Genomic DNA, 111859 nt, shown 5'->3' on the forward strand with positions numbered 1-111859 from the left:
ACATTGTGTTGGCCAAGTTTTGAGCATTTATTTAATTGATACTTGAGTAATACTGTTGACTGTACTGTGTAACAGTTTGTATACACTCTGACACTGAAAGTAAAAGGGCATAATTGGTTTGGCAGTCAACAATTTTTTTGAAGACTTTGATATTTTTCTTATCTGCGTTAGATAAACTGACAAATCCAGCAATTCTCAGATTAGAGTCGGCATATTTAAGAGGTCATCTTCTGGTTGTCTCCTTCAAGGGTCGAGTCAGGCTCACAACCAGTAAAACCCTCGTTGCCACCTGACATTCTCTGTTATTAAACTGATTTTAGAGTATCACGCAGTCGGTTACGTTCTATGTGTATTTTTTTTTCGCTTCTTGCTACGCTTTGTTAGCAATTTATTAATGATTTTTTTTATAAACTATTATATTCAACTTTTTGGTTTTTTGCCCTTTTTGTGTGTGAGTGAAGACCTTTAAAGCAGTTTGTTGTTGGTGTTTTTGGGTTTTTTTCTTTCGATTTTGCTTTATGTTGCCCTGAGAAAATTGCTGATTAATAATTTTTATGTCATTTTGGCTTGGCGTATAAGTCGCTACTCAAATATTTAATAAATATTATTAAATGTTTTTGCATTAGCTAATGCATATTTATTGAAACCAAATTTGAAACTTTTATTTCCTTATAATTATGTAGAAGGAAAAAGGTTTCTCTTTGCATTTTAATTAAATTTTGTTAAATTTCCAAGAATTGGTGAAAATAAATGTTTTATACAAAAGTTTTCAATCCATTTCCGATTTCATATATACGCATATGTTTAAAAAAAAAATTGTACTATATAAATGTTTTCCCACTTGTAGACTAGATTTATTACTTAACACATTTTTAAACGGACCTTAAGGCTAACAAGTTAATAATCGAAAATATTTTTTAATTCTTAATTAACATCTAACTGAAAATAAAAATATGTGTTTTCGAGTTCAAAGCGTTATTAACAACTATAATAAATAGGTAATTAGAAATATGTTAGCAAGGAAGGACTGACGTATTTATTTGGAACTCTTTTTCGTTTTGCCTTGCCCGATTCGCCTTTCACCAAAATAATATGGGCTGGTTCAATTTTTCTGCATTTTCGTTCAGCTCTCGATTACGTCATAAAATATAATTAGTATATATAAAAAGAATTTGTGTAGATGTGTAGACATATATACACATGCACACATTAATATATACTTATGTACATAAATCTGTATACATTTAATACAGATTATATTCATTTACTTATTGGGTTCCACTTTGCAAAATCTGTATTTTCTGTTGCATACACTTAGCCGTTTCTGGCGGGTAAATGGCTAACAGCTTGCAATTCAAATTTATTCACGGGGTGTTTACACGCTACAAATGCCTACAACTCTATGATTATTTAATACAAATAAAATATAGATTTTATTTATGTTATTATTACAGTTATGTGAATGAATTTTATTAAACTTCTTCCACTTTCTTTTACTAATTATTCCTTGCATAAACCGTTTCGAGTACTTTGCAAAGATCTCAACGGGCTCAATCACGTAATTAATTCAGAGTCCTCCGTTTCTATAATTAAGAACTCCATTTTAAACGTCCTATTTCGTGAATAACTTTTTCGCATGCACTTAACTAATTCATACTAATTATTTTTTTGGACTGATTGGTTTTAATTTCTCTGAGTTTTTTCCCAATTCATGCAACAAATCTTGTACCATTTTGCATTTAAATACACCCAGAAATCTTATAAATATTTCGTTTTTTTTTTTTAAATTTATATATATAATTTTAAATTTGATTTTAAACTTTAGTTGACATTAAATAAATAAATCAATAACCAACTCCGTTTCCACAATATCGATAAGAATCAATCGCAGTTAGCAATAAAAAACATAATTTTAAATTGATATCTTGTGAATATAAATGTTCTCACATGATATTTATCATGTTGAAAAGTTCCATCATTGAGAAACTTGAGAGAAAAAAGCTTATTAGCATCTAAGTCGAACGACTGATTTGATATAGCTAAATACCTGCTCCAGGGAATCCCCTAGTCGAGCTCAGTCTTGAGTAGAGCATTCTTACTTGTTGCTGTTCGCTGTGTTTGCCGCAAAGCTGGTCTGTGATTGCGGAAGTTGCCTTCTCGGCCAGTCAAATTCTACAGCTGTCTGGTCTGCCTACCAGCCAATTAGACACCAAGTGATGGAGGTTTCGTTGTGGTCTTGTTGCTGAGCAGCGTCGACTCGTCGAGTTGCCGAGCGGCCAGTGCCAAAAAGTGGCAACAAGCAACACACGAGTAGCGACACGTGCTTACAGCGACACTCGACCAGGCTGCAGGGGAGGGGGTGGGTGTGGGGTGGTTGTGGGGCAGGTGTCAATGTTGTAAGCCGGTGTGAAAATAGAAAATGCTGGCAGATATATGCATGCACAGGCAGAGTCTGTTGGTGCCAGTTGCTGTTTGTTGACTGTTGTTGTTTGTCTGCGCTTATGGAATTGTTTATAAATGATGCAGCAGCGGCAGCAGCAGCAACGGCAGCAGCAACGGCAGCAGCAACAACAATAACAACAACTGCAAACTGTGCCGATTTTGGTGTTGATGAAGTGCTGAAGTGCAAAGGCAATTGTTATACACTGTGAACCTATTAAAAATGGGTACAAAAGTATGTAAATGCAACAGGCAGAAGTATGTAGTCGATGAGTAGTTGATGAGCAACCGACAATAAGAGCTAAAGATCTGGAATATAAGTTCTTGTATTGATCAATTGATCGATGACTATACTCGCTGGTTACAGGGTATATCAGAGTCGAGCTGCAGCATTCATATTTGTTGTTGCCCAACGCTGCATTTGTTTGTGAATTAATAAAATTTTAATTATGTTGCAACAAATAATTGTGCACTTGTGCAGAATAACGTGGCAGTCAAAAGCAAACAAGCTGCTGCTGCTGCTGCAGATACCTGCAACAGCAACAATGACTAACAATAAAAAACAATTTGAATAATTGATCGCGTGAGCATTTTTTATGCATTCTAAATTAAATTGGTTGCCTAGTCAAAGAGTAAAAAACAAGAAACGCTGCACATCGAATCAAATAGAATACATTTGCCAAATGGCACATTGACATTGACTAATTCATATTCATATTTAAACATTTTATTTTATTCGTTTTTAGCCAATTTGCAAACATAATAATTACATAAACATAGAAAGTGATCATGAGCATCTCACACAAATTAAAATTATAAAATTGGAATCGAAATCGGAACCGCATTTTTATTGATTAAAATTCAGAAACAGAAAAATTGGCAAAAATTCGGGAATCAAAAATTTATAATACTTTAAGTATCAAAATTGGAATACTTCGGTTTGACACCCTCGATTTAAATATCTGCCAAGAATAGACAGATTCATTTTTACAGTAATATCAGGTATATAATAATGTATATAATAAAGCACAAAAATAACAAATTATACAACGAAAAAGCTGCAAACGATTTTCTTAATTCTCAAGAGCAAAAAAAGTGGGTTGCTATGGTTGCAAACAAAATTGACACTGTAACTCATTGCATTGAATAATGTTTGAATACTTCTCCAGCAATATGTTTGAATAATTGAGAGTAAATATTGAGTTGCTTAAGCTGTTTTTGCCATAACAGCGGCACATTGTTTCGGCATTAATTGACTACTGTTCGTGGTCAACCAGCTCCTTGGCTCGTCCCCATCTGGCTACTGGTGACCATGACATCAGCTGAGTTGTCTCCAGGCCACTTCAGAGTTTTTTTTTCTTGTGCTGGGGTCGTTGTTCTGTTAGAATTTCCACCGAAACGGTATTTCATGTTGCATAAGGCAATATCACATTTTCCAAAGTTGTTTTTTAAGCCACTTCACAATAAGAAAATCAACGATTTAACATTGAACCTAAGCGAATTATTCTCTGCATTTGGCGTTCAACTTGCATCAGCAAGAAAGCATTTTTCATCGCACAGAATATTTAAAGAAAGCTGAGATTGCTGTGACGGAAGCATTTTTCAGTTCTGACTTGATAACGGCGCTGTTTTTGTTTCCGGTTTTATATGTGGATATCTTTATTATTATTATTATTTATTTGTTGTATTCATTTTATACATATTTATATCTTTTTCTCTCTTTGTAACTATCTCAGTATATCTTGAAAGTTTTTATTTAAAGTAAGAACGATTGCTTTTAAATATTGAAATCATTCATTTAACAGTATAAGAAATAAAAATATTTATTTATTATTTGCAATTTAAATTTGAATTTATTATTAAAGTTTTTATTTAAAGTAATGTGGAAGTATTACTTTTAAATATTGAAATCTTTAAATTCAGAGTATAAGAAATAAAAAGATTTATTTATTATTTCCATTTATATTTAAATTTATTTTTTATTTTATTATTTTTTTCTTTATAATTAAAATAGTCATGTTTAAAAATACTCAGAGTATTTAAATTTATTGCATCTATTTCTATAGTCTTTCATACTACGTATACAGACATTATGTTATATGAACTTCTGATCTTATTTGTGCAAACAAAAAGAGTTCACATTTGAAGAATTCAATGAACCTTACTTAACTTGCTGGTGAAGTCGCCCCACAGCACAGAATTCCGCGTATTGCTGGCATCAAGTGACTTTTTGCTATATAACAAAAGTATATAATTTTTTTCTTTAATAACTTCTAAGCGTTCGTTCACACACAAAACATCAGATTATGTACAGTGTCTTCAAATTACACGGCTTATCATTTAATAAAATTCGGGGAATTCATTAAAAAACGAACAACAAAGAAAACCAAAAGAAATATAAGAAAAAAGAAAAAAACTAACTAACTACATATTTAAATATATCGAATTTCCGCAAGTAAATAAGCGAAAGCAAAGCCAAATTTAGAGAGCCAAAGAGCAAACTATTTGTTGTACCTAATGCGTAGGCTAAGGGCATGCCTTAATAATAACAACAACTACAACAACAACAAGAAAAAACCGCAAAACTCAAGAACCAAATTCCTGGTAAAGCTCAAATCCTGTTTATTTCCTTTAAGCTACCTAAGCAACCAGAAGGCGCAGCCACTAAATCTTCTATAGGTAGTTTTCAGATGCTTTTGTATCTGCAGGTGTGTGCGTGTGTGTGTGTGTGTGTGCGTGTGTGTGTGTGTGCCTGCTTATGTGCTTCGGTTTTCATATATCGTCTCGTCGCTGATTTATTATTTACTTTATAAAAAATGCCTCGGCCTCAGCTTTGGTTTTAGCTTCAGCGAATCTTTTTCTCATCGTTTGTTTGTTTTGATTTTTTTTTAGGCGACTTTTGCTTAATTTGTGTCTTGGAGGGGAAAAAATTCTATTCATTAGAAAGAGTGTGTGTGCGAAAGAGACACAGAGCGGGAGAGAAAGAGACAGAGAGAGAGATAGAGAGAGAGAGAGAGATAGAGAAGAGCTGCACATCTCCCTGGCGGACGCTTCACGGAAATCTTGTTAAATTTCGCTTGATTGAATTTGCCTGCATTTGGCGGTGTTTTATTTTTTTATTATTTCTTTTTTATTCTGTTATTTGTTGTTGCTCTTTTCTGTTTTTTTTTTTTTATTTTTTATTTGTATTTGTCAAGCGCCTCAAATTGACCACACGCACAGCATCGCAGCGCAGAATGACTGGCGAAGCCATAGCCGAGAGCTGCTGAAATACTTCTTATGTAACTCATAAATTGCCATACAAACTCATATATCAGCATTTTAGAAACACACACACACACACACGCTCACACAAACTCAGCTCTCAAACCGCACAATTTACGGCAAGGAAATGAAACATAAACAACTTTGAGCTGAATTTGATAGTTGCAACTCGAAATTTAGACACTCTTACGGAAGAATTGAAGAACTAATCTGAATTTTAATAATTTTAATAATCAGGGTTTTCAATTTCTGTTTTTTACAAATTTTTCCTATAATTAAGAAATATAACAAAATAACCTTTTTAATTTATAACATTTTTTTTGTATCTTTAAAAACTAATCTTAAAACTAAAACACTTTTCTAGTTTTTAGGGCAATTTTCTAGATTTTATGTTAATTTTTTCTGAGTACTTGCGAAGACAGCTCCAATTTGGGAGACATTTGCATGGTTTTATACCCTTCCAAAGAGTACTATGATTTTATTACGAGTGTGTAACGCATTGAACCATTAAACCAAATAATGTCAAAGATAAAGTCAAAAAACCATGGAATTATTATGTTTAGTTTAATTGAAGATAATATAAACATTTAAAAAAATATGACAAATTAAAACAAAAAATGAAAATTTTGAATCTGTTTGAGAATGCAGCTATTTGAATAATATAAGAAAGATAGTAGCAGGGAATGGATTGAGTATATTTGTTCATGATCCGCATCAATAGCCGAGTCGATATAGACATGTTCGTCAATCTGTCTGGGAACTTTCTTTTTTGTGTTTTGTTTTTTTTTTCTCTGAATTTCCAACAGTTAATTTCCGATTCCGGTTAGAGTTTGATTGGCTGCCTTAAATGCTATCAGTTACATATATCTACACGGATGTGTAATCTTCAGATAGCTGTTGTTTTAATTGAGTTGACCAAATGGTTGAGCAAGTCTGTGAGATCTACGCAGAGGGCATTTGGAAGCAATCAGCTGGCTAGAAGCAAAAGCGTGTTGGCAGCACTGAGGAAGCTGGAGGATTGCAATAAAGTCACAGCATGGCAGCTACCTGGGTGGAGTCCATAGATGCCGCTACACGCAACGCTGCTCCCTCAAAACTCGCTGCCGTCGCCAGTTCCCCTTAACCTGCCTCTTAGCTGGTAATAGCCAAGAAAACCGCAGAAAATGCTATACAGCTAAACAGGCAGAGAGAGAGAGAAGGGGCAGAGAACGGATAAAGCTGGCCAAGATGAACTTCGCTGCACAATGAGATTTATTTATCGTGATTGTGCGCTTAATTGAAAATTGTTTGAAAGGCCGCACATGACGCGGCTACTTGAGAAGCGCAACAGGAATCGCCAGCTCGCCAGTTGGCCAGTTGGCCAGTTGCAAGTAAGTTCCCAGATCGCAGTTCCCAGTAGAGTCTTGGAAAACTGATTCTCATATATCAACGTGACCCATCTCACTGAACTGAGTGCTCTATGGCTCTGGACTGTCATGCTTAACGGTATTTTTAGCACACACACACTAACACACACACACAAATGTATCTATTGACATACATTTTGTTTTTGCGTATTTTTTGTTGGCTCCTGCGAGCGACTTTACGGACAATTTGTCAACGACATGGACAAAGATAGCAGCAGAAATTGTTGCCAGTTGTAAAATTAAAATGTCAAAGCCGACAACAACAAGGATCTGAAATAAAGAACATTTGTGCACACAGTCAGAGAGAGAGAGAGAGAGAGGGGGCAGTCGCCCACCCAAGGAATGCGTAGCCACCATGAATGGAATCCATCAACCGCCCATGGAGCAAAGGCCTCCAGCTGGCAGTTGTCAAGCAACGCAGCTACGCTGCGCTACTCCGTATTCAATCAGTTTTCAAATGCGTCGCATATTTCTGAACACAATATAGTGGATACCTTGGGCAGGGATTGTGTGGGGTGGCAGTGGTATCCACTTAGCCTCGGGTTGTTTCACATGGTTGCCATTTGCCATAATATGATAATTTCTTAAACAAACTGACATCTTGGCTAGTAACAAACAACTGATATTTTAACTAAAATCGGCCTAAAATGCAAATCATCCTGAAAATTAGATTTTCGGAAATTTAAATTGATTTTTTTCAGAGTTACTCTCTGAAGGATTGTTAAGTTAAAACGAATAACTGTGATAAGTTGTGAACTATAAAAATATATATGTCTAGTTTATTGTTTGGTGACATTTTTATGTGTTATTTAAATAAGATAATATTAAATGTAAAAAATATTGAAATATATGCCATAAATAAATAAATTTTAAATACATCTTTAAGCTTTGCTATAAAATGAATGGATGAGTTAGAACTTAATACAATAAGTATCACATCACATCATATTGGTGAAAAATATTAATAATTATTAATTAAATTTAATTATGATGTGAAAAAATAATATATATCTTTATATATGTCCATTTAATTAAAAGGACTTGAGACACTCTCAGATAGATAATAATTCCTGTTGTCTAACTTATTTTAGAAGAGGCTTGAGAAAAAGCCATAAAGCTATAAATATGGCTTATATTAGAGCAAAACATTTCGAAGATACCCAAATAGATCCTCAAGCCATGAAAAACCTGCTGGCAATACATTTATTAGATAATAAAAAAGTTAAGTGTAGCAAATTAATTAAGTAAGATATAAAATTGTTTTACGAGCACCATCTTGTTATGACGAGTATATTTCTTAAATTCGCTCTCTGATAGATTGCAAATACAAACAAAGCAGCAAAATAATATAAATAAAATAATGTTTACAATAGACGAACTAGTTAAAATTGCTCACAGAGCTCTTTCATCTAATTATCAGCAATTTCTCAATTCGTTGCCAAGCTACTCAGTTCTTAACTAGCCAACCTGCTGGCCCAACAAGCGGCATATGCTTTCAGCCATCAGGCCCGAACACAAAGAGCAACCCTAATGACACAGCGCCCCTCATTCGCCCTTCAGCTCGGCGGGGGTGCCGCTCAATTCCATCACTGGCAAAAACACAAAATACTTTACAGAATAAGCGCTCGAGGACATCCTTGACAAGTCGCCTACACCACCCGTTGCTCCATGGATTCGCCGCCCTAATGTGATGTGTGCCTCCTCCACACCCACACCCTCCCCACCTCCACGCCCACTTCCCCTTTGTGTTTTATTTTAAATTGTTTTTACTTTGATGTGTGTACTTCTGTTTTGGACTTGTTGCGTTTGCAACTGATTGTTGGAATTGGGATTTTGAAGCCGCACTTGATAAATATATATAAATAATAAAATCAATTCATATGTCAGGATTTTGCCGGGATCATAATATTTCACGTGGAAAACAAATACATATAAGTAGGTAATAAAATGATGCGATTGTCGAGTTGAGTTGTAAAACAATTCAATAATCATTCAGATGAAAAGGAAAACGAATTGTTATTGATTCATGATTGGTAAGCAAAATATCTTATCCAAAGTTTCAAAACAATTCTTGCCTTTCTTAAGAATCGTTTTCAATGGAAAATAAATATATATTTTCAGTGATTGAAAATGCTATGCTCCTTTGTAGTTTTGCTATTGCTACCAACTTTCAAAGAGCAATAGCAGAAAACTGAAACGAATGCTCTTTCGCTCTGCTCTGCAAGAGTAATAACAGTAATAACAGTAATAGCAGTAGCAAGAGCAAAAAAAAAAAATGCTCTCTGTAGTTTTAGCAATAGCTGAAAGAACAAGAGCAAGAGCGAGAGCATAGCAACTAAATTGTACAGCTTCTGCTACTGCTACTGCTACACTGCAATACTAATTGCGTATTTGTATTGCAATTCAGGCACTGAAATATATTCAGTGTTCAATTTTTTCAATGAGCACCCATTTGAAATTTGTAGAAAAACACGCGCTGCCATTTAGTTTGATTATCACAAATCACAAACAAAATCAGCAATCATCGAATTCATATTATATTATTTTTAGTTCTAGCAAGAGAATCTTTGCCACTGGATCGATTTCTGGTTTGGCTTTTACAACCTATCAAATATGTTTCGGGGCTATAAGAACTGAAGACAGAGACACAGACAATGCAAAGATACTTCCAACATTTTTAGTACAAAAATCAGGTTAATATCTCGTCAGGTTAATATCTCGTCAGGCAGTTAAAGTCAAAGCCATTGCGAATAAACGTGTGAATTTTATGTGTTGGCTGAAATTTTAAGAGGCTTTCAATTTAATGGGGCATTGCGATTCGCTAAGAACACCACACCAGGTAAAATAAATTGCAGTTTCAGAAATGCATGGAAAAAAAAGAAGAAAAAAATCAAAACAAACAAAACAGAACAGGAACAAGAACGAATGAACAAATTGTACATATCACCATAGAGAGATGGAAGACTCTTGCTTTATTTATTGTGCGATGCCTTACGACAATGTCCTTTGTGCGGCATTTTCCGGTTTTGCCTACAGTCACAGTGCACAGGTGTCGACGACTGTGTGTCAATTACTTAATTTTAATGGCTTTTATTATGCACTCGCACACACGGTAAAGTGTAAAATACACACACACACACACACACACAACACTTGCCCGCGAAGAATGCGCACCGTGTGGGCCATTAGCAAAATACAAGTCAATGAAGTCAAGTTGGGAAAAGTTGATCGCGTGAGTTGCGGCGATTTTAAGAGTGGACTTTGTTCAGATCACAGAACAAGCTAAAGACAGATTACTTTAGAAGCGGGCAATTGCATATGAGGGTGGAGTTTGAAAGAGAGAGTGAGTCAGAGAGAGAGTGAGAGACAGAGACTGAGATTGAGGGACAGAGAGATCTCGTCTAGCAGAGCCTGAAACTAGCTATTAAATGGATTAGAAATCTGAATGAGCGAATGGATCTCAGAGACTATAATCTTCAAATTAAGAAGATAAGTTCTCGTATAACAGTTTGAGCACAGACACATCCCTAATAAACCTAAGTCTGTAATAATGTTCAGCTATTTTTTTGTTCTGATACAATCTTTTCGGGTTAAATAATATCAGTTGCGATAAATGTTGGTTTATTCCGATTATGAATTTCAATTGGCAAAAATGGTTTCGGTTATTTTTAATATAGAAAAACATTTTATTATTAGGAAAACAATCTTCGCTAGATAATTCCATCTTAGGGACTCATTTTTAGAACCCGAACGCCAACATTAATTATTTAATAGCGCTCGAATAACTAAAATTGTTCTTTTATTGACTGATTAAACTTTTATTGACTGATTAAAAATACTATTTTAAAACAATTGGATTTTTTACTCTTTGTTTTATTATATGTATCAGTTAAAATAATATTTAAAATGTTGCATATAATTAATTTTTTTAAAGAGAAAACAGTTAAACAACAATATTTTTTATATATTTCAATATTGGTTTTCATTTATTTGTGTAAATAAATTGAAAGAGAAAATACAAAGCTACTCGAATATTGTTAAAGAAAAAATATTATTATATTAAAATGTAACTTATCAAACTAAAAATTAAAACTAGTATTTAAAGTATTTATTTGAAATGCTATTTAAATTAGATTGGCTTATAGTATATAATAAGGAAAAAATAGAATAACAGATCGTATTTAAGTATGTACATTTATATTTGCATGTGCACTTAAACATTCATAAAAATAAATAAGGTTGACTATTTGGTTACTTGGATGGTATTTGGTGCGAATCCGAATCTGAATCCGATTCCGATTCTGAGTCAAAGTCGCGAGTTTGAGTGAATATTATATCTATCCACTTGTTGCTAACTGCTGACTGGCTGACTGCCAGCTGCTCGTGGCCTGTTGCTGTTGTTGTTGTTGTATAGATTTTGTTTATGACGCCCCAACAACAAATGTACAAAACACAGGTGTCGTGTCGTTGGTTTATTATTTCAGCGCGACGAAGAAACAGAATTAAAACAACAAAATATCACACACACTCACTCGCCCATAATCATACAAATGAATAAATATGTAGACAAAACTACAGGCTAAGGCACACATTTTGAATAACGCACTAACCGTAACAAATGTGTAAGCTTTATGTAAATCTTGAGTTTCGATTGCACTTCGAATTTGTTTATTAAATTCAGTTGTTATTGTTGTTGTTTTGACAGACAGCAGCAACAAAAACAAACATCTGCAAACTGCTTTCTGTTTGGCGGTATGGTGAGTATGCGCATTCGAAATACGTTTCTCACAACTCATTTGTTACGCACTAAAGCGCTGCTATTTCGTACCTCAAGCGTTTAATATGCAATTAAAACATTGTTTAATCATATTTCAAGCGCAATCAGTAGCCCCTAAAAGTAAATAAAAATACAAAGATTTCAGTGCTTTGTAACACTTAACTAAAACTTGACAGCACTGAAAGCGTTCACAACTGTTGCGCACAGCTGAGTGACGTGAGCAGTTGCTTGCATGGCCAGTTATCGATATAACACAAATATCAAACTCACGATAAAGCTGAGGGCAACTATTAATTAATAATATTCTATTAAACTCTGTATATTTTCTTAATATTAATGATATTTGTAATTAAATACATATTTTCTTACAGTTTTTTTAAGAATATATTTTAAGTTCCTAAGCATGCCACTGTGCATAGTTCGGCCAGCTGTTTTTTGAAGTTTTGCAGCACTGCTTCGCATGCCTTGCGGAGTATAGGTTGGCTTTTGCGGCTTTTGTTTGCCAGTTACTGCCAATTGCATTTAGAATGGGCGATTTTCAAACATGGCTCAACGACCAACTCCGCCAGCTCAATACAGATGAAAGTGTATTTGGCGCGTACATAATTGGCATACTCGAGGGAGAGGAAGAAACGCAAGATGAAAAGATTGAGGCACTCGAGGGCATACTCAGCGGAACGGGCGTAAGTCATCCGAAGCGTGGCCATTCTGTCAATGTGAAAAATACACATTTTGCAGGCTGTTAACACGGAAGAGCTGGTGGCCAGCATACTGCAAAAGTGGTTGCAGAGCCATCCCAGTGCAGATGAGCCGCCCAAAAAGGGTCTGGACATCGATGTGAATGCCCAGCTTGCCAAGTTGCTGGAACAAAAGCTGCAACCCGTCGCCAAGGAGCGTGCATATACCGAGGAAGAACTGCGAATTAAACAACAAATACTGGCTCAATACTCCCAGGTTTGACCATTAGAGTTCTTTGAGCAGAGTGAAATTAAATTTCAAATATAATTAAATTTGATACTCGTATTCTTCTGCTTGGTCACAATGGTCAATTACAAATGCTAAAGAGCCCTTTCAAATTAGTCTATCAAATGTACTTAATTTAAAATCTAGAACAATTTAGTTCTAATTTTTTGCATAGAATAGTAAATCTTAAATTGAGAAACGAAGCTAAAGTTAACAGTCAGTAAAACTAGCATCAATGCCTCAATTTTCTTATTTGCCTTGCGAAAGATGTATTTCTTGATTTATTACATTTAATCTTCAATCCTTTTCCCAACCGATTAAATAATGAAATAATGTGGTATATTACCGTACATATTTTCTTCTAAACCATAATAATAATAATGTAGGCTGATCTAGACAAGCGAAATTATTATCATAAGCAATTTATGTTTACACTGTAAATGACCGCTTAATAACAAAAGATATATCGTTCCAAACAACAAACAAAAATTATTATGTATTCGATGAAATGACAATTAACGTTTATGTCTTTTACAACCACAGAGCGCCGTCAGCGAGGAGGAAAACGATGATTCGGATAGCGAAATCGCTGAGCCAAGCGGCTCAAGCATCATGGCACCCAATACCAACAAGTCGGATGTGGCGAACTTGGCCAAGGAGAAGCGCGAGCAGGCACGGCAGGACAGTGCGGCCAAGAAGCAAAAAGACAAGGATGATCGTGAGAAGCAGAAGCAGCTGCGCGAGGAGAAAAAAGAGAAACGCAAAACCGTTAAAGGCGAGCGTCGTCGGTAGCCAGCAAGATTAGAAAAAAACCGTCCGCAACTTCCATGAATTCAGTCACAATATGTAGAATATATACTATATAAAAAATTGTATTGCAATCAAATTACCAAAGTATCAAATTGTAATTAACATCAATGTATTTTAGTTGCGAATTGATTTGATATTTGAAATTGTTTTCACTATATTAAATATAAAATCGTTTTCACAATGCAGCAATTTTAATTCGAACTCTAATACTAACTTGTTTCTAATTTACTTCTAGGAATTATGTTTAAAACTTTAGTTTTCACATTTGCATCCAATTAGTGATTTATAGTGTCGCAATTTATGTAGTAATTGGCTCCTCAACATCCTTATTTTCCTCCGCACAAGCTGCCGGCTCCTGATCCGCTGTTTCGTCGTTATTATCATTCTCGTCGTTTATCTCTGAGCTTCGATTAGCCGCTTGCAGCTCTATTGATTGTTTTTTGATAGCCCCAATATCATCTAATTGGATGCGTCTATTGTTTCGATCCAAGCACTTCACCTTGACATCAATGAAATCGCTAATGTGCTCCTCATCCCAACTCGAATACTGCAAAGGATGCCACAGTTAAATTAAAAAACCATTTCAGGAAAATAGCAGTAGGAAAGGTTTCAAACTACACAGCTAATTGAAAATTAAAAAAAAAAAATATGGAAAGGAAAGCGATTTGCATGAAATAAAAATAACATATTCCTGAGGATCATTGATTATTAATAACTATTACATTATTATTATTATTAATTTTAAGTATGCAATATTATATGTTTACTGGCTGATATAGCCTTCGACAACATCCATGTTTATTCATGCCTTTTATATTTAAATAAATATTGGATTTTGGTAAACAAGTTTCATTAATGAAGAGTCTCAGAATGGCTTTTATTTAAATACCAGAAAAAATTAAAAAGTTAGTTTAATTTGCTATACGATTTTATTACAAAATAAAATGAATGCTTAAAATTTATTTAAAACAAAATATATAAATAACTTAACCGATACGGTTACTAGATAGATTATATATTAGATCTTATGTAAATAAATACAAAATAATAAAATCAAATTTAATTGCAATATCTTCAAATTTTCAAAACTTTTAAATAAATACTTAAATTCATGACTTTACCACTGAGGTGGATGTGAAGATCAACTGCTGTTCATGTGGCCTGTCCGCATCCTGTGACGTTTTCACACGCAGATATTTCTGCAAGAGATTCGTTTGCTCATCCTTGCGCCAGATACAAAGGCGACTGTTGTGCAGCCAATTCTTGTCCAATATATCCCGCTTCTTCAGCAGCAGATCCAGTTCGGCGAGCTGGACAAACTGCTTTTTGGGCGGTAAACTGTGCGATCTCTTCGACGTGGAAGGGTTATCGAAATCATCGTCGCTTGGCTCCGTTTCCAGCTCATCGTCATCATCGTCGTCGGACTCGAAGTCCTCGTCGCTTACCTTTGTCGGAATAGTGCGTTTCTTGTTTTTGGCTGCAGTCATTGGGGCGGCTCCTTTGCGCTTGCGTCCGCTTCCGCCAGCGTCGCCGCTGACGGTGCTATTGGTGCCAGTGGGACGTGGCTGCTTCTGCTGGGGCTTTTTGTTCGGACGCCAGTCCTCCTCGGAGTCGTCGTCGTCGGGGCTGTAATCCTCCTCGTCGGAGTCCAAATCAAATGTGGTGGTCACCAGTTCGGTGCGACTACGCATTTTCCACCTCAAGCTGCCAGGAAATTCTCTATCCGTGATTTTCTCTGACTGAAAAAAATGTCGTGTTTGTTGTTGTTGATTTCACGGAAATTGCACGGGGAAATTGCAATACAGCCTCTCAACTGCGTCCCGAATGGGGGTTGTTTTTTTGTGGCTGACCTCGAAACTCGCTCAGCTTCTTTCAGGAGCTTTTCTCTGCCTGAAAGCTTGCGACAGTGTTGCATTCGCCAGGGGCAAGCATCGAGAGCTGTTGCATGTTTATATCTGCATATATATATTTTTTATTTTTAGCTGAATTTGGCGACGATTGGTTTGTTCTTCAAAAAGGACACTAGCCAACTGAAAATTTGAGCGGAATTTTTGCGCTTCAAAAGAGTAAAATCGTTAAATCTGTTTGTATTTGATTTGCTTTGTGCCTCACAACCATTGTTCTCAATTGAGAGCTTTAAGCTCCACTTAAACATGCCACATGAATTGGAAATTGGAAACTTATTCGTAAGGCAATTCCCCAAAAATTAATTAAACCCTTTTAGCTTTCTGCGTCTGTTTCATGATTTTATTAAACTATTAACTTATACATTATACTGGTATTATTATTTATTACAATTTACTTTGAAGTTCTATAAACTCGAATACGAATATTAAATAATAAGTTTCATATCTTGAATGTATTTCGAACGTGAACAAAACTTTGGCCACAGAATAATCATTTATGTGTCTTTTAAATTTTGTCGTAGACTTCTCATTTCTCCGAGGGAAAACCCCAACAGATTTATCCGAAAGGCAATTACAATATCCCATTTGTTCAAACAAATTCAATTCTCAAAATAAATAGTCCAACTCCTAAAAATAAGACACATTATTATAAAAATACATCCCAAATCACAGTACAATTTTGATAATAATAGATTATAGACAGCTATTTTGACTAGACTAAGAACGCTGATCAAGAATATATATTATGGGATGCAACACGTTTTACACTTTATTTGACTTATTATAGTTATTTCTAATAATTCTAATTTATTAATTATGCATAATAATTTAAAATATAAATATTCCGAGCGCAACTGATAAATTTCCATCAGCTTTTCACATGATTTGGTAGGAGTCCCTTTCTTTGTTTGTGTATTTGGCTCTGTGCGTCCTGGTGAGATTTGTCCAGTTGCAGAAGACGCTGTCGGAAATCACGCATACGTCTAGCACTTAGTTCTGGTGGCGTTGGAGGACGCGACTTGTTGCTCTGGTTATTGTCTGCAAGTCCATTAGAATTGTTGAGATCGCAACGACGTTGTCGCATCTCCCGCATGCGCTGTGCACTTGACTTGGGTGAAGTCCTGCGAAGCAAGAAATCATCTTGAGTGTTTTTAGTAGTTTTACAAGTTGTGTTTCCATTGTTCAATCGCAGCAGACGGCGCTGGAACTCAGGCTTCACTTGACTGTCTCTTGATTTGGCTGTGTCCGGAGGATTGAGTTGATTGTCTAGATTCATGAGTCGCTGGCGAAGATCACGCATGTGCTGAGCACTCGAGATGGGTTGAAATGCACTCTTGTGATCCTTGCAGCGCTGTCGCAGCTGAGTTAATTTATTACTGGGATTTATTGCCTTATCCAGATTCAGTAGGCGTTGATGGATATCTCGAACTATTTCACGACGATTATTTGATTTCTTTACTGGCAGCAATCGATGTAACGGCTTCAATCGAAGAAACGTACAATTTCCATCTGAAATTAATATGTCATTTATGTTAAACATATTTCGGTTTAAGTAACAATATTTACCTTCAGTTGCTGAATGTTCGTTCAGATTTAATCCTTCGTCCTCCGGCTTTATCTCTATCTTTACAAGCGGCTCTATTTTGACTGGGCCCAGGTCGATTTCATTTACATCTAGCTGATTATCTGTTTCACATTTAATTTTGGTGTTGTTCCCCTGATCCGGTATAATATATTCATCTTCATTGTTTTCCACCTCGTACTCCTTCTTAACACTTATAAGTATAGCTTGTTCCATTTTATAACCTCAGTCATTTGGATCAGTCATTTATAAATAAACCAAAGAGTATCTTATGAATGTGGTTAAAGTTGTTTATAGAAATCAGCTGTAGCTAGGGATGACAATCATCTAGTCTTATTGATTGTTATTCCCATAAAAGTCACTGCTTTTACAAGAGTATCTTTCATAATCCGGGATGGTTACATTTTATAATTACTAGATGTGTTTAACAATATATGCCTCACAATAATATTAACCTATGTTTTTTAGTTTTTAGTTTTTTATTGATAGTTATCGGAATATCTGAAACAATATATTAATCGGAATTGAGTATTGAGCTCACAATCACAGAATATCGCTAGTATCGATATTCTAACGATAAGCTGTGTTTACAACGATAAAATACTTGTTAATTAAATTGGCTTTTACCATCCCTAATGCCGATTGTTTCATACCAAATATATAAGAGAATAGTTTGCTTACATTTAATAAATCTCCCGGTGAATCGGGTAAAATGCAAGTTCTTAATGAAATAAATGTTAAAGAAGAGCTTGTGAACGGATATTGTGCATTCATTGTACCAAATCATTCTGAGCATACCGGAATAGAAGACATTGAACAGGAGAATATTATGAATGTGGAGGAAACAGAACAATTTACAGAATATTTGATTGATATTGGACCCACAAAAATAGAAGTTTCTGAGCAATTATACGATTTGAATAGCAGAATGCAAAACACAGCAACCACAAAACAGGTGAGCAATGCCATTCGTACTTAAAATTTGAACAAACTTATAACTTCATTTTATTCCTAACAGAATGCTAGAGGTATGACGCTTTAAATCGATGTAATCTATATCTCCCACAAATTTTGAGCTAAAGCTAACAAATTCTTTAAAGCTAACAATATTTGTAGCACCCATCATCAAAAATCTAATTAATGCATACCGTTTGAGGATTAAGTTTGATTAGGAACACCGGCAACATCAGCAACCGTTCCATTTTATTTAGTGTTCTGAATGCTGACTTTATTTAATCCAGCAATTCATAACATTTTAATGTATACAATATTTAGAAAGTGTATCGCTTTAGACGTGCCTCGATCATTATCTGTTTAGTGATAATGCTTATCGCACCTTTCAAATTTGGTGACTGTTGTTCTAAAACTGAGGGAGATATAGATTTTCGCGATTCCAAGCCCTAAGTCTCTAGCTTATATATCTTAAGAATGCGACATGCATCCAGAAGAACAGGCAGACCGGCATACAGATATGTGGATTAATCAGCTTTTGATGCCGATTTAAGAATATATTGTCGGAGATGCCTCCTTCTGCCTATTGCATGCTTTTGTACATCTTCATTATAAATTATTAATATGTACAATTATCTTTCGAGTTCAAACTACGCGGAGCAAAAGAGCAAAACAAAAATTTATGAAATGCTCTCCCTCTGCTTTTGTTCTTTCTGGTATTTCTAAAACTGAGAGCACAATCTAAATTTTGTTGCTATTACCTTGCAAATTTGTCAAATGTTACACTCTGATGCAAAACTAACAAATATAAAAAAAGTATATGTTATACAAAATAGACTGCCTTACCACTAATTTAACACAATTAACATACGCGAAGAAAAAGAGCATAACAAATACCTGTAGCAAAAATTATATTTCGTTTGCTATGCTATCGCCGTGCTCTCATTTTTTTTTTTTTTTGCTATTACAACTGCAAATAGCACATTGCTCATTTTTTGCTGTAATTATTTCTTTTTGCTGTCACGAATCAGAGCAGAGCGAGAGAGCATTTATGTGCTCTTGCTCTCTTGAAATTCTAAATACCCAGCGGGAATTGCACGCGCATTCAGTTCCATAATCGATTAAATATAAAATATATTTTAATTAAATGTCATTTTTACCAAAGCTTAGTCGTAGTTATTCAAAAGAAGGACGACTTGTGCGCTTACTTTTTTGTTTTAATTAGTTTTCGGTTACATTTATTAAAAAGTAAGTCCTTACATTTTGGTAGCGTGTGTGGACTTATTTACTTCTAAACGCAAACTGTACGTATGCGGAAAATTTCCACTGGGTGCGAGAGCAGAGCAATTTTTGCTCAGCTCTTGTTGCTACGAAGTAGTAAGTTGAAAAATTTGCTACAGACGCTTTGCCAGCGCACTTTTTAGCAGTTCAACTTGGTGATTTATTGCGTTAATATGGCTCCGCGAGTGCACAAATTAGATATTTATAAATATTTTCGCTACCATGATGTTAATTATGTACAATGCAAAGAATGCTGTCAATTATTGAAAAAAGATCGCACATTTAACTTAAAAAAGCATTTAATGCATCTGCACAAAATACATTTATACAGCCAAGTAAGCAAACAGCTACAAGAAGCAAAAAAAATATATGCAATATGCTGTAGCAATGGCAAAATCAGTACATTTCTCTGGTCTCATTGTTTTGACTATTGCTACATTTGTAAATTTTTTGCTGTTGCTTTTTATTTGTGCTGACAAGAATCACAAAATGAAATAGCGTTTATTTCAGTTTTGTGTTGTTGGCTCTGCTCTTGCTTTCTGCAAGTCAATACTACCATCAGCAAGAGCAAAAAAATATTGAAATCGTTGCAGTGGAAAAACTATTATTAAAATATATTTTGAATTTCACGAAAAAACATGTTAGTTGGCTTGTGTATTCGGCGAAATATTTGACATTCCCTTGACTGCGAAAATCATTCACACTTGAACGTAAAATAATGCGTTTTTGGTATTTTCTAGGACGTTTTTATGTAAACAATGAAATATGCCGCAAAAACACTAGTTATGTTTTTATTCTCATTTTTTTTAGACGATTATATGGAGGCCAAAAGGCATGAGAGCGTTAATTAACTATTATGAAGAACATGACAATATGTATAACCCACAGCATGTGCAGTACAACAACAAACAGATTCAAGCAGACTCACTTCGGCAGCTACAATTGAAAATGCGGAGCTTTCACGAAGGGATTACTGAAATGGAAGTAAAAACAAAAATAGCTGCTCTTCGCAGCCAATATATTGCCAATTTACAAAAAGAGGCAGAATATCGTAAAAATGGTGGCACGGGTACATGTGAGAAAATGCCGCCTTATTTGAAACATCTAAAGTTTTTAAACCCATTTTTGAAAATTAACGTAGAGAGTAGCTCAACTTTAGCTGTTGTGAGTATTTCTGCATTTTTGGTGTGGATATTATGCTAATTTATGTGTATGTTTTGATATTTTCATTCCACAGAAATTACCTGAGCCAATTGTTTATGAAAGCGACAATTCTAAACACCACGAATCCGATTCAGAAGTAGTTTCCAACGCAACTCTTTCAAATTTGAGCACAAACGTGCCTGAAGCATCCCCAACGGACAATGTTTTTGTGACCGGCAGAGAAGATTTGGCCAGCGTTTCAAACAAACGGCGGTCTTTTAAAGCGGATGTGGAAACATTCGGCGAATATATCAAGGTCGAAATGGACCAAATTGAGGATCCGAAAAAGCGCCGGGCCATGCGATATAAAATTATGAAAGTCTTCATGGGCGAAATTTAAATTATACACATAATTCTTTTTAAAAAAAACAAACAAACCTGCTTACATTTAAGAACATAATTATAATTTCTTATTTTTATATATTAATTATATTTCGAGAGAGCGAAGACACCATAACAGCCGTTGTTCCAATTAAAAGCTGGAATCTCATTCGACATTTTTTTGCCATTGACTAAATTTGAATTCAGTAGAGGTGAGTTTAAGTCAACGGCTGTTTCAGAGAGATGGTATGTATTGTACCTAAGGACTTATGACGAGTTTTTTTTTTAAGTGGCAGCACAGCTTATAGATCAAAAGAAGTCTCCAAATATTTCGAGGCAGAATTTTGATGGTTTAGAGACCACAAAACTAAAATCCACAATGTTAACTCACTGTTGACCTGTGTGGATTCTATGAACAGCTGTTCGACAACATAATGGACTTTGATATATTTTTACGGCAGTTATCGGCAAACCACCATAGAAGCGGCAGCTGCATAGAATTGGAAATAGCAAATTATGATTGAAAAATGATTTTAGGCTGCAAGAAAAAAGTGTACTCGTAAAGGCGAACAAATTAATTGATTACATTTTTGCTTCTCAGCAAACTTTTTTGGTTTTAAGTTTCACAAACGAAATAAGTTTCGTCGACCTGTAAGTGGGATTATAAGTATAATAAGTATATTATTTACATTTATTTTCGTACAACCACTCAGTATTTCTTTGTCGACTATATTCACTAAGATTTAGACATTTCTGCGAAATGCAAGCAAATCTGCAAGAAGCCAAATTCAAAATAGAGAATTACATAGAATTCAGAATAGAAAAGTATCCAGAACAAGATGCATACAAATTAAAACACATAGAAATTGACATTTATTTGATCCCCATTCTGAATTTCGATACAAATTGCAAATTGGTTTGCAATCGAAACTCAGAACGGAGTCGTTTTATTTTTGATTTTAACGTTTTACATAAAGCTGGACAATGTAGCACACTAAAACTACTTGAGAATTGTATTTATTTATTAAGCTACATATTTAATCTATACATATGTGTATGTATTTAATATTTTCATTCGCTGGCACGTGTTAACCGAGCTCAAATAAGTCGCTAAATTACAGGACTACAAATTACATATATTATATATATAGTGTCTTATACATAATTTCTGTATTATTCCTTTATGCAAGCATTATCCGATGACTAAGTTATTGATTTCACTTAAACATTAGGCTACTTAAGGTTTAATGGTAATGCATATTTAAGTGTTCTATGATCGCACATATCATTCATTGCTTATACTTTTAACGGCTATACGCGCGTGGGCGTTCCAAAAATGGGGACATTGTTGCGCCGCTGGGCCAGGGGGGAGGCGGGCGTTGGCGTGGGTCCATTGTTGTTGTTGTTCAGTCGACGTTGCTGGCTATCCGAATGGGCACGTTCTATAAGAGGGGATCATATCGTGTCAGATATGTGTCTATATGTATCATTGGTACTACTGATTGGCCATGCTTATTCGATTTTATGTTTTTGGGGGATGCTGCATGCAAGTATTTGTTTGTTTGTTTTCTTTTTACGTTTATTTACCAAATATTTTCCGTTTCTTCTGCAAATTGTTCACATGCAATTGAAATAAAAATAATAATAATGTAAAGTTATGTATTTACAATTAAATACAATATGGAGTATAGTTAACGAGCTGCCTTTCTTTTAACTTAGAACATTTATAAAATTAGAATAATTTCTTTATTTAGGGAAATATTCTAAATACAGAAATTAATGTTTTCCAATCAGCTTTGGATTAATTTTTAAAGACATTCATTTTGTAAGTGTTTTAAATATATATTTATATGGAATTTATAGTTAACGATCTGCTTTATACATTTTCTGCCTTTTTTAATTCAAAAAAATCTTCTCATTTTGTTTAAGCCTTAATCGAAGTCGAAGGAATTAATGTTTTACAATCGTCTTCCTATTAATTTTGATAGATTTTTAGATAGATAAAATTGGCTGTCTCCATCATATAAAACACATAACCAAAAAAATAGTTTAAGCTAGTTTTTAGTTGTAGTAGTTTTTAGATAAAAAACATTATCTACATCAAACAAGATAATTCTAAATTTATTAAATCTGTTAGTCAAAATAAAAAAAGAGCACTTAAATTGAAAATATTTCTATATATCATGCTGCTTAGTTTTATGCGGAAAAATGTTCAAGATACATGTTTTTAAGGAATATATTGCATATATTTGAACTAATCTTAAATCATATATATATTTTTTAGTGAAGCTTTACACCAATTTTGAAATGTTAAAAGTGCATTTATGAAAAATGGAACTTACCTCGAAACTTTAAGCCCTGTGCCTCGTTGATGATGGCCGCCAGCGCTGGGTGCTGATAGCGCTCCCGGAATATGGCCGATCCGTTCATGGCGGAGCCACCATTACCGTTAAGTGTGCCATTGCCGTTGCCATTGCCATTGGCTTGCTGCAACATTTTGTGCTGTGGTGTGTGCTGGGGCGTTAGTGAAATAGGGGGCGTGGCATTGCCATTCTTGTAGTACCGATTCTGATTGGGATCATAGGCAGTGGTATTCTGATCGTGATTGTGATTAAGGCGATTGGCCAGCTTGATGGAGGTGCAGCGCTCCTCCTCATTGTTGCGCATCTTCAGTATGCGCTGATCCTGCACAGAGTACCGTGAGCCGTTCAAGGCATTCAGCTGATTCAGATTGGTCACCTGGGGACTCAGCTTCTTGCCACGAAAGCTGCCGCCCGGCGAGTTGTTCAGCAACGTGCCACGCGACGAGCTGCCGTTCGTTTCGGTGCTATCCCGGCTGGCTGCCTCCCGATAACTGGATGGCCGGTGTGTCGATGGTGGCGTATCCAGTCCGCTGTCATGTGCCGAGCAGTCCAGCTCCTGTTTGTTAGCCAGGCCAACGTTGCTGCCGCCATTGCTGTTGTGTGTGGGCAGCATAGGTTGCACTAAGGAGAAAGAGTTGAAGAGGTTCAATAAGTATACAGGTATAGCACAGGATTAATCGGAGACTCGACAGACATAACTTTACAACAACAACAATAGAGTTCGATTAATAGCTTAATTTTTTACTATATGGGCTTTATAATTAATATGGTAAGCGAGAACAAATTAATTTTTAATGATCTGATACCAACTAATTCAACTGTTTCAATAACTCTCGATGGAATCCTTACTGCATTTAATAAAATTAAGAAAAAGAAAATGTTTGTTGAATATTCTAATTTTTAATTCTAATTAAATGTATGTTGTAATTTTATTTAAAGTACTTCACATCTTTCAATTAAATAATCCGATTTATAAGCATAATAATATTTAAGAAGGCTTTCAATTATAAATATTGTTTGGACAAGCCCTGGCAATAACCTTAGATTTAATTAATATATTTTTAAAAACTATTTTTCAATGCCTTTTAATATAATATTTGTATTAAATGCTGAGTACTTTTAATAGCTTTTTTATATCAATATCAAATATATCTCTAAAAAGTATTAATCGTGCTCAATTTGTACAGGTCTATGAGAGGTCTATGAGAGAGTTTTGGGGACTCACCTGAGTGGCGCATATCGGTGGGCGCACGCGGTTTGCGATAGAGCCAATCCCTGTCCAGCTCGTTGCCATTGTCCGGCTGGGCGCTGATGCCGCGGAAGAGCCGCGGACGACGCAGCTGCACTTCGGACTCCTCGGCCGTCTCCTCGTCGACGACCGCATTGGAGCCGAAGCTGCTGTTGATGAAGATGCGTCGTGGTGATCCGTACAAGGCACCGCCAGCCTGCGTGAAACTATTCTGCGCCGAGGCATAACCATTCGAGTAGCGACTGAGATTTGCATTGCTGTGGTGCGGAATCTTCTGCGGCGTGGAGTGATTCGTTGAGATGCCGCTCATATGATGATTGTGATTCTCATTGTTTAACGCACTCAGATCCGGCACCGAGTCGCTAAATAAAAATGGATTGGCGCCAGCATAGCCATTCAAGCTGCCGGCGCCAATTTTATGGCGCGCCAGTCCGCCGCCACAGCCGGAACCATTCGTCATCAGCCAATCATCCAGTGCACTGGAGTAGGTGCTGCCCAGTCCAAAATGCTGGAACTGCAGTGAGGCATGCGACACAGGCGCGGCCAGCGAGGCACGCGATCTCGGCCCCTGAGCGATCTTCAAGGCGCGACGACGCTCCTTCGAGGTCAGCGTGCATTCCTGCTCAAAGTATAATAAAAATTAAACATTAGAAATGGGCCAAGAATGTGAATGATTACGTGCTTACCTCGAGCAGCTCGAACCAATCCTCGAGGCCATCGTCACAGCGCAGGAGAACGCGACCCTCCCGTCCCAGCAGCAGCCCAATGGCGCTATACGAGCGCCGATTGAGCCATTCTACCTTCTCCACGTCCACCAGCTTGACCTGAAATCAAATGCAACAGAAACAATGAGTCAGTCGTTGCTCCACACAATACGAGTCAAAGGTTAGGCAATGATGGTTCGACTCTCTGGCTCACTCTGCGGGTGTCTGGGAATTGGATCGCATTCGATCCAAAGACGCTCACGTTTCCAAGAGCCGAGCCAAGATAATTACAATTGATGTGCTGGCTTTGCTGCGTGAGAGCAAGTCTAACTCAACGTTGCTTTAGTTTTGATTTAGATATTTGGTAAGCGCATTAAAATAACACTTAAAGATATACATCATAAATACCATTAACCTTAATTTTTTCCATTCTTTCAAAACAATCAAATTTTTATTGGCTATTTTAAGTGATTTTACCTTTGATTAAAGTTAGCAAGCCACATTATTGTTGTATTAAATTATTATTATATTTTACGGATATCTCACATTTGTGTGGATTATTAATAAAAATAAATACATTATCAATAAAAAATATTTCTGAGAATTTATTATAAATGTTGATGGAAATCTCTAAAAATGTATTCCAAACAATATTAAATATTTGATATTTGCCTTCTTGGAAAATTTATTGAAGAAGAGTTGAGTAATACTAAAAATAAGTCTATAATAATTTATCAAATTTTTAATATTTTAAGTCACTCGTGTATAAGAGGCGTAAACATTTCATATCAATAAATTTATAGACTCTTTTCTTTATGCACTGTTTATTTTAGTAAATGCTTACCAAATATTTATTATATTATTTCGTGCTAAATCGGATTTCCACATTTCTTTCTACACTTTTTGCTTACATAATATTCTCTCTCTTTTTCTGATTCTTACTCATTATAGAACAGGCGCAGAATTCCACGGATTATGTCATCAGCTGCCGGTTAGCAGTAAGTTGTTCCATTAAGACTACATCGCACTTGCAATAGGAAACTAATGCACTTAAATTTAATGGCAAACGCCATAAAATAGAATGCTACTCGGTTATTTTGAGCACGTCTTTATGCAAAACTTGAAGTCGCCAACAATACAACAATTAAGAAACGCCTTCTACTCGCATGTCCACCTTTCTCTAACTATTTCTTTTGCTTTTACTGGGTTCTCTCTGAGTTCTTCTTGGTGCATTTTGCAAGTCGGTTAAATGTCATTAGGGCAGGCCGACAGTTTCGCCCTGGCCAAATGCAAAACTTTTTACCATGTAGAACTTTTATTGAACTAATTTTTCTTATTGTTGTAGTTTCTTCCCGGCAAGTTTATGGCTTTTATTTGCTTGTAGATGGCGCTGCTTTATGGCCTGAACTTAAAGTTGTTACAGAGACTGCGCTCCAGCTAAAAACTGTGCGAGGCCATTAGGCAAATATGTCAGCAGCGTGTGGCAATTAGCCAAGTTATGCGATATCAAACGTTGGCCAAGATTTTTCTTACCTCTTGGCTGACTGCTTCTATTTTTATGGCCAGACATAATTAAGTTGTTTTAAACGCTTGAGAGGTGGCGGACACTTGAATCGCTTTAATGATAATTTGCGATATGCGATATGTGCTCACAAAAAGAAAAAACGCAATAGAATGGATCGCTCATCATGGAGCATGTCAACACCAAAGGCCTTGTCGCAGATCTATTAAAATGCCGGCTCATAAAATAATCTCGAGCAATGTAAATGTGTCTTGTGTGGGCGTAAACAAGCTAAATATTATAGGTATATGGTGATCTACATATATATATTTTTTTGAGTTGTAAAACCTTGTCTTAATTGTTGATATATGATGATCTTTCACATTTCAAAATCTTATAAATAGAAGAGATAAACTGGATCATAGAGAATCATAGCAAAGACTAAATAAAAGGTTTCAATACAAATGCTGTTGAAATATCAGTCGTCTAATCTTTTCTCCTATATATATATGATTTTCTTTTCAAAGTAATTCTAATTGATATCCTGAATAACATTCAAAGTAAGGCTGAATAGGCTAGTAGTACTTAATGTCAAACTCATAAGGAAGTTTCCTAATTTCTGATTACAATAAGTTAATGCATTATTTCTTTCTAGCATTTCCCATAAAATTGAATTTCATAGTTTCCAGTGATATCTAAATATTGCAAATTGTTTTCAAATTACATAGAATTAAAATTAAAATTAAAAAATATCATTTAAATAATTCCTAAGTCTACTGATTTATAATGACTAATGACTTATAATTAAATAATAATATTTTTAATAGGTCCTGTTAATGACTTATAATTATTTGCACTTCAAGTGCTTTCCCTCACAATCCCTTACCATATTTAAACTATTACTTTAGTTCGACTGACCTTACTAGACCCCACTCAAAGCATTTTCAAATTTCCGCCTCCAAATTTTGAAACTTTAGAGCAGCCGCAAAACTTTCAAAAACAAAACAAAACAGAAAAAAAATTATGATTTTCAAGGCTATTGTCGATTAGCAGTTTTTGTTATTGTTATCTTTTGTTGTTTCATATTTTGTCATATTAAATAGCATTTGTCTGTCAAAACGTAACAAAACTCGATGGTAAATCACTCACAACAAATTGGGTATGTAGGTTTTACACACGACAAGTACTAGACTCTATATGGTGTATATATATGCAAGTAAGCCGAAAGCAAGTCATAAAAAGCCATTGATTTTTGACACGTTTGATTGATTTGTAAGGCTGTGCTCCAGTGATTCATTATCATAATATTTGGTGTACTTGGCGAGCATTTTGTCATCTCTTAATTATGCAAATGCGTTTTTAAAACGATTACAGTATGCCGTGGGGCATGCAGCTCAATTAATATTCACTCATTATACGAGTATCGAATCCGCCATCAAACCTTTCGGCGAATGTTGCTCATAAAAATCAATATTGATTTCATTCACTGTCAAAGTGCAAAAACTGCAACTTTGGGGTACATTTCTCGCTCTCGATTGCGCCTCTGCCCCCATATCATCTCATTAAAGACCCCTCTCCCCCCCTCATCAGTTGCTGTCACGTCACCTGTAATTATTAAGCATCGGTAAGTTTCACGCGCGATTGATTTCCCCCTGGAAATGGGCTGCAGAAAATGTTTCATCTACCTGAACATTGACAGGAGTCGAATCATCAATTTGAGCTAGGTAGACGTAACAGTCTCGTCTCAATCACTTTGAAATTTATGCAAAAATCAAATTAAATAATTAGACTGTAAATGAGGCTAGCGGTGGAGAGCGCACACCTAATTGATTAAGTTGATTACATTGACAAAGTGATTTTAATTCCAGTTTTTGACTGACAAATTGACTAAAAACAACAGCAAAATCGATGTAGATGTACAATTTGAGAATAAATATATAAGTCTAATGTGTATAAGAATATAATAATAACGACATGTTTAAATATACACATATGTACGAATAATCAAAAAATTAAATACTTTAAAGTGAATTTCAAAAATAACATTTTTATTTTCCTTAATTTTATTTGTTTTAAATTTGACTTTTATGTAAATTCCTTTAAAAACACAATTTACTATAAATAATTTTGTTTCGGCTCCAAGGCACAGCGAATATATATTCTCAGATATAGTATAGAAAATTGTGTAAAAATCAGTCGTTTCCAATGAGCCAAATTGCTCAATGACTCGTTTAGCTGGTTGTTGTCTCCACTAACACGAGTGGGTGTCTAAGCTGATGATGAGCATTTTTATTCAGGTTTTTGATTTTTTAACAAATGAAGGTCTGTGAGATTTGAATGTTGGTTTTTATAACGATACGTGGAATATTTAAATATTTAATAAGCAACTTAAATATATTGTTCTCAAAATGGCGCGATTTTAAGTTGAGCTTACACTTGTTAGACATTAAAATAATATTGTACCGGGAAATATTTATTGATAGATTCAAATGGTAAAATGAATATTGAAAAAAATGCATGTCATTTGCTTAATATAAATTTAGCTATTTGTTATGCTTTGATCAATTTTATTTGTTTGAGATAACAAAAGATCATTAAAACTCTATTTGGGATATAAGTCATAAAATGTTTTTAAAACAGTAGAGTATTTTTATCAGGAAGTTTATACAAACCAACCCACTATTATTTGGTAAATTTACCATTTTTGTGAAGCTTTTATTGATGTCCACCTACAAGCTAATACTTTTTGGAAATGTAATTTAATTACCTTTAATATAAAATAAAATAAGCACTGGTTTTATACAGTGAATAGAACGGTCGATTGACTAGTTATTAGTGATGTGGTTTGTCCAATTTCATTCGACAATTGAAGATGTTATTTTGCTAAATATTAAATATTTTCAACTTAAGTTGCTTCTAAGCTAAATCCACTTAGGAAGCCCATGACAGCAGGTACACAAAAATCACGCAATATTCATTTATAGAACTAAAAGCATGTATAAATTATATACATACATTATTATTTCACTACAGCTTGTCGCTTTAAGCATTTCCCAACGTGTTTTTTTTGGCTTTAAGTTCCATTTATCTTGATTATCTACTGGTCGCTGAATTGTTTATCTTGGAAAATTGCCCACAATAAACAAAATGCTTGCTGCTGTTGCTTTTAAATGTATTTTAATTTTAAATTAAACTGTTAACAACAACAACGACTGCCAGCAAAAAATATTTATTGACGCTGCTCTTAGTGAGACTTTTAGCAGAAAACTGCAAAGTTGGAATAAAAAAACGATAGAAAACATTTTGAAAATTAAACGAAAATAAAAGCAATTTCCCATGATCTCTTTAAACATGCTCTTGTTGTTAAGTGCATATAAAGTGGCATTTGCGAAGCTGTTGTTGTTGTTGCAGTTGTTGTTACACTTTTCTGTGCATTTTCCTTATTTGTTGAAACAACAACAGCAACAACAACGAACAATTTCAAAGCAATCGTGTGTTTTAACTGTTGTTGCTTTCCTGTTGTCTATGTGCTTGATTTTTATACCCTGAACCCATTAAAAATGGATAAAAGGAGTATACTGGTTTTGTGCCAAAGTATGTAACAGACAGAAGGAGGCAGCAAATATACTCTAACGCTGATCTCAGAGACTATGGCTGAGTTCTCGTTTACCACGGGCCGATTAAGTTTATTTCTTTTTATCGATAACTGTTCCCTTTCCGATAAATAGCGCAAATCGTAGTAGAGCACTCTCTCGTACAGCATTCTTACTTGTTTGAGCTTCCCTTTAGTCTCATATTTGCTTTGCTTTACTTGTAAACTGGTGCGGCATAAGGATGAAGTAGGGAATAGTGGGTCAAATTAACATGCAGTAGCTGCAAGCTTTAGCCAATTAGATTAGTTTCGCCCAAAAGTGGACAGCGTGATAATAAAGTTGTTGTTTTTTTTTTCCACAGTCGCGAAATCCCGGGGGATATGTTGGAAATAGCTTTTAGTTTAACGAGAAACAGCGCAAGTTGACAATATTTCTGTTAACCACTTAACTAATGCATGCATTTCTCACATATATTACGCATTTGGCTAACAAATGAGTAAGTTATATCTCTTTTTTTTCCAGCACCTTTAATAAAAGATCTCTATCAGGAGACCTCAAGCTCAACCAACTGTCGAACGTGACGCAATGTTTCAAAGCCAGACTGGGACTCAATTCATAAGCATTTTAATGTTCTGCCCAGCACTTTTAAGGTGTGTCCTGCTTGGTCTGATATGGCACATAAAGCGCACAGTTAATGCCCCAAAGAGACCCCTGCACCTCGGCGAGACACAATGTGCACGAGTATGACAAAGTTGTCATAATGCCGGGCATAAATCTAATTGTGGCAATAAAATTCTACAATGCGTAGTAAATAAATGTGAGGTGTGTGTTGGGAGTTAACCTGGTTAAGTGAGATAACTCTGCATCCAGATTTACAGGGCTATGTACAGTTATAAGGTTATTGAACTTCAATAGGGAATATGACTAGAATGAAAGAGTTAATCCACTGACATCTATAGTTTTGTTCGGAGTTCGAATTAGTTGAATTTGAATTACAAAAAATGTTTGCTTAAAACAAATTAAAACGATTAACTGTGTGGATTGATAACAGTTTTGCAGATAGCCCCGTCGAGTCGCAACCTTTGATATAAAACTTAATATTCCACATACCTTAAATATAAACTGTCCCATATCCGAAGCACGTTCGTTGGCCGAGCCTGAGGCACGTTTAAAGCAATGCAAATAGTCGCGGGTGAGCACAAAGTATCTGCAAAGAAAGAAAAAATGAAAGAAATACATGAAATCATGGTCTATGTGTAAAGGCCATTGTGCTGATCTCGTCTTAAAGGTCAATTGCTTAAAGAGCCACTCAATAATGATTATTAAATAATTATCATCTAAGCATATTCAACAATTGGCAACAGCTTGCCAATTGCCACTGCAACAATACATCCTCTGCTTCTCACTGGATCACCCACAGCGCTCAAAATTATTATTAATAAATAATAAATCATGCGGCAAAATAACAAACAAAAAAAAAACCCAGAAGTCAAAGCAATAAAACACTTGAGCAACTCAAGCACAAAAGCTACTTTACATTTTATGGGTTTCATAAGCCGATGATAATAATATTTTATCGTCACGATAACAGCAACGAAAAATATTTTATTTATATGCCAAATACGCATTTGATATTATCTCTTTTATTTTTTATTTATTATTTGTATTTTTTTCTTCACTTTTAACAAACACATAAACTTTGTTTGGGCAATAATGCATGGCCAGAAATACGCGTGTCTGAGTGAGTTGAAGCCTTATCCATTGATTTATTTATGCCCAAAAGTTTCTATGAAATTAGTTTTCTCGTTTTCAAAAAGGTGGTTTCAAAGTATTTGCAAATCGGTTGAACGACCAAGTTTCGCTTAAATAACGAGAAGTGGCAAATTGCTCACTTCCCAGTCGGCAGTTGGCTGAGCTCTGAGTTCTCAGCAGCTGCTTATTAACGTGGCCAAGTAAATTGTGCTAAGGCGAGACGATAAATGTTTTGTAAGCTCTTCGAGCCAATTCACAAAACCCAAAGATGCTTTCGAGCTGACTTCGGTTAATTGCCTAGCCATGTGGGCTTCTGAATAACGAGCTGCAGTGATTAGCCAAATGCTCCAAGCATGAAGCAAGCCCATAGTCGCAATGCTGCTGCAAATATGCTGATCGAGAGAACTTAATGACTGGAAACTTTCAGGTGAGCCAATGTGAAAAAACACGTTAAAATTGAACATGAACAACAAACAGTATGAATAATGCAGAATACTAACGAACGAATCGGAAATTCAATTGAAATGAAAGTACCAGCAAAATCAAACATTCGTTTGTATTTAAGCGATTATATAACAATTGTGCATTTTCAGTACGTAATCAAAACTAAATAAGCCAGAGGGTTTTAAATACAAAAGTCATTGGAGCGATTGTTAAAACCTGTTCATTAAAAGCAGCTTTAAATTGAAATCATTAAGCCATTGATTAATTGACAATATTCTCATCAAATTTCCAACACATAAACTAAAATAAATTATTTAGCCAATATTCGATCTTTGATGCGCAATCAAAAGTTGCATCAAAAACATCAGTGGAAGTGGACACTTCATGCTCAATTGGAAAGATCAAATATGCACAATTGATATCTGCGCTTAGTGACCATTAACTGCCAATTAAAAATATGCCGATAAGCATAATTACCAGCTGAGTGCTGTGCAGAGCAACGTAATTAAATTTCAATTAAGTATATGGCAAAAATAAACAAAAAGCACACACCTGGATGGCCTGTGGAGGACGCCAAACCTACCCAGAAACCCACTCAACAAAACACCAAATGCAATCAGTCAGTTGGTGAACCGATTCGAATTTTGCATTTTCTGCATTTCAATCTCATTTTCTGCAGTTCCAATGTGAAATGAAATTATGCACTTTGTGCAATTAACAACCCCCCGAGATAAATCAATTTGCATAGTTTTGCCTGGCCAACGCCGGGTTGAGGGTTGTGTCATTTTGGACTATTGAAAAAAGCCAAATGATTTCACATTTCTCTACTCAAATGTCTTCAAATATTGCTGATTATACCTATGATTGTTATGTTATATTTTCTGGTTTCTCCTTGCCACTTTTTTAATTAAATACTAATTATTCTTTCTATAAGCCTTTCCAGCACTTTGTCATGTATCTTAACCAATGCTGGTCTGATACGATTTCTTCTGGGTTTTCCTTAGTAAATGTTGCAAGAGTTTATTAGTTATATTAGTTATAAAATATATATAAAATAAATATTTAATAAATTTATGTATACGAGTATTAAATTAATAAATCAATATAAAAAGTAATAATTCGACAACATTTTTTGAATAGTTTGTGCTACGTTTTCGAACTTTGAAGTCAACAACGACATATTTTAGCTAAATAAATAAACCAACCACATCCTATTTTGAATATAATTTAGATATAACATTAATTTCTTATCTAGCTAAGTTAGCTAAGCTAGTTGAGTTCCCTGGTTAAGTTTCTAAGACTCGCTTACCTCTCCTTCCAGCGCGAAAAGAGCCGATCTCGTTGCTGCCAGAGCAATCCGCGCTTAATGGGTCCCGTCATGGAGGCCACAGGAATGCGACCCGCCAGCAGCGATTGCTGTGAATGATAGAGAAAAGAATGAAATAGAACTGATTAAAATACGCATACGCATAATAATTTGTCTGGGGCGTACATAGGTGAGGTAGTTCGTGTCTGCTGATTTTGCAAATTTGCCTTATTTATGATCAACATTTGCTGAGCGTATCAGCTGTTTTCGCTATCTGTCGCAGTGGTTGTCATAATTCTTTAGCCCCTGCACTTTATGGTATTTTAAATAATGTAAGCAACAACCAGCAAGTCGAAAACCTCTCTGGCTGGCTGCCTCCCATAGCAATGATTAATGTTGCTTTAAAAAGCCGCCACTTGCGCCGCTTTTCCAACCCCCTCATCCCCCTCATCCTTCTCATCCACCACCCCCAATTCACCCACATGCCGCACAGTTAGCTTCCCCCATTTAAGACACGTCTGCTGCACCATAAATTCCATTTGGGTGTGTTTGGTGTTTTATATTTTCTTGCTGGTTTTGTTGCGTGGTTTGCTATTGTTGGTTGGCTCATAAAGCCAATTTATTATCAAGCTGGTAGTGTTATAATATTTCATATTAACAAATGTTAGCTGATGAACATACATGAAGTTGTGTTGTGCTTAATATAACTGGCTAACTGGCCCGCAATGTGGCAATTATAATGAGTTAATCTGTGCGGCTTAAGCTTAAATTAACAATTAAATTTAGCGGCTTTCACTCAGTGATGAACTCGTTGCAAATATTTCAATTTAACTTTTGGATGTTGTGTAACATTTGAAAGTGAAACTATCTAATATGAGCACATGCATCTAAATATATATTGTTATATCTAACATATATATATATATATTATTATATTATACAAGTAGAATGAATAGAAAAATTATATGTAAATCTAGCTCCATAGTAAATAATTAAATGTGAATTATTTATATTTCTTGTTTAACTAACTTAAATGTAATATTTTTTATTTAAATGATTAATATTATTAGTTAACAGGCTTGTCATTTTGTATTTAAACTTAATTTCTGCTAAATGACATTGAATTTGGCGGTGTCAAATTGCTTTCAAGTCTTTAAAGTGTAATTATTAAAAATACTTCTAAATATATATTTTAAAAATATATGTATTGATTTTAAAAATTTTATATTGATTTTAATATAAGCTACATTTGAAAAATAAAATTAATAATTATATTTTTGAGAGTCTTCTGATATTATAATAAGGAAAGAAAAAAAACGAAAAATATTCAAATCAGTGTTTCCTTTGTCAACTATTTAATTTATTGCATTTTTATTACTTAACATACAATTTAATTAATTCGAAAGTTTCTACAAATATCTGTCAGCTTGCAACTTAATATGCCGCCCACCAAATGGCCCCAATTCCATGAATAGAGTCCAAACTCATTTACTCATTTACTCATTAAATCCAATAGCTGCTGCACGTTTCTCCCAGAAGCAGAAGAACAAAAAACAAAAAAACTCAGTCCACAAAGTCGTAGTGAATTGAACAATAGTTTTTAATGTGCTAAATTAAGTTTCGACTGCCTCTTATATAGATCCCCTTTACTTCCCTCCTCACAGCGAATAATCCGCACAATTTCCTAAGGTTTTTTTTTCTTTCGGTTTTTCCCTTTTGTTGCTATATTGAATTTGAAGTTAGCCAAGGCATGTTTGTTGTTCTTGGTCTTCTGCTAGATTTTGTTGCCGATGTTGTTGTTTGTGTCTGGGCGCTTAAACGTGACTACCGTTAATTTGGCCAGAACCTTATTAAACGCTCTGGCAACAGAAAGAACCGGCAAGAACTTCGCCATATTATACTTAGATTGTGCCGCCGTGATAAACGGAAGACGAAGCACCACAAAAAAAGTATCTTCATTTTCGGTTTGAGCAAGAAACCCAAAATAATACAGCGCACCAGAGATTTATCGGCTTGAAAAAGTATTTCGAATTAAGCAAGAGCTTTGCTGATTTTGCTGCTGATGATATCATTTCCCAGATTCCAAATTCACATACTTTTGACTTTAGTGTGTCCACAAGACACTTAAATAAAAATGCGATTGATGCGACAGAATCAAGCCGGCGTAGCTTTCAGAACCCATTGACCACCATCAAACGATAATTCATTTTTGGTATTCCGATTCCTACCTTTTTTTTCAAATTGAAAGCCCGTTAGCGCCCCGCATGGCCCCATTGATTGATTTTTCGTTTCGTTAGTTATCTCTGGCTTTGGCCATAAGCATATCATTAAGCCGTACGCTTCGGGCCAAATGGTGCCATCGAGGTAGCCACAACGAATCGTCGTATAGCTATTTTTATGGCTTTATAATGAACACCCTAATGTTTGACATTTGTTGGCCGTCAGTCAGTTGATACATAGCTGTTGATTTGTTTGCTGATCTTTGGAAAGAAGCTGTTGATATTTAGCTATAAATTTTGCTAAATGTTTTTTGGGGCCATTTGTAGTGGAATTGACATATTTTAAAGCTGGTTTCTGAGCTTTGTTATAAGAATTTAAGTATGAATAGCTAAAAATTAATATGGGCACATTTTATTATATAAACAAAAAGCATTTTGTTCAAACAACAAATATTTGAACAGCAGATGAAATTTCTAGCAAAAAATTTGCCAGAATTTTTTATTAAGTGTATCCAGGAAAAAAATATATTTAATATTTTTTTTGTACAATCAGTTGTATAAATAAAATTAAATAACAAAATTAAATAAATAGAATTTGGAATGAATGGATTTCAATGGACTTAATCTATTTTTTTAAGTATGCATATTGATATAGAGTTAATAAATATATATTTTTTTTTTATAGATAATTGGCTCCATTTCACTGAAAATTGTCAATCACTGAAAATATACACCTTAAGCATATATTGGGATTATTGTTGATTTTAATGCAATTAAGTTTGCAAAATTGAAATTATAATTTAAAAAATATTCTGACTGTTTTATTTATGTAGCAACAAATTTGAAATTTACTTGACCTCTTTCCATCATTACTCAAAGCTGTAATAAAAATGAATGCCAACAGAATAAAAACTTAGTCAGCATTTACTAATAAAGCCAAACAAACAAAATAATTTTAAAGAAAAAATTTGAAAAGTATAAACACACAACAACAAAATTAAATTAAATTTTCGTCACGTTCTGTTCATGTAAATTATGGTTGAGTATATCAAAGGTTGTTGTTGTTGTTGTTTTCTAATTTTGTGCCCCATGTGGCGACACTGAAAACGGAAATACAACCCATAATTGTTCCACACACGCATCTGTGGAGCTGTAAAGCTTTCGTAGAACTTTGTTTTTATGACTTAATGTGAGTTACTTTTATGGCCAAAAGTGTGGCAAAAGACGACTGTGCTTGCAACTGCAACACTTGACATGGCTGAGGGCTAAATGTGATGCAAAAATTGTCATAAATCAATCGAGTATCCGAATGGCGTAAAATAAATTGAAAATATGAGATGAACGCGGCTGTGGATAAACATCGATGATGACACAATTACTCAATGATACGACTATATATAAAATCGGTGCCTTCACAAACCACAACCAAAACCAAAAGCAAAAAACCAACATATAACAAATCATGGTTTATGGCAGATCCAAGAAAAAGAGGAGCGTCAGCATCTGGCTGAGGTTGGTTCTGTGTTGGCGTCTCATTGAAGTGGGTTGGTGTGCGTGTGCGTGTGCGTGTGTGTGTTGAAAGTGACTGGAGGTGCAATGCGAGGGTCGATTATTGAATTAGCAACCTTGGCAGGCTGAAAACTAATTTATCAAAATTAGATTACGTTTTTCATAATCTTTTTTTTTTTTTTGGTCAATTAATAAATGTAATTTATTATTTTCCAGTTTTCATGAAGAGACGAATAAGTAGTGCTGGCAATGAAGATGCAATTAATTTTGCATTAGTGGCTTAACACCACAACTGATACTTAATGTTAATATATTTTAAAGAGGTGCACACTTTGATTAATGAGCATTTTATTTACAGAAATGACATAACTTAAAACGTTGCTTACTCTTGCGAATGCTAATAGAATATAAATGACATAGTAAAATGATTCTGCGAAGACTTAATGAGAAAGGCAATAAAAACGTCATATTACTGAATATATTGGTTTATTTAGTATTTAATATTTATATATCCGAATTCGTGCTCCCAAAAACTAGGTAGAATTTTTTCCTGTATCAAATCTTAAAATATATATTCACTCAAATCAAAATAAGACAAGGTAAAGGTTAAAGTCATTGCCTTAGAGTCAGTGGCTTAATTTTCTACCCTTGCCTGTGCTGGAATATAAACAAACAACCCTCTAAGATATTGAGTTGGCTTGTGGGCAGTCTAGAATAAGATGCTACATTTCGGAATCACGATTCTTGTCAAGAGTTTTGCCTCTTTTACTACCTCAATGCCAGCACCAATTTCGAATCAAACTGGGCCATTCAGCATGCCTTTTGTTTTTTGTTTTTTGTATGCCAATCCAATTAAAAACCACTAAAAATACGCCATAAAAGGCTGGGGACCAGCTCGGCTCGGTCAGACCAGACCCGGTAATTATGTAAGCGGCACAGACTGACTGCAATAAAAAAATATACAAAAAATACCACAAGAAAATTGCAGACATATTTACGTGCCAATTTGGGCAGTGTCTTGAATACATCATTAAGTAAAAAGCACGCCGGCAACATAAGTAATAAAACTTCAACTTTTCCGCTGACAAAAGTGCGTCAGCTTCCTGCACTCGTTGGGTTTTCACACAACAAACAAACACAAAAAAAAAAAAAAACGAATACAAACTCATTTAAAATGCAGTGGAAATGGGGGCATTAGGCTGTTTGAGTTATATAATCTTTTATTTTATTATTATTTTATTTGGCGCGGGAAAATGTAAATAGTCATGTTCACAGATGTAACGAAAGTGACAGAAAAACGGGAAAAACTGGAAGAGCTCTTCATCAGAGCCTTCGCCTTCATAAGGAATCTGTCATAAAAAACAATTTGAGACATTTGCTTATCTGACTATCATTGCGCATTATTTACTTTGTTTACTTATCAAAGCTAACGAATATACTCGACAATGTTTCTTCAAGTTGGCTTATGGCCATGTCGCACCGCGTCTGAGTTGGTTATTTAAAAATAAACTCTTTTAAATGCTGTTTGCACTCTGATAACAAATATCTTTAAATAGCAGACAAATAGTAGCTGTGAGGCAAAGCGAAAAAAATATTAATTTATCTATTTACATAGTGAGTTTAAGTTCTTTTTTTTCTGAATGTAGATAAGAAATTGTTAAATGCCAGAAATAAGAAGACCGATTTTATACAGTTGAACAGATGATATAGCAAAATTAAATATTATTCCATATGTAATTTGTACGCAAAGATCTCTCACTTTTCTTGACTGGTTGTAGTTCTTTTTTGATTTTCTGATTTCTGATTTCTATTTAAAATATTTTATATAAAATTGAAACCTCTAAAAGTTAATACAGATTAGCAACAAAAGCATTATTTGAAATAACAACATTAAAGACCTCAAAGTCATTGACTTTTGTATAAAAATAAATGATTAAAACACATTTTTCATAATTTAATTAGTCATACATTTTAACACACACAGTTACTTGACTAAAGCGTTAAAAATCAGTGAAAAGAACGCGGGAAAACTTAACTCAGCGGAGTGAAAATTGTGCGAGAGTAGCTGAGTGTTGTAGTTGTGGAAATGGCAAACTCAAAGGTAGCGTAGGAGTCGCATTTTATAATTTTTATTACATTTTTCTTTAGTTTTTTTTTTTTTATTGTTGCCACTTGAAAGCACATCAAGTATTTATGACTGCCTGGTTGGCTGGGTTGGCTTGGATGGATGGATGGATAGCTGGCTGGCTGGCTGGATAGGTGGATAAATTGCAGAGTTACCGACATCAAAAGGCAAACAACATGATTATAAATACAACAACCACAAAACAAAAAATCATTTTATGATTGCTATGAAAAGTCAAGTCAAAGGAAAATCTGTGTAAAAACCAGCACCAAATGCAGCAAATGAAATTCAATTTCCAAACAAGCCATGTTGAAACAATGTGTGAAGTTGGTAAATCGTTCAATATTTGCTCAGCAGTAATTGAAAATCAACTTTGGCACATAACGCGACACGACTATCTGTATCTGGGCATCGGTTATATGCAAACTCACCCAGTAAAAGTCGGTTGATAAAATCATGACACGCACACGTCTATAAGAGATGTATGTTTACAATGCTATAAATACAAATTTATGGGCGCTGCATAAAATCGCTTTTGTCTACCACGACGACAATCTGTCGCCTATATTTTATATATATATATATATATATATATATATAAATATATATAGGTAGATTCTTTTTTTCACACACACACACACACACACAACACTAATGATTCTTATGTGCTGCTAAGCAAATGTTTAGCTATCGGAAAACAAATAAAATTGTTGCATTTTATGTATGATGACGGCGCTGCGAGAAAACTCTACCGCCACGAACGAACTTCCATTAACGACTATTCAAAAATTCTGAGCGAAAAATAAATATATATTTTTCATGCCACAGCCGCCCAAACATTTTACACATATGGCAAAAACAAGCCCAGTCCATTGTGCTGCTGCCATTCTACACACGAGCACGCAAAGTATCTGCGCGCCACAAACAAAAAAAAAAAAAAAAAATGTATCTGTATCTGTGTGGCTGTAGCTGTTGCCATTGCCGTTGTCGTCTGCCGTGACGTGACACACATGTGGGCAATTCTATGCAGCCAATGCTAGTTGCTGTTCGTCTTAGTGTTGTTTTGCCAAACATGTGCTTACGGTTTTTTTTTAGTCTCTCGTTTTCTTGACTGGCTTTTATGGTTTATGTGTTAATAAGACGACCTTCAGACCGCTCTGAGATATTTCTTCGCTTTTTTTTTTTTTTTTTTGCCATATTCTACAACCGAAAAATAACATACTTAAAATGCTAATAAACTTCACTTGCCTCACAGAACGTTGACCAAAACTACGTTTTTTGGAGTTACGCAGTTGAGATTCTTTTAAGTTGCACGCAGTACTCTTTTACTGTTATTTAAATTACTTTTTATTATCACTTAAAATCTGTGTGGATCGAAGCCGTTTAAGACTGGTTCTGCTTAAGTTACTGAGGTATTTGAAGCCACTCAAGTAAACAATGTTGGTAATTTATGGACATATTTTATAGTTGTTGATTTTTGTGACATTTCATATTAAACTCTATAAATAAAACTTTATATAACCTACACAAATATTTTTAGTGCTTTCAGCTAGCTGCATATTTGGCACTTGAAATAAAGTATTTTCAATTAAACAAGCTAATGAATAATATATATCATTTACTTTTTTATATAATATATATTTGAATCATAATAGATAATGGCATTTACTTGATGTGGGAATTATTAAAGAAAGTATGCAAACAAACATTCCCAAAATTCTAAGCAGCATGAGATACATTTCTAAGCTCGCTAATCTATCCATTCACCATCTCAGCAACTGAGTTGCATAAGCACTTCTGATATTTCACGCTGTGCTACATTGCTCAACGGCTTATAACAAAGCACACCCATTGACCTTCACGGAGCACTCGAGAAGCACTCGCCATGCATCAAACCACTCAACCCGCTCAGAAACCGTTATCAAGCCCACATATTTGGGCATGTCAGCCAGAGTGCAAAAACGTTCAAATTCTGCCACATGCAGCTCACTCACTCACACACACACACACACACAGATTTGAGCATTCAAAAGTCATTTAAAATGCAATAGAATACGCGTCTGCCACTCGCACAATTTCATTCTCGCAATGGGGAGGCACAGTCCGAGCCATCCAAGAACAGATGCCTCGGCGGAACCAAAGATCCTGCCGCGCTCAAAGAGGCAAAAATACCAACAAAAAAAAGGCATGCGAAATAAATGAAAAGAGGTACAAGAATTTCTGATGTTCTCGTGGTTTCTCAGAAATGAACAGCAAACTAAAATGGAAAAAGAAGGAAAAGCAACAAAAATACATCATATTTGGTGTCGTCTATGGACCGGTCCGAGGCGTCTCGAGGTCTGCCGAAAAATTGCTAACAAGTTATGCATGATGAAGGGGAGGACCAAGAGCCAAGGGAGAGGAATAGCCCTTGAACTTGGGCCAGGAAGTGTCGGTCGATTGGCAGTGCCAAAAACCGTTTGTCGGCTTGTCTTATGTGCTAGATAAGTGTGTAGGTATTGGGAATACCCTTTAAAGGCAAGTGATTTATGTGCCCAATGATATCATTTCCTCGGACATACGTTTTCTAATGAAATTGAGTTGTTGTGAATTATGACTTGATTATATTTTATGGTGCAAATATTTCAAATGAATTTTCCAATGTTCACTAAGAATTGACTATGACTAAAATTTAAATACTTATAAAGATCCCCTTATTGAATTTGAAATTGTAATTAACTCGTTTGTTTCGTACATATGCATTTCCACAACTTTTTATTAGCCACTTGCATTGAATACTCTTTAAACTGCTTTGGAAATACTCATTTTTCCTATACAAGACTCGGTTTTGTTTTTTCACATTTTTATACAAGGTCATATTGCGATGGCGTCATAGTGGTTTGATAAAAAGCAAGTAAGAACGCCGTAGTCGAGCGCGTTCGACAACGATATACCCTGCACCCAGTTGTTAAATATATTCTACTTTTATTGAAGTATAAAAGAAAAAGTCTTTGCTATCTGAAATTGATATATATTGATAATCGCAAAGCTCAGATTAAATAGCCATTTTGTCATCTTATGTATACTTCTTTATATCATCTTCCTGTAACATACGTTTGCACAAAACCATTATACCCTCTTTACCCATTCTTAATGGCTTCAGGGTATTTTGAAGCGATTGTCGCTGCCTGCCTCTTTTTGGCGTGTTGTGCGAACCACTGCATAAATATGCACAAATTATGACTACATTTCATCCATACATTTCTTCAATAGTTTTACGAGCTGCATTTGATGGGAGCCCAACTGATTCGCATAAGCAACAAAGCTTGAAGTATATCCGAGTATCTGTGTGGCGTCTCAGTATCTATTAGCTGCAACTAAGTAAGCAAGCCGAGCTGAGGTTACGCCTCCTCCCTCTGCTGGGGCGAAGGCAAAGCCATTTCGCATGCTGCTAACATTTATGCAACATGTCGAGAGCAGCAACTTTGTATCGAAATACTTTTAGTTGGTGTGTGCGACTGCGTCTGATTATGACATTTAACATGAACACGTAGCGAACGCAGCACATGTGAACGATAGCATATATATATACATCTATATAATTTTTTGTTCTCTTTGCCATTTTTACTAGACACGAACGCACAGCATGGCAGCTGAGGAAATAGCAAACGGCGAATGGGGCAAGAACTGCAGGCCAATTCTCTTTTTCAGCTTCATTCATTAATTTCGTGGTGCTGCCTGTCATATTTTGCTCTCTTATCGCGGTCCCAAAACGAAATTGGCAAACATTTTGAAGCGGCAAATAAAAAAAAAAACTTTATTGCAGCACACACAAAATGTTACCACAGCTTAAGCATTGGGCACCAAATTGGTGTTTGTCCATGGCTAAATTGGCTTGTTCCAGTGTATCTTGATAAACACTGACGGCCTAATGGCAGCAGAGTCAGCGTATTGTAATGGAAAATGTTTTTAGATTTTCCTACCACTTTTTTGTTGCTTGTCTGTTGAAGTTTTCTGTAGAAATTTCTGCTGTTGAAACTCACCTGCAAAGAGAAAGAGCGAAAGAGTTGTGAATTAATTAAAATGTATAAATCCATATATTAATTATAATCCTTGTACACTTATCTTCAATCTAATATCTCAAAGGGAAGGAGAATGGGTGAAGAAGTAAATAAAAAAAAGTACACAAATAAAGTATGCAACTCTTGTTCAGTTTTTTCAGTTTTTTAGGTATGCCGGATGCACAAAAGCCAATTAATTGAAACTTATGTATTGAATAAATTGAAAACTTGTATTACGTTGCCCAAAGTATATTTGTATTTCAAATTCATTTCCGCCTTAATCAAAGATAACATTATTTTGATGTTCAAGTGAAATAAGTAAACAAAAAAATAAACCGAAAGAATTTAGTGTTAATCAAAGCTAACATTATTTTTGGATACACATGAAATGTAAATTTAAAAAATAAATAACAACAATTGAATAAGATTATATTTATTTTAAACTACATTATGAATGAATCTTTAATGATTTTAAATTATTTCGAATATTATTATATAAATGCGAACCATTTTTTTTTTTCTTATTTTATATACAAATTGAAAACATTATTAATATTAATAACTTGATTAGTTTTAAATTGAAATGGAAACATAAGCTTCTTATCAGCTAACTGGATAATGTGATGAGCTTTAACATTCATACAGTATAAATAAAGTTTTACTTTCAGCAACAATCGAAACAGGAATCAATAAATATGCAAAATAGCCATAAAAATGTTTTGCTTTTTAGTGGCCAGCTTGAGAGTGAAAATCAACCATAACAAAAGACATAGAATAGCTAAACTGTAAATATTCAAGAGGGTCTTATTCATCACTCAGTTATGCTATAAGCATTTAAAAATTTGCAATTCGAAAATGACTTTTAAAAAAATGGGAATTTATCACCTCTCAAAACGAGTTCTTCAACGAAATCAAGTGGAACGAGAACAGCTTGCATTAATAATAGCAACAAGTCAAGTGCCAGTGACGACTTATTTGTCACTAGAGCCGCTTGTTATTGTTGTTGTTGTCGCTGTTGTTGTAGTTTGTGTTGCTTTTATGGTCAGCGAGCGGCGTGTGGGCGTCAATTTAAGCGACAGGCTGCGGCATGAGGCATGAGCCAGCTGTGTAAGGTCAGGCGTTCACCAGTGCGTATGAGCAATATTTTTTTAATTGTCGCATTAAACAGTTAACGGGCGTCGCGATTGCCAGCCCCCTCCCATCCAATCCCCACTCCCCCACCTGTTTTTCCCTTGTGTTTAATTATTTTTGTTTTGTTTTATTTTTGCCTGCATTTAATTGTTTATGTAAATTAGACTTAACTTTATGATGAGCAATTTAAATACACATTCAGCGCTTTTTTTTTCCGCATTTGAGGAAGTGAACGCAGCTCGAAAGTATCTGCAACTCTCAGCTACTTTTAGCTGTACAAATAAAGGTGTGAACACATTTTGCGAGTAAATGTTAACAGGGCGGCTTGTCTTATTAGAGACTGAGGCGTAACTTCGTGTCAACTACGCCACAAATGTTGCCGCCACAACATTTCAATTGCGTATCTTTGAGTATGTGTCTCTGCAGCTGGTTGACACTCTCAGACATAATTGGGAGGAGTTGTCATGTGCTCGTCGAATATGGATTCAGAAGCTACGTCAACATCAGCTTAGCACACACAATTTGCGGTCAAAGTTCGTGTCATTCATCTCGATAGCTGCCCGGACCGGAGTCCTCTCTCCCCCTTTTTTCAAATTAGCCCAGCTGACAGGTGGTGTAAACGTCAGTTGACCAGCTCTTTTGTCATCATAACTCTATCCGTCTAGACTGTGGACCGTAGATCCACCGTACAAGCGTACAGCAAATTTTAGTTGATTGAACGCTGCGTTGACAAAAGAGGTAAAGGTCTGTGAAGTCCGCAGATAAAACCCGCTCGTGCCATGCATTTCTTTCCTATTTCCCCTTTACCCCCCCTTAGCAGTCAGCAGTTGGCTGCATTTGGCCAGGTTCAATGCTTCAATTAAATTCGCTGTCAATCATTTTTTGTTTGTTGCTTTTTCTGCTTTCAACTCGTTTTATTTAAAAAACCAAGTTGAGCATTTTGAAAATTCCATAGTTGTGTTCGATTAGCCAACGTTGCTGTTGCCGCTTGTGCATTGGCCAGCCAATGAGGTTTTTGACTTTGACATTGACTTTGACTGATTTGCATTGAAGTTCATAGACACGGCTGTCAACCAGGTGTAAGTGCCTTCTCTGCTGAGGTAATGTCTGTGGGATGTTTCATCTCATCTATCAGTTATAATAGAAATATTTCTACAACTGTTCATTTTGTGTTTTTTTTTATACAATTTTCTTTTCTTTCTTCTTTAATTTAAATGCTTCCAAAATTATATACCTTGCTTTTTTTTTATTCTAAGGGTAAATTATCTTTTACTTTTTTTAGAGAGTATATTTTAAAAATGTTGTCTTTATAAAAATCAAGGTTTTTTTCCTATTTATTTATTTATTTAAAGCCTACGCAGTTTTTTATACGTGTACACTGAATTTCTATATTTGCTTTTTGGTTAGTAATATTTTTACTAAATATTAGCTTAAGATTAGATTCCAGATTTTTCCTTTCCAACTATTCTTTCAAAACCAGTTATCTACTCGCAAGTAGACAAACATTTAGCTCCGTCAATAGGTTTTACAATATATTCATTAACATTTACACCTCGGTCTATTCGTTTTATCGCTCTTTCATCTCTCTCTCTCCCTCTCTCTCTCTCTCTCTGTCTCTTTCGCTCACTCCCTTGTCTATCTCTGCATTTGCCGCCCTCTCACCGACTTTCCATCTCTGGTTTTTGCCTACCCACAGCGTTGCTGCCTGCCGTGAGAACTGTGCCAGGTGAATGGCTCTCCATTGTTCTTGGCCTGTTGTTCGGCGACATTGTACAGGGAACGTTACGCTCTTCTGTTTATTTTCTTGTGTAATTATTTATAATAGCGCCTGGTTTCTGCTTTAATGCCATGGCGAACTCTCGCATCCTTACATCGAGGAATTATGCAGGTAGCTTGGCGCACTTTGTCGGACCTCAGCACATTTCATTAAGGATAATGCATGCCAAAAGATTGAAAGTAATACAAATTGTCTGGAAAAAAACCCGTACACACCCACACACACACACACACACACACACACACACACACACACACACACACACACACACACACACACACACACACACAGCGCATACACATCAATATAGACAGGAAGGCAGCACCTTAATGACGAACCACTTCTCGTCTGTCCTCGAGCACCTGCAGCAGTTCCTTAGAAAATTGCACCTTCATTTGCAGGAACTTCTTCCTCGACTACAACTACTGCAACAAAAGCAAAGCAGTGTCCTGCTTTCTGGCGTATTAAGAAATGTTAATAAATAATTAAGTTGCTGGACTCGTCTTGGCGTAGTTTATTGATTTTGATACCCTTTGCCCATTAAATCGGCAGGGAACAATTAAATTGATAAACATCGACTTGAAATTTATGAGCTAAATACTCAAATTATTGTACTATAAAGCTATATTCAATTAACAGATTTTTATGTTAATTTCTGTTTCTTTGCTATTCAATGTTTAAGCCCTGCGAAGAAGACAGTTAATACAATAAATTTATATTTTGTATTGTTGATTATCATACAAAAATTACTTTATTCAGTTTGACGTAAAAGAAACCGCAAACCTTTTTGTGTTTCAGATTAAGCACATTATTTCAATATTTTAATTATATTTTATATAAGATTAATGGTAAATTGAAATTTATATTTCTATGCGGTTTATATTTTAATTATATTTTATATAAGATTAATGGTATATTAAAATATATATTTTTATATGGTATTCAGCTTATCCGCTTACCCTCAAATATCTAGGATTCCTTACAACTATAAACTTTAAATGTTCAACTATTATATTAAAGTCAGAAACACCCATTTTTAAATGTATTCATCTGTGACAATATTTAAATATATTTTGTATTTCTTATTACATTTTTTTTATTTTATTGATTGAATCACGTAAATCACATTGAATATAAAATGATATTGCTTTTATTAATATAATTTAGCAAAATAGAATTTAGTGTGTAGGCGAATGCATGTCAATTAATATTCACATCTCTCAGATCAGTTTTAAACCAATGCGAGGCACTTCGTAGGGTGTCTGCTAGTCGAGCACTGTCAAGATATCTAACCTGTTTGTCTTGGACTCCCCCGAGCTTTCGAACTTTAACTAACGAGTGTGGGATCTGCATAGTTTGTCTTAGCGCGCTACTCGCACAGTTCGTTGCACTGACCCACTCACGTTGATGGGGCGTTTCTCACTCTTCTTCTTCTTGTTCTTACAAGCCATATAACTAGCCGCAAGTATATTCAAAAATGACTCTGTAGCACCTACAATAAGTAGCATGCCCCCTGCCTACTTCATGCCACACCGAAGTCATACATGTGTACATTTATTTCTAGGGACTGTCAGAAACATGCACACAAACATATGTCATACAGCATATCATATTTCCGCAGCCGATTAGCATGTGTACTTGAAGGACTCGTTTTTATAGATTAGTGTGTGTGTGTTGAGGGAAGGTTGAGGTGCCCGTGAGAAAAGTGCATGCCGCTGTCTTCTGTTCATGTTCTCTCTCTTATGATGTGCTAATGGGCGGTAAACATTTCGTAAGCTTCATTGATTTTTATGCATTGTTTATGGGGGGCATGGCTCATCTCAAGTGGGTCACTCGAGATTGATAAATATGCTTTGGCTTTGTTGTTAGTTGTGCAATAAAACACATGTTGTACAACCATATTTTAGTACTTATGTCATGAACTTATTTGCATTTCAGTATGATTAATGTCTTTTGTATATTTCAGTTAATTCGATTCGTTTTCTCTCAAAGACCAATTTTCATTTCTATAGAAAAATCTTTTGAGTATTTCTCCGAATAATATGCATAAACATAAAGTCATATATATTTGCTTTGTTGTGCAAATATATATAGAAATTATATCATGTGTTGTAGACGATTTTAACAATCTCATAAAATGTATTTCCTTCACTTCCTGCTGTTTTTTGTGTTTTTTTTTTTTTTAAGGCCAACAAATTAGCAATTAAAAATGTTAAATTAATCTTTATTGCTAGTCGTTGCGCTTTTCCGCAAATGAAAATGAAAAACTGGTCAAGTTTCGGTCGTTAAAAAAATGTCATTTGCGATGTGGCGAAAACAAGTTTAGTTTGGCCACTTAGCTGGATATCGCCTCGAGAGTGAAATCTTGAGCAGGAAAAGTGCTAGAAACATGTGCTGCAACTTGTGTCCAAGAAATTTATCAGCCATCATCTAACTGTGGTGACAACGTCATCATTGCCACCATCATCATCATCATCATCATCATCAGCCGCATGATCATTAGCAAAGGCTGCACCAGTCTTTTGTCATCTCAAGCGGGCTTGATGATAAATGAAATTTGTGCACTAAACGTTGCTTTTACTTAAGACCAAAAACTTTTGTTGTCCGCTCTGTGTGTGTGGATTATTTGGGGCGGCGTTCATCATTATTGTAATTTCTGGCCATAGGCATTTGGCCAAAACACGCACGTCTCTGTCCCGCTCGGGGACATTTGGCACACAGCCAAAATGCTTGGCCAAAATGGAAAAAGCAACAACAATAGCAACACCATAATACAACATATGTGATTGATTGTAATTGAGGTTGGTAAAAGTTGTTGTGTCAATGTCAAAGTCGGGGAGCAAAACAAAAAAGAATCTGAGCAAAAAATTGGTTTACGCATTTGGTGCTGTCACTTGTGAAAAACCAAAGAAGCGGCAAATTTTCTTCAATTTTCACGCAAGCTTTGAGTGACACAGCAAATTGTCAAATGGCTTAGATGAGCATTACATGTTGGCCTTTTGTCAATTGTTAAAAGTTTGTAAATGAATAATTGATAGGGCATAAGAAACAGACATGTTTTATGGGCATGTTTGAAGTTGGATTAAATAAAGTCGATTAATCATTTGAAATAATATCATTTTGTCATCATCAGAAGCAGATTTCGCTGGCTTTGGCCATGTTTTCTGAATTCTATTTGAAACTTTCGCCGTGGCTATTAAATATTTTATATGCCCTTAGTTCTTGCACAATTGCTAACCCAGATCCAAATGAAGCTCTGCGTCTAATTAACATAGAAACCTACCCAAAGTGACCCGCATGGCCACCAACATGAAGTTTGTACAACTTTGAGCTAAAGTTGTTAAAGAGAGAAACAACCTTTGCCAGAAATTTCACTTGCGAAAGTTGTGCGCCACAATTAATGTGGCAATGTGGCAATGTGGCAATAAGAGCACAGCTGACCAGGTTTTGTTTTAGATTTCGATATTGTTGTAATTCTTTTTTTTTTTAGGCTGAATATGAAAAGCGTTAAAGCTGGAAAAGCACATAAACACGTTTCAAATGGCTTAAATATGTTGCCAAATTATGGCGGGAAATGTAAAACACAACTTGGGAAAGTTGGCTATCTGGAAATATGTCAGAGTGTCAACAGCACAAATAATGAACAAAATAATCGCAATCAACATCAGCATAAACATAATCATAATGATAATAAAGAAGAAAAAGCAGCAACAGCTGCCAAAATGAGTGCTACAATTGCTGGCATTGTTGTTGTTGTTGTTATTGTTGTTGTTATTATTGTTGTAATATTATCTTACTTTGTATCTGCCACTGCCACTCGCTATGATTTCCCAAGCAAGCGAAAAGGGGTGAAGCCCCTAAACACCCCTCCCTCCTCCTCTTAACTCCTAACTCTGTCTGTGAGTTTTGGCCTTATGCAATTGTCATTATTGTCTGCTGCTGCTGCTGTTGGTATTGTTGTTATTGTTGTTATTGTGGTTGCTTTGGCCTTATGAACATTCAGCTTATTATATATAAAAATATGTACAAGTGTATATATATATATATATATGTATGTATTTTGTTATTGTCGCCCCGCTGAATACGCAAGCAGCGCGTATCTTGAAGATGTTTTTTCAAGTGCTGTGTTTTGTTTGCAGTTGTTGAAAATTTCACTGCTTCTCATTAAGTGAAGTTGTGTCTGTCTGTATTTTTTTCTCTCTTTTTTGGTTACTTTATTTTGCAATTAAATGTGCCAAAAGCGTAAATTTAATTAATTTAATTGTTGTACTAAAAGAAATGTTGTAGAAATATCTGAACTTGGCCACAACTGCAGCTTGTGTGTGAGTTTTTTTTTTTTTTAACATTTCGACATTGTGATGCATTTTTCGGCCTCGAAGATGTTCATTTGGTTAAAGTTAATGATGATTTTTTCTCGATCTGCATCTGCATTTTTTACATTTTTTTTTAATTTTTATACAACCAAAACAGACGTAGAAAAAATGAATACAAAATTATAAATAATTATTTATTGTATATTAATATATTTAAAATCGTAAACGCTGTGAATCCCGACGGGACTCAAAATATATTTGAATATGTATAAAAATAGCCAACAGAAACAAATTTAAATTATAAAAAGAGGTCACATAACAATGGACAGTAATTTTATTTATATTTATTTCATTACAAGCAACTTTATTACACTTTAGGGCATAAAAAAGTCATCGGCTTAAAATATTGAAATCTTTGGCAAAAGCTAAGCTGAGTCGCTTTATTATATGATTGTTGCAATATGATCTATGATGACAATTAGCAGGCATTCCAAGCCAACGCCTACGGCAAACTGTGACTAATTGATGTGATGCTCAGCTGTGCAAACAGTTAGAGACACACAACCAGAAAGAATCCCTCACTTAAGCGAAAGCATTTTATATTCCATAAATTTCCATAAGGCGTTCAGCTTTAACGGGTTTGATTACTCATACTGGAGAGACAACAAGTGAATCATCTATGATATAAAAACCGAATGAGATGTGTACTTTGATGACAACCCAACGAACCCAAGCGTCAAATGACGCAAATTCATTCAGCAACATTTTTTGTGATTAAAAAAAATAAAAGAAACACTCAAATTTATACAAGTATGAATAAATATTTTTTTTTACATTTTGGACAAGTGATTGCATTTATAAATACGGCACGCGGTCAGAATGTGTACGTGGTTTGTATGCAAATTTGCTTTAGCGCTAAAAATGTATCTGTATCTGTATCTGCGCGAAGAGTGTATCTGGTATCTGTTGGATGCTAACTGTGCTATCATGGCATTGGAAGCATGTTGGCCAGAGTGTTATTCGTGTTTAAGCATAAAAATTAAAATGCCTGCGGTTTTGTATTTATGGTATTTTCATTTTTATTTATTTACTTATTTTTTATATTTTTTATTTTTATTTTTATTTTTATTTTTGTTGCGGTCTCGCTTGGCAGACGAGTGTATGAATTGTCTGTTAATATGGCCAATCGTAAAGTAGACAACTAGTCAGACAGCAGAGAAAAGCGTGTGTTAAAACATTATTATTTATGAATCATTTGGCATTGTTAGAGCATACTTAACCAGTCGTCTGCCATTACATTATGCAACATTTACAATTACTGAAATCATTTTTGATTACTGCGCCGAGCATAAGATGGGAAGTTTGCTTAAATTATGTCTACAAATTTACGCACGTAATTTCTTAATGATGAATTTATTTCATTTTTGTGATTGTTTTTTACACTCTGATACTCAAAGTTTGCCAATATCTATGACAGATAAATCAATCAAATTGAATATCTCCCACAATTTTTAGTTTAGAGTCATCAAACTTTCTTACATAATTTAAGAGTTAAAGTTATCAATTGAAGGCAGATTACTATAAATAAATTTCTTGGTTAATGCTGCTTATCAGCTGATTTTATTTGATTGGCAGAAGAGTATTTCTGCAGTTTCTGACGACTGCAACGTTCTCAGTTGTTTTGTTAGATGCTTCATGAAAATTAGTCAGTTAGTCAAAAGTGTTTTTTCTTTTTTGAAAACGGTCAAATGTTAATTTGCCAGTTTTTGTGTTACACTTTTCAAGATGGTTTTCTAAAATTAGTTCCACAATATGAGCAAAAAAGTGCCTTGTCAAGAGCCACAATTTGATGTGATGCTTTACTTCCAAAGTCCGAGTTCTCTGTGTGTAACCAATTAGCTGCTTTCACATTTCAACAGCTTTCTGCCAACTGTCAACACTTCTGCTGCGGCACATTTGCCCCACTCAATTCTCATTTCAATGGGCCACTAAAAATGTCATTCTTCATTTAAGTGAGCGATAATTTGTATGCTTGCTCAGCACTTGCGAAATCATTCACATTTTTTGGGAACAGATCCCAAATGTTTGAAACGAAACTAAAAAGTGACATTTGACATTTTTTTCAGTTGAGTGCTTGCTGCAATCGCTCAAAGCCGAAACCCATTTAAAAGTTTTGTCATTCGCATTGAAGTGATAATTTGATAAAATTATGAAAGTGAAGACTCTCAGATTTTCCAGCTAATTTGCCAGTTGTGCGTAGCCATAGAAAGTTACAAAGAAAAAAAAAAAGAGAAGAAGAATTCTTGGCATTGGTTGAGCAGTGAACAAATGCGCCCCATAGCAATTGAAGTCCATTGTTCTTTTTGGCCCATTAAAAGCAGCCCCAGCTCCCAGCCACAGTTGTCCCTGGCGAACAAGCCACACTAATGAGCGTCATGGCATGCATAATGCATGGAACAGGCAGGCAGGCAGTCAGGCAGGCAGGCAGTGAGCTTGCCACAACCCCTGCCACTGCCACCCACTCGAGAGTAACATAATAGTGGCTGTCAAGTGCAGTGCATGTGTAAAAGATACAAAGCTACTAAGATACTTCCTTGTCCGAGAGCTCTTTGGGCCACAGTCGAGTGCGCATACGAAACTTAATGACAATATCAAATTACACACAGACAGACAGACAGACAGACAAACAGACAGACGGACAGACAGTCAGTCAAGTCGACACAACAATTTGCATGACACACTTAGCTAGGCCAGCTGGCAGCTTGTGGGTGTGGCAGTGGCAGTGGCAGTCTTCGTCACAAACTACGCAAATCCTCGCCTGTCCACAAGTTGGACTTACGATTTAAGACCCAAACACGATTGTCAGGTTGGCCAGTTGTCAGTTGGCAGTTTGTCAATGGCTTGTTAGCCATGCAAGGCACCATTCACAGTTTAATGCAATTTTCACTGTCAATTTCGAAAATAAAATAAAATAAAATAAAACAAAATAAACTAAAACCACAACGCAACTTCAGCGTGTCCACAGAAAATGAAAGTAATTTGCAAAAGCCACGCAGCGTCTTATTCTCTTTTAATTTACCCTCTTCTGGCTCAAACACACACAGATCGTGAGGCCGTAAACCAAACTCAGAGTGAAACATGTGAAAGTCGATGATCGCTCGACCCGCTGCTGATGCTTTGGCATTTGCCATCAATGAAAGTGGCCAACGGTCTAATGAAGTTTTTTTCTTCTTTTTTTTCTTTTGGTTTGCTACAATTAAAGATTTGTTTTGTGGCAATATCTAATAATAGCTTTAGCATTGCTTGCAAAACTATCTTCTATTTTAGTTTAGCTCTTAGAATTTGTCAGCAAATCTGCAACGATCTCTGTCTGTCTGTGGGTACTTAAAGTGATTAACAATCTTATTATTATTAAATCATTTCATTCTTTTCCTATCTTTACTTTCCTTCGCTTTGTCTTGTTCTAATTGAAGCAATCATCTTGATCTTTATTCGATTATTAAGAATAATAATCTAGTAATTTTCAATCAATAATTATTCGATTCGATTCCATGAATAAATTTGTTTTTTAGTGATATTCATATGTATATTTCTTGGAATAAAAGTTCTTACCTCGAGCATATCAAGTTTATTTACTTATCGATTACTTTGCTCGATTATCGATATAAATCGAAAATGCAAAACTTTTCAATGAAACTTTGTGTATAAATCTAGAATAATATATTTAGCAGCTGGGTTCAGGGTATTTCATTGTTGAGCTCTCTCGACCATAGCATTATTTCTTCTTTATTTTATATTTTGTTCTTTTATAATTAAATCAGTTTAGCCTGAATTTCGATCTTTATTATCTGTGCATATTCTTTTTTAATTTCATTCTTCAATTGCAAATTTTTAAAGTTTTGACCTGTGCTAGACAAATCAATTGTCTGTATATCATTCGAAAACCTTCGTTCGCTTTTGATGCCTTTGATCTACGTCTTTTAGTTTTTTTCCTCATCATCGTTGCTCCCATTTCTTTGTCCACAACAATGCTTACCTTTCCCTTTTACGCCATGCTGCTTAATTGATTATCTCCCACACGATACTTAAGCCTCACACCCATTGTGCATTTTCCGTTTTGTCTTCCTCATTCTGGTAATACTGAGTCTTTCATGGGGTCTTTCATGGGGCCTTTGCATGATTCGTTAAATAACTTCCTGCTTGCTTAGCTGAGTCCACCCAATTAATCAAGAAATCAAAACGGTAAAACGTATTCAAGCGATACGTTTTCCCAAAAGACCATTTCATGTTAACCCATTGATAGCAGCCCAAGTGCTTCCTCAAAGCATTGCTCATTGCGATTGATCGATTCGAAGACGGAACCACAAAAATTTGTCAGCATTACTTACTGGGCAATCAAAACAACTTGTTTATATATAGCGTATATATTACAGGAAATTCAGAGGCATCATTTCTAGATATGCGCACTTACCTGGAAAGAGAGAAAATAAGAAATGATTAATTAGTCTGCCGATGAGTCAAGTATCACTTTTAAGTATTATTGAGTGTTGCTTAAGTGTATTTGTGGAGTGCTTTATGAGCACTATAAATAGAGAAAAGGCCATGTGCACATTCTATTGTGATACGCATATAAAATTAATAAATTGCCAGAGCCAACACCAAGCGCATCCCACGTCATAAAGAGATATAGATACTTTTGCATATATATACAGATATATATAGTGTAGATGCAGCCACAGTTGGACATTTAATTAAGTGTGATGAAAATTGCAATATATAAAACGCTTATGGATCGTATATATATATGTGTATTTTAAATACAAGCCGACGAACTCTGAAGGTTTTAATTGGTCTCCGCATTTCCGTTATGCGGGAGAGCGGCGTTGCCAGATCAGCGCACTGTCGCCTGGGTTCATTTGAAGCTGGCAGCGATATGCAAGCTGTTATTATCAACATTATCAACAAATTATTTGTTGATTATATGGGAGAAGAAGGCAGACAGCTGCTGGGACTTTCAGTTGCCAGTTGCAAGTTGGATTTTCGTGTGATCTTTTCTGCCCATAGCCATCAGGCCTATGATTGCTGCTGCATGCAACACATTGACCCTGAATGAGTGACGGTTCGAAGCTGTAGGATGGATGTGCACAAAGTGTGGCATTGTCTTGGCTGCTGGCCTCTGTAATTTGTTGTGGGAATTATTGATGTCTGCGCCGTCGAAAGTCGGAAGTCGGTTTGGTTACCCAATCTTTTGCTCTAATATTCTTTGCCTTCACAGCCCACGTCTTGATGAAGACTCGCTTCATAAAATACCCAAGTAATTCCTATTGACAGCTCAGCATGTGAGTTGTCACCTCCAAAAGCCCACAGTAAAGCAACGCGAAACACAAAGCTTGAATACTTTTCCAATTTATTTCGTGTGTCTATCCAAATTTGGCATCTAGTTCTATATAAGGCTAAATATTTTTAGTGGCGTTGCGCGTGGCTAATGTTTTTCGATCAGCACACAATTTGCTTAAAGTTTTGGTATTGTGCGAGTTGTCGTCACTTGTTGACTTTGAAATTCAATTTACAGACTACGCAACCTGCGCCCCACATCTTATCAGCAGCCGCCGCCTTATCTAATCTGTGGCCAGTCGCTACTCGCTGCTACAGCACAATTTGGAGTTACACAAATGTGTGTTAATTACGTCACTAAACACAGTATTTTTCATTAGGCGTCTCATAGCGCCGCACAATTAAATGTGTTTTGTTGCATGGGGCTGGTCAACCGGCAAACAATTAATGCGCCCTGCATGTGGGTAGGGGGCGTAACGGGGTTATGTAAACTCTTAAGTGATTAAGGTCAGGCCGCTAATTAGAAGACCAATAAATGAAAGTGGGTGAGCTTCGGGAATAGGTCTGAGGTAACACCTCTTATAAATACTTACATATGTACAATACATGTACATATTTATATTTATATTTATATGCGAGCGGTCACTTTGAAGTGCAGTTGCAGTTGCCATAGTTTTCAAAGGGCAGCATCTCAAGAGAAGCCCCAAAGACAAAGAAATAGAGAGAGAGTGCGGGAGAGAGAGATCTACAATCGTGTTTTAAAGAAGTTTGTAATATGAAAACGATTGGAATGAAATCAGAATGAATATACAAAATAAATTAAGATTAAAGAAATAAAGTTAAAGAATATAGAGAAAAATTACATAGATTAGATAACCATTAAGGTAGTCTCTAACAGACAGAAGAAAGCATATCACTCCCTATATGGAATATATATTTGTTTTTCTTGCACAGCATCAAAAGCGGAGGCGATTTAGCTAACATCGTCTGTCTGTCTGCCTGTTCGTCTTTTTGTATGAACCCGACGATATTAGAGACAATAGCCATATATGAAATATCAGCTCTTGTACATCCTACGTACATCAAGATTAATCGATTAATATCGATTTTAAATACCTCTTTATATACACATGTATTGAAAGCTATAAAAGCTACTACGACTAATACTAGTATCAAGTCTACTTTCAAGTCTGCTTTGGGTATTTCTGTATTTTGCAATATAATTGAAACTGCGCTATTTCTGGGAATATATATTTAATAGTTTTGTAATATTTAAAATTGAATCGATCCATATCTATATGTAACTGTATCTGTCAATTTTTCATTGAGCAAATGACAGTTGCAAAAATGTTGCATATGCTATGAGTTACAGCCATGGAGCTGTTTGAGCTCCATATTTCCACATAAAAGTGCACAAAATGTGTATTTTTAGTTCTTGCAGTTTGAATTGAGTACTGGCAACAACATGTGGCTGCCCACATTTCAGTTCGAATTTACCTAACGTGTATTGGCAGGTTTCAAAATAAACAAGGCAAAAGATACATAACTAATAAAAGGCCTGCAATCCGACTTCGTGTCATTGCTTTTGGGTCTGGCAACGGTTCAATGTTGACTGAAAAAGCAGAAAATGTCAAACAGTTGGGCACAGAGACCTGGCAGCCACTAACGAACCGTGGCAAAAACTCAAAAACTCAAAAACTGATGCCGAACTGATATTTGCCAAAGGGACAATGCCAATGCGAAATGGGGAAAAACAAGTGGAAATTCCCGGACCGATTGTATCGCCTAGAGAAACAGCTGCCAGAACTTTATTGAATCCCTGGGCTGCCTTTGTTTCCATCAACATTTTGTGCTCTTTAAAGTTAACTTCCGCTTCTGCAGCATTTTCATTTTTATACGTATATACCCATTAAAGTGTGTCAAAAGGATGTTATGAATAAGCAGAAGAAGTATTTCCTGCCTCATAAAATATATATTCATTTTTTCTTTCATTTCTTTCTGTTCGTTTGCCCATCTTTCTATAAGAGCTGGACTCTTCAAATTTGGAATAACGATAATTTAGTCTATCGATTACCAATAACAATTTTAATAATTTGGTAAGAATATATATATCTGGTTTGATTTTATTTGAATATCTAATGATAGGGCATCTACTAGTCGAGCTCCCGCTACTACAAATTTGTTACTTATTCTTTTTACTTGGCTTGATTTTAGTGATGATTTATATTGTATAGCTCGGCACGGCCTCCGGCCATATATTGAATATCAAATATGATTTCAAGACGCTGCTGGCAAAAAGTAAAAAAAAAGATTGCCTCGAATTGAATTTTATGTCGCATCAGCTTAGGCTCTGTCTCTGATTCAGTTTCCGACTCTTGGAGTGAGCCTGTTCACATTTTTTACTGCACTTTGCTGGGCGCAATAATAAATTGCCTTTTTATATATACATAGATTCCACGGCTGCATTATGTATGACTACTATGAGTTGAATGCGTACATATATATATAATATATATATATATATATATAGTCTCTTTGTGGCTTTGCCATTTATGTTATTAATGCGGCGCATGCCTTGCGGCTGCCTTTGTCTGATCCAGGAACCTGTTTGCCCAGGAGGCTTTGCTGGATATTTTTTTATGCCCTACCGCAGGGTATTATAATTTAGTGCATAGATTTGAAACGCATTAAAGGAAATTTTTAGTATTTTAGTCTTCTTTTATGTGTATATATAACTACTATTATTTTTATTCGCTCACTTCTGTTAAATTTGAAGACTATCATTTTTTTCTTGATTATTTTCCCATCTTTCAATGTTTGCTTATTTTCAGTATTGATTGCTTGTGTTAAAAAACAATTATTATTTTGACTGCAGCTGTATGCATATGTCGAAACATCGAAATATATACAACGAGAGCCATTAATAATTTCAAAACTTTCAGCATTTTTCTGATACTTTTCATTTCCGTTTATGTATAAAACCTGTGCACATCTATACGATAAAATAGGTCATTAATTACCTTTCTAAATAGTATAAACTTGCATGTTTAGTCATCGCCTAGACATAAATAAAAGTCTCTGTTAAATTGTGTTGGTTTCTATATACAAATATCGGTCAAATCAATTTACTTTATTCAAATATTTAATTAGACCAAAAATTACTTGTAAAATATTTTTGAAATATTTAATATCAACTGCTTTTTTCCTTATAGTATGAGAAACTGGCAACTTTAAGTATATAAGTGACTTTTCTTTGCTTTTAAAATTCTATCTGCAGTGCCTAAATATTAATATATGATTTTCTTAACAACTCTGTTCGTTTGTAATTGTTCAATGCCAAGTTGTATTCCTACCAAATTAGAAAGCAATATATTTAATGATTTCATCGATATTGATGTACGCGTGGTATAGGAGAACTATTAAGTGGCAAACTCTTCTAGTCTCTGAGATCCGCGTGTTCATAGACACGGACAGGCAGATAGATAGACAGACGAACAGATAGACAAATAAGCAGTCGGACAGGCAGACAGACAAGCATGTCTAGATAGTCTCCTCGATTGATGGATTTTATCGAACTTTCCTCTATGCCCAATTATTTAATCCCACAGATATTCTAAATTAAATTGAACAAAACATCTGCCAGAGTATTAGATCTTCGCTAATCTGAGCATTGTTTCTGTTCTCGGTTCTTTTATTCGCATGAAAATCGAAATTTATAGCTGAGCATATAAAAATTTCATTGATTGATATCTGTAAAGCATTTGTTGTAAGTGAAATTTCATTAAATTTTTAGCAGCTGCCCGCATAATTTACAGCGCCAATAAAAAATAGCCATGTGGAGCTTTTGATACATGGCAGAGAACTTGCCCCTTGGTGGTATAATTACAAGCGAGTGTTGCAACACATGTGGCGACCGATCAGCATTTTAATACGCCTTGTCTACGGCTTGAAAACGGCTAGGGACAAGCGGCTTTTGACTTTTAATTATATTCTCTTTGATGTGTCTTCTTTAAACTTCTTCTTGGCGGCAGTTAACCAAAGAACAGGACTGAGGAGAGTTGACTATTAAATTAATTTAATTTCAGAAAATTAAATTTACCTTTTGATAAGCTGAGTATTAATAATTAAAAAATAAATTATATTGCTTTATATTTGAATGCGTGAATAAATTATTTGGGAAGCGAGTATCTAAGTATATATTTATGCAGGAAAAACTCAGTTGGCATTATCTCTGCAACTGTGACAAAAAGTAGCATATTTTTGATATACAATCAAATTATGTTTAGCGGGATAGTTAGCCTCAAATTTGGGTCATAACTAATGCAAGCTATTAACTCAAAAAAACAGTAGCTAATCGCAAAAATAATAAAAACAACTCTCTAACCACCTGACAACTTGAACAGTTTTATTTCCAATTTCGCATTACCATGGTCGTATTGGCTCCGTTTCTGGCTTGTCCAATAAGATGGAAAGTCTGTCATCATCATCATCATCATGAACATGTTCTAGCTCACATTTGGTCGCACTCGTTGCATTCGTCTCAGACAAACCGGCAGCAAGTCAAAATGAAAAATTGAAAATTACAGTGAGCTGGTATTTCAGTAGTAGGGCAGAACCGAGAGCCGAATCACGGCGTGTACAAAACGAATCTGACGAACTGGTGAACAGACACCGCTCATTATCTGTGCAGAGACTGGCTCCCAGTTAGCCGACAACCGTAAACCGGTTCAACGGAGCTGAGTATACGCCGGAAAACCTGTCCAGCGATTCGACTGCCGCCCCAAGCCAACATACTGTGGAAGAGCTCGGCAAACAACAGCCTCAATGGCGCATCAATTATGTTAATGAAGTTTTTAATGTGGCTTCGCAGTGTAAAGCTTGTACAAGTTTTTCACAAAACAGAAATATGACTGCCAACAGCCAACAGCCAACTGCCAACTGCCAACTGCCAACAGCCAACTGCCATGCGCAGCTAAGCCGGTTTTTCCTCAGCTGATAATGGACAAAATGTCAGTTCAAAATAAAAGAATAAACACAAAAGACATGTAAAAGACCTATTTGCATATGGTGACCTTTGGTGCACACTAAACACCTCGAACTGTGCCCACTCCCTCGTTCTGGGTCATTTTCACAGCCATTACATACTCTGTTATTCTCGACTAACGACTTCATTTCACGCTTCACTCTGTGACCGTGAGCTGATTTATCTATAGTTTATGGCCGACGAGAAACTGACTTGCATATAATATATATATATACTTGCAATTTTATGCAATGACATTTTAAGTTTTGTCCCTAATCAGTCTGCACTTGTTCAGCAGTCTCGTTTGAAATGTCATCTGTACATTTATTGAGTAAAATAGATTTGTTAACACTTTTTTAAAGAACTGTCCTTTATCTCCTGTTATCACCTGCTAACAGTGTAACAGTGTATTTAGTAGTCGTCTAGTTTTTTTTATTATTTTTAAATACACATATTGCAATATTTTTCCTGTATTATTGCTTACCATTCAAATATTGATCGAAATGATTCATAAATAATTTAAATAAATTATTTGAATTTTCTTAAAGCTGATTTCTGCTTTTGAACAGAAGTATATATATATATATATATGTATATATAGCTAAAAACATAAAGTTCAACTAAGCATGCTCAGAAGCGTTACGCGAAATGGCTTTTGTGGTGCACTTTTAACCGCTGGGTTGCCTTGGTAAAGTCAACAACTGGCATTTTGTTGCATTGAGGTTTATGATTATGATTATGATTGTTATTACCATTTTTATGCATTGCATTTAATGCAACGTTAAACTTTGAGCAGCTTATGCAGAAGCTGCCTTGCAAATATTCGTATTATTAAAAAAGTTGGGAAATATTTATGGAGGGTGACTTAAAGTGTTTTTCTAGTCAGACAAGGACAAGTCTCTCAAAATGCATTGTTTAATGAGACCAGGCAAAGAACCAAATACCAGAAATATTTAAAGCTATGAAAGCAAGTTTCTCAATGTGCACTATTTAAAAAGATCAGGCAAAAACTGTGCACCATTAGAAAGATTTAAGACTATAAAAACAAAATCCAAGCCAAGAACCATAAACCAAAAATCAAAATAAATTCAAATTAAACTTAAAATTCATCAGAAATTTTGATTTTTTTTTTTGTACAATCAAAGTGAAAATTCATGGAAAATATTTTTCAGTGTCGTAAAATAGTTTGGTGCAACTACAAACTAAAAACAAACTACAAAAATATAAACAAATTTTTGTGGTATTTTTTTTTTTTTTTTTTTGAGAGAGAATTAATTCATAAATGTAGCTTACTCTTATGGAAGTTACTACAATAAGAGCAGCAAGTGTCGTGGAGTGTATGATATAACCAAAACCAAGTTGTATCATTAAATTTGTGTGTCGCCACAACCATGCGAAAGAAAACTATGCAACTATTATGGATCTTTTCGCCTACCATATCGGGCCTGAAGTACACCTGTTGCGTATACATGGAACTTTTGAGTGAGGACGTCTTATCCGGAAACAAAATGCATTTGCCTGGCATTGTTGCTCTGCCAGTGCCACCATTAATTGTTGTCGTTGTTGCTTTTGTTGCCGTCGTTGTGTTTGCTGTCAGTTGGTGATGGCCAACGCCCACGTCTGTCTTCTGGGCCGTCAGACTGTTCGTCGAGTTGACTTTTGAGGCGTGCGAGAGGCGTTTCATATGCGTCCACATCTGATGCCAGGGCGCCACGTCTTTCTATATGGTTTTTGTTTTTTTTTGTTTTTTTTTTTTTGTATTTTTCAAACCATTTTGTTTTTGGGGTTGGTTGTGGTGTTGGGGCGGAGACGCAGGACAGAGGATATTTGTTTTTTATGCAAGAGAGTGTAATGGGGTTTTGGAAAGAATAGAAATAAATATAGTTTTTATTTTAATTGAATGCAGCCAATTTTTCAGTTTATCAAAACAAAAATTTGCAATTATGTTAAATTTCATTTAATAACAAAATAAATACTTAAGTAAATTTCTAATTAGATTTTTGTCATATTTATTAATGTATTACAAATGTAATTGTATTGCTTGGCCGAAGCTCGCAACTTCATTTTACATAAATATGTATTCCATATCTAGTCTGAATACATGTCCCAAACAACATAGGGCGGCACACACTTTGCACTTGGCACGCACTTAACACCCCCAACACATACACGCAAATGACTACACACCCTCCCTTCATCCCTCCCTCCTCCCCCTGGATAGTTAGCTGCTATGATGTCATCCACTTGGGCTTTAACAACTCCCACAATCCAGCCGACAAACGCGAGCGCAATTACAATTTAAATTTCATTCGCGTTCGTCGCCATGTTTATTTTTTAGCCAGTTCATGTTTGGTATAATTGCATGATGTCAGCCCTACAGACTGGAACGGTGCTTTCTTTTAACTGTGTTTTTTAGTTTTAGTTTTTTTTTTTTTCTTTTTTTTTGATAACGGCAAAGGAACACTGATAAGGCGCTATTATTTTCATAATTGGTTAGCAACTTTTTGCTTGATTGGGTTGACTAATCTAATTAAGTAGAATTTTTATGACAATTTTGTTGAGGTAGTCAATCTATTTTTGAATTGACCGAAGTGAATCATTTGTGGTCTGCTTTGCAAGAAGAACACAAGCAGAAGAACAATTATGGAAGTGGTATTTGATATATGTGACATTTTTAATATTTGATGTTGAAATATGGTTGAATATGGTTGAATATCAGAGCAACGATTAATACTTATGTATCGCTTTATATCGATTAATATCGAAGCAGTGTTTCTCTTTTTGCATCTAAGTTAAGTTGCTCTCGCGCATAATAAAGATAGGCTTTGATTTAAAACTGCGTTCGACTCTTCCTTTTTTTCTTGTTATTTAAAACATTTTCCTTTGCTTTCAGTGCTGTTCGTCTTTTTATCGAATGCAACGTTTTCCCTCGCAAATTATCGCTTATTAAATCTAATACTCAATTCGCTTGCTCGCTTGCCATCAACTCAGTCAGCACCCTATTATGAAATATGCATATTTTTTCGACATATGTGTGTCTGTGCAGGGCATTCAATCCATAGCAACTGGAGCCAAGGCTAAGCCCACAACACACATGCCACACACAAATACCCCAATCATAACAATCATTGCTCATATTCACAAACCCCAAAACACCCAAACCTGGTGCGGTCAGCAATGCATTTAAAAGCCATGCCCTTGTCGCTAAATAAGTCTATAGTTTGAAGGGGTCTCTAACCGCGAGAGAGAGTGAGGCAGCGAGAGAGAGAGAGTGTGAGAGAGAGAGGGGAGTAGGTGTACCTCTTTATGCACCTAGGTATAATGCCAAGCGCTAAACAAATGAAAACGATTTCCGTTAGTCATGCAAACAGTTGCGCACCCGAAAACAAGAAAAAAGCACTCATATTCGTAACGACGAATATTGAATACCCTAACAAGAACTGATCTTATGCATGATGTATATATTCTTATTTTATTTTGTATTATTGAACTGAGGCAAGATAAGCCTTGACGAACAAGTAATAAGGAGGCCAACGTTGTTGCTTATCAAGAATATTTATAAATATGTTGGGCTTAGATTTATATTTTCCATTTGAAAAAAAAAAAGTTTGATCAATTTCTCTCGAATGCAGATGAAGATTAAGGCGAAAAAAATGGAACGGTAAACAAAACTAAAATACCCCGGGTAGGGTATACAAAATGCAGCACGCTGCCATTTGGCAAGTGCAGTGAACGGAAGCAATGAAAATGGGTACAGCAATTGCCCGGCTTCTGTGTGTGTTGTTGTTCTTGTTGTTGTTTTTCTTGTTGCTTTTTGCCATGACCCACGCCCCCCCCCCCCTCCCTCTCCTTCTGCTGCTTTGACTGCATTTAAATGCATGCATATAGCGAGTATTTTTTTCTTTAATCATAAACAATTCATTAAAACGGGAAATGGCAATTAAAGCATGCAGGAACACATACATATGTATGTATAAATATACATATCATAAATCTATATACGAATGCACATATGTATTTGATAAAAGGGCACATGGGAAGGAAGCAAGTTTGCCATGCGATGCGATGCGATGCGGTGCACAGCTGAAGGAGGTCGTTCTTTCATCAGCGTTCCCAGAGCTCATATTAAAGACTCCAAATATTTATTAAACTTGGGCCCCCCCACAAAGATGATGGCAAGCCGCTGTTTAGCAGCAGCAGCAAATGCGAATGTGAATCAAATGCTAACCGAGTTACTCGTTACTCGTTACTCACGCACTCACTGCGAACACTCACACAATAGCCGCTGATCACTCTGCGTCTGCATCATTCCAAGGCTTGGCTTCGGTTTTCGTCTTGATTTGTGCTTCTTCTTCTGCTGCATCTTCTTGTGGCATGGCTCGTTTAGCGCGAAGCCTGCATGCGCAAGTGCAGGGCGCTTAACTCAATTACACACACACGCATACGCATACGCATATATGCAGCAATTCGTTGCAACAACAAACTAGAAACAAAACAACAACAACAACAACAACAACTGCAGTTGGCATGCAACATGTTGATGTAATATGCAAATTTGATGCTGTGTGCCATTGTTTCGAGTTTTTCCATAGAAATTTGCTAATGTGGAATGTGTAGATGCAGAATGGGGAAGTTGCACCCAGGCAGAGCAACAGTTTGACAGAGAGAGAGGGAGAGAGGTAACTAGATAGAGAGATTATATATTAGCAGACTGCCGCTTAAGTTAAAGAGTTAAATTCAAAGTGATTTTTGTTTGGACAACGAGTTGATTGTGCTCAGTTCGTTGTTGTTAAGAATGGCTAAACAGGGAAGAGGGCAGCATGAAGTATATAAAAGGCAGAAAAAGTCATATCGGATCCTAGATATACAGGTAACCCCCGTTAGAGTTGGGTTCCTGGCGAATACCGTGTAAACTAAATTCATGTTAAACGGGAATTTAAGCGGATTCCTAAAAAAACTAACAAATATATTTTTATTTATTATTTATTTATTTGTTTTTATTTATTTAATGTGGTCTAAAAAATTACGAATCCAAATTACATATAATTAAATTTATATAAAATAAAATTATATAAAAAATTAAATCAATAAAAATTTAAAATCGAAGAATAAATTAATTAAATATATTATTAGTTTATATCTCGTCATCACTGCTTTCAATTATTTTAATTTTGTATATTTTTATTTGAAGTTGATAACTGTTTCTTAATGAATCGTTATAAACAATTTTGAACTTAAGACGTCTTTCCTTGACTTAGGAATAACGATTCTAAATTGTACACATCAGTTTATTTAAGTTTTTTTTAGCAGCGTCATTATCTATACAACATTCTCTTTATGATCAGTTAGCTTGTATTGAAAAATATGCCTAATGTTCTCTTTGAATTCTCATTCTACTTTCAAGTATTTCCTAAATGACAGGCACATATAGATATATACATAACACTCTTCTTTTAAGCCCCCTCGGAATATGTGCCCCGCTCTATCTCTTCAGATCTCTTCTCTTCTTTTTTTTATTTTGAGGTCAGCCCTTTCACACTTGCTTGCCACTTGGCGGCACTTGGCTGCCCACACTTTATCAATTTCCCCCAATTTACATGTGGCCATATACAAATTAACACACTGCTCCACTAAACCGCTGCCTGCTGCCTGCCTGCCAAATGCAATCTATCAAAGTGCATTAAAAATAAAAATATAAGAATTGACCCCCTTCCGCAGCTGGATGCATTTGGTTTCGGTTGTGTTTTGTGGGTCAAAATGGCCAGACTGCTTAATTGTGATATATCACTCTACTCCCAGAGCGAACAGCATTAAGATATTAAAATTTAAATGCGAATACAACTTCAAAAGCTGCGCTGGCGTTCGTGTAGAGAGTATAGTTGATATATATACAAAGTTAAATGAAAATTCAAGAAAAAAGATGTCATTATAATTATAGTGTTTATATTAATAAGAGGATGATTTGGTGGTCATTTTGTAATCTTTTAATACATGTTGCTGAGAACAAAAGTAAACAATTACAAAAAAATATATTCAATGTAGAAATGAATTTAGTTTAGTTGATTATATTGTACAAAATATTGCAATTTGAGTAAATATTGAATAAATAACACTATTTGTATTCGAAATTTAATCTTTCTTAAATTTGTATATTTTATTTATATTTTTCTTCTTTGTATTTTAGATTAAGTCTTAAAGTTCTTACTAGTCAAGAAGATTACAAATCGACTACTTTCAAGGTGTTTCTATTAAAACAATTAAGATAATCGAATATAATATTTGGCATTAGTCTCCAAGAGTGGATACAAAATAAGACATTAACAGTACGATCAATAGGTTTATGGTTTAAAGTGGACCAATATAGAAGGGATCCCACAACTATCCTTTCATTTTCAGTATCCTTTCATTATTCACTTCACTATTTCAGCTTTAAAGCAAGTGGCACATTTGTGCTTGAACTTATTTTTTGAGGCAGCACTCAACCTACATTTTCAGCGCATTTTTGCTTTGCAGTTGATTTGCTTTTGCCCAGCCTGCCCACTACTCATTCCCCACTTTGCCCTCCTCATTCTCGCCTGCCCCCTGCCACCAAAGATTGCCAAAAATTGCACTACTGAGTACCATTCTGGAGCTGGGACCGGAAATTCCCCCGCGTTACTGCCTGGACTTGGTCTTGGTTTCGGTTTCGGTTTCGGCTCTAGAATTGGAACTGTGCTCCAATGAGCCTATTTGTAGCTCTGTGCGTTTACAACCCTGTTGCCCCCTCCAAACCCATCCAACACCCCAACCATTTTTTTGCATTAAGCCCAGCCATTTATTTGTATATTTTATTGTGGCGCATATTTTCCGCTAAAGTTTTTCTGTTCGCTTTATGAATGAAAACATTTTCGTTTGTGGGGTTCGTTTGGGTTGCGCTGCAAAAGGGGATTGTATGATTTCCTAGGTATATATGTATATATATATATATATATATATATTCACTGTGTGTCTTAGATATTTGTGTGTGTTTGTTTTTGTGTTATTTTCTTTTTGTTGGCTCATTTTTATTTTTACGCATTTCTTGCGTGTCGCTGTCTTTGTCTGCCATTTGTCTATTGCCCCGCAGTATAGTTAACTATAGGCAGGAGGGGGGCTAATGGGTCGAGCGGGGCAAATAGAGGCTCTACGTTGCGTCGCTCTATTTTTTGACTTTGCAGATAATAAGCGACTCTGAGTGTGTGTGTGTGTGTGTGTGTGCACCCACTTGCTACTTGTGCCCCCGTGTTTATTCAGCGATTTTCGATGCGTGCCGCACAGCAGTTCCAACTCAACTCAAATTTCTTGACTACAGTTTTGCCTTAACCCTTAAAATTTATTTGATTTTCCATTTATTTACCTAGCCTAGTATTTTTTCTTCCATGCGTTGAGCTTTGTGTTACAGCTATTTTTGGTGTTGCTATTTATGGGCTAATTTATGGGCTCATAATTGCCCCTTATGGGCAAAACAAGTTATTACACGATTCGTCATGGCTTTCACATAAACCGAATTTTTCAATATAGTATGTAAGTAATTTATTACGAAACTGTGTATATTTTGTATTAAGGTTGAAGTGTTAACTGCTGCAGAAAACATTACTTTTGGAATAAGATTTAAGAAATTGACAACTATTTATATTCTTCTTTAAGTTTTTAGTAATTAAACATTTAAATCTAAAGTTAAAAATTAAATTATATAAAGTTTAAGGGATTGTTCTCACTTTTAATTTAAGCTAAAGGCCCTCGAGATATTTTATTTTATTTTATTTATTTTAAAAGTGTGACAATTGAGAGTAAAATAAAACAATTTAATGATTTCATTTGAATTATATTTAGTTATTTATTTATCTTATGATTTACTTATGTATTTTGTACAAATTCAACTTTCATTTTTCTAAATTCAATATTTATTTTCAATTGCTGATTTTATTGTAATTTTATTTATTTTATTGTCTGTTGTTCCAAATTCTTCTTTCTCGGTATTTTGCTCCCCCATTTCCAGTCGAGCAGCTTTTCGCTCTCTTTTAAACTTTTTTGGCCATTATCTGTACATTATTTATGATCATCTACTGCACCTCTCACCCAACTCTTTCACGCCTGAAGTAATCGTCGCCCAGTGCTCCTCCTCCCTCCATCCATAGAGGCCTCTCTGCGCATTGAACCGTGTTGAAAAACATTTTTCATTACTTTTAATTTGTTGCAAAAACATTGAAAATGTTACATGCGAATATGAATTTTGTTGTGTGTTCTAGTTGATGTTGTGCTTTGTTATTATTGTTGTTGTTGTTGTTCTTGTTGTTGTTGTTGTTGGCTCTCTGCCGTCAAATTGAAACGCGCACACAAAATAAATTGACATTGAACGTTAAATTTATTGAAATTGTTTACGTGGGGGCTGCAATTGTTTTGTTGTTTCTCTCTTTTTTTTCCTCTTTTTTTTTTGCCGAGGCTCGTTTGAACATATTTTACAAGCATTGGCATAGATTGCATTTCATTTCATTTCATTTCAGATACATTTCACCCAACACACATAGCGCTGCATGCTTTCTGCTCCAGATACGCGACTTGAGCCCTTTGGCAACTGGCAACTGGCAACGGGCAACTGGCAACTGGCAACTGCAGTGGAGTGCACCGAGGCTTGGCCATAGTTATAGCCAAAGACGAGACTGGCCAAAAGACCATGCAGACCATGCAGTCCATGCTGTGCTGCCCGTTTGTTTGGCCGCTTTTGGGCCGTCCGTTTGGGTCGAGTACGAGTACCGCTATAACTATCAGGCAAAGTCCAGCCATATGGCTGTCGAGCACGTACCAAGTTTTTCTTTTCTTTTCTATTTTCCTTTTTTGTTATACCCTGTTCGCAGTCAGTAGCGGATAAATGGGGTATACTGAAGAAGCAGAACAAAAATGATGTATATATTCATCAAAACAAATAATATATTATTCAGAGTGAACATCAGCTGCAAAGAATCTATATCATTTGGATTCTCTTTAGCTCTACGAGCAGAGTCGAACTAATCAAGTTGGACTATTAACATTTATTGATAAATATCTTCTTTCTTTTTAATACTAATATAAAGATCAACGCGATTTATCAGTGTTTTTTATTCTGAAATAATAATACAACAATATACTTAAAAGTTAGTTTAGTTAGTTTACTAGCTAAAAAGGCCTTCGAATTATTTCTAGATTTAATTTGCAATCTTATGTCACATTAAACTATTTTGCAACTGTTGTCATCTTTTGAATGAATAAATTTTATATATAATAAAGTTGACAAAAAAGTCTATTCAATTTTAAATGTAAATGGAAATATTATCTTTCAATAAAGTAATAAATATAAGTTGATTCCAAAAAAACAAAAAGTCTTAACTCGCTTTTGAGCATAGACTAACGAATCAAATATTTGTTTTTCATAGGCAAAATATTTATTTAACAGGGTGTATCCCAGTCGATAATTCCCCACTGGAGCAGTCTAACGTTTTTTGTTGTTTTTGCTGAGATTTCAGCTGTTTGCTTTCCATTTGTGAGCTGTGAGCTGTGAGCTGTGAGTTGTGAGTTGTGAGCTGCTCGAGTGCGTTGCTGTCCCCCATCTGGAATTGCCGTGGCGCTTCCTACTCATAACTCTGGTGCCGTCTTTTGTCTCTGGGCAACGTTTCTGGTTACCACCTTTTTGGTTTTTGCTTTTTCTGGTTTTTTTGTAGTACTTTTGCTTTGGCTTTGCTCATATTTCGCGTGGCCAATAACGGGGCACAAACTTTGAGGGCCAATGGCTTTTTAAGTGTGACTAATTATGAACTCGTCGTAATATCTTGAGCTCTTGAAACGTTAGACTGAGTTGGGTTCAATGCACCAAGCGAACTCCAAGTCGCTCCCTCATCCACCCGCTCCCTTCACAGCAAAATGACCTCAAAAACTGCAACATTGATTTTGTGTCTCCTGCCAAAGTTACGGTCGTTGCCGAAAAACTTGGCTTAAAGCAACGCTAGAAAAAGCGAAAAAGAAAAAATCCAGTTGGCAAAAGTCAACATAAAATACACATGCATCGACCTTCGAAGCTTTTGCAGCTTCCAGTTGCAAGACCCCCAACTCAATCTATTGACAGCAGCCCCAACCAACTGCGTAACATCTGCGCAAATGTTTGGCAACATTCTGTTGCAAGAGTGAGGAAGCTGCGCAAATTATGCAGGCAACCTGCTTCTACACAATATTTCAACATACAATTTGTTACGAGTCAACGGAGCGGACAGAGCGGAGTCTGCGGCAAGATGCTCAAGAATATGTAACCAAAGTAGTTCTAAACACTTTTCAGGTAATCAGTCAATTTTGGCTGTGGGCCAAATGGAATTGAAAGCCCAAAATGTATGTCTATTGCATGTGTGTACAAATGGAGGTAGAAACTTATCCAGCTACAAAGAAGTACATTAGTCAACATCAGAATTATATAATCACCAACTGGGGCACGCTTGCTGTCATAAGTATCTTTTTGTTTAGTCAGACAAACTGCTTACGTAAAAGATTTTTCTTAAGAGAATTGTGATTTTCTTGGCATTTGTTCTGAAAGACTTTTTTAAGTCCTCAAATTAGCCAAGTCAAACTTACTAGATTGCTTCTATCTTATTAGTTGCCTCCATGTTTACTAATTTATGGAAATGGAATCGGCTGTAAAGCATACAATAAATTATTCATTGAAAAATCTTGAAAATTTGATAAGCGTGGGATTATTGTCAATTAGCCCTTATGCGATCTATAAAGACTGAAAATGAGTTTTAAAATCATGAAATTAACAGGCAGAATTATCTAAGCTAAAATACATTTAAATCTGCTTAAAGATCTTTGATAAGCTACTCAATTAATTCTATTTATTAAATAACAATATGTTTTCCACTCTTGCTTTACTTTGCAATTAGTTTAACGAACTCTTTTTTAATTTATAATATATAAAACTTAATAACTAATGGCTTATTTAACAAAGATCAAACTAAAATTATCTTTCAAACTGATAAATTTAAAACCAAAAATTGCTCGATATCTAAAAACTATTTTCTCACGCCATTTAAAAGTTGTTGGCTTGTTTGCCATTTATAGTTTTAGTGTGTCGATATCTAATGTGCCACAAGTTGCACTACTTACATTTCATAATGGTCATCGATCATGTAACATTACACACACAATACAAAATACTTGTGGCGGTGTTTGCCCCGTAAATGTTTGTGGCTATCCATCTTAGGGCCAACTCAGCTCAGTAGTATCTCTGTTGTTGGCTATCTTTTGCAATTCATTATCTGTGTTTGTTGTTGTTGTGCCGTAAAATTGTGACTGGCCAAGTTTGTGAGCTACCTGGCTGGGCCAAGTTGAAATGGAAGCTGGGCATATGCAAAAGTACACAGTAAAATGAACACAAAATTGAGTCCACAACACAACACTGTTGGGCGAGAAGGATTTAAAAACACGAGCGATGCCTAAAGAGCTTATGCTCGGCAGATGATGATGCCAACAACTCAGATAAAACCCCACAGATAAGAGTGTTAACAAAATAATAACAAAATAAAAGCCATTTACATGCTCACACACACACAGACACACACACACACAGACACAAAGAGCAAGTAGGCCAAGTACATGCTACAAATGGCTTGGGGAGAAGCCATTAGTGAAATGCTGTCAAGAGCTAACCAGGAGCTGACCAGGCCAAGAACAGGGCCAGAAACAACAACAAATGTGCAAATGGCTTATTTGCTTTAGCTCAAAAAACAATAGACCTTAATACTCACTCACATTTTGTGGCGACTCTGCCCACGAATAATGTGGCACATCCAAAACTGATATTAAAGTTTTTCGAATATTTTCTTGGTTATACGCTGAGCCGAGGGAACATTTTATCATATTTCCAAACTCTACTTGAAATAATGGATGTCCGAATGATAATATATTGCATAATTTTGGAACATTGCTGGATTGTTTAGTAAACTAATTTCTTATTCTGCTCTTTTCACTTCACTCTTGAATCAAATGCGAAAGATTTCTTTGCAATCTTAGGTTGAGATTTTGAGACAGTTTTGATTTTGATTATACAAAAATATGCATATTACGAGACTGAAAGTTCAGTCATTGATCAGTCAAAGTGAATTAAGTAGATTGATTTCTGTATATATTTAAGTTGTGATTTTGAGAAAGATTTCATTTTGTATCACACAAAAATTTGCATAAATTGAGATCGAAAGTTGATTCATTGACGAGTCAAAGAGAATTAAATAATATCATCTATTTAAGAGAATTAAATAATATCATCTATTTAATTCTCTTTGTAGATCAGTGTAGCAAAAAGAGACAATATTATTTTTATTATTTTATAATTTTTTGTTTCGAAAGAATCTTTATGTGAAGACCTTTCATACTACCAGAACTCAAAGAAAAAAACTTTAAAATAATAAAATTGAAAGCTGTGCTATAATTCATTTCGCTATCTTTTTTAGAACTTCTTCCTTAAAATTAAAACAAAATATTTATATTGATAAGCACTCTGAGATAAGCATTGTCAATTGCAAAAAATAGTACACATTTTCTAAACATTTGTTACATTTATTAAATCTTTTATTTTATTTTTTTTTTTTTTTCAATTTTAAATGTAATTTCCCACTTCTTAAATTTATATAATTTAATTCGTAATATTAATTTTAGTTTTAATTTACATATAATCTTTTTTAAAACTGTTTTTGTCCACATTAAATAAATAAATAAAAAGCATTTCTGATAATTTTGATAATCAATGTTACTAAACTTGTCTAGTCTAGTTGCAACTTAAATGTAAATTACTTCCTAAGAGTCTAAACTTCATCAAAGAGAAAATCTCATTTTAAATTGATTCCAAAAACCGAATTATTATTTTAAGCGCAACTATGTATACATGTATATAAATATATATTATTTTACAGCTTCTATTTTATATTTATTTATTTAATTATTTCTTTCAAATATATTGGATTAGCCCTTGAAGAACACTTGAGTAATCAGTTTGGACTGCCCACTTAACAAACGCATTGATTTAAATCACAACCCAAGAGTGTCTCAAGGACTCCTCCGATGGTTTGTGGTTGCATGTAAAAAGCATACAAAGAAATCTATTATTTATTTTACTTAAACATATTGCACATATTGATTAAAATTTGTACCTCCAAGCGGGCTTACACATATACTTGAGTAATCAGATCAGTGTAATCAGCCCACTTAGCAAACGCACTGATTTCAACCACAACTCAAGGACTCCTTGGCTGGGTTGAGTTACATGTGAGCAGAAGGAGAAAAAGCATACATAGAAATCTTTTCATTTACACAACTCACAAGAAACTTAATTGTAATTTATTCTAGTATATACGTACATATATCTTTATATATATATATATATATGTATTTATTTATTTATGTGTGGAAAGCTGAACTCACCTTTGGATCCAATATGCTGCGCTCTAAACTATCCTCACGATTCATGGTCGTTGCTGTGCTGCCTGTGCCGCTGCTGCTGCCACCGCCTCCACCTCCACCTCCGCCGCCCCCCTGAGAGCTGCGTTGGCTGCTGCGTTCCCGTTCCCGCTCCTGCTGCTCCAGTCGAAGACGAGCGCGTTCCACACGCGCCAGCGTCGGACTGTCCAGAATGGAGGGGGCACGCGAGGGCGGACGAGAGTTGTTTGCAGCAGTTGCTGTTGTTGTATGCAACTGCTGCAGTTGTTGCTGCAGCTGCTGATGCTGTTGTTGCTGCTGCTGCTGCTGCAGCGACTCCAGCATGGCGCTATTATTGGAGGACGTTGAGCCTGGCGTTGGCGTCGCCGATGAGGATGAGTTGGTCATCGTTGCCGTCGACGTGGTCGATGTGGTATGCATCAGCATTTTAATTTTATGTGTGTTGTTTTGCTTTGTTTTTTGTTTTTATTTATTTTATTTTTTTTTTAAGTTATTGGGGGGCGTTTGCACTTGAATCGTCGTATTTTAGAACTTGACTGCAGCTGCCCAATCACGCACTTCTTCTACGCAATTTTATTTTGTTGACTGTGGATTACAAGGGGAACAATTAATCACGTAGCTCTCCAATTCTGGCCTTTTATTTTCGATTTATGTCTCAAAGTCTACTCTTTATCTCACGAATATTTATCAACAAATATTTCTGTGGTTCTCTAAAAAATTTCTCTGTTTTGATTTAATCAAAGTTGGGTTGCTAAGCGATTACAAAAATTGTTTTAAATATGTTGAAGTTATTTTTAAATATTTTATTTTAGTTAATCTGATATTTCTTTTCCATATTTTATATTTTAGTTTCGATTGTAATTTTTTGAGATTTTTCTAATTCTTAGTAGGAATTTTTAGGAGACTTTTCTAAATCTTATAATGAAACCTCAAACCTCAAAAATAGTTCTGTTTTTTTTTCAACAATTTAAAAAAGTTTAATTATCTATTTGAAGTATATTTGAAGACAATTTTGCTTTGATCAAATTACTCAACTCAATCCAGCTTTTATTGAAATATGGCTTTATTTCAAGCCAAAAAAGAGTGCAAAATATGGTCGTGCAACACTTGCAGCAGCCAAATTGATTGGGCAAATTTCTGGTTATTATTTCAATAGGGGGATGGGGGAGCAAAGAGGGGGGATCTCAACAGCTAAAGCCCGTCGCATGAAAGAGCAAGAAACAACAAAAGAAAAGAAAGAAATACAAAAAAAAAAAAAAAACAACAAACTCAAACACAAATGACGAAAACCAACTGAAACCAAAACAAAAACAATAACAAAAACAAAAACAAAAACAAAACAATTGCCAATCATTTTCACAAAACTGGTTTCTCGGCTAGTTGCCAAGTGTTGCAGGTAGTTTTTACTTTCGCGCAAAACGAGAAACGAGCAACGAGCAACGAGCAAGAAGAAAACGGAAGAACAAATAAAATCCCATTGACGACTGCACAAAATTGCAAGCCGTCAGATACAAAAAAAAAGTATCTTTCAGTGCGTTTGGGCCCAGTTGTGGCAATTGGTTTGATTTTGATTTGCTTGCTTTCTGACTTCATTTGACTGATTATTTATTCAGTTTGTGTTTTAAATTTTGTTTGTTTTGAATATATCCGCTGACCATTTGATTAGTCATATTAACACATACTTTATTAATTATCTGATTTGATTTAATTGGTTTCGCTTCGCATTTCCTCGCGTTTTGCATGAAAAAACCAATTTTGAGTATTTTGGCAAAATTTTATTTTCAATGCGATTTGCTGGTAGCGCCAAGCAAGCGAGCGACCGTCGACGAGCCGAGAACCGTTACGAACTGCGTACTGCGCACTACGATCTGCGAACTGTTCACGCCAGCTGCCCGTCGTTGACTGTGCGCAAGAAAACTGGTTTGCCGCCGCTGTGCATGCATCGGCATGCGGCTGCCGCCGAACATGTTCGAGTTGCGAGACCAAACGAAATGCCCAGTATTTAACTTCAGTTTGTTGACTGTGGCCAAGCGCTGCAGTTGTTATTGATATGCAACCAAATGCAGGAAATACGGTTTGCACATAAACCATTATTTTAATCTACATTTTCATTTGAATTAAATATACCAATATATTTAAGTACCTATTTTTACTTTGTTATTCATATAAATTAAAACGAACGACAGAAAATGGGTGAGCAATGGAATTTAATCACTTGTTAATTTTGTTATGATTAGATTTTAAGATTGGAGCAAACGACATAAACAAGTAAATGTCTGTTATTTAATCTTATCTAAAGTTTAAGCGAAATGAAAGTCAAAATTTGAAGAATTTCCCATCTGATTACCCAAAACAAGTCAACTGCAACCAGTCGAAATGCCATCACATAGCGAATCGAACATGTTGCTTCGATTTTGCTTCGACGGCATTTGGGAATTGGTTTGAAACAAAGCAGGTAAAAGCAGGTAAAGTATGTATGTATGTGTGTGTGTGTGTGTGTGTGTAGTAACTAAATCTGTGTTTCTTTTTCTTTGATATTATAGCCATGCCCATTGTTTGGTCGCGCGGTATTTCAAGTGATTTATGTCGCGCGACAACAACAACAACAGCAGCAACAACAGCAAGGGCGACAACAAGATCATTTGTTGCATTTCGGTTGCAGTTGCAGTTGGGACATTGACCCACAGTTTGAGTAGCACTGCAATCGTTCTATGATGGGCTAATCACAAACACTTGACTCATTGGGACTTTTTGATTGGCCAAGTGCATATTATATCATAAATTACCCAGGCTATAGAATCATCTTTGGAGTATTGTATTCTCCACACATGATTCACGTATTTGCTGGGCATGCGAATCACGCAATTATGCAAATAATCAACGCATTTTTTTTTTTTTGGCATGCGACGTGCCAAATTTTAGACATGGCGCATGCCACCTAATTCTGTTCAAGATATTTGTGGCCAAAATGAATATGAAAAATAAAAACAAAATATAGTCATAATAATAAAACAAAGAAACAAATGTCTCAAGTTTAGTTTCCAATTACGCGTCTCTTGTCATTCATTGGCTGCACGACTGGCGCCAGCATAATTTTTCTAATTTCAGATACATTCAGATTCATTCGGATAAAACCCATTCAAAATCTGTCGCGACTCGTTTTTTTTTTGTTTATTTTTCCTCAGAATTTTAAGCATTTTATATTTTTGGTTTCTTCTTCTTTTTTGTTGTTGTTGTCTTTTCAGTCCGTCTGTTTGTCCGTCAAGTGGTTTGATGACTTTATTGGTTGTGTTCCAAATGTTTGTCTGTGTTATTTGCTTTGATAATCGCAGCGCGATTGAATAAATTCGCTTTGTGTGGAAATTTGATAGGATTGCCCAACCTTTAATGAAGATATCGATTAAATCTATTCGCACACACACACACACACTGTGAAAGGTCTCACAATCATCAACTGTCATATTAGATTTATTATATATTTAATTCTAGATTACCTTATATTAATATACCTTGTATAACTCTAATGAAAATGCCAGAAACTAACTGATTTAGATGTATATATATATATATTATTATAAATATTAATATCGTTATTATTATTATTGTTATTGTTAACTTTATATTATATTTATTCTCTGATACATTTATAATAATATTCTTGTAATAATTCTAGAAACTATTTGACTTGGTTTTATTAAAAACTTGTACTTTTTATACATTTATCTATAAGACTAATGATATTTATTCAATGATTTAAGTATATATATGTCTAAGTAAGTAATAATAATTGCCGGAACTAACTGATTAGAAATGCATTCACAATGGGAATACATAACAATTATTACTATGTGCTAAACACCACAAAATGTGTCTGTTGCAATGTGTTGATGTCTTTTTCCTGTGATACTGGCATAAATAGGCCCTTGCCTTATACGCATGCAACGTTCTATGGAAGAATGCCCCTTCCCCCTTCCCCTCCTCCTACCCTCATTTCAAACCCATTTGTGGGTCTGTGCCGCATTTCCGTTCCCTATTGGAAAGTCTTTCAATGCGTTTTATTCAAACATTTTCAACGTTTTATCAAAGCCCAGTCGCCAAGTCGTCTGGCCGCCATTTGGAATTAAAGTTTCTTCAGAGTTTTCTCTGTTTTATTCTTTTTACACTCTCCTCTTTCGCTCTATCTCCTTCTCTCTCTGTATCTATCTCTCGCTGCTTCTCCATACATATCCGAAGTCCGAGTTGCCATATCTTTTGTATGCATTCGGCGCATTCAAGCAGTTCTTTTGTACTTTATTCTTATTTTATGCTTGCCCATTAAAAGTGGTTAAAAAGGGTATATTGGTTTGTGCCAAAGTATGTTACAGCATAAAGTATATATATTGCTGATCAGGATCATATATTATCATAGACTATAAGAGTTAGATACTTTAATGTGGAATATAAGCTGGCGATCAAATTTATTTAATTTGATCGATAACTGTCCACGCGAATATCGATACATATCGATTTGCGATAGCAATAAAAGCCACAATTTAAAATTAATATTTAACAAATTGTTGATCAACTGCAGAAGTTGCAAATATATATATTTATTTTACTCTTCATTTTCTGCGCGGATCATAAGAAATTTAGATTGAATCTTTATATACAAATATGCATATCTAACAGCTGGGTATCTTGTAGTCGAGCTCACTCGCCCGCAGCATTGTCACTTCTGACTTTATCGCAAACTTTGGCAAGGCAGGAAAAGGCGCGTTTGGCTTCCACTTTGCGTGGCGATCTTTCTCTTAATTTGTCCATGCATACAAGTATTTGCATGTGTGTGTGTGTGTGTGTGTATGTGTGTGTGTGTGTATCTACTTTATATGCAATGCATCAAACAATGCTAAAATGACATTTCCTCAATGGGTGGCGGGTTGTGTTATCAGCTGCTTGGCATGCTGGTTGCCAAGCTGGCTCAACTGGCGAAGATAAGACAGCGTCTATAGCTTCTTGGGAGTGTATTGGCTTATGCAGAAGCCAAAGAGCAAACCGCACTCTGATTGCCGATTCCAGATAGCAGAAAGTAGCCGATGTTGATTGACGGGCATCCTATAATAATACCCTGTACCCAATTCTAAATGTGTAAACAATGGGTATGCTAAGGTCATGCAAATATGAATATAAACAACTATTTATATATTTTTAAAATTTTATTTATTTACTTAATGTGCACTAAAAGTCAATCAGTCCACAATAACAAATATAATAATATAAAGCATCAGATAAATTTGTTGGTAACAAAATGAAAATAGTTCAAGATTTATTACGGGAATTGACTAAGCACAGAAAAACCCTCATCAGACTTATCATTAGAATCTGCAAGTTGACTATGGAAATCAGTCCTTCTACGGATCTTAAAATTAAATAAAAATCAGATTACATACATCGAATTTTCTACCTTTTTATCATATATTTCGGATAAGCAAGCTTTCAAGTTTTTTTTGGGATATATTTATTACTTTTTAGTCATTAAAAATAAATTAAGAAGTTGTGCAATTATGTATAACAGCCAGAAGAAAGCATTTCCGACTACGCAAATTATATGTATTCTCGATCAGCATAAAAAGTCGAGTCTCTATGTCAGTTCGTATGAATGTCGCTCTCTCAGATACAATCAGAGCCAAAGAATTAAATTTTGATTTATATAACTTCCGTATAACAAGTGCGGATCTAGAGTATATTATGTAAGAAATTCCTCAAATGAATTGTTTCATTATTATTATTATTATATGACTTATTTTAGATAAAGACTCGGGTTCAGGGTGTCCTTCGTCGTGCTCTCTCGACTATTGCAGAGTTACTTGATAAATGTTGTAAACATATATAATATTTGCTTTTTTTTTATTCACATAATATATTTATTAATTATGTTGTTGCAGATCCATTACAAAATCTAAAGTGCAAAATCTGATTAATGCTTATTCCTTAAACTTAATATTTTCCAGATGGATTATTAATTGCAGTTCCTGTTGTTTGTGGCACAAAAACCTTTTTAGGTTTTGTTTCTAAGCGCTAATCATAAATCATTGATAAAATGTTGTCGGCATGAAATCATTTCGTATTTTCCATATATTTGCAATTTATAACCATTTGTGTGGCTGTTAAATGGATTTCGACAGAGCCTGGCCACAAACAGACCCAGGCAATTAGTCAACTCGCGTTACTTGTAATAGAAACTAATGACTGCTGAAACCCTCCCTACCTCCCCTACCTCCCCAACCCACCCATCTCACTCCCTCAGTCCACGAACCAGCTGCAGTTGGAATCGCATGCAGTCCAAGAAACATTTCAAACATTTCTTGTGGCGCTCCACATGAAAAGGCCAACGATTTGATGGAGAGTGTAGGGGCATTCTATGGGGAAAATTATCTTCATTAAATTAATTAACGACGTTAATAACTTTATCTGCTGTGACAACTTAATGCATTTGTCGACGCTTTGATTGAATACTGCACGCAGTTTTTATAGGCCCTGGAAATGATATATATATATATTTATATATATATATATATGGGCAGAGTGAGACGAATCATGTTTATTCTATAAAGTTTCTTTTGTTTATTAATTTTGATTCTTTTCAGTTGAAGCATGCAACTAGATTGCATAAAAGCCAGTTAAATTAATTATACATAAATGATTTCGTATTTGGGAAACACATTCTTAAAGATATGCAGTGACAGACAGTCAGTCTGAGTCGGTCAGTCACATTGAATAACAGCAGACTGTTGACGTGGTCAGGTTTTCAGGGCTATCAATTGATAATTCCGCAATCGTTGATTCCAATAAATTATAGATTAAACTGCAAAAGTGTGCAGAGTTTTTGCTTATAAATCAATTATTAATTATAGACACACTCCGCGAAATTCCATTAAATTAAAATTGATAATAATATTGTTAGTATACATAAAGAGCAAAGAGGGACAAGATAGAAAATAAAGAAAAGCTAGAAAAATATTAGCAACTGTGGCTAATATTACCAAATTAGTTAGCTGTATTAAATAGCCGCACAGTAAAAAAGTATCACATTTCTAACATTAACAAAACATTTTGTATTCCAATTCCAATAACACTGATTTTTCTTTTCGATTCAGAAACAATTCTCAAACATTTGAGAATGCAGCAACTTATTTGAAAATGTTCAATGTGGATATTTATTAATTAATAGATATATTTTCCTTATATCTTTAGCAACTTTCATTTGGAGTCTATTTCAGCTTAAGGCTCTATCGTCATTTAATTACGTTCCAGTCTCTCACACTGATTTAATATCGTATTATTGGCTATTAACATCAAGTCCGATCATATTGAAACCCTTTTTAAGAAGCACCACTAAACCGCCACGGCGAATCGCATTCCATTCCATTCCACTCCAAGGTTAGTCTTGCCCCTTGATTCCTTTCCACTCCTCTCCTCTCCTATCCACTCCACTCCACTCTCTGAGTCTCTCTTTGGTACCTGCTTCGATTGATATCACATGTTGTCCGTACCCAATAATCTTGCCAGAATTCGTTAGCAGTCCATTTGAATTTCAAAAGGGGCTTTTGCTGTCTCGAATTCTTGAATTCTTGAATTCTTGTTTGTTTCACTTCAATAAAATCATTTTGATTTTGTTGCTCTTCTTCACTCGTCTGTCCCATCAAATTGACGCCTGTTTGTCTGAACGGGTATTATGCTATCGTCTGCTGGATAATATCGCCAAAAAAGACTTCACAATCAGTATCTTTTTTTATTCAATCGAACTGCAAACAAGAAAGAGCAGCTTTCTTCGTCAACCCAACGGTGAAATACTCTTGCAGACCAGAGTTCAACTTTGAATAAATTCTTCAAAATACATTTTATATGTTATGATAATTTCTTGATTTTTAGTCCACCTGTTAATATTTAATTAGAATAAATAATAAGCTTTCAACCTTCTTTAAATATATAGAAGTCGAATAGTTAATTAGTTTACAAAGATGAGTCAGTGAGTGGATATTTACTGACAAATGTGGGTCACAAGTTGCAAGGGTATTAAGAATTCCAGCGAGCTGCGAGAAGCTGAGTCATGCAATTTCATGGTATAATTTGAGTAAAATTGAGACAGGAGTGGAATGTGATACGTGTAATACTTAATAAATATATTGACTATAATATAGTTTACTAAAATAAAATGAGTTCTTAACTATGTGAATATTGTATTATTTTGTCTAAGGGGAAGATTAAGCGGATCCACATAGTCAGGAACAAATTCATCAGTTAATTGTATAATTTATTGAATTTATGCTTGCTTTAATAAATGTATTTTAGCTATAATAAATTGGTAGTTACTCATACTCAGAAAAAGTATATTAATATTCAAAGAAGTAGGAAATAATAATATTTAAATAGATGTTTCAGTACTTATAGTTTTAAGTGCTTATAAAATAAGAGTTACTTTGGTCGGACAATGTTATTATTTTTTTTTTAAATATGACAGATTTTTTGATTTTTTCGATTTTTTGCTAGAACTTCCATGTGCAAAATTGTTTGTTTAAATGTCCCGATCACAAACACATATATATAATTTGAACAAAGTGCCAATTATCCATTATCCACTGAGGCTGTCAGATTGTGTCAGAAATGAATTGGAATTATTTACTGCATACTTTTAAGTGCACATAAATATTGAATGTCAGGTTTTGCTGGCGCTCTTTTAGGCGTGCATTGAACTGCAGTCAGAGAGCAGTTCAGGTGGAAAACACAAGAGTCCGCCTAAGATGGGGCGTGGCACTGGAGGCGCGTGCCTAAGTGCCACGTGTCTAGACGCTGAACACCCACAGAACGTCAAATGAAATAAATTTCAATTCGTTTCAACTAAACGACCTAAACAAGTTGAGTAATTGAAGTGCTCTCGCAGCTGCCAAATGAGCTCTGACAGCGATGGAGACAGAGATCCCAGCACACTCCCAAATTTGAGCCATGCTGAATTGTCAGAAAATCACCTTTGTGTTTATGAATAGCAGAAGCCATATAAATTTCTTATTCTTATAGGTTTTTTAATTAACGAAAATATGTTTACTAAGCAGATTGGTATTTATTATAAAATATGGTACATAAATCACACATAGAATAACCAATTTTAAAAAGCAATACAGGGAAGAACAGCTAAGAGACATGTCCATAAATATTGGACCATTTTCTTCTGTACATTTATTATATAATTATATTTAAAGCGTGTGATTTCATTGAGTAAATTTCTTGATCAGTCTCATTAGTCGATTACATAATAAAAACCGAGAAATTGCTTTCTTTTGTCTCTTTCTATGCAAACTGGTTTCACACTTTTAATTTTACATTAAATATTTATTATTATTTGTGCAAGTCTCGAAGTCTGCTGCATCGGATTACTATATTTTATAACTGCCTTAATTATTTAATTTGTTGGAAATAACTGTATTTGCCTATGTACACCGCAGCTTGTCTTGTATTCCCGTTTTGTAGTCTTAATCTGTTGTTGCCTGCGAGCAACGGTAATTGTAAGTTCCTTATGATCAAGACCTTCTTCGATGCTATGTTTAAGCTACTTTCATGAAGTAAGAGTCAGTCGCTTTTGGTCGCTTGAATCGCGTAGTATAAGTCGCATGAAGCGGACATATATTCTGTATTAAATACAAAGCTCTGAATAAATATAAACCCCAAGTTATAATATAATTCTATTATTATTTTTTTTTGTTCTGTTCCTGTGGTTATTTATCATTATCTTTTAATTTGGAAATACCTTAAGTGTATCTTCTAAATTATTAAAATCATGAAGAGCTATTGCAAAAGTAACTAACACCTAATCTCGATGCTCAAGTTTTCTATTCAGGGGTTAGCAAAATTTTCAATTTTCATTTTTTTTTGTTCCAGCATTTCTAAATTCCTTGCATCCCAAAAGACGCGGCCAAGCGCAAGTGAAAACTTGATTCGCTTAGAATTTTAAGAAACCCTTACAAATCACTCACTCTCTCTCTCCCTTGGCTGCCACCGCCCCCTCCAAGCCTGACGCAAGAGGCAGGAGGCACAGCCGCATTTGGCGTTAATTAGTTTGGCAACGCTGCGGGCGTGTGACTTTCACCAATCATTTACAACTCTCCATCAACCCCATCACATTTGCACAAGATAATACTAACGACTGGGAAACACCCTGTAATCGCGTAAAAAAAAATAACTCATTTTATTGACTCATTCAAAAAATTGCACTGATTTTTAAGAAATCATCATATTCTGTAGCCAATAGAAACATACTTTATTATGTGGAAAGTATATTTCTAAAACTGCAGATTTGCATTTATAGAAATAGTTCACGTTGTTAAGAATTATATTTTTGAGAAATGAAGAAAGCTTTTCTGAGAAAATGGTTTTTAGTATATTTCGAATTTATTTCTAAAAACAAGCCAATTTTCTAGTTGTAAATGAATACTAAAATCAAGATGGGCTATTTTGGAATTGCTGATAATATAATTATTTTGTGTAAAATCTTTATCAATGTGCTTGAATCATTTGCACATTTTATTATACTCGTTCTTGATGACTTTATAGGGTACAACAATTCAACATTGCCTGCATATCTATACACATATATATATATTTACTCTGTTACAGAAGGTAGAAGAATATATTGGACTTGAGAGGCTGTCTATCCGTCTGTTTTGAAGAATCGATATCAAATACAAATTATAAGATTTGCTCCACTTTCCCCTGCTGTCCTTCAAAGATCAGGTAACGATTCCTGGCGAATCATGAAAGCTTTTATGTTTTTTGAAATTATGTAACTGAGAACATTTTACACATTTTTTTCAGGCATTTTCAGTTGGTATGCAACTGGTAGCAGAGTATGACGCAGTCGGCTACGGTATCAGGTGTATTTTTTTTGTTGCAGAGGCCAAAAATAATTTTCATTAACAGTCTGGCGTCGCATCGTTGCGTTCCTCAGACGCTGACAAGTTCAAGACTCTCGATTTGTGCTCTTCGACATTTTGTCGTTTCTCTGATTACACATTTTAGCGCCATTTTTGGCGCAAGTTGCGCTAAGCTACTCGCACGAACCCTTTAGGCCAAACAAGAAAAACTTTTTGGCCAGCAGCAGACGAAAAAAAAACCAGCGGAATACAGAATACTGAAAGGAATCTCAATGAAGGGGTTAACAAGCAAAATTTGATTTATTTGATGAGTTTTTCGTGTTGTTGCCGTCGACTTCACTTCAAAGACGCATTTAATGAGCATAAAAATGGCTGAGGCAATATTGGGTGAGGGGAGGGCACTGAGGGCATTTGGGAAATGAGTTGCAAAAAACGCTAGACGGGAAAGAAAAACTGCTAAATTACCCGAAGTTGCCAACAACTATTAAGAAAACGAAAGAATAACAAAAAATAAATTACAAGACGTACTTGACTAGCACATACCCTGTTAACAAATCGAAAATTAGATTCTTATGTTAAACATTATAAAGTTCTTCAATTTAGTGTTGAAAAATAGATATTTAAATCGAAAAAATTTTGACAGCGGTTCGAATCTTATGGTTTTTTTTAGTAACGCAGCTATCTAATCGAACTTGTGTACTTTATTAATTGTAGTGAATTAATTTATTTTTATTAATTTTATTTACTTAATTAATTAATTTTTATTTCTTTTTAGTTATATTAATTTATTAATTTTAAGTATTTGACTAAATTCAATCTACAAACTTTAAAAGATTAGAATTTAATACATAAATTGAAAAAATTAGATATAAAATTAAACATATTAAAAACAGTTGGCTTGATATTAAAAAAATACAGTTATGTTAAATTATAAAATGTAACGAACAAAATAAAATGTTAAATATAAAATATATATAATGAAAAATGAAATAAAAGCATTAGCTTATTCAAATTCCATGTCTAAAATAAAAAAAATGCCGCACGCAATTTAACTGCAAATGTGGCCACAAAAAGTGAACATAAACACTCCACTCATAATGCTGAAAATGGTTATATTTACTTTATATTAACTAGAAATGTGACAATGTTCGCAAATATCTCGCATACGCGACGGACAACAGAATGGCGTATTTTGGGCCCAAAGGTCCAACTAAACTTTAGCCAAATGGCGCATAAAACAAGGCGCTGTAATAATGAAAATATAAAAAGCAAATGCGAAGAGGAATCACAAGAGGTATGTAAACAGGTGGAAACATACTTTTTTATGGTGGGAAGGGGGGGAGCACCCCCTCCCACCATCCCCGTCCCACCCACGGACAAGAAACTAAAAACCAAGAAAATGTATGGGGTGGCAAATTTGCGTTGGCTGCCATAAAAATGATTTAATATGCGTTTTATATGAGAAAAGTTTTGCAATTTTTGCGCATTTAATGTCGGCTGCTCTCACTTGACATTTGAGGCAAGCACAAAATTGCGACTTTTTAAAGTTTAACTCAAACTTTAAGATACGTTCGAGTTAATAATTCAAACTGGCAGCTTGGCAGGAGTTAAGCAATCCTAAGAGTTGGAGTTGAGCAGTCCTGAGGAGCCGACACCGGAAGTTGACTTGCCTAAATTAAATCTAATTGAATTGTAAAACTTGCGCCTTTGTTGGCTTTTATTGAGCTGCCATTTTGGCCAAATGTGATTACCGCGCATAGATGTGTATATCTCTCTCTTAGCCCACACTTGCCCATTATTCATGCCACTTCAAGTCTGACACGCCTCGGCCCAGCTCAGGGGAGTTCCGGCAAAAATACACTTGGCTAATCAGCGGCTTTGTTGCCCGCACAAAGCGGAACAAGTGAAAAGTTTGCACTTATTGAATTTAACGCAAAGTGTATTGTCGCAAAATGTTTCGTTTGCCTATTAGAAAGTTGTTGGGTCGAAATTGAAATTCCATTCCTGTTACTCTGTAGAGTGAGTGTCGTCCACCCATCCAGCAGCAGCTGCCTTTAATGTGACATACATAAACAATGTGAGCCAAAGATAAAGGAAAAACTTTGCTACTTCTTATCTTGGACATGTTGCATATAAAAAGAGGAGATTGGACTAGTTGAACTCAAATAAAAATGTCTTATTTATGTTAACTCACTTGTTGTTTGTACATTTACTTATATATATAATATTTTTATATTCAAAAACAAAAATTAGACAAATACACAAAAAGGAATTGTCTATTTTATTTGCCTGATGTGTATTTGTTATAATTTATTTAAGAAATTGAAAAGCTCTTCAACTATTGTACACTATATACTCAGTGTACCATTATTGTTTTATTCACTTAACATTTAAATCGCTTGAAAGTCAGCTCTCTAAAGCAGCTGCAATTTTGACATCGCTTCAAACTTCTTTTTACAATCCATTTTCAGCTCCTCAATTCGCTGGCTGTGGAAAGCATTCAATCTTTTGACAGTTGTCAAAGTTCATAATGCTCTGCTGACTTTCCAGTTTTTTTTTCCCCATTGCCATGTAAATCAAAATGTATTTAAATGTGTACATACATATTTTGTATATAAGATAAATTATCATAAGCAGCGCTCTGAGAGCTTTTGGGTTGCAGCGAATGCAAATAATGCAAAATAGTTTCCAGCAGCTGTGTCCCGAACCTGAATACCCCGAAAAACTGACACTTGACATGTGGCAGAGACGGCGACAGCCAGACAATAATAACAATAACCAAACCAGCAAAAACAACAACAATAATATCAACTGACAGCCACAACAAACACTTTAAAATTACAGAAATTCAGATATAAGTCAACAAATCCACAAGGCTTTATGTGACATAGACAAAGACAAGTTGCACAGTGTCATAAGCGACAAGTCTGTTTAATAACGGAGATAGCAGGTATGTTAAGTCCTTAAAATAAAAATAAATAATTTATTTTTCACAATTTGGATACATTAATAAATGTATACAAGAAATTACTTGACAATAGATCTGCAAAAGTATTTACTTTTGATACTTATCACAGCTAAGAGCTGTTAAAGTTGTGTCATCCTTGAGCTTAAGTAACTGCTAACGATATAAAATTTAAATTAGAATTGAAATGTTAAAAGGGCAACATGAGAGACTAAACACATACAACATCCAGGATATTCCCCCGCCAAATGCGAACCGACAGATTCAATACAAAGTCTCCTTTCCCACAAGGGGGCAGTCAGTAAAAAAAGCAAAAAAGTGTCACAGCCAAGACCAGACTGGCAACAGACAGGCTGGCAACAACGGCAACATTTGGTCGGACAAGTGATGGAAAGGAATGCATAATAAATAGACGTAGAAGTGGATGTGCGGACAGCCAAAAGTAGCAAAATAACAGAGAAGCAGAAGAACGAATAATAATCAAATTCGAATAATACAACAAGCGGCAAGTTGTCAAAATGGTATCATTATGTGGTTTCTGTGGTGGCAAATGCAGGAGACCCTCAACTCTGAATGAATAAATAAAAACAGAAGTTGGAGAAGTTGGAGAAGTTGGAGAAGTTGGAGTGCCGACCTCAGAGCTTTGTGTGTAAACAGTTGAGTATACATGGAAAGCAGACTCCCAGACTTTTTGGGAATGCCAACTGTTATAGCTGTTATGGATAGCATTATGGCAACTGGGGGTCTGAACTACAGAAGGTAGATTCCCTATGTATTTATCTGAGATAACATCAATCTATACCAGCATATTAGTAAAATATTTAGTTTATAAAAATCCAATTGTTCCTCCAATCAATATAACATTTGTCAATTCAATAATGAAACCTTTCAATTTTTAAAAGCTGCGCTTGCAAATACTGGCAATATTTTGAATATTTGAGCAGCGAACTCTGGCTGAAAACAGCTGCCAGTGTTTGTAAGGAATATTTTTAAACCGTTTCAGGCAAAATTACATATGCATATGGGATCACAATGCATATGACAAATACAGTGAATTAGAAGCATTACAATGTGCTTCTAGCAACACCTGACTCTGTTTAGTTCACCTGCTGAACTTATTGCCTGTTTTTGCAATTGTAATTGTGCAGGGCTTATGCGGCACTCAAATATGGGTGGAGGGGGCAACGCATGCCTAATCCTTGGAGTTGCCGCATGCACTCAGAGTCGAGAAATCGTTGCACACGGCGTGCCATTCATTGGCATTCGTAAATCGCTTACCCAAACTGCAACCTTAATCACATGTGCCCAGCAATTTGGTTGCCAGCCTGCCATAAACAACAATTTGGCAACCGATCCTGAGCCAAGAATGCAAACTTTGCCCTTCCATTACTCCGTCTATGCCCCCCACACCTCCCACTCCTATTCTTTGTGTGTTGCCACTCAATTTACCTGCCTTGGGGCATTTTGCAACTGAAGCATTCTAACCTAACATTTTGGGACAACTTTGAGGGGCATTGGCAATTAAGCAGCAAATGCATCGATTTCATATTTGATGAGCCTCTCAATAGCCTCCTGCTTAGCTAATTAACATAATGCTCAACGTGGACCAATGCCATATGTTTGCTGGTTAATTAAATTTGTCTTCAATCAGGCTGGTTTTAGCTTTTAGCTGCAACGCAAATGCATTGTAATTGGGCTTACAATTCCTAAATTATTAATGTGGCTCCAATGGGGGACCATGGCAAAAGTTTCCAAGTTTCATTTGCTTCCAATCGATGTGAAAATTTCACAGTTGCACAATTCGCCCTTTTAAAGTCAACAGTCAACAAATTTGTCTTACAAACCGATTTCTCTTCTTTTTTTTTTTGGGTCAATGTCAGCGACTGGTGTGATAACAATTTATGTGTGGGTCGTGGGCTTATAGCCTGGCCAAAAGCCGCCACACTTGTAGGCCAACCCTTATTTTTGTTAGCCATGTTCCTTTTCTGAACTTTGCTTTTTGGTCTATTTGCTCTTTTGGGCTGCAACGAAAATAGTTATCATCTGCAGAGTTGGGGCAATGTAGAAATGGTTTTGGCCACATCCCGTAGAACTGGTAAATGCCTCCTAATCTGGCATGGGAACGTGTTAAAAAATTGTAAGAGTTGTGGCAGTAAAGGATACAAGGAGCAGGCCGGAAGAAACTGATGGAGAGTTGGTGTGGGGGATGCCCAATCATTTTGTGGCGGAAAAACATGGAATAAGAAATTTCAGGCAACATTTTTCTGAAAATCCCAGGAAGATTTTCATTTGATTTAAGTATGATGATAGAAATATGATTAATATTAGAAAACTCAGTTACCCACCTACCTAACCCCTGACTGCATTCCTAAGTAAAATTCTAGGTACACCCTTGAGAGGTTAAACAAATTTATTATTGTATAAGATGAGAAATCTATTCAATAATAAGATACATTATTTATCTTGTCAGTGCAATTCATGTATTGCATTATATATTTTATTATATTATTTTATTTTATATTATATTTTGACAAATTTGCTGTAATTTTGATTTAATTAAAATCTTTAAAGAAATAAATTTCTTAATTGAGTGTGTAGGATGACGAGTATATTTTTGAATCAGCAAGCAAGTTGATTAAATGGCTAAAATAGAACAACTAATCTAAATTCGCATCACGAAATTCATTGAAAAAATGCATAGTGAGAGTAAGCGAGTTGGAGATAGAGTAAGCGAGAAAGATAGTTTAAATGATGGATACTTTTTATTTTCAGTCATATACTTGGTAAAACTAGGAACATCTTGACCAAATACATTCCGATCAAAGCTCTCAAATATTGACACACGAATCCTTTAGCGCTTAACCAAACACAGTTGTCCGGACACCGCACGACATACAAATAGTGACACCCCCGTTTCAGTCATAAAATAATACTGCGGGCCATTGCAGGCAAACAGCATAAAGGTCTTAAAAATAATTCTTGACCGCTTGACCTAAATTTGACAAGTTATATTTTCCCTTCTCAGTCACAGGCGCCAGATCAAGCCAAGTCCGTCCGTGCGGCCATCAAATGTCAACAGTGCCCGAGAAATTGTACAAGAGAAGTGTTTTAAAAATTACAACACGTACGCAATTTTGGCCTGATGCGCATAAAATAGGCATAAAATACGGGGCGTGGCCCCACAACCAATGCCAGCTAATGGAGACGAACTTCAGCAAGGGTTATCAATCCGCACACAGCCTCGAATTCAGCTCATTTGATTTCTGGCCAGCTACTTGGCCAAACAAGCTGCGCACAGCGCCCGCGGCAAGGTGTTAAAATTGATTTGAGCTCCGATAAACTTCTTGGATAACTTCTGTCAGCTGAAGGGCTGCCCGATTTATGCTACCTGGCATTAAATTATGGGCTGGGCCAGCGGACCAAAATCACCCCCTTTTTTTGGCAGAGTGTGCACGTACAACGTTTTAGCACACTATTTAAGCAGTGTTGAGCAGATCCACGCGACGACTGCAGAATGAGTCAATTTGGCGTCATTGACAGACGGTGGCAACAATAACACACAACAAGATAAGGGACAACAAAGCAGAGTGGTGGCTAATAGACCATAGTGTAAGTGGATATGTTAAAGAGCAAAACCCAATTGCTTCTTTGCTATAAAAAAAGAAAGAAAAACAGCAAAGTAATTACTTTTTGCTATTTAACATATGCACTTATACTAAAATTGTTTTTTTTTTGGTTTATAACAATAGTCATTTATTGCAAAATAAGCCCCACGAACAGGTTACTATATGAACTCAACAGTTGAAAAAGAACTGAAATTTGTTAGTCAACAGCAATAAAATATTTGACGAAGGACATGACAGTCTTAAGTCTATGCTAGGTTTGTAAGAATTGAGAAATATTTACGATGAATAATTTTTAATTTAATTTAAGGAGAATCGAACTTGGAACCAATCGTTTGCAATGTATTTGAAATATTTTCTCTGATTCTCCTGATTACTTAGCAAGTAGTTGAGAACAATTTAAATATTACTTAATGAAAATGTTGTTTTTATTTGAAGTCACTTGACAATATTATTTGTGTATGATTTTGTAAAGGATATTCACCTTTGAATAAATTCAACTAATGTAAAATGTTTGTTTTTAAATGTATTAATTTTTCTGTCTATTTATATTTTTACTTTTACTTTGCTTTAGTCTCACCTTTTATTTAGTCACTCTTTATTATTTAATAAATTCCATTTCAATGATGAATAAAAGTGCGAATTAACAACTATCAACTATCTTAGCAGAAAAATTGCTAATAAGCTAATGCTTTAAGCTGAACGTATAACAACATGAACAAAAATACTAGCACAATGCCAACATTAGCAATGAAACATTGAAGTTGCCTGCAACTGCTGCTGCCACGCCTACTTGCCTCACAGCCAGACAGCTGTGTCACGTACTCCCCAGAAGGGGGAGAGAGTTGGATGGCAGAAGACTTCCCCGCTTGGTTAGGCAGACAATAACTATAATTGTCGCATCAGCGTTTTTGCTGCTGTCGGCCTCCTAAAAGTATGCAGTAAAACGGCGAGTCATTTGAGGAGATGGCTCCAAGAGTGGGAAAACTCACTGTGGTTGGAGGAGGGGTGACGGGTGGCGGACAGCAGTGAGCAACGAGCAGTGGAATTCCATTAAGCAGCAGACAGGGAAACGCTGCAGCGAAACAAGTGGCACGCATAGGCGGCAATTCCTTTTGTAGGTCTGTGGAGTGTTCTCGCATGTGTGTCTCTCTGTGTGTGTGTTTGTGTGTGAGTGTGGGAGGAAGGGAGGGGGGTATATAAAAAAATTCTTAAATTAAAGTCAATTTGACGACTCGACTCGTTGGGTGTGTTGAATGCGACTTGGGGCTTGGCTGAAGTTAAATTTAATGTTGATTAGGAAAATTGAAGTGATAATGTGTTGAGTCTGAGTCTGAGCTGAGCTGAGCTGCATATCGGAAAAGCAACATTGTGCTTAAAGCTGAAAACCCATTTCAAAACCTGATGTAATGTTGGCCAAAAGTACAAGAAGCTTAAATTAAATACAAGTTAATAATGAAATTACTTTAAACATGGTCATTTGTGTTACATCCATAATTATTACAGCTTGTTCGCTGCGTGGCGAATCCCAATAGATGCTAATTTGGGTCATTTTATAATTGTAAATATTTATTGATTTTTGCTCAACTTTGTGCGTTGTTTTCCCCCAGTCAATTAAATTACAAAAATCGAGTTTGAGCTAGTGAAGGAAAAAGCTTGTAAGGATGCTGAAGGCGAAAGCATCCCATTATTATTACTATTATAATAAATGCTATTTTTAATGATGTGCTTAACTATTCATATTTTATATTTGTTTTTCTATTAATTTTTATTTTAAAATTTTATTATTAAATTTTATTATTTATTGCTTTGACACGCACTAAATATGTGGCTTTAAGCTAAGGCATTTATTTAAGAAATTCGCGGATAAATTGAAGTTATCCCATAAAACTATTATGCAGCAGTTGAAGAATTGCATGGGCAACAGCTCATCAGGTGTTTTCCTTATCTACTGAAAATTAAGCGAATAAAACTTTTCCAGAGAATAAGCAAACCACAAAAGATATTCGTTGATGAACTAATTAATCAATAACTTGCGGTTTTTCCCATCCATTCAACTATGCAATATTTACAAAATTGGTTTCGCAATTAAATTGACTGTGGTTTTGGCTATGGTCAGTTCAAGAAATTTATGTACACAGTCTGCTGCTGGTTTTGCCTTAGCAATTGTTGAACATGGTTGTAAACAGCTCAGTTTCCGATATCCACATTAATTAACTGAAAAGCAAAGCAGATATTTCCGAGACATTTTGTGTAATTTGTAAGCAACATTTGCTTGGGCACTTCAGTTCCCTCCTTTCCCCCATTCTGTAGAGCTACAGGGCAGCATTTACGTTACGAGAACATTTTAATCTAATTTAACACACTTTAGATTTATATTTGCTTAAATAGAAGTTATCTAAGTGGCACGTGCCGGGCATACCCAATATGACCAAGCACAACAATAGACATTCCCAACCGAGTTCCGTGTTCGAATGACACTGGGTAGTGGGGGGGAAATGGGGAAAAATTGTGAACCCAGACACATTTTTATTATAGTTTATTTTTTGCTTTTGAGCAATTTGGCTCGAATGCGAAAATGCACTTCCGAATACGTTGGCCAATCGAATTGCGGACAACGCTTAAGACGTTTATTGGCCACAAAGCTAAATGCAATCAATTTTACAGTTGCCCGCCAACAAAGACTAACATTATACTAACCCCATAAACAACTCAACCATAAATGCGTCTCAGCAGCGTGAAGAACGAGTAAATTACGTTCAGGAGCGACTGCAGCATCTTCAGGTTCATCGGATAGACGCCGCCAACCAGTATCTGCAACAGACAACAATATTTGACACATGAATCATCAATATGTAGAAATTGCATTAGATTGCAGCTACACTTACAAAAAAACTGCCTGAATTGTAGAAAATCGCCGTGAGTAACTCACATTATTATTCAAAAAGTATATTTCTAAAACAGAAGGTCCTTACAAAAGCAGGATTTCTCATGTCATAATTCCAAGGAACATTTTTGTAAAAATTTTTCTTTACGTGAGAACTAATTTCATTACGAGTTTCTGAATTTCAAAAATGATATTTCCTATTATATATTATTTTCTATTATTAAAAAATATATATCTGAAAAATAGAAAAAGCCTTGCAAATTTTTACCCCTATTTTCGTATATTTCTAGGTTAATTCTAAAGTCAAGAAAAACTTTATACTTATCATGGCTAGGGCAATTTCCATTTTAAACAATTTTTTTCTGAGTGTAGTAGCAAGAATTTCCTTACCGCCAGTGGTTTCTGTGAGCGCATGATGAGTAATTTTAAAGTCTTCTGTGAATCGATGTCCAAGTCCATCCAATTGCTCTCGTAGGCAGCAATTGATATGTGGAAACTCTGTGCAAAGTAGTTCTTAATTCAAATTATTTACTTGTAGCTCGACTTACCTGGAAATAGAGCTCATTGGCCACGTAGTAGAGCACGAAGCTGTTGGCAAATATCATGACAATATAGAAAACTACAATGATAACCTGGGCGATTGTTTGAGCCTGCAAGAGGAATTCGGATGATTAAAAATGTTGAGAATAGAATAGACTTTTAAAAAAGGATACAAACAAGTTTTTAAGCTCTAGCCCCAAAGTTATAAGAGATGGCATTGGGCACACATGACCAATCTTGGGAGGAAGTTACTAATATAATACAAATTTGGAAGATTGCTGGTGACTTCCTTTAGGAGTCTGCTAGCCAATGTCTCAAAATTGGGGCGTACAAAAAAATAATATTTTGAACACCGAACAAAAATTGAGATGGTAGCAAATTAACTCCCGTCTGCAATCGATGTAATTAATGTAATATTTGTCGTGGCTAACTTTGTTTCTGAAATGAAATGCAATAATAACAAGAGAATGATTGTAACTTACAATAATCAACGAGAAAAGCAGCACACAAAGCATCGCCCCGAAGCACAGAAACTCCACCAGATGCAAATTGGTCATCAGCGCATTCATCGCATCGACCAGCCTGTTTGGAAGATGTAAACACAGTTAGAACATTGTTAATTTTAGTATTGCTGGTAAGTAGCTTACCCCTCCAGCTTGATTTGATATCGTATACACCAAATAATTTCATCGTGCACCAGTGTGCCACGAAGTCGTTGCATGGAGCTCAGCTTGTGCTGCAGCACGCGACACATGAGGATGGCAAACAGTGTGAAGGTGACCATCATACTGGTGTAGGGTATGTACATGCAGCAGCCCATCGGCGCCATTATGGCTTGCACCGCAAAGAAGACCTCATAGTAGGGGCTGGCGTATTTGTCAATGCCGGGCACATACATGCCATAGGGCAGCACTGCAAACACAAACACAAACACAAACACAAATACAAATACAAACACAAATGTGTATTTGTGTAAATGGGATTTGGATTAGTTCACCCACCGCGCTCCGACCCAAAAATCGGATATGTCACAAAACCAATGCAGGTGCAAGTGCCCATTAGCAAATTAATGCGGCCAATGGAGATGGAAAGTCGCGTGGTTTCAGACACAAGTTGGCCAATGTGTTCATCCGTAGAATTCTGTAAATAATTCATTATTCTTAAATTACTTATACTAATATACTAATAATAAAGCAGTTGGCCTACACTTGGAAAAAAAGCTGCCTGAAAAATGGGAAATAATGAAAAATATTTCAAAGAAGTGGAAACGCAATCCTTATATTAATTGAAAATTATTGCTGGAATATAAATATATAATATAATAATAACAAATATATATATTCCAAATGAAAAGGGGAGTTTTCTTGACGCCAAAAGTATGGCGATTTTGATATTCACTCTCAGTGTGTTCTCGTATAACTTTTACAGATCAAATTTATATCATTTAATTGATATCCTCCCCTAATTATGGGAAAACCAACAGATTCAAAGACATAGGTGAATATTGTGTGTGAATGCAATTTTACGATTTATATTTCTTGGTTCAGGTTATCTACCAATCGAGCTCTGAAAACTAAACAATAATTTTACGATATGATTGTATTGATTGATTATAATGAAATAAAAGTAAAATTAGTATTAAAGTAAAATTAATACATTTTGATCGGCATCAAGCGACTTTTTATTATGCTCACCAAAAGCTGCAGATAGTAAACCTTGAGTAGCTCCAGAAATTGCTCGTACCGCTTGCGATGCACGCAGAGGAGGATACCCCTCACAATTGTATTGGTGAAGAGCACCGCCAGGTACACGTTGCGTATTATGAAGTCGAGAGGTTCCGTGCTCAGATAGATGTCCACGTACTGAGGGACATTGATGAGGGCATAGGGCAAGAGGGCCACATAGCGTCGCCAATTGTGAACGAACAGATATGACCAGAACCTCATCAGCTTCAGTGTGCTGCCAAAGATGGGCATATCCACCGTGGACATAGTCTGGAGCTTCATGTTGAGTCGGAGCCGTTGCCAGAACTTTGAACCTCATGGCTGTAGTTCAAGCCACTTTTATAGACTCGACGATAAATTTCAAATGTGTGGTTTGGGTTGTATTATTAACGTCGAATTAATGGGTGTCATATTGATTGTGTGTGTGGGCGTGTGTTAATTACCCAGCCAACGCCTAATTAAAGGTGTTAAGGGCTTAATTTTATGTGACTGTTGCCTGGGGTTGCTTCTAGTTCAATTTCATTTGCCACGCAAGGGTTGTCTTGGTTTCGAGCCTTTGGCACAATGTGTTAATTGCCCATTTGATCTATAAGAAAATACTTCTTTCTTTATTTTAAAAATTGACTCTCCTGTGCTGAGAGCTTTATTTTTTTGTTACTGATTCCTGCTCACTTTTGAAGCATCACATCTAAAGTTTGTTGAGCATGTAAATACAAAATCGGCTGAATTTTGATAGAATACTTGAAGCAGTCTGTTACATTAGTTAATTGCCTGATTTCACTATGCCAAACATTTCTTACATTTAAATTCTTTTTCATTCATTCATTCAACATTCGTAACGTATGTTAAGAAAATACATATACATAAATATTTCTGCAAAGAACACCTCGACGAGGCAGACAATACCGTAGAATATACATATACATATATATAATATTATCTGACTATATAATATATATATGAATATGGTTCAGTAGATGATCACCGGCTGGATGCGGACGAGTTCTCATGTGCTTAATTCCCGTTAAGAAGACTTTAATTAACTATTTCATTTGTTGGCATAGCTAATATGTAAGCAATTTTATTTATTCCTTATTTTATTTACTTTTTTTTATGTTGTTTAGTTCACTGTACAAAATATAATTGCAATATTACCATTCATATCGTTCAGACAATTTGAGTCAAAGGCATAGCTGACATTTTTCCTTCTCGATATTAAGAACTCCTGTAGTATAAATAAGATATTAAAATATCTTGTATATTGTATAATTTACAAATATATCTACTTAGATATATAACATAACGGTCAGTGGCAAAATTACGGCTTTATTTAAATACATCGGCTTGAAATATGAGACACAAATTGAAAAATGAAAAGGATTTCATTTATATTTTGCTTTTATCATAATAATAATTATAATTGGGGTACGTGCACTGGGACCTCTTAGATCTATTGTGCCCCCTTCTGAGCCTATAGCTCCTCCATCAACCCCAGGTCTTGCATAAATGTTGGGATATTTGTTGGGGTTGAGGGCTACTATGTCTTTGAAGCTCATAACATGCCTCCCCAGGATGCTGCATCATTTCATAGTTAAGGCAACACACTCCGCTAGGATCATAGTTAAGGCAACACACTCCGCTAGGATGTGCATTGAGGATTCTTCCTCGGTTGCACAAAGTCTGCATAGTTCGTTGCTACAAATACCTTGTTTAAGTGTTCTTAGTCTACAGTGTCCCGTCCTGCTTTTATTATTACATTATTATAAATTAAAAAATTAAATTTAATCAATTAAATTATAATTTTTTCTTTTTGTCTTTCAATATCAGCTGTTTGTTAAATTGATGCTGCCATTTCATAATATCGATAGGTAATTCGATGAATGATCGCAAAAAATTACGACAAACTCGTGGCGAATTTACAGAATGTTGTCTCTTAAGAAAAATATGAGACGTACAGCAACAACTTTACATTCGTAGTATTTCGAGAAAATAAAAATGTTGGAATTAGGCTATAAGAAATTTTGATACTGGGATCAGGCTATAACAGGTGTGCAATCTTTGAAGAGAATGTTTGACAGCCAAAGTAACAGAGTTATAATTGCCACAGGAAAGCTTCTCCTCAATTCTTGCACAACAATCTAATTACTCAACTTACCTGAAAAGGCAACTGTTTCATGTAAACTGTATATAGATTTAAAATGATATGTAGTTAAAAGAAAATTGATACACATACATTTTAAATTCGCGCCGGGTCGAGCTTTTTAATTTATATTTTCTGTTCGTATTCCGGTCGACCTCAATAACATGGCATATCTTTACTTTTAAAATACACTTTTAATAAAAATGTAATTTTAACTGCACAATAATTCATTTTCAATTCACTGTTATTACAGTTGCAGACTGTGAGGAAACCAGGTCACCACATAAATTTTAGCGCTGTTTTTTGGCAAAAAATTGCGACAAAGCAGCTTTGTTATTGGAGTGTGGCAAATATTTGCCGGCTGTCAACTGCAAACGGCGATCTGCTGGTTTGTGGCCAAATGCGACTATCCGAATTGTAAACGTTGCCAAGAAGAGGTTTGAATGAGCCTTTAAAGAGGTTTTGAACACGACCTGGGCCAATCACCAGTGCTCAGTGGTCAGTGGACATAAATTGCAGCCAAACTAACGCAAAACTATGAAACTGTGCGTGCAAGTTGAGCAGACACTGCACTTGACCTCTTTGGCTCTATGATTGCGGTCTCGACATTTGCAATAAACGTCGGCAAACTTTTAATTGCACCACGCAAAGCCCAACATAAACAATAATGGGTGTGGCATGTGTGCCTTGTCTTCCTGTTTGTTTGGCTCGAAATTGAAAATGTTGCCAGCCAAAAAAGTTGTGCAACCAAAAGTTTTGCCCATATGCAGATGTATGAGAAACACTCGTGTTGATTTGTTGTTCCTTGCCTGGCCAGCCGAATTGGGGGACGCTGCTTGGTCCTGTTGTCGATAACGCTGCTTGGTCCTGTGTACTCCTGTGTACTCCTGTGCGCCAAATTAAATGCATAATTACTTGATAATTGGATTTGCGGTCGGCTCAACTGGCTGTGCAACATTTTCTAATTAAAATGTTTAGTGGCTGGCGAGGCCGAGCGCCACTCCCCAATTGCCACTTGATGGCGCTAAGCCTCAGGCACGTACTCCACAACACGACCAAGTGGCTGCAGACCGCCCACTGGGAGACCACCCAAGTGAGCTGCCTCCCATATTGTTTTAATACCCTTGAACAGAGTGTTATAACTTTGATGATTTGCTAGGTGCGTGGAGCAGAGGGGGTAGACAAATACGCTGCCTAAGCCTACCTCAAGCCGGCAAACATCTTCATACATAATAAAAGCCAAACCTTGAATATTAAAGCGTAATAAGTTATCTAAATCAGTGCTAAACTGCCTAAAGCCGCTAATCCAACAAAGAAAGGTTGTGAAATGCCGCATTTCATCATCATTTCAATGCCAGGACGAGATGGGACATAAGAATGAAAGACATATTCATGTTCATTCTTTAAATTATAGAAAACTGTCTTATAAAATTTAACAATTTAAAATTTTAATTATCATTATTTAAAGTTTATATAATAAAATCATTTCAAAGTACTTTCAAAATGAAGTGTCTAATCTCACTTTACTTAAGAAGTAATAGTCTGGAATCAGTCAAGATTTCTTACACCATTGAATGTTTATATATAATTTAAATTATGTTTCCTGTAAATTTTTCCATAAGGGACAACATTCTGTTCATTCAACATTCGTTAAGTATGTTGAGAAAAGATATATAGAAAAATAATAATATAATTATTTAAATTATTTATTGCAATTTATTATATTTTAGGGCTAAAGGTAAAATAAAAATTAAATAATTTAATTTAATTTAATTTATTGCCTGTCTTATATTTGTATTAAATATTTTATTTTTCATTTCGCAAAGACAAATGAAAATTTAAATTTGTTTTCCTACTCTTTTGCAGAAGTGTAATTTAATGATGCAGAAAAAATACGTTGTTGATAAACCACCGAGTCGAAAACTCTTTAACAATTTAGTTATATATAAACTCAATTTAAATTCGTATTGGCCAGAATGGTTTTAAATTAGCCCTAAGCATATCGTTTCTTTAGTAGGTAGATTCGTGTATACTTTTTCTAGCAGTCAAAACTAAATTGTATTTATTTTTCAAACACATCTGCTTGCTTTACTTGATTCACAACGATTGATGTCGTCATCTTCTTCTAGTTGACGATCACACAATTTATATCGATCGATATCGATATCAAAGTTATACATCGCTTGTAGCGTGTTATCGACATTTACAATTGACCTGCTGCAATAAAGTAAACTTCGATAATTTAAAATTCCTTACTTCTTTTTTTTATTTTGCTTAAAGCATCTTTAATCAATGTACAAAGTTTAGTTTAAAACTATCTCAGAATTGACTGCCAGAAATTTGGTATATTGTCGCTTTCTCTCACATCTATTCCTTACTCTGACTTATAAGCAAGCTCTTGGAATTATTTTCATTTTCCTTGGCGGGTCTGTTTAGGCGTGCCTCCCTAAATAAGTAATAAACACCTTTTCTGGTCTGGGACGTGGTCTGCCCACGTTTCGTTGTAATAAATTTCCATTTTGTTGTTGTTGTGGGCGTGGCAGCGCACTCGATTGGGCTAGGGGCAGGGGGTGGTGCGGCGGTAAATCTCAGTTGGGGTACATAGTTTGGCGCCTTTTAAATTTTCATAAGCAGCGTCGCATTCGTAATACAAACGGAATTTATTGCATACACTCAGGCGGCAATGCCTCCTAACTTATTCATATGAAATTGCCTGATTACCGCCCACCCGCTGCGACCTCTCTCTCTCTCTCTATATATATATATATCCCTACCTCTGTCTGTTATTTTTTTCAGTCTCCGTATTTGGTATTGGAACGTGTTTGAATTATATGCCGGTCATGGCTTGGCAGTTGAGATTGGTAGACCTTTGCAATGTAATGCGCCTTTTAGTATGGCAATCGCTGCGCTGGGCCGCATTTTTTATGAACTGTTGGTGTGTGGGGGCCACGACTTTTATGATTTGTATTTTTGGGCTTCAACAGGAAATTGTACAGCACTCCAGTCTGTCTGTGAGTGTGAAAGTGAGTGTGAATGTGACTGTGAGTGTGAGTGTGAGTATGAGTGCCAAATGCCAACTCACAAGTGTGTAGTTTAGAGTCACTGAGGTCATTGAATTAAGCAAATGGTCAGGAAATGCGGCAAGGGGCATTCGAGTGGAGTGAGTACGAGTAAGCTCTGAATCCGGTGGTTAAAGTACAGGTCGAAAATTGGACTTATACATAACTAGTTAGTCGCAATTACTACGGCTATATCATTCTTTGAAAGTAAAAATCTTATGAAAAATTACTAACACAAAACATCGACAATTTCGAAAGATTGACTACTAAAAATGTCTAAAAATAGCTGTTTTTTCAAACCTGAAAACTTTTCGTTCAGGTCAAAAAAATATTTAAAAGTTACTCTACAACTTTAACATGTTTTTGTTATTATTCTATTACTTAAATAATTAGTGTAATTACGGACTTATCCATAAATAGTTCGTCTTATTCGTCAATAACAATTTGATGATATTGTAAATTATTTAAGTCTACACTAAAATTTGAGAGTGTTTCTTAATCTATCACTTTAAAAGTAAATGCACAAATATTTGGGTTTCTAAAAAGATGATTTCACCTGTTAAATTCCAATTTTTTCTTTAACTTTTCGTAGTAAGTAATATCGAAAAAAAGCATAATTCCTATAGAAATTTATGTAGCAAGTTATATAAATATAATGATTCAAGATTTTCAATATTTCCACGTGGTTTTCTGCCATTTTTTGCCATTTAGTAAAGTGTCTGCCTTTCAATAAAAGTCTCTCTCCCCGTTAACTTCAATTGTCCTTCGTTCTCTTAAGTGTCATATTTGAGGCAGCTTCTATGATTAGCTCTAAAACTCTATCAATATTTCGGTGTTGTGGTAAGTCCCGCATTGCCACACACAACATAAAAGCAAAGGATCTGCACGTGCACCAAATCTCGGCGAAACACACTTTGCACAAGCAACAACAACAGCATAAAGTAAACACCTTGGCAAGTACTAAAATATAAAATACAACTTAATCCCACTGAAATTGATATGAAATTTTACACAGTGTGTGCTTGGGTTTACAATACACGATGCGGCTCACGGGACGTATGAGCAATGTATCCACATACATATGCACTTTAAAGGAAGTGTGCTTGTGTGCTCTGTGTGCTGACAGAGAATTTAAATTCCACACATGAGGTGTGAACATTTTTGGTGATTTGCTTGTAAAACTTTTACCACTCTTTCACTCCACATGCGCCTATCTTATTCACACTCTCTCTGGCTTCCATATTGTGTAGATATTTCGCTTTTGACTGTATTCCATGTTTTCTGTCTGGCTAATTTGGGATTTTTTTTTGAAGAGAGGGGCTCTGTAACTTTGATGTTTACTTTGATAATTTTAGATTGAAAAAGTTTCTTCTTGCCAGTTTGAGAGTCACGTCGCAGATTTGATTGAAAGTGAAATCATAGAAGAGTACAGACCGAATGAGATAAGCACACTCCTTCAACCAAAACTTGTCTCTTTTTTTTTTTGGTTTTTTTGAATAGCAGGTTCTAAAAGCTAACACAGAATTTAGCAGCGACCTTGTGCCAGTTTGTTCTCAGCCCACCTTTTGCTGTGCACACCCATTCGCAGACTTTACAATTACTTTTAGCCAACACTCTCGTTTTGGCTGGGCTGTGTAATTTCATCTCACTCATTGCGTGCTCAGCTCGCAGCTGCTTAATTTTTACACTTGACGCGCGCTCGTCGCCTTCTAAATGACATCCCTTGGGGCATGCAACACAGCACACAAACAAAAAAGAAAAGTAAGAAAAGTAAGAAAAGTAAAACTGGCACAAAGTTTTTCCTGTTGTTGCTCTGCGTTGTAATTTGCCTGCGGGGTGCCACAGGGGTAAGCAAAAAGTTGCTCCTTTTGTTAAATTTAATGAATCGTGTAAGCTACTTGGGTAATAATAAAATAAAATCCATATAACAGCTTCCCTCGAATATAAAATTTATATTTTTGTTGTTCATGTGGCAAGTTGCTTAGATATTTATTTATTTAACCTTTTTGATTGCTAAACCTTCAATGAAATATATTATTAAAGCCTATAAATATGCTATATATATTAAATAACATTTATTATTAATTATTGTTCTTGGATATATTTTCTTTTCACAGTTTTGGCAGGCAATGAATTTTAGAATATATATATATCTATTACTTATTAATCAGAAAGTATATCTCTAGATCAGAATCTTGCGTTATTCTTCTTTCGAAAAATAAATATAATAATTTGTCAGCTGTAATTTTTACATCAAAATTTATTAATAATATTTCTTTTACATTTTTAATATTAAATACTTAATTACTTACTTAAATACCTAAAACATCATAAGATGTAACTAAAAATTTCCAATGCAACCATTTTGTATACATATGTAAATGTCGGAATGCCACGGATTGTGAAATGTTTATCTGCAAAATTACAGTTAAGCGCTGCATTTGCGTTGCATGTCCACGGGGCAAACCTCAAGAGTGCAAACTAACTCAGATCCTGAATATTTATGCATACATTTTTCAGTGTATGTATGTAAGAATGTATATGCATGTGTATATAAGACCGAGAAGCGTCTTAACCGCTGCTAAACAAGTAATTTTGAGCACATTTCACTTGTCATATGACACGTACTTACTTTCAACTGTGCCCCCTCTCTCTCTCTCTCTGCCACTCTCTCTCTCTCTCTCTCTCTATTTATCCTTCCTTCGTTTTCTTTGTATCTAGCTGCCTGTCTGCTTGTCTGGCTGTTTGTGTTGTGTCTCGGAGCGATTTTCCTACTTAGCAGCCAGCAGAAAGTTGCAACATTCTTCCACTCACGCCCTTTGCCCTTGTCTCTGGCGCATAACGCGTATTAAGTGCATCTGTACACCAGATACAAGATACAACCTGAAAGATACAAGTCTAGAGTTCGCTTGTAAGTTGACTGCGCTTCCGGTGGCAGCCAAGGAGCTGTTGCCCAGTGCTTAAAGCTGGCAATTTGAACAGCATTAAGGTATTCTTGCCAGGCATTTGCAATTGTCTTTATGCCTTTTTGTAAGCGCCCATTTAATGGCCACGTTCGGTCAATTAAAACTCTAATTGCCGCGCATAAAAACTAAGCGCTAAGTGTTGCCTCAACTTTAAGCAAAATCTGTGCAACCAGAAATGCCTGCCAAGTGCAGCTGAAGCCAAGCAACAGAGCCAATATATCATCGCTGTATCAAATTGCCAACCTGCAACATTAGCCAAATCAGGCGTGGCTAATGCCATGGCTAACACCTTTGCCAGCCAACTTGGAGTACACCACGCAATGCCAGCTAATTAAGCCAAAGTTTCGTTCAATATTTCAGATATTTCATTCTTTACTTGTGTGATTGATGATGCCAGGCAGGCTGCTGGCAGAGTTGCCACCCTCACAGTTTGCCAATCCTAACTCAATTAAGATGGCTATCTACAAATAACCGAAATATCTTTAGCCAATTCAAAGTGCACATACCATACTATATAAGTTTATATATTTGTGTTTCTTTTTACTTTCTCTCAATGGATACCACAATTTAGTTACAAATTGTGTAACTGCAAAAGGCATCTTGACTTAAATGATGAGTTGATTCCATTTAGTCTCAAACATAAATAACTTATTTGAAAGATATTTTGTGAATGGCTTAGATTTCTATGCTATATATATAATCGATTTACTCTTTCTAAAATATATTATATTTCCATTGCAAGTCGCTAAGGGTGTTTAATCTTCGGTTAACTGTACTTGTTCGATTTTCTTTTTCATTTATCTTTTGCAGCCCATAAATATTTGTGGCAACAACAAAGGCGTTGTGGGTTCAAATTTCTACAAAGGTCTACAGCTGTAATTGGAGCAGTATATGAGCCATGTGTGTGTAGGTGTAGGTGTAGGTGTGTGTTTGTATGTGCACAACGCATTTGAGTTCTCTGCCTTTGTATAAACCACTGCGGTTCTTCTAATGAAAAAGGTTGCCTTACAATGCCTCTGTTCGTAGTTGGGCTTGCAGCATTGTGATTTGATTCGGGGGGTTTTGGGGGTTTGGGGGGAGCCGGACAAATTGCTGGCGATTTAGATTTTGTATCTGACAGTTAGAAAACTGCAAGAAAAATGAAAAGAATGGTCAACAAATAAGCCCCTCAATGATGTATAAACTGGTAAGTTCTGTAGTAATTATAAAGGTACAAATAAGCTCAATATATAATAAGAAGATTAGTATTCAAGCAAATAAATTACACTACTTAATACATTTTAATACTGTTAAATAAACTGTTCCTTTTTGGTAATGTCTGTAAAATAATATCAAAGGAGAATCGACACAAAGTATCCCTGCAAATTATTCTCCTTTTTTTCTATTTTGCATTAAAATCAGAACAAAATAGTTCAAATCATACAAATTCTGTTTTTCAATAGAGCTCATAGTTCTCATGAAAAGTACTTGCTGCTAAATTTAAGTGGTAGTCGGCCTAATTTTTGTAAAATTTCTCTTGCAACATAAGGTTTCCTGTCAACTGTGAACACTTTTCAAAAGTGGACTTTCAGTTGCCCACTGCGAGCAGTTCACTTGTATAGTCGCCGCCACCTATAAATAATTCATTTTAAGGTTCTAAGTTTAGCTTTTGCTGGAGTACCATACCAATTATTGCCAAATTGCCATCAATCAATATCTGACTTGATGTTTTTAAACTATTTTTGTGGGCTAAGTTCTTTGGCTTAAGGCATGTTTATTTTAAGCTTAGGTCGTCTTTGCATTGACACACTTTTGAGCAAGTGTATTTCTCCAAAAGGTGGCAAGAAACACAAAAACTTTCAGACTGATTTTCTTGTCAGTTTCGCGTTAGGCACGTCAGAAAAGGTCGAGATTGATGGCTTGTGCACTCCCCTTCCCTTCCCTCCTTTGATAGCCTCCTTTGAGGGAAAGGTGCTTAGGGTTAGGCGAGGCGTAAAATTTCGAGTCCCTCGATTAGCATGATGGGAAAATTACTTTAGTTTTGGCCATTATGTAATAAATTTAACAAGACTTTTGTGCGAGCTTTAAAGTGCATTAATTTACAAGTTATTATCGTTGTTATTGTTAATTTTTTTAGTTACATAATCGCTTTTTTATTGTCTAACAAAATGTCGTTAATTGTTTATTTTGTGTTCCTCTTGCAATCAATTAATTTCAAACATTTGCAGTGTGCATTTTTGAGAGAAATATTCGCAAATAGCACCCTTTTCAATTTGTAATGCACATAATTTAATTAAAAAACATGAATGAACTAAAAATTGTAATGCATTTTAATATGCGCAGTTTGTGCGAGCTCTCATGCATATAAATTAGTTGCATGAATTCTTTATTACCATCAGAAGCACACAAAGCCAAATGAAATGCTAGAAATTTATATATGTGTGGGCATATTTGTATGTAATAATAAAATGGATTCATACATCAAATGCAAAAATTGCCAATTAAATTCTAAATCAATCAATTTATATGTATACACTCAGAAAAAAGCAACACTATGAGATTAAGAAAATTGCCATGAAGACTAGAGAGTTTCTCTTAGAAAAATGTACTTTGAGCTTAAGAAATCCTGGTTTTTAGAAAGACAAAACAATCCGTTTAAGATATATATATATTTTTTTTATCAATAATGCGAGATACACTTGACGAAGATTTTATTTGAGTGTACAAACTAGAAGCAATGCCATTTACGGCATTACAAAAAAACATACACCTGTACAAACTTTTCGAATCTTTGATAGAAATAAAAATAGCTCGTTGATCAGCTACAATATGTCGACACACACGATGCGAATACTTCTATTTAAAGTGTGTCGATTTGGGGGCAGGTTGTTGTCTATATATATATATAAGCTGTCTGTTTATAAATTACTAGCTTGCTTCTTTAGGTATCCACCTGCAGCAAAGTTGGCAATCACAAGTCAATCAATCAATAGCAAATAATACAAGTCCCGCGTCCACGAGTCAAGTACTCGAGCCGCCCTAAGTCCTGGCCCAGTTTTATTTTTGCGCAACTATTTGGCCAGAAAATCCACAGACAAAAACACACAAAATGCGAACAAAAACAAACAGGAAGGCGGCCCAAGCTGTGTCTCATCAATAAGCCAGTCGAATAAACAGGATGTATGCTTCAAGGCGCCGCCAGCTGCCAGGATTTGTGGCCCCACCTCACTCCCCTGCTCAAGGATGTTGCCAGAGTCGCTCAATCAGCGCGACCAAGCGGAAAATGCCTCCGCGTAGCGCCTGACACCTTGTTAAGCGTAGTCGAAGAGTTGGAGAACCGCAGCGAACAGTGAGCAGAGCACAAAAGGACTCCAACGACCGGCAGACTTATTAACATTTAGATGAAATGCCGCGCGAAGTTTGTGGAGTTGAGAGAGGCACTGCCTCACTGGTTTAGCATTTGAATGCGACGCTCTGCGGTTGCTTTTATTTACCGTGATTTAATTTATATGGTAAGGTCGAAATTGAGAACGGTGGCTTGAGCAAAAAGTAGCTGCGCTCTTTGATTTCCTGCCTAAGTACAAATCATAAATAATTTGCATAGGCTAATGAAAAGTGGACAATTTGTGATTGCCATCGAACAAAAAACCAACCTCGACTTAAGCTCAAATACTATTCCACTTTTCTCTTACTTTTAGGTGTGAATGTGCTAGACTAGATTGAATCTTCTGTTGATTTTAGTTTAAAATATATATATACTATATGGATTCGGAGGTTATTTTATATATTGCACAATTTAATTATTTCCTTTTAGCAAATTTAAAATGTTTTGTGTTAAATATAATTGTTTACTTCATTTAAGGAAGAAGGAAAATAATATAAGAAGAAAAATATCAAATGAGTAATAAATTGAAAGAAACATTACCAAAGCCAAATGATAAATGATAAATTATTTATTAAATTCCTTATTGACACTTCTTGCTACCTTAATTTTTACTGTATATAAATTCATTACCATATTTTCTTAATTTATTTTCATTTAGTTGATGTAGTCTAAAGACAGTAAACCGATTTTAGACAAATTAAGATTTCTATTTTCTTTTGGGTAAATTGTAAATTTTAAAGGTTATTTAAATATTGATTGGGGATAATATTTGTGAGCATATCGACACCATTGAAATTATAAGAAAAAGCTCTCCTTTTTAGCACATTTAATATTTTTTTTTATTAAAAACAAGTAATAAATGTGTATTTATTTATAAAATAATGCATTAACAAATACTACTCGAAAGTATATTATAAAGAAACCTTTTAGTTTAAATTTTCAACACCTTTCACTTCAACCATTGTTTTCATGCCAAAACTTTATCAGTGCTCTTGCAACAAAAAAAAGTTGAAGCAAGTCTCGTACAAATTTGAACTTTCTCCAACTTTTGGCTGTCTAGTTTGTTGAAATGTTGTTGTTCAAATGAGGAGAGCCCGAGGCGAAGGCAATTGCCAAACCCAGCCAGCCAGATTGACAGACGGGCGCCAATTGTCTCAATTTCTGTTTGTCGCAATTTTCATTGTCAGCTTTTGTTTCGTTTCATTTCGATTGTTGTTGTAATTTGGCTTGGAATGCAAATTTAATGCAAATGGCAAATTGTTGGATGAGTTGGCCGTTGAGTTCACTCAATGTTAACTAACAAGCAGGCAACATATTTCTCTCAGCTGCTCTCATTAGCCATGCACTCAACGTGCTAATGGCCAAGTTTGGAGGCCAATAAAACTGAAGCAAAAATGCTATGATTAGTGTAATGCCAAGCACATAAACTAACTAATAGCAATCTATTGTATGTGTGTGAGTGTGTATGTTTTAGTTATAGCCAAAGCCTCAACCAGCTTAGTTGTAAGACACACAAGCGGCTGCTCTTGAATTGAATGCCAACTAAATACTTACACGCTGTGCCATTGAGATAGTCTTTAATAAGATGGCAACAAAAATCGCTTGAGATGGCAAAAATATACGCTGCATGCGGTCAAAACGAAGTAAATATGCCCTGCAACTAAATAATAACAAATTAAATTATTATTTAATTAATAATAATTGCTTTGCCTGGTTAATTGTTTTCTTTTATATTTTAACTACGAGTTTTTCTTGGTGCTTGAACTGGGTTGGACCAATTAGTCAGACAAACTTGTTTATGGCTTCATTTTACATATAACAAACAATTAATAAGCACTCCGAATTCGATGTAGCGCATTAAAATGTGCTTAGCTGCAAATCTTTAGCTAAATAATGAACAAGACTGCCACAGACACTGCCATAAATAGAATGGGCAAATTTACTAGCACGTCTGTTGACGATTGACGTTAAAAGTTGGGCAAGGGAGTATAGTATTGTGATCCGTCAGATGCTACGATACCCTTGCATATAGTACATGTTAAAATATTTAACGTGTTCTGACATTATCAAAAAACACCATAAATAATAAATATAATTGTGTCAGAATATTGTTAAAAGTCAGAACTGGGACTAGATATTTGTAAAAGCTTTGTTTAACATTTGTTGGTCAATGCAAAGTGGGTGCCTATCTTAAATTAATTATACTTCCCTAGTGGCTGAATGCAACGTTGGAAGAAGAAGGAAGCCTGTCCGTATGTTTAATATCGAATACTCTTATTATAGATATAATTTTTCCCTCCACTTTAATTCTCGAGCAATTGCAAGAATCTTTGTCGAGTTATGATGTTCTATGTCTCTCTAAAATTATAATATGTTTCACTAGGATACTAAATCTTCTTCTACATTCTACACATTCTTCAATATTATTGTATTAATACTAATTAATCGATGGATTGTTATCGAAATATCGGACTAGGATATAACGTGTACCGGCGCATAACAAATCGATTAGGCTCTAATTTTATTGTCTGCAAGAGTTATCAAGGATCACCAACAAATAACAAAGCGTGGCTTAAAATCGGGCTAATAACACGATTATTTTTCCAGCTACGAGCATATGTGCACTATAATAATCTTTAGTTAATTTAAAATGAGAATAGGTTTTCGATATTTAATTCTGTGTTCCTTATCCGATGTACATTGAATTCATACAGTTGATCAAGGTATATTTATACTTCATCGTCTATATAGAAAATATGGTAGATTTTTAAGTCTCTAGCAAACATTTACCAGTGGACAATCTTGGTACCCATTTTCAATGAGTGCAGGATATAAAACAGGAAGGTCTGATCCAGTTTTGCTGGTCGCAAATGATTTTCTACAAGTGCAAATGGTCAATCGGTTAGACAAATATATATCTTCCTCAAACAACTATC

The 111859-nt window shown here is 35.3% G+C and overlaps 6 protein-coding genes across 15 annotated transcripts; 2 read left to right on the forward strand and 4 right to left on the reverse strand.

Annotated features, from left to right (window-relative positions):
- The first annotated feature begins 12155 nt into the window (after nucleotides 1-12155).
- LOC6566488 (coiled-coil domain-containing protein 43) lies at nucleotides 12156-13866 on the forward strand. The gene is made up of 3 exons (XM_001993072.3): nucleotides 12156-12569; nucleotides 12625-12840; nucleotides 13393-13866. The coding sequence occupies exons 1-3, from the start codon at nucleotides 12414-12416 to the stop codon at nucleotides 13639-13641; spliced, it is 621 nt and encodes a 206-aa protein (XP_001993108.1). The 5' UTR covers nucleotides 12156-12413; the 3' UTR covers nucleotides 13642-13866.
- Nucleotides 13867-13911: 45 nt separating this feature from the next.
- LOC6566489 lies at nucleotides 13912-15444 on the reverse strand. Its single transcript, XM_001993073.2, has 2 exons — nucleotides 14781-15444; nucleotides 13912-14206 (listed from the first exon to the last, which is right to left on the reverse strand). Exons 1-2 carry the CDS (start codon nucleotides 15348-15350, stop codon nucleotides 13958-13960), a joined length of 819 nt encoding a protein of 272 aa, XP_001993109.1. The 5' UTR covers nucleotides 15351-15444; the 3' UTR covers nucleotides 13912-13957.
- An 861-nt stretch (nucleotides 15445-16305) lies between these two features.
- Nucleotides 16306-17388, reverse strand: LOC6566490. Its single transcript, XM_001993074.2, has 2 exons — nucleotides 17133-17388; nucleotides 16306-17075 (listed from the first exon to the last, which is right to left on the reverse strand). Exons 1-2 carry the CDS (start codon nucleotides 17362-17364, stop codon nucleotides 16435-16437), a joined length of 873 nt encoding a protein of 290 aa, XP_001993110.1. The 5' UTR covers nucleotides 17365-17388; the 3' UTR covers nucleotides 16306-16434.
- Nucleotides 17389-17793: 405 nt separating this feature from the next.
- LOC116805692 lies at nucleotides 17794-21032 on the forward strand. Of its 3 annotated transcripts, XM_032739295.2 has the most exons (4): nucleotides 17794-18103; nucleotides 18167-18176; nucleotides 20191-20544; nucleotides 20618-21032. In XM_032739295.2, exons 1-3 carry the CDS (start codon nucleotides 17861-17863, stop codon nucleotides 20229-20231), a joined length of 294 nt encoding a protein of 97 aa, XP_032595186.1. In that variant the 5' UTR covers nucleotides 17794-17860; the 3' UTR covers nucleotides 20232-20544; nucleotides 20618-21032. The 3 variants fall into 3 exon arrangements, with proteins under 3 accessions (XP_032595186.1, XP_032595184.1, XP_032595185.1); XM_032739293.2 differs by lacking the exon at nucleotides 18167-18176 and having other exon boundaries at nucleotides 17858-18103; XM_032739294.2 differs by lacking the exons at nucleotides 17794-18103; nucleotides 18167-18176 and adding an exon at nucleotides 19530-19715.
- Nucleotides 21033-21770: 738 nt separating this feature from the next.
- On the reverse strand, nucleotides 21771-76659 carry LOC6566568. Of its 8 annotated transcripts, XM_032739451.1 has the most exons (10): nucleotides 76437-76636; nucleotides 74740-75339; nucleotides 62723-63007; nucleotides 33820-33926; nucleotides 31425-31521; nucleotides 25203-25340; nucleotides 24493-25135; nucleotides 23247-23888; nucleotides 22492-22510; nucleotides 22320-22346 (listed from the first exon to the last, which is right to left on the reverse strand). In XM_032739451.1, coding segments are annotated over exons 2-10 (2373 nt in total). In that variant the 5' UTR covers nucleotides 75181-75339; nucleotides 76437-76636; the 3' UTR covers nucleotides 22320-22345. The 8 variants fall into 8 exon arrangements, with proteins under 8 accessions (XP_032595339.1, XP_032595343.1, XP_032595340.1 ...); XM_032739448.1 differs by lacking the exon at nucleotides 22492-22510 and having other exon boundaries at nucleotides 21771-22346; XM_032739450.1 differs by lacking the exon at nucleotides 22320-22346 and having other exon boundaries at nucleotides 22488-22510.
- Nucleotides 76660-94814: 18155 nt separating this feature from the next.
- LOC6566569 (odorant receptor 30a) lies at nucleotides 94815-97676 on the reverse strand. Its single transcript, XM_001993076.2, has 7 exons — nucleotides 97365-97676; nucleotides 96672-96810; nucleotides 96318-96582; nucleotides 96153-96252; nucleotides 95679-95780; nucleotides 95521-95628; nucleotides 94815-95057 (listed from the first exon to the last, which is right to left on the reverse strand). The coding sequence occupies exons 1-7, from the start codon at nucleotides 97674-97676 to the stop codon at nucleotides 94956-94958; spliced, it is 1128 nt and encodes a 375-aa protein (XP_001993112.1). The 3' UTR covers nucleotides 94815-94955.
- Between the last annotated feature and the right edge of the window lie 14183 nt (nucleotides 97677-111859).

Source organism: Drosophila grimshawi, unplaced genomic scaffold (assembly GCF_018153295.1).
Source record: "Drosophila grimshawi isolate 15287-2541.00 unplaced genomic scaffold, ASM1815329v1 contig_1377, whole genome shotgun sequence".
In the NCBI taxonomy this organism is placed as follows: domain Eukaryota; kingdom Metazoa; phylum Arthropoda; class Insecta; order Diptera; family Drosophilidae; genus Drosophila; species Drosophila grimshawi.

Coding starts and splice junctions, on each gene's coding strand:
- LOC6566489 (XM_001993073.2), bottom strand. CDS start 15,350: ATGCGTAGTCGCACCGAACTGGTGACCACCACATTTGATTTGGACTCC. Junction 14,207..14,780: donor TCTTCACATCCACCTCAGTG/GTAAAGTCATGA, acceptor CATCCTTTGCAG/TATTCGAGTTGGGATGAGGA.
- LOC6566569 (XM_001993076.2), bottom strand. CDS start 97,676: ATGAAGCTCCAGACTATGTCCACGGTGGATATGCCCATCTTTGGCAGC. Junction 96,811..97,364: donor TTTACTATCTGCAGCTTTTG/GTGAGCATAATA, acceptor AATTATTTACAG/AATTCTACGGATGAACACAT. Junction 95,058..95,520: donor GCTCACAGAAACCACTGGCG/GTAAGGAAATTC, acceptor TGTCTGTTGCAG/ATACTGGTTGGCGGCGTCTA.
- LOC6566568 (XM_032739448.1), bottom strand. CDS start 75,180: ATGCTGATGCATACCACATCGACCACGTCGACGGCAACGATGACCAAC. Junction 33,927..62,722: donor TGTACTTCAGGCCCGATATG/GTAGGCGAAAAG, acceptor TATCATTCACAG/CAATCGCTGCTGGCGGGTCG. Junction 25,341..31,424: donor TGGGACAGTTTATATTTAAG/GTATGTGGAATA, acceptor ATTTGATTTCAG/GTCAAGCTGGTGGACGTGGA.
- LOC6566488 (XM_001993072.3), top strand. CDS start 12,414: ATGGGCGATTTTCAAACATGGCTCAACGACCAACTCCGCCAGCTCAAT. Junction 12,570..12,624: donor GCATACTCAGCGGAACGGGC/GTAAGTCATCCG, acceptor CACATTTTGCAG/GCTGTTAACACGGAAGAGCT. Junction 12,841..13,392: donor TACTGGCTCAATACTCCCAG/GTTTGACCATTA, acceptor TTACAACCACAG/AGCGCCGTCAGCGAGGAGGA.
- LOC6566490 (XM_001993074.2), bottom strand. CDS start 17,364: ATGGAACAAGCTATACTTATAAGTGTTAAGAAGGAGTACGAGGTGGAA. Junction 17,076..17,132: donor CGAACATTCAGCAACTGAAG/GTAAATATTGTT, acceptor TATTAATTTCAG/ATGGAAATTGTACGTTTCTT.
- LOC116805692 (XM_032739293.2), top strand. CDS start 17,861: ATGCAAGTTCTTAATGAAATAAATGTTAAAGAAGAGCTTGTGAACGGA. Junction 18,104..20,190: donor ACACAGCAACCACAAAACAG/GTGAGCAATGCC, acceptor CATTTTTTTTAG/ACGATTATATGGAGGCCAAA. Junction 20,545..20,617: donor GTAGCTCAACTTTAGCTGTT/GTGAGTATTTCT, acceptor TTCATTCCACAG/AAATTACCTGAGCCAATTGT.